Below are 141,923 nucleotides of genomic sequence, written 5' to 3' on the forward strand. Positions count from 1 at the left end.
TAAAATTTATATTACATTACAATCATTTACAATTTAGCTAATTTATAACTTATAAAATTTATAGGAAATTATCCTTTGCTCTTAAACTATCGATGCTTTGAATTAATATAAGCTCAATTTATTTACAAAAATGTAATATATAAATACAATTCTAAAAGTTAAAAAATAAATATTTATAATTATTTAAATAAATTATAAAAAAGTTTAAATAATCTAAAAAGAGAATATTGCCAGAGCAAAAAAAAGTATTATGAAAGATGCATAAACATTGAACGATAGGACATCTGCAATTTTTTCTTTTGTAGTCGAAAGTTTCAATTACTATGTCATTCATTCTCTCTTTTAAAGGGAAGATAAAATTACAAACTGAGATGCAGTGGAAATCTTATTCATACGAATTGAATATTTGCCTTGACCGAATAATAATAAAATTATAAAATTAATACAATTTAAATAAAATTACTAAATAATACAAAATTTAGAATTTTATTAAATAATTAGGTCTTTCAAATCACTATAACGTTAACTTTTTAACTAATTTATCTCAAATATTTTACCAATATAACCATCCATCCAAGTTGGATAGAAAACACGGTTTTTGTCAAACAAACAAAGAAACATTTTATTAAATTATTTTGCTTATTTTATGTAATAATTTGAGCATGTAACAAATTTGAAATGAAAAAACTTAAAAAAAAAGGTCAAATATTAATATAATTTTCCTATGGCTTAATCTTTTGATATAGACAGTTTTATAGTTTATACTTATAACTTTTACTATCATAAGAATTAAATTATTAATAATTTACATTAAAATTTAATAATATCATTAATTTAATAGTCATGACTTATTTATTCAATGTCAATTGCTAGTGATTCCACAACGATTCAATTACTTGTTAACTTAGTTTTAACATAAAAAATACTAGTTATGACAATTTTTATCACTGTTTGATTTTTCTTTAATTATAGTTAACTCCGACAAATTTTGAATAATCTAATAAAACTAAAAAAATTCTATTTTTTATCATCTATATGGTAATACTACAGTGAACATACTTTATTTAAAATATAACGTCGTATTAATGATTGTGTGCTAATGGTGGAATTCTTGAGGTGATTAAACTACATGGTTAAATTTTATATATTTTTTTTATATTTTTATTAATACAGAAACTTTTTTTAAAAATGTGTCTAATTCATTCTCCAAAATATGCCGTGTAATTGACCACAAGGGTAAATGTTCGGAGTAAAACAACCAACAAGTTAATATTAGGTAGTTTGAATCTCTTTAGAAAGTTCAGGGGGTAAATTGCTACTTAAGCGCAAAGTAAACGGCGTCGTTTCTATAAAATCAAACAGCAGCAGCTTGCTCTTTAACGAGTGCACTCCTGTGTCTTTCCTTGCTCATAGAATTTTCTTTTCTGTCGTCGTCCTCCGTCGTCTATAACTGTCCCTTTGATTTTACAACGATGTCGCTAAATGCGCTCGATGACGATACGGTGCGTAGCATGTCCATCGGAGCCGTTTTCTCTGATTTTGTAAGTTTCTCAAATTTGTTAGCTTTAATTTGATTTAATACAACTCTAGTCTCACTGTTAAGGAAAAGGTAGTTTCGTTAAAGAAGTGTAGCTATTACGTAATTACTGAAAATTAGATGTTAAAATAACAAACAATAAATTGTGGCCTATAATCTTTTCAGGGAGGGAAAATAAATTCAGTTGATTTCCATAGAAAGGATGACTTATTGGTGACTGCTAGTGAGGATGATTCTGTTCGGCTTTATGATATTGCAACTGCTAAGTAAGTTTTACTTTTATTTTTGTTCCACTCTTTTTCTTTAATTACACTATATAACTCTTAAACCTTAGTAATTTAATTCATGAGAGTTTTCATAATCACTTTAGGCATGACAGGTGACCTTTTGAAATGGAATGTGAGTGGAAAGAGATAATTTTTTTCAAGAAATTCCATTCCAATTTCTTTAGATAACCCCAAAATTTATTCGAAGAAACTGTATAGATTTGTTTTTCACCGAAATTTTAACCGTTTTAAGCATTTTTGGCATAGCTTTTTGCCACTCTTACTTTTGGTTTTTAATTTTTATTTTTTTCTGTAGCTACTGTTTGGAATCTGACTTTTAAAAGATGCAAAGTAAATTATGCTTGCGCTAAAGGCAGATTGAAGAAGCAAGAATAGAAAGAAAAAGAAAGAATTTTCTTTTTCAAATTCCAAAACTAGGTGCCTCACATTGATGCCAAACCAGCTCTAAATATAAGATATCATATCACATAAAGAAAACTGAGATACTTTGCGAACTAAACAACTACTTGGAATTCCATTCTAAGGATAGGATTTTGTTCCCAAATTTGAAGCCTATCAAAGATAGGCTTAAACCATATGCTAATTCTTAGCTAGGTATGAGAAATAGAAAAAGAATTGAAATAAAAAAGATTAGAAAACTCTAACTAGATGCATTGGACTTCAGGTTGCTGAAGACAACTTATCACAAGAAACATGGTGCTGACAGAATATGCTTTACGCACCATCCTAGCTCTGTTATTTGTTCCTCTAAATATAATTTGGATTCTACTGGAGGTGAGTTCATTTTTCTCCTTTTTCAGTATAACTCAAATCGTCAAGTGATTTCTGATTATGTTATTGTCTATGGGATTGGTAGATGCACAAATGGTTTTTAATCCCTTCTCTTGGCAGAATCCTTACGGTATTTATCAATGTATGATAATAGGTGTCTTCGCTACTTCAAAGGGCACAAAGACAGGTAAAGATTTCATTATGTTTTTGATACTGTAGTAATAAGCACAAAAGGTTGATCTTATTCTAAAAAAGAAACTACTATAATATTATATAGGGAAAACTTCACTAAACTACTCTGTGGTTATTTAAGGTCTGTGGTTTGCTTTTTGTCACTTTGATACCCTGTGAATATGACCGTTAGCAAATAACAACCAAATGCACAACATTGTTAGTAGGTGCTGACGCAACAAATGGAAAAAGAATGGTTATTATGTGTCACGTCGGAATCTCTTAATGGTGTTGTGCAATTTGACCGTTATTTGCTAACGATCTTATTCACATGGTACTAAAATGATAAAAAGCAAATCACAGACCTTAAGTGAAAATATGTTAAACCACAAGGTAGTTTAATGAAGTTTTCCCTATTATATATTCCCATTAACAAGAATAATTTTTGGATGAACTGTTATCTCTAGACTTATCACAAGTTTGTTTCAATTTCTGAAGTTCATTTGAGAAGTTGTTGGACACCTGGAATGCATATTGATAAAACAAGGGTGTTTTGGCTAACCATTTATTTTCTTATATGGGCATTGCCTCAGCCTTATTAAGCTAGTTTAGATGCTTGCCCCTCTCATACCCTGTGGATTGCTGTTTAAGGTTTCTGCCGTTTTTTATTAAGATATTCTTTTGTTTGTTTTCATTTGTTTTTGCAGAGTTGTTTCCCTTTGCATGTCTCCGATTAATGACAGTTTCATGTCTGCTTCTCTTGACCACAGTGTCAGAATATGGGATCTTCGTGTAAATGCTTGCCAGGTTGGTTTCTATTTTATCTTAAGATTTTCTGCGACATTCTATCAAATCTGAAGTACAGAATTTGTTTCAAATGGGGCAAATCATCGGAAAAAGTTGAGATGGCATCCACTAATGGTGCCGCATTTATACATGATTGTGATTTATGCTTACTGTTATAGTTTTCAGGGAATTTTGCATCTACGTGGTAGACCTACAGTTGCATATGATCAACAAGGTCTTGTGTTTGCTGTGGCAATGGAAGGGGGTGCTATTAAATTATTTGATTCACGTTCCTATGACAAGGTTCTTTCCTGTAATCCACTGGATTGGATATTGAGATTAATATTCTGGATTTGACTTACGACTCTAATTGCAGGGTCCCTTTGACACCTTTTTAGTTGGTGGGGACACGGCTGAGGTTTGTGATATTAAGTTCAGCAATGATGGCAAGTCAATGCTTTTGACGACCACAAGTAACAACATATATGTTCTCGATGCATATGGAGGTGAAAAGGTCAGTTAATTTCCAGGGTAAGATGGTAGTCAATTTTGGGGTGCTCAAAGATAGAACAGTTTCTATATTATTATAATTTACAAAAGTGCTTTTGAGCAAGTTTTTTCATATAATCTATCCGATGTCATGTAGACTGGTTATGAGTAAGCCTCGACTATTGATTAACTGCATGCATTAAGTGGCCTAATTAAATCTTTCCCCTGTGCAGCGATGTGGGTTCAGTTTGGAACCGTCACCAAATACAACTATAGAGGCAACTTTTACCCCAGATGGGCAGTATGTGGTATCAGGTATCTACCACCTCTTGTTTAATTTACCTGAATTCAGTCTGGTTCCACTTTATGTTCAAGTTTCTTTCAAGCTTTCATTTCCTATATAATTGTTAGAAACTAAAATTTCGCTACCAATTTCATTCTCACCAATCAGATTAATTTGCATATTGAAGCAAATTCATGTTTATGATAAGTTGAATATTTATTATTATGAATTACTCTTTAATTCTACAAAAGCTTCAATTATGTACCCTGCAGCGTACTATGGTATGCTGAATCTTGTCTATTCTTAAGTTGATCAGTATTGGAAAAAGAATCCTTACTGTTTTATTGTTGTCAACTTACTTAATTGCACTACATGATAGTCTGGCGATGGAAGATTGAGTTCCCTGTTGCCTAGGGAATAACCTTGCCAAGTGCTTAATACAATTTTCAATTAATGTATGCAATTTTGGTTTTGAAAGAGGAATTTAAAATCCTTGACATCAACTGTCATTGTCGCTGCAGAAAACGAAGTAGAATCGTTGGTTTCTCTATGAATCACTCTCTCTAATGATATAAAACCATCCGTTATTTTGTTTTTTTAATGAGTAATGAGGGCGTTACCAAGTGAGATCATTACTTTCAAGGGCTTATTTAAAAATCTTATAGTGCTTCAGGCATATAGCTAACTTTTTCCACATGCTATAGAGCATAGCAGATATTAAGTAGTGGGACTTAGCATCAAATATGTGCAGTGATCTGCCTTTTGCTGAAGTGTTAATTTGTATTATGAATAGCTTACTATGAGTAGTTTAATGATCTCCGTGTGCGTGTCTCTCTCTCTCTCTCTCTCCTCTTAGCAGTTTTAAGCATTCTGGAATGTCTTGGACTAATGTTGTCATTGAATGTTAAATAGCTAATGCTAACTTATGCTGTAAAAATATTTGAGAAGCATACCGTTGTCTGCCTAATGGTTAATAATGAGACAACTCATGATGGTTTAATTTGTAACAAATTATTATTTTCCTTATAGGCTTGCGAGAATGGTCAAGTCTGGATGTAGCTTTTTAATTTTTGATTGTCTGTTGAGGTACTCTATACGTAATATCAAACTATGGCTTTTTGTTATTATAGGCTCAGGAGATGGAACCTTGCATGCCTGGAATATCAACATGCGGAATGAGGTATCAGTTTTTTTTATATTTTTAATCTGGTTCTTAAGTTCAGTTCAAGTAGGTAATATTTTTGGCTTTTTAAGAAGGAATGAGAAATGTGGCTATGCATAGGCATCTCTCTTTTCAAAAAATTAGAAAGTGGCCGAAGATTAAGCTAAAAGAAATGAAAAAACAAGAAGAAATATTGAGGCCTTGTTTAGTAGTTAAAGACAAAGCTAGAATAGATTTTCAGTTTTACATTCGAACCTTTTTTCTGAATGATTAAGTTGTTATCAAACTTTTGTTATGAAAATTATTAAGATTGTGTAATGATAATTCGAGGTGATTATCATGATGAGGTGATGAGAAGCTTGTTAGAGATATCAGCTGTATTCATCAATATTATCATTACTATGGCCTTTTTAGCAGGTGGCGAGCTGGAACAGCCATATAGGCGTTGCATCGTGCTTTAAATGGGCTCCTCGCAGGGCCATGTTTGTTGCTGCATCTTCTGTTCTGACGTTTTGGATACCTAATCCCTCCAAGTCAATTGGAGAGCCGCGTGCCATGGAGACTGAAGGTGTAGCTCAACCTGAGAATATTTCTCAATGATGGAAACCAGGTCTTTCACTATCTGCTTCAATCATCTTCTATGCTGTCAATCCTTATCAACATTGCTTGGGCCAAAATTTTTGGTGTGCTTGAATCGGCCTCCGTTTTGTAAAATTATAGTTTCTGAAAGTAAAATATCTGATCTTCGTTTTCAAGGCTTTCCTGTTTTTTTGGACACACCTGAATGATAAATAAGCTTTTACTACCCTGAGCTATTGGTGGTGGAATGCTGAGGATGAGCATACTTTATGTATATAGGAGGGTTGAGCTAGTTATTTATACTCTTATATGGAAAAATGCAAAACAGGATTAGTTTTATTTTTTGTTAGTCACATTTCTTTTTTCTCCCTTTTAACTCCATGGAGTGTAGTGGAGAGACCGAGGAAAATTGGAAGGATAATGCTGAGACTTATTGAATGGCAGGTGGATAGGATTTTATTTTCGGGTTCTTCCATCAGTTGTACGAAAAAAGAACCTTCTCTCCAATTTGGAAAGACTGACAGGATCTTTGAGAGGTGATTTCATATCTATCCTTTCAATACACAGGGAGAACATATATAAATGCGACAAAAAACTGAAAAATAGAATTGGAGTACAAGAGCAGGATTAGGATGGCCATGGAGCTGAGGTTCTTGTATGGGTTCCTCATCTTTGCATGTTTTATAGTGGTCCCATGGACGGATTAGTGTGTACGCAAAAAGTATTGCTGCGTCCTGTTCCTCACTGTTCATCAGTTGCCGGGAATTGGTTTTATGAGAGAACTACTTTATTTCACTTTTTGATACAATCTACGAGCATATCCAAAATCTTCATTTATTATGAACATCTCAATTAATATCTATTAATTAAAAAATTAATATAAAAAGTCAGCGCCATCAATAAATAAAACCCATATAAAAAAACTTGAAATTTAAGGATTTGATTTTTCTTTATTTAATATATTATTCCGTGTATATTGCACAGAAATTGAATGATTAGACCCATAGTTAATATGCTAATTTATTTAAGTTTATGTATAACTAATTTTTTGTTTATTGTATTGTATTATTTAAAATAGATTATAAACATATATTTAGTATTTTCATATTTGATCTCTTAGAAAAGAATTCTCATGTTTTATTAATTTTTAAATTTTCTTTATAATAATTAATTCGATAAAATCTCGAATCAGTTAGAATCTTAGTCTAAAGATTTTTTTATCCCATAAACATTTTAACTTACAGAAATTAGAAAATAACTATATGATTATAAATATTAATTATTAATGATTCAATAAACAAATTATTATTTAACCAATCACCATATTAAATATTCGAAAAATTTCTTCTCTTCCTCATTTCGATTCTCATACATACACTAGTAATTGAAAATAAAAGTTAATAATTGTGAAGATCAAAGTTAAAATTATTTATAATGTAAATGTTTAGCATAAATATTCATCTAAATCTTTCTTTTTTCCTTGAATAAATTATATTTATAAAATGGTTAAATAAATTATTAAAATATGTTAAGATAAAAATTGCTAAATACAGAACCATAAAAATGAGGCTCCCAGTTTACTTACCAGTTATTTTATAAGTCAATTAACCAAAGATAGTTTTTTTACAATGACATGTCAACGATTGGTGGAGCAAAGCTTTTCTGATTTTACTTAGCTGAATGGTTCATGCTTAACTTAAATTCGACTATCTTAATCTCAAATCAAACTCAATTTTCAATTTTCAAGCTTTAAGAAATAAAAACTCGAATTCTTGACTTATTATATAATAATAAAATAGGATAATATTGAATTAAATTAAATTTATTAAACAAATCTCTAGGAAATATATTTTAGATACTCAAATTTCTATATAAATTTGTTGTTTCCTTTATTTTTTAATGAGCTAAAATCTGAAACGAATAGATGACGTACAAGTACAAGTATTACAAGCTAAATTTTTTACCTTAAGAATTGTTATTTAATTCTTTAAATATTTCATTTAAAATCACTTTGAAATTTATAATTTTTTTCTATTAATTTCAGTATGAATATTTTTATTTAGGTGAATTTAAACTCGAATATTAATATAATTTTCTTCATTCGTAATTCTGGGGAGTCATATATCAAGAGAAACTGGAGAATGCATGAGATTGGTAATTGTTAAGTCCCAACAGAGACTGATTATGAACTACCAGGTTTATCATCCAAATATGTTTCTATTATTTCCATATGAGAAAAAGAAAAGATAAAGAGAGATGAAACAAACAAGATAAGCACATTGAAATTTAACAATTGAACTCCAAAGACAGAATAAAATTAAGAAAAGTAAAGAAACACAAACATAACGAAGAAGAGTCCCCGAAGCAGACCCCATACAAACAAACATAAACCCTTCATATAAAAACCCAACATTATTCCTCTTACATTATTATCATTTCCCTTCTTGTGCCTTCCTCTGGATGTCTTGTCCCACTTCCTTGGTCTTCATCCCAACATAACCGGCCATGTCCTGCATGCGCTTCTTCGCCTGGTCCAGTGATTCTGGCATGGCAGTACCTTCCCTGAAATACTTCAACGCCCACGACTGCGACGTCAGCCCGCTCAGCCCGAGAGCTCCAGCAACCATAAATGCCATCATAGCAAGGCCAATAACAACGGCAGCAGGAAGAATTATAGGGCCGAAGAGAATAAAAAGTGGGGTGGCAATGGCCATCCCGATGAGCGTATTCGTTAAGGTTATGCCAGAGAGAGATAGAAGACCACCACCAACCGGCAGAAAGGTTAACACAGCTAACACTTTGGAGGCTGATGGACCCTTCTGTTGGCCCTTGTAGCCAGTAGTTGGATCATAGCGGTGCACTTGCACCTGGTGCGGCTGCGGACGATCAGCCATTGTCAGTAGCTTCCAAGTTCAAAGAAGTCGCCAAAAAAGAGTACAAAGAAAGAGATTATCAGTCGAACGAAGAGGAAATGCTGAGAAAGGGAAGGTAAGAAAGCGGAGTTTTAAAGAGGAGAAGAAGGCGGTGGTGTATTGACACGTTAGGGTATGAGATGGTGAGTAAGGGGGTTGCATGAGATACAAGTTTCAAGGTTCTATTTTCACAACAGAACAAAAAGAAACAGAAAATGGATTAAATTAAATGTACAAAGAAATTAGGTGTCTCTGTTGGATTAAGTCTCTGTTGCCACTTGCCACATTATTGTATTGCTTCTGTGAGCTTCTCAGTGAATATGGTTCTGGTATGGAATGGAGCAGCAAAGTGATCTCTTTTTTTTTTTTTTTCTTGACTTTTCTTTGTACTGAGATCGGGAACTAGGTAAGAGAAGAGCACCATTTTCTGTTCTTTTCTGACAATCTCAACAATTAATTATTAGTTTTCACTGATTAGTGCTAGAATAGAATTTGAGCATGTGAATGTATGTTGGCCTTTATACGATGGATTTATTTATTATTATTAATTATTTTTTAATATAAGTAATTTAATAAATAAAATCATGTATTGTATAATTAATTTTATTCATAAATGAATGATGTAGAACTCTTAAAATATTTCAAATATTTAAATAATGAAACATAGTTTTATTTTTTATTATATGTATGCAAAAATTGAAAATTATTATGTATTTAAGTAGTGCAGTTTTTCTCCATTGCTATGAATGAATACCAGGCAAGTACCATAGATGCTATTCCTGCAAAATTAAGTTTAAACCATCATGTTAATTGTTATTAGCTTAATTGCTTAAAAAAAAAACTGTAATTATTATTAAATTTAGTAAGTAAATTTTTAATATAAATATTAATTTATATGCAACGTTTTAAATATAAAGAATCAGTAATATATAACTTTTCGAGGGCTATAGAGGATTGAGTCCAATCATGTTCATATATTTAGTCCCGACCCAAAGTCGGGAATTGGCCGAAATTGCATCTTTTTGTGGCATGGGCCTCTGTTACTGTGAGTGCCTAAAAATTTGGTTACTCTTATTATTATTATTATTATTATTATTATTATTATTATTAACTAGCTTTCATTATTAGAAATTGAATTAATAAAAAATTAAAAAATTAGCATAGATTTATTTTAATATCATATTAAAAAAAATTAAGAGTCATATTAAAAGCTGAATTAAATGAACTGTGGATAAACATGCTTCGACACTGCACTAAAAATTAGATAAGTAAAGCTAAGAATGAAGTGAGAAGGTAAAGGGTACAACTTACTGATAAGATTATAGAATTTTATTGATAAGCAATTATAGAATTTTCTGAAAGCTTGAAGTACATTCTTGAGAAATTGAAAGCAACGAATACAAGCATCAAGCCAAGGAAAAAAAAGTATGAAAGTGAAGCATATCCATAAAAAAAAAAAATACGTTTTTAATATATAAGTAATGAAGTTGAACCGAAACAAAAAGAGAGAAATAAAGTCAGAAAATTGAGAATTGTAAGGAAGTGGAATAAAGAAGTTAAACAAAGAAGTTACATAATTAATATGTGCAAAATGTGAAAAGTAACAATACATGCTCTCAAAGTATAGAGCTAATTGAGGACCAAGCCAAGAATGAAGAATATGTCGAATATCTCTTAAGCCATGAAAGTCTATAAATAGATAAGAACCTCCTAGTGAGCAAACCCCAACCAATCAATCAGTCGAACAAAACAATACCCAAAGTTTACAGACTTTATCATTTATCTTTAGATTAGAAAACTATCGGTAAATTAGAAAACAATCCTTAATTTAGAAAAAAATCCTTACGATAGTTAAGCAACTATCAACTTTGATTTAAAATACGCTCGAAACTCTCAGTGTTCCTCAAAATTCAACCCAAGACTACGGATGAAATGTATTTCGTTTAGAGAGGGGCGAGGTGGGCATCGAATTAGCAAGTATATAATTATATTAATTCCTAAAGCTTTCAAATTACTATTTCAGCTTGTATTTATTGCAATTAAGTTCCTTAGCTTACATATACACATCATCGCTTTTAGCTTACGGTAATTTAGCTCTTAGCTTGATTCCTTAAGCTTAATTTCACATCCTTGGCTTATAATTGCATGCCTACAACATTAGCTAATTATTAGCTTAATTTTTAACTCATTAGTTAGTTTTATGTGTTGATTTAGCAAAACTATATCAGCTTAGCTAAGAACCAAAGATAATCTAGGTTTTTTTATTACCTGCACAATTATCTAAATTGAAAGTTAAACGGTTGCACTTTTTATATTTATTGCATCAATAGCAATTATTTGAGATAATTAGTCTCTAGCACATTTATCAATTCATCGTACGTGAAAATGTTGAATAATGACCAAACATAGCTGTATTCAACGGTAGCTTTAGATAATAAAAAGAAAATTCAAATAGAAAGAATAATATATAAATATAAGTACTTTATATTTATATATTATATTATTAAAAATAATAAATATGTATTAGTTTACTATATGGATGACCTAGACGTAAAATTCTCCGTGCAATTAAGTAGCTTATATTAATCGAATCACGGGGTGCTGATAATTACACAGAGTGCAGGAACATGAACAAGAAAAGAATCTCGCAAGACCAAATAACAGAAAAAAGTGGAGTGGCAGGAGTTTTAGATGCTATAAGTAATTGTAAAGTGGCTACAATACCATATGATATTGACAAATAAAGAGTCTCTCGGTTGAAATTCCTGTTATTATGGGTCACACTGGAAGGAGATGGAAAGTGTAAATGGGTACTATTCTTATATATTTTCTTGATATACATATATGAACCAATTCTAAATTTATATATGGGCCTATTCATTAAAAAAAATATACAGCATAATATAATAGTATATTTATAATAATTTTTTTATAGTAACATAATTAAAAAATACACTAAATTTTCTTCTTTTTAGACTTTAAAAATATTAATTTTAATATTTTTAATCATTCAAATATAACTGAAAATTAACGACTATTATATGGTTAGAAAATTAATAAAAAAAGAAAAAGAAAAAGAAAGAAGGATAGTAATTCACCCTGGTGCAACTCATATAATACAAGTGGATCATATAAAAGGAAGGAAATTATAATTATAAATGTGTAATATTGGGTGGGTTATTACGTAAGTGGGTGATACATGTTGCTTTCTCCATAGTACAAGTTTGAATTGGTGCAACTCTTTTTCGAGACATGTCATGTGGAATAATTGTTAGTATCTTAAATACCCAAAACACAAATCTGCTCGTACTTTTACTTCAATTCATGCACTCAACAATTGTCTACAATGTTCACATGTAAATTCTTCTTTCTTTCTTCTTTTAACTAGAAAAAGAAAAAGAATAAAAATATATTAGTATCTAGTCACACAATAGTATAATATTTCATGCTGAATAATAAAGACAGCTTAACTATTGAAAGACCAAGTGTACAATCTCTAAATTGGCAAATTACTATTTATACTGTTACTATAATTCTTTTTTAATATAGTTTTCGGAGATGGTCTAACTAATTTAGAACATACTGGACAAGACTTTTACAGCTGATAAAATATTATTTTAAAATTTTTAATGCAGCTATATATTCAAAGTTCAAATTTGATACTTTAATTAAGCTAAGGTCTCATCCGTATGTACGTTTTTAGGTGTTAGATTAAAACATTAGTGTTCACCAATAGAATTAAAGACGAATTGGAAACCTAAGTACTAAACAAGAGGCAAATATATCCGAAAACTGATGTAAGAAGAAGAAGAAGAAGAAGAAGAAGAAGAAGAAGAAGAAGAAGAAGCTATTCATAGGTCATGTGAGAAAGAAAGGTCCAGTGGGCTTTTTGGTTGTCCAATCAATCAATCAAAAGAAAAACAAACAAATGTTCGTGGACTTGTTGGGTCAAGTTTGATCAGTTTCTTCTTTCTTTTTGGGCGGTTCAAGCTATGGTCATGGTGGACCTCCTTCAACTACAAACTCGACGTGACCCCCTCCACCCCCATCCATTTCTTTCTTTCTTTCTTTTCTTTTCTCTTCTCTTTATAAATTTGAAAGGGAAAATGAACATTCTTTTTAATTAAAAAAGAATTAATGATTCGGGTTCATGTCTGTTCATTCGTCTGTCATTGTTATAATGAGGGACATATAGAGAAAACTTACTGTTTCTGTTCTGTAATGGGATGATTATTGAGTTTTTGATTAAAGAGAGGGAGAAAAAGGAAGAAAGAAGAGTAAGAGAGGAGGGGAAGGCCCCCTAGATTGCGACCGTTTAACTCTCTTAACTTTAATTCCTTCCTCTCCGCTTCTTCTTCGTGCCTGCTCGTGCGCGTGCTGTTCTTTTGCATGTCAAAGTGAGACATTTAGTATCTTTCATTTTATCAACTTCTCTCTCTCTCTCTCATACAATAAATTATTCACACCATGGCTATTAAATTCTCACAATTATTTTTCAATTATATATATATATATAATTTTTCAACTCTAAAGATTCATTATATATGTATATTGAATTAACATTAATTTTTCTGAAATTATTTATTATTTTGACATAATTTTTTTAAAAAGTAAGCTCCATTAATTCAGATACCTAATGCTTCGGACTGATACATTTATTTACTAGTAGTTTATTCTTGCGTTGTACGGCCGTTATTATTATTTTGATTATAAAATCAAGTTTATAGATACGATTTAATAAATTTTTTAGTATTTAATATTAATTTATAATATTTTAAAAAATAGCAAACTTACTATATTTTTAATTTTTTTAAAAATTTATTCGTGTAATAATATAAAAATTATTTTTTAAGATATTTATTTATTAATTTCAATATTATAAAAATTAATACTATAATTGATATCGCTGTTTTTTAAAATTAGAAATTATTATAATAATTATAAATTAATTTATTAGTTAATATAATATTTAAAAATATTATTTTCTACAGTTAGAATCATTATCTAATTAGAAAACTAATTTATTAGTTAAAATAATATTAAAATATAATTAAAATGCTATTTTTTAGAATAATCATTATCTAATTAGAAAAATAATTATTGTCTAATTAGAAAACTAATTTATCATTAATAAGTTATCTCTTAGGATTACAATGAGTATTTAATTATAAATATAATTTATTAATTAATAAATTAATAGTAGAAATCATAAACTTACACATAAACTTGAGTCCAACGTGTCAAAAGTAAGTACACATGTCAAAATAATAATCTTATGTGTCAAAAATTAAGCACATATGTCAAACAAAATTTAGGTCTTAAAAATTAATATATATATATATATATATATATATATAGAAATTTGTTAAAAATGAGAAAAAAAACAAAGTATAATATTTTATGAAATAAATAGAGTAAAATAAAATTTGCAAAGTAAGATAAAAAATTTAATTTTATTTAAAAACCGACAGTAAGTAATGATTTAAGAAATAACAAGAGGCAGTTATTTAATGGATTAAGAATTGAAGAGTTTTTTAAAAAAAAAAATTCACAACCCTAACTTTTAATTGTTATGTTTTTGTCAAACAAGTGTACCAAACTTTACAAATGCTATATTCTAATAAAATGTAAAAGTTTAAGGAAAAAAGAAAAGAAAAGCTTTCTCTAGCTAGCATGCAATCATTACCATTTACCATAACTGTAACTAGTTAGGGGCTAAAAACAACAGCAATGATACAAAAGGAGCATTATTTTTTGGCAACTTTAAATTTGTGGAGCATAATGTGATCCTGCAAAACACAGGACTAGCTACAGCATATTTATGTGTGTTGTGGAAATTAAACAATAAGGGGAAAAAAGAAGAAGAAGAAGGATGATGATATAAATGATAGATAGATGTATATTAATGTATGGTAATGAATGGGACGGATCTATGAACATGTGCTGAGGAAGACAAAAATGAGAAAGAATCCAGTTAAGATCCTCATGCAATTTATGTTTCTGTGGGTGCACGTACCCTTCACATGGCACAACAATCCTCCTACAACAATAGGCATCTGTACATTTTACTGTTTAAGACAATGACACTGTTTCTAATTGTGTGTCTGCGTGATAGAGAGAGAGAGAGAGAGAGAGGAGATCCTTGACTTAAGCACACTAATGCCGGGTTAAACAGAGAGAAAAAGAAGAGGAAATTAATGGATAGAGTGGTCCTGATCTCTGAAGCAGTGACTGAGTTAAGCTGAGACGTGCTAAATTCTTTTTCACTTTGTTCACACTTAGGACCTATAAACTAATGCTGGATAAAGAAAGGTAACACCTTCTGTTGGACAAGAAGTGTCTTATGCTTTTGCCTTTCTTTCTCCAGATGCTGATCGATCTTGTTATATTATTATTATTATTATTATTATTATTATTTAGATCATCTTTTCTCTTCTTCGTTCTAATATGGGTATTTATTTCAATCAAGACTTTTCATACAATAAATATATATAACGAGAAAATACTATTTAGTGATTCGAAGAAAATTATGGAGCAGTGGGCTGACCTACTTTTCTCTTAGCTAGATTTCCAATTAAACACAACAAGATTGGTGCAAATTAAGTTCATACCTCAAGAAATGGACGCCCCCAAATCTCTTAATCGTTCTATATACCCCCACTATAAAAATTTCAAATTCATATTATTATCATTATGTATTTTATACTTAATTGATTAATGCCTATTTCAAAAAATTAAATATTAATAAATATATTTCATTTATCGACATATACTTAATCGATAGATAAATGGTCAATGCCAAAATTAAAATAATTTTTTTATTTTAAATGATTGAATAACTATAATACCCACAAATACTCCTAAAAGAAAATTTAAGATTTAGCTATTGAGATACACAATAATGAACATATATGAGTAAACTTGTATACCTTATATATATAATTAAGCTGTGAATTTTGGCCATTATGATTGTCTCGTTTATCATTGCGCTCATTATTTTATGTACTCTATTTATTATAGAATTGAAAATGAATAAAAGAAGTAAAAGGGGATTGAATCTCTCTTCAAATGTTCTGTATCTGGTGTTTTGCAAAAGGGATTCTAGGCAATTTATAATTATATAAGATCGACTTCTTAATTAAGGAAATATGTAAGTGGATATTATAGTTAATTTTGCATATATCATATATGTATATGCAAAAATAATGGCATAATTGTTTCAATATAACAGAAAATTATGAGACAGTGATTTGTTGTAAGCAGCAGGCGGACATTGCAAGTGTTTAGCTAATAAGTTCAATTGGTAGTTATATAAACTATACATATATGTTAGGTGAACATATAATAATTAATTATGGAAATATGTAAGATTTCTATGGATCTTCCATTAGTTCCAAATGTCTGTTTTTGTTTATTTTTTTATGGCATTAACCAAAATCGGTATATGATAGATTCATTTTTGTATATTGTAGTGTATCAATTTTGGAATGTCGCTAACGCGAGACCAATTGAACAGAAAGACATTTATGTTAAAATTAGAGAAGTAGTACATTCTCACCATGACAGAAACTCTTGATAGGTCTGTAAATTGTATACTGAAGCAAATAACATGATCATATAAGTAATTATGGACAGAACAAAGTAATGATATAGAAAGATCAAAAGGTATCTGCAAGATTCATCATGTATAAATACATATACATAAAGCAAAACTACATCTATATTACTTCTGCCATGAGATGGATAATACAGGGTAATCAATATATAATTGCACAGCAGAAACCCTAAATGAGTCTCTCTTCCAGCTAATATAACGATACTGGACATTGCACATAATATTACAACAAATTGATAGCTACATGCTACCATGACCTCCTCTCCCTTGAATGTCATCATGATTATTCCAAGGAGGAGGATAATAAAACCCAGAATTTTGATCATAAGAAACTCCTGATCCATGACCGCTCCTTCTTCCAAATTGAGATGATGATGATGATGTGATAGTTGGTGGTGGTGGAGGCATCTGATCATTGCAAGCGTACCTAATTAAATCGGCATTAGTAGCATCTAACTCTTTTTGGAGCCTAATAACTTGTCTTTGCAGGACAGAAATGGCACCAACGCAACCATAGACAGGATCTTTCATTCGCGCCTCAGCTTCATAGGCAAGAGAATTCACTGCATCTTCTCTTTGATGAGGAAGCACTTCATTCAGTAACTTACTCACATTGCTTGCACCAAATATCTTATGAACATTTGCAAATTTTTGTGGCTCTTCTGGTGGGAAGTAGGGTGCAAATATGCAATCTGGCAAGCATTTTCTCCTCAAGAATTTGCAAGCAGCACATGGAGAATTTGAATAGGCACTGGAAGAAGCCATCATCTACCTATAAATATATATACATATATATATATGATGCAATTAATCCCCCAAAAAATAATTATACTTTCATGTTCTTTAAGGAAAAAATAAAGAATGGCAGGTAAATAAAATATGTTAAATATGCTTTTAAAAGATGGTATTTTAGGATATATTTTTTTTAGAAAAGAAAATTAAATGTTCTCCTTTCATGAACAAAGAATTGATTCATGTGAGGACAAATGTATGCAAAATTTCTTTTTGTACTATTAAGCACTTTACATGAAGCGCACACAACTTCCTTCCTATATATCTTTTTTCAAACTTCTTTTACTTTTTTGGCCTGCAAAACATTTTATGACTTTCTTAAATATAATTTAAAAACTAATTATGTGATCATTTAAAATTGAAATTTACCTAAAATCCGACAAATAGTAGAAAAGGAAATAGAAGAAAACAAATTAATATGTACAAAAATTAATAAATAGTGAGAGCATAAGTGTCTGTGTAAATGTAGTATCCTGTTTTAGGATTCTTGAAAATTTGGTCAAATAGTTCTGCTATGTGCCTCGTTCTTCCTCTCACTTCCCTCATCCTTCTCTCTGTCGCTCTCTCCAAAATTTCATTTCTTATTGTTCCAACTAAAATACTGTTACAGACCCATGATATTAAAGAGCTGTGGATCTCTTTTTTCTTTTTCCCTTATAGGAAAAAATTCCTGAAAAAACTGGAAATTCCAAGAATAGCAATCAATCCATGTGGGAAACCTGTGATTAAATTCTGTAACATATAACGAATCAAGAAGTAGTACTGGAACATGAAAATGAAGAGAATAATGGGTGAAAATGAAAGGATCATGTATCTCTTTATGTATATAGATAGAATAGGGTTGTTCTTGTACTTACCTTATCTCTATGACTAGGTTTCTTTGATGATTCAGGAGAGAACAGGAATGCTATACCTTTTCTTTCTTTGTATAGGCTCTTTCAAGATCTATACTTTGATTGTCCCAAGAAAGAAAAGACTATGCAGCCATTGATGAAAGATGGAAAAATTCCTTTGATGAGGTTTTACTATCAGATGTGAGAGTTCAGTAAGAGGAAACCCTAGTTATAGGGCAGAGAGAGAAAAAGAAAAGCAAAAAAAAAAAAGAACCTGCAAACACAGTGACAAAAGGTAAGGAAGAATAGAGAAAAAAGGGAGGCAAATAGCATTTAGTGAAGGGGGATGGAAAGCAAAAGACAAGTGCAATAAATGGGCCAACTAGCAAAAGGATGACTATGACACTGCAGTTATAATAATATCAAACACTGTTCAAGAACTTGGCCAATTAATTGGAGTTAATTTATTTTTCTTTTCTATAATCAAATTAATAATATAGAAACATGTTATATATATATCTTGTATAGCTTGGCAAAAATTCTGCATGACTTGGAGAAACTCTGACATGATCACAAGATTCAAAAGGGTCAACTTAGTTTTGAATCAACTTCATACTCAATTATGAATATATACCTAATAATGAAACCATCTCATTACAAAACTTTGGCTTCATCCTCGGAAAGATATATGGACATGCAGCCTGCCAAATCATGAACACTGAATAATATAATAAGTTACTGCTTCAAAAAAAAATTTCAAAAGGAAAGCAACAAAGAGCATTAAAAGATTGGCAGAATATCTACCTCTTTCTCTTTTCTATTGATTTTGCATAATTGATTGGAATATTGTGGTGAGAAGTATTGTTTATGCACATTTCATAATCGTCCATATTTATGTACCAATGAACAGTACTAAGACCACCAGCATGCAACTTTAGGGTAGGTTATGTGGCACCACTTTCATTATCATTATTTGAGTACCCTTTTTTATTCACTGGTTTGGTACAATGACAAACAGTCAGCTCCCCTCCTCTTTTTTCTTTTTGCCTTCCCTTTCACCCCAGAAGTCCCCCTTTTCTTTTATTTTTTCCCTTAGCATAGACATTGCACACAAGCAACAATATGCTAAAAAGTTCTTTAGGTCATATGCATATATAAATGTAAGTTTTTAGCTTATGAAACGCATACGTATAGGAATTCTTTCCAAGCTTACTATTCTGGTCCTAATTAATATTTTTCTTCTCATGTATCACATTCAGAAGAGGGCATTTTTAATGCACAAGACTCTCTTATTCTAGTAATGATTATCTACATATACACGACACGTATACATATATAGCTTTCTTTGGTATGTGTATCAGTTGTGATGATACACTTGTTGTGACACATAATGTAGCAGAATTATTGAATCCCATGCGAAGAAAGTATTTTCTTAATTTAATTTTCAGTTTTTTCAATGTACATTGAAATGACCACATCCTTATATTATTACATATATAAAGATACAATTTGTACTAGAGAATATTCAGATTTCACTCTTTATTATTTTTTGGGCGTATGGCATATACAGTGGCTACATGTATACGCACGTACCGGATACAGCAAGAAATCGTATTAGAAACTATGTGATAAAATCAACTATACGAGAGCATGAAGCTCTCATATCTAATCTTTGTACACTGTTAGCCTCCATTATTGAATCCAGCAGATTAGCCTATTTACAGTATTTTCTATTACATTAAGATCCCTTTTTCTTTTTTCTTTTTTTTCATCTGTGGTTACAGACAGAAATATAAAGACACCTAAATGCATATAGTAAAATGCCAAAACCATAAAATAAAATAATTTGAAATTGGGTCACTCTCATTTTCACTTCTCTGCTGCTATCTTTTTATCTTATCCTTTAATTTTTCAAGCTGACAAAAAGGGACAACTTGCATATATATAATGTAAGCAATAATTGCCAAGACTCAATACATATAGATTCGAAAATGTGATTTCAGGACAAATGGGGACGAGATAACACAATCTTAGCAAGCATAAGTTTGGAGACATTTTTCTTTTTCTTTTCCTTTTCAACAATGAGATGCTACCAAATTTTGTACAGTCAATTTCAGTGCTTCAAAGAATCTGCTTATAGGTGGTTTGTCATGTACTAACTCTTTTCTATGCACAAAAACATGAGCCCCTACATAGGAAAAGCGGTTCATGTGTGTAAACATACCCTAATTATTGCCTCATAAAACTAGCCAATTTTATTTTAAACTCAGCGACAGTAAAACTCACTCGACTCCCTTTTTATCTGTGCTTCCGGAGTATTAGAAAATCTCTTATCTATGAATTTAATTTTATAATCAAAATAATAATAACAGTCGTGCAACGCATAAATAAACGACTAGTAAAATAAGTTCATTCTCAAGTATTAACAGCATATAAAGATCTTAGATCAATTTTATTTTTTTTTAAGAAAAAAAAAAGAGTTTTAGCATTTTCTTCTTTTTGACATAATTCAGTATCATGCTCTTCATCAATATTTTAAAATCTGCACCGCCATAGCCGACTTTTATTTTGAAAAGACAAAAGGAAGTAAAATTTACAACACGACAATTGCCTTAAAGCATAGCATAGACATATAAGAGTTAATTGGAACTAAGAAACTTAAGCAAGCACTCTACACTGAGCAGATTACCTTTCTCTTTCTTTTGCTTATTACAATAAATCAGTGAATGTGCTCACTGCCAACTCCTGATATTAATTAATCTACTATTACTTTACTTTCATAATAATCATTTTTCAAGTATATTGAGTCATAATTTTTTAATTTATTTAGTTTCAATCATTCAATTTTAATTGTGTTTTAATTAAGTCGCTCTACAAACAAAAGATTGACATGCAATAAAAATATCTAATAAAAAAAAGAATAATTAAGAAATAAAAAAAATGATATAATTATTTTTTATTGACAAGACAACTAAACTGTATTTAAAATTAAATTGAATGATAGAAATGGAATAAATTAAACGAATTCAGTAAAGAGCCTTAGCATTTGGACCTATTTGCATTAGAATTTTAATTAGTCACCATTTTGCATTACGACACATACGTAGGATCATAAAATTTTAATAAAAAAGTCTCTGTCAACAAATTAGAAAGAAGAGAAATTGAGGAGTTAGAATTAGTAGTTGTTACAAAGATATTGAAAATGTAATATTGGATGTAAAGCCAAACAAGGTATTATGAGTTGTCTAATATTGGGTACATTAGTGGGTCACATGAGAAGTTCATTTGGGTGGCTAGGGATTCCCTGAATTGATTATCAATTTCAGTATTCTTTAGCTCTATTTTTCTTTTGTGTCCTTAATTAATTGTAGAATTTGGATGGTTTTTGGTTAGCAATTTCATATTAGGAAAAGGCTTAATTGTCTGTTTGATATGTAATCTACTACTTTCACTTACAACCACATATCTCTTCTTAACTTTGGTTAAGAAAAGAAGAAAATCCACCTTCACTTGGATCATTTGGAAGAAAAAAGAGAGAACTTAACCTTAATTAATTACAAATTTTGTGCATATGATTTAATACTTTATCACTAATATAGATTAATGATGTCAGTCAAAACACATACAAATAATAAATCCTCAAACAAATAGAATGACCATTGATTTGTAAAAAAGAAAAACTTAATTTTATCCATTTTATATTTGTATCTAAAAATAAATAGCAACATATTGAGCCCTTTTAGAGTTTTAATTTCATGTCACTATAATTAAAGGATCCACTTATTTCAAATACAAAAGAATTCCACTTTGTTTATGGTTTCAAACACATAAATATTTAATGTATGACTTATTTTATGCAAATCAATAATTTAACAAAAAATTTGTTAAGTTAATAATAATTATTTTATAATCAACAAAATTTATTATTATTTTACGAGAAATGATAATTTTTTTAACAATCTTTCGTGAACTAAATATTTTTTCTTAATAGCACTTAGTTGTAAGAGATTATGATATTACAAAAATATATTTGTTTTTGCGCAAGTCAATAATTTATGATTGTTAAATTAATGAAAAATGCAAGCGCTGAAATAACGGTCATCTTTACAAAAAAAAATAAAAAGTTTCATACTTTTTCATGAATTAAATGAATTTTATAATTCAAATAATTTATGAAAAATTATGATATTATAAAAATATTATTACTTTTGCGTAAGATAATAATAGAACTTAATAAGTTTACAAGAAACAAAACAATTGCTCATAATCGCGAAAAACATATCATCATACAAGATAATAATATATTAAGTTTATAGGTAAATGCAAATTTAATATTACTTTGATTATTTTATTTTAGCAGTTGTCTATTGTAGTTGGTAATCTACTAATGTGTAATTACAGATTAATTAAAATATTTTCAATATTAAAATAAACTTTTTGGTTTTTTTATTAAATAAAAATAATTACTTTATTTTAAAACAACAAATGTAGCTGTGTCGAATTTAAACCCTTGTATACAACACCAAGGGCTATCTGTCCAAACGCTAGATTTAAATATTCTTAATAAAATTTCAATTTTTTTTTAAATTAATAGATTCTTGATAATTAGAATACATCGATAATAGCGGAACATATTATGCCGAGTTAAACTAAATCAAATTTGACTCATCCATAATCCTATTAAAACTAAATATTTTACATGATAAGAAGTATCACTAGAATAAAGATATTCTGACAAAATAAAATAATGTCTTGAAAATATAATATATTAAAAATGAACAATCTAGGCAGGCAGGATTGAAAGTTGCCTTAATATTAGGAATAGAAAAAGAATGATTTCAAAACCTATATAAGGATATAGTTACAAGACTATTAGGTACATCTTTTATACATAACTCAATCCTTTTTTTCTTTAAAGTCTTTTTTTTTTTTTAACTTAGTTATTACGAACAGCGGATAACACCATCCGATATCTTATTAAAATTCTTTTATAGAAATTCAAAAACTCAAATCAACCGAAAGGTTGTTAGTAATAACTGACCATCCAATAACCAATCACTAATTCCGAATATGAAAGTTTTGGTCTTACGTATATTTAATTATAAAGTACTAAAGCCTTTTGTAAAGACTCGAGAAATAACAACTGATAAATAATTTAGTCTCAATCAGCTGTTGATTGTATCAGCTCAATTTTAGAGTTATTTCTTGTCGGTTGATAATTTTTTATTTATTTGGATACTATTATCTTTATTAAACTAATTAATAATAACTTATTTGAAGTTCATCTCATAAAAATAAATTTTTATATTTTATAGTAAATAATATTATTTCAAAATTATTTTTAATAGTTAAATAATTATAATTATTTATAATTATGACATTTGAAATGAAAATTTTTATTAGCAGAATTTAAATTTAAATTTTTACTTTTAAAATAACTTTAATAAATATTTTTATTAATAAATACAATTAAGCTAAAAAAACTAATTATAATATTTTTAATTATTATAAATTATTTTTATTAATTTATATCATTAATTATAATAAAATAAAATAAAATATATTTAATAATAATTATACTCTTATTGATCATTAAATATACTAACAGTATCTGCTAATAAAATTTTATCAAAATATTTAATTTATTAGCCATTAGTTTTATTGAATAACCCAACCAAACAAAACTTTTAAGAAAATAGGTAACAAATGAAAATTACCTTTGTGATAATTAGAATTGATTGCCGACTTAATATCGTTAAGTATACAATTAAGATCCACTGTCCACTTGATAATCAGGTAAAGTTTGATATAATCCTTAAAATATAATTCTTTTTATTATAAATACTAAATATTATCAAAAGAGACTTTACAACGATCTGATTATGGTAATTAATTATATATTAATTTAATTAACATTTAAATCATTCTTAAAATTATAAGATTTTAAATTTTGTAAAAAAAGAGCGGATTAATAAAAAAAAAAAAAGAATTATTTAATGATGGTATATACATTTAAATAGTTAAAACCAGAAAGTCAGATGTGTCGGTTGCATTTGCATCATATAACAAAAATACTATATAGTGATTGAAGGAATGATGATAATTTAATTTCGTTGCTCTGATCATATACATGAATCTGCTTTTTGTAACAAACGCGTGCATGAGAACAAATTAATTAATATATGCTTAATTATATCATACTATTCATTCTTCTTCCAGAATTATATATAAATGGAGGGGATCAAACCATAAATAAATAAATAAAAGGAAAAAAGAAAGAAAAGAATCTCCACTTCCCATCTTCCAATTTTTAATCTTTCTTAATCATTTGATGCATATGGTAGTTTAAAAGTCATGAAGAAAAGAAGTATTGAGAGATACCTTACCTACTATATCTAATAATAATAATAATTATTATTATTATTATTATGATCTCAAACCAAGCTTCATGGTGTGTATTTACGTTATCATTTAAATGAATCTAATATGATGAACAGAGATTCATGAGTAAGGATTGATATATGTTTTTTAAAATGGTATTATATGTGTAAAATACAAAACCATATATATATATTAAAAAGAAAAATGACCCAAAACACTTGAGGGAAATGGGTGATGCCCAATTTCTTTTCTTACAATGCACTCATCCAAGTGAGTTTGTGATTGGGCATTAAGAGGAAAGTTGAGGAGGAGATAAAGGGGAATAATTTAAAGTCGATTGAAGCATGACCCTAATGATTAGAAAGGCAATTATTTGTTGATGAATGTATAAAATATGTAATGAATGTATCACTCTCTATCCATTATTTTAGACATAAAAATGTCCCTTCACATTTCTTTTTTCTTTTGAAATCCTTCAAAAGATTTATGTGGGTATAATTAGTCTAAAATTCCAAAGTTTAAAAATGAATATACATACTTTACATGTTATCAATAAATAATTAACATAGAAAAAAAAAAAAAGATAAGGTTGCATGTGGCCGTATGGTTGGCTTTTAGTATTTCTTTCATGGGTTATGAGTGAACAATCATAAGGAGTACTCTTCAAGGGGGAAATAAATAAATAAATAAATAAATGTGTATCTTCTTTCAATTTATGGACCAATCCCATATTGGGTACACATCAAACTCGAAGGCCTACAAGACTGAAGCTGCCCCCAACAAGATGCCCAATTTAACTCTCCTACTTTTGATCATTTTCCAAATTATTATCATTTGAGTAACTCCTAAAAAAAAAAAAAGAATAACAAATATAATACATCTTTACTATAGAAAGTAAAAATAAAAATTAAGAAAATATTTATAATGAGAAATATTTTTTTTTATTAAATGCTAATTTATACTAAATGACTTTATAATATTATATATCAACTTCAAAGATATTATTAAATGAGTCTAATTGAATAAAATTTAAGATATTTTTATTATCGTTCTAAAAAAAAGAGGATTTTAACGCTATAAAAGAATTTAAAATTCGACTGAATGAAGATTCGTAAAAAAAAGTAAAAACAATATATCGCAATATTGTTTATTATGCAAATTTTATTATTAGATAAATATAAAATACAAACAGCAAGAAGATCAGATTGAGCGGAGGCAAAAGAAGAAAGGTATATGTAAAGAAGATGAGGGAGGAGAAGAAGCGATGGAAAGAAAATAAAGGGCGGAAGACAGCTTGCAACAGTAAAAATCATTGGCGACCCCCTTAAATCTTATACAATACTTGGAATTATTTGAAAGCTCTTAAAGGGGAAGTATATTGAGACAGTATTCTCTTATTTTTCATATATAAAAGATGATATGGCTATTTATTACTATTAATAATTTAAAAAAAAAATTCAGTTAGATTTAATGTATTCATACTTTCTGTCACTTTAATATTTTATGTCAAATTGCACAACAGTGTTAGCAAGTGTTGACGTGGCAATTAGGTGGCACATTAAATTTTTTTAATAGTGTTATATAATTTGACCGTTATTTATTAATGATTATATTCACATGGTACTAGAGTAAAAATGCGTTAAATTACAAGGTAGTTAAATGAATTTTTTTTTAATTTTATAATTAAATGTGTTTTTGTCTATCTTTATGAACCAGATAATACTATATTATTTCCTATATTTATTTCCGTATTATTTACTTTGTTTATAAGATAAATTCTGCATGTAGTTATATAAATAGTTTTCTCTTCTTATCAAGTTTTGCTGACAAACTGATTTAGTTTATGTTATCATACAAAGGTAAATGAAGTTATTTAAATTCAATTTCAAATTTTAGTTTAGTCAGATTTAGAAAAAAAAAAATTCATAATTATAAATTTATTAGTTTATTTATCCGCAATTTAAAACTCTAAGTATCATTCATTTTAAATTAAACTAGGTTGGTTAGAAATTTCTTTTACACCTATAAATCCTTAGTGTGTAAAAGTTTGACTCTAATTATTACCTACATAGAAAATGCCCTGTATTTTAAACACAATAAAAGATTCAAAAGGTAAATTTTCACATCTAAATAGGTTTAACCTCCAAGGAAATTAGGAAAAATTTACAAGTGCATCCATAAATTATTATTATTATTATAATAACATGTTCAACCTTGTACCCTTTGAAAATGTATACTATCATCTATGGAACCCATTTTCAACCTTGTAGTCTTTGAAAATGTATACTATCATCTAAAAAAATATGAAACCCAAAAAAAAAAAAAAGAAATTAAAGTGAATCCATGGTCCCAACCTCACATCACATCATGAAATATGCCAAGTATATTTATATATGTTTGCATTAAAGTCAAAAAAAAGTTTGATGTAGATCCACAAACGTCCTAAAACGGCATTGTATTGACCACAAATCATAGTAGGTAATATGGTCAAGATTTAGAAAGTCAAGAAGAAAAAGGAAAAGAAAATAAGATTAATTAAGGTTTGATGAAGAATAATTATCACACCCCACTTTGTGATAATTATTATGAAAACCCAAATTTTGGCCCCCCTCTATACATAACTAGGCTTAGAATACTTTATATTTCTTACCTACTATTCTTGATATTTTTGTTTTCAATTGGAATTGAGATTTGATCTTTTGTAAAAAAAAAAAAAAAAATTAATTTGATTACAAAGAAATAATTAATGAAGGAGATGTTCATACCTTTTATCATAATTCTTCAAGAACTAAATACATAACCACTTAATTAAGAATGGTTATATTAAGAACAATTTAATTATTGGAAAATATCATGAATACCCATATTTTTTTTATCAAATTCATGATATTTCTTTTATTTTTTTAAATTTTCACTGTATTAAAAATATTAAAAAACATTTTTTTAGTTTTTTTTTAATTTACTATTTTGTTGATTTTTATTTCATTTTAATTATTTTTAAATAAAATAACTGAAAAACAACTGAAAATAATTAAAAAATAACCACATTTTAAATTTAGAAAAAAAATTAAATAATTTTCTTAAGAAAATTATAAAATAAATTATTGATTTTAGGATATTTTAAAAGATTCTTTTAATTAATATTAATATCTCGGGTATCGTATAGATTTATATATCATATCAATCGCCTGGAGTAGGACAAAGATGCTTCATCTATTAGCCCATTATGAAATGGAGTCATGGACCGATGCACTAACTGCAATCGGCCTTTTATATCTGTAAGAACCGAACGGATCATAACTGTAATAACCCGAATCGCCTGAAAACTGAAATCATAGCGGGTATTGCAAGTAACGAACTAAACTATTAAAAAGACACACACACACACACAAAAAAAAAAAAAAAAAGTACAATCAGTTACAGTTCGACTCTACGAAAGAACAGAACAGCTGTAAGATCATTTCCTAGTTTACCCAACTTTATATATTTTAAGGCAATTGTTTCATTGTAATATATCATCATTTTGCCTAATATATCTTCTGTTTCTTTTGATTGCTTTTTGTTTTTCTAATTCCGTTCTTTGATTCATTCCCGTGTTTTGATTGCTGTAGTATAATTAATGACCTGAATCTTATCTGGGTTTGAATTATTTTATGAATTAGGGATGTATTCAGCAAGAACTTGTTGAATTTATGATCTTAAAGTATAAAAATAAGAAAGATTGGTTAACTGTGTCCAGTACGAGGCACTAATACGTTGCTGAATTCTGGTAGTTTACTTTGCGATTGAATATCCGTCTCGGTCAATTACTTAGAGTGCATTGGCTTTATTGAATAATAAAAATAGGTATATGTTATTAATTTATTTTAAGACTAACCTTACGCTGAGCTAAGCGCTTAGCCTTCTTGGTTGAATCTTTATGCCAACTTAGAAGTTGTATGAATCTTTTCGTCTCATTATTGTCAATCTTGAGAAATCTTCTCATTCACTTACTGGTGTTAGTGATAATAATGATGCATGTATTATAGGACGTATGTGTGTTGTATTTTAAACGTCAAGAGTATTATTAATGAGTTCCTTTATGTGCACATGGGACTAATGTGAAGGATATGAGGTTTTAATTTGATGTGGTAAGTTGGGAATTTATCATGGCTGGATTGGAGGAATTAAGAAAGAAGCTCACGCCGTTATTTGATGCTGAGAAGGGCTTCTCTGCTGGGTCAACCTTGGACCCAAGTGATTCTTATATGGTAAGTGTTCCTTATAAAGAGAACTAGGTAGAGAAGCTCAAAGGTATTTTGCTAATTTATTTCATTCAACATGTGAAGTTGTCAGGTGGTGGAACTGTTAACTTATTGAGCAGATCATATGGAGTTTACAACATAAATGAGCTGGGATTGCAAAAATGCAGTTCTTCACCAGTAGATGAAACAGATCATAGTGAGAAAACTTATCGATGTGCCTCTCATGAGATGAGAATTTTTGGGGCAATAGGTAGCGGTGCTAGCAGTGTTGTTCAGAGAGCTATTCATATTCCTACACATAGAATTATTGCTCTGAAGAAAATTAATATTTTTGAAAAGGTCCGCATCTCCCATTATGATTTGTCCTTGTTTTTTTTTGCAAATGTCTTAGTATGAAGAGTTAATTTATGCTTTAGTTTTTTTCTTGGTTATAGGTAGGTACATTTTGCAGTCCTCTTCATTTCCTATCATATTTTCAGTACCTGTTAAAGGTTATGAATGTACAGGGTTAGTTTAATTATATCTTTGGCTTTGATTTTTGCCACGGTGTGGAAGCATGCAGTTCGTTATATGAGTAGTGATGAGAAATGACTTTTCATTTAGTCTATTAAAATCAAAGAAATCTGTTAGTGCTTATACAGTTGTGCACTCCTTGTTATCCATAAAGAGAAGCATTGTAGAATTCCACTCCATATGAACTAAGCACCACTATCTATCTTCAATAAGACCACCGTCCCCAATTTATAATCTAAGCCTGTATGCCCAGTACCTATACTTGAATCATATGCAGTGACACTGGCAGCATAATTTTATTGTAGGAATTCTACTGTAGAAGTACCACAAGTAAAAGATGCCATTTATTTTCCTTTTGACTAACATGCTCGATCTTGTTCTTTTATTAGGAGAAAAGACAGCAGCTCCTTACTGAGATTCGGACGCTCTGTGAGGCACCTTGTAATGAAGGTCTTGTGGAATTTCATGGAGCATTTTATACTCCTGATTCTGGCCAAATAAGCATAGCTTTAGAATACATGAATGGAGGGTCATTGGCAGATATTTTACGAGTGCAGAAAAGGATACCAGAACCAGTGCTTTCACATATGTTTCAAAAGCTTCTGCATGTAAGCAAATTAATGTTATTTAGGTAGTATTTCTTGTTATTGTAGCTTGATTCTGACTGTTGCATGCTTCATTCTTTTTCGGCTGCGTTCATAACTTCTGTTTTTAATATCTTTTCCCCTTGAAGGGACTAGGCTACTTGCACGGAGTTAGATATCTAGTTCACAGAGACATTAAACCAGCAAATATGCTTGTAAATCTCAAGGGGGAGCCTAAAATAACAGATTTTGGCATAAGTGCTGGCCTGGAGAATTCAGTGGCAATGGTTAGTGATAGATGCTACTGATTATGACCTTCCTTTTATGTCTTCAGCTTTTCTTTCATCGAATATTAATTTGGATTGGGGTTCTTCACTTTCATGTTACTTGGATGTAGATATTCATTATGAAATGGATGTTGTTTTTGCTAATCTTTCTTTTCCTGAATATATACTTTGTCAGTGTGCTACTTTTGTCGGGACTGTAACATACATGTCACCTGAGCGAATTCGAAATGAGAGTTATTCTTATCCAGCTGATATTTGGAGCCTTGGTCTCGCTCTCTTTGAGTGTGGCACAGGCGAGTTTCCATACGCAGCTAATGACGGACCTGTCAACCTTATGTTACAGGTGAGATGACATATTTATGTGATTCTGATTTACTTATTTACACGTGGATGTCCTGGATTCTTGTGTACCTCAAAAACTTTTTTTCTCCATGCATTGTTTTTATCTTGGTTCAACTAAAATTTATTTCAAAAGTTAAACTGAAGTTATTGATTCTTCATTGAAGATCTTGGAAGATCCATCACCATCACCATCCAAACAAATTTTTTCTCCAGAGTTCTGCTCTTTCGTTGATGCTTGCCTGCAGAAGGATCCAGATGCTAGGCCAACAGCAGACCAGGTAAACAAATGATTGATGGAATTTCTTGTTTCTTTTCTTTGTGCATAGGGATCCTTTTCACCCTGTTCCTGTTCTAACTTTAACCACCTGTTGTAAAGTAGAGATATGTCCTCAAACTTATCATTGTTATTATTCTTTTATTTGTATTTCTTTTTGACTGCAGCTTCTTTCACACCCATTTATTTCCAAGTATGTGCACACAAGTGTAGACCTGGCAGCATTTGTCCGAAATGTTTTTGATCCAATGCAAAGATTGAAGGATTTGGCAGATGTAAGTATGTGACTATTAAAAATGTGCTTGTCAAAGTCTTCATTAACTTAAATGCTGATATTTATCAAACAAGTACGTGTCATTTCTTATTTGATCATAGGTTCGACCTGCAAGATCATTTCTGTGTCCTACCTTTGAGTCTTGTATGGAGTAGTTATTTACCCAGCAGGAATACAAGTCCTGTCCATTCTCTCATGTGGGAACATGGACGGTTCTTGAAAGAGTAGTAATCGCATATTCTGCATATGCACATTGATCAAATAAGTATATCACGTTTTTCATTTAATCTTCTAGCAGATCCATAAGATGTTTACCTTTACTTTTTTATTTTTTATTGATTTTTTTTTATATCTACGAGCTGCCAGTTTTCTAGTATTCTTTATCCAGCAGTGATGTAAAGCCAGTCCAGATCTTGAAACAGCACTTGCCACTCACACTAACACTAATAGACTTTTAATGCATATTTTTACATCGCCAGATGCTGACAATGCACTATTACTTACTGTTTGATGGACCGGATGAGCTTTGGCAGCACACAAAGACACTATACAAGGAAGGCTCAACTTTTAGGTACTCAATTATGCAATGACCTTCTGTTATCTATTCCCTGAAATGAAAGAAATTGTACTTCTAGAAAGAATTTAATAATCCTTATCAAAAAATGTGCACCAGAAGATTTAATTGGAAAACATTTTCGTGTTCTACTTTTTCTTCAAAATCATGGGCTTGAAAACAACTGAGCCTCTGTGGTAAAGCAACTATTATATAATGTAGATCCTGCAGAAAAACAAACTTCTCTATGTGCAGTAGTAGGGGGACAATGGGATTAGAAGAAAAATTCTCTTAGACAATACCCGAGCCTTTATCTTTTGCTACTTTTAAATTTGAAATTGTCCTCACTTATATATTATTCCCTCTGTAGGCTAAGATAGGTTTTACTTCTTTTTAGTTTCTCTGGGAAACAATCTGTTGGTCCTAAAGATATCTTTGCAAACTTGTCAAACATTCGGAGTACATTAGCTGGTGATTGGCCCCCTGAAAGACTTGTTCATGTTGTGGAAAAACTACAATGCCGTGCTCATGGTCAAGATGGAGTTGCAATCCGTGTGTCTGGATCATTTATCATCGGAAATCAGTTCCTAATATGTGGGGACGGTTTACAAGTAGAAGGATTGCCAAATATTCGAGATCTTTCAATTGATATTCCCAGCAAACGAATGGGCACATTTCAGGAACAGTTCATCATGGAACCAGGAACCGTCGTTGGATGCTACATCATAGCTAAACAAGATCTTTATATCATACAGTAGAATAACTAACTATAAGATTCATCTCCTCCGAGGTTAGTTGATTTTACAATGCTTTTCAAGTTCTTATGGCCATTGGTCTTGCTAATTACAGTGTTTTATGATGGAATTTAGCTTGTGAAGAAGTTTTTCCTTTTTCTTAGGCAAACTTAACTTCTTAAAATCATTTACAGACTATGTTTTTCCATTTGTTCTACTAATGAGGTGTTTGCTTAATTCTTACCTGAACTTGCATGGTACTTCTTTTCATGACAGATATTTAACTATTTCTACTGCAAGAGATCTGAGAATGTCTGTTTCGGATTAGCACACTTGTTGACAATTCAGTATTTAATACCAAGAAATTGCAGTATTGCCATGTGATTAGTGTTGCTGTGAAGTGCAACAATACCATGTTAGGCAAGGTAGTTATCATCTTTGGCTAAACTTCAAAATAACATGTGTGTTAATAATTGTATAGTATCTCACTCTGTAAGTCTTCCAGTTCCCAGCCAGGTAGGTGGTCATACCCCATAACCATTTGGCTTTTTTGCTACAATCTGATGTATCTGGCCTTTAAAGGTTTTGAATGAAGATTATTCTGACCTTTTGATAAAAAAAATATTTTAAAAAAAAGTTCACAATCATAAGGTATCGGATTTTCCTACTGTATATTATACAAGATAAGGGAAAGGAAAGATATTGATAGACAGCTATTTTTTTGTGTACTTTGAGCTATGATTCTCAGTGTAGAGACATTTTCAATCAAACCAAATGCTGAACAAAATCAAATTACAGATCAGTAAACTCATTTCAATTAATTGTTAAAAAAAAAAACTTGTCTCAATGAGAAACCGTACCCTGCAAATTTAGGGTGTGAATCAATATCTAAAAACAGTAGCAACTGAATGTAGCGATTATAAACAGTATAGGCTAAAAGTTTACACTAATTCTATACTCAATCTTCAAAAACATATTTGCAAGGAAAACGGCAGAATGAATTGATGGTACAAAATACTGCCTTAAAAAAATATCCTTTTGTTTGTCGCTTTACATTTCAAAATTAACCCTGCAAAATGAAAATGCAACACAATCAATTTCGCATTCCAGTAAGTGCAAATTCAAAGAAATTAATTATCGGAGGTGGGGGAAGAAAAATATTACCTATGTAATCTGAAGAAAATGATGCACCAACTACTCGAGCAAAAAACCTACAAAATGCGAGTGCTGGTTGATTCATTTATACTCTTTAGTATCTTTAGGCTGCTAGAAAGTAATCCCGGATAGTCTTTCTTTTCAAAGAAGATGGGGGATTCAAAACAGAAGACGGGCTCTTCATTGCTGCTTCAGGTGTTTTGTCAAAAGTTCCTTTTGAATCAGAACCTGAGGAGAACTTTCTCTTGTGGGCTTCAGGGGTGCTTAGAGTAGGCATTCTGATAGAGTTCGGTAAGTCAACCTGGAGTAATTCATCTGAAGAATTCAAATGATTGGAAGTTTTTGTAAGACTCAACGGTTCTTCATTCATTAAAAGCCTTCTACATTCCTCACTAGGAATTGCCATTATTCTCCTTCGAATAGAAGATGGGGATCTTGAGCTAGAATAATTATTGCTTTGGATGTTCCAAATGCGGACCTATCAAATAAAGAAGACTTTTAGCAAATGAGATATTCCAGACACATTTTAAGATACAAATAATCAGAATCAACTAACATAAGCATGAAATAATGCGGAGTAGCGTGTGATCAAACTAAAACATCAAGCACAAGTGTTATACGTTATTCATCAATTGTACGACTTTATAGGAGCATGTTCTTACAGTGAAGTCATCTGAAGAAGTGGCTATCTTCCCATCATAGGGGCACCTGCAGCAAATTGTTTTGGAATATAGTTAGTATATGTACAGGATAGGTCCTTTATACAAACTGCATCTGGCTAAAAAGAAATACCAATCTACTGCTGTAACTTCTCCATCATGGCTTTTCAATGTGATGGGATCTGCCTCAGGCTTGTTCACCTGCCATGGCATGCTAATCATTATGTACAAATCAAGATTGAAAACTAAAATAAACAATAATTCAGAAAGAAACAAAACCTGCCATATGTAGGCATTTCCATCAGTAGATCCACTGAGAATTTGAGTTGCATCAGGACTGATTGCTGACTGCAAGTTGATAAATCAGTTAGAATGTCTGCCACCACAGCTTCATTTCACTATAGAGTACTTAATGTTTAAACATACTAAGAGAAAAGAGTATTCAAGGTCTTCTTCAAAACAATCCCTTACCTTTACATAGAAGGATTCAATCCGGCATCCAGAGAATGACTGCACGGGACCCTTTTCAAGCTGAAGTGCGTTATACAAATAGATTCTGACAAAATATTATAATTGTCTTAAGATGTGTCACCGTGATATTTAACTATACTCAAGGATAATTTTCCAAACCGAAAATTACCTATTGTCCATGCATGAAGCAGTAAGAAAGACTCCATTTGAATCCTGAGATAGGCTAGATATACCGTGCAATCTTCTGTCCTGAAATGAGTATAGAAAAATAAATGGTCCATCAAATCATTGATATGCTGTGAATATCAAGAAGTTTAACTGATCTTCAAATTTATTGAACATTACAGGTATAAAATATTTAAGAGAAATTAAACTGCAAACAGACCTTATCGGCTGATTTAGGATGAGGGCACGCCTGAGTCACGTGAGTCTTTAAGTTTCTGGCATCCCAGAATTTTATAATGCTGAAATAATTTGACCAATAAATGGAAGGAAGTAAAGTCAGTAAATGTCATTTCAATTAAGGAATTAAAATTCAACTCAGACTACATATGTTTTATTCAGACCTGTCCACTGCTCCAGCAGTGGTAATGGAGACCTCATCTTTGAGATAAAGAACTGATGTGATGCTCATGGAAGCAGCCTGAAAGAAAAAAAAAAAAAGGATTATTATTAACATGAACTACAGTTGGATGCAAAGAAACTATAGAGACGGACAAACCTTTCCCCGCCTAACCCGCTTCGCATAAGGTGAAAGATGAGCTCTTTTCACCATGGACGTTGGACTGAATGAAGTGTGAAAAATAGCATCGGAAGAATAAACAAAATGTATTAGGAAAATTATTAGCTGCATTAAAAGAGCACAATGCCCTCAATTAAATGACGGAAAGAATGTAACTCACGTTATGCAAGTTATCTCACTTTTGGAAGTAGTGTTGCATCTCAAGTCCCATGTGGCAAAGGACCCATCTCTAGAACCAGAAACAAGAATATCTATAACAAAAATAGAGCAAAAATTATATTGCTGCAATCAGAAGAAATTATCCTCCCCAACCCAACATTTAACATGCATATTAAAACACCTACCAGAATTTGTTGGATGGGAACACATAGATTTAATACTTCCTGTGTGCCCCATCAAGACTCCAATGCATTTCTTCTCCTGTGCGTCCCATATCTTTATCTGTACAATATCCCACGAGGTATCTTATATTGTTGAACCCAAAAGCAATTAATAATAGTTAATGGTTATATCAAAACCCTTCGTAAATGCATTAAGAGTAATGTTAATACAGCAGATGGTTTGGTCTATTCCCTTTTGGTTTAAGGTAAGGAATAGGAATGAAAATGATTATTCTTTTTTTTTATTGATTGGAGTCCCAATGGGATATGAGTTACACAAGAGAAGATAGTCATCTTCTTATATTTACCATAAAAAAGAAATTTCACTTGGTGAAAAAGTAAAGGGAGTTCAAGGCCTACAAATCCCAAATGCAATTACTCTTCCCACTTTAACTAGGCCTAAATATAGAATAGTTATATTTTATATATTGTTTGATCTAGTGTGAAATGAAAATTGAATTTCTTTATGATTAACGCCAATTGTTTAATTTTTGTTAAGAAATAATATATATATATAAATGACATGATTTTATTTTCTTTATTTGACCATTTATAATTGATTTAATTTAATTTTTATGAATTTTTTAAAAAATAATCATTCTGTAGAGAATGAATGATTTCTATTAACAGGGATTCCCATTTCAAAATAATTTTTGATAAACTAAACATTGTTTAATGATGAGAATCAACTATTCCCATTCTCATTTCTATTATATTTTTTCATAAATAAGAAAACTTAGAAAATATTCAATAACCTGACGCAAATAGAACTGAAAGTCACTTCATTAAGAATTAGTAGAGTAAAATACCCAGAATAATCTATTCATCTCAAACACGCGATAACTTACAGTTTGATCTCCTGAAGCTGTGAGTATATTAGTATCTTCCTGAAAAAGAAAGATTAAAGTTAGGTTAAACAATCATTTTAATCTAAGACTTCCATTAAAAACAGAATAACAAACACAACCATTGTCTACTTCTTCTAATAGACACGGAAGCATAAATAAAATAAAAATCACCAATTCACGTAAATAATTAATAGCAAACATGTAATTGGTTATTTATAAGACAATAGGAAATTTTAATCACCTTAATCCAACATATATCAAATATAGCATTCTGATGAGCCACCCAGTCACTAATTCTAGCTGTATCTGCAATTATTAATCGGCACAAAAACATGGTTAAAATCCCCTAAACCAGATAATTTTACCAACTAAAATAAACTAATACTGTCCTTAGCCAAAAAAAAAAAAGTAAAAGAAAAAAAGGGAGAACCTGAACACTCTTGATGAGAGGCATAAGAAGGGAACTTCTTGCGAGAATCAAACAAGCTCAAATACCCATCCTCATCAGACACAGCCAAAATATGCGAATTTTTATTTGTCTGCAAATTTTTTTAATTAAAAGAAACACAGTTCAGTTAAAAAATAACAGTTATAAGCTAATAAATGAAATGTAATAGAAACTGTGTATACCTCGCAAAAAGAAATGGCTAAAGGGGGCGTTTCTTCGCCGTCGTGTTCAACCGCTAGGGCTCCAAGTTCTGTAAAATCTGTGGCTTTGTCTCCTACATATGGTCGCTTTTTAACTGATTTTAAACAAATAAAGACAAAATCAGTAATCGCATACAAACAATTTTTATGAGAAAGAGAGAGGGAGAGAGCGGTGAGATGGTGTGGCTCATGAGAGGGAGAAAGAGTGTGTTTGTACCTTTGAATCCGTTGAGTTCTCTGGATCTGATGCCTTGAAAGAAGGAGTCCATGGCCGGAGAGATTTTGAGACCCAGAGAGAAGGGAAGGGGCAGTAACTTTTCTTTTCTTTTCTTTTTCTGTTTGGGTCAGTAGGAAGTAGTACTGAGTAGTGACTGCGACTGTGAATATGAATGAGGGTGTTCATTATTGAATTCAATTTGGCGCCACCGCCGAACATTGTCGTTTTTAACCACGCGGGAAAACTCAAATTTCTTCGCCGCGGTGTTTTTATATTATACAATTTAATAATACGCAATTAAATTTCAAATTTCTATTAAAAAGGGAAAACTTATATCTATTTCGTAGATTTAAAATTAAACTTTTGTAATAATAAGCAATTAAATTACAATTCTTATAAAAAGGAAAACTCAGATTTCTTCGTCCCCGCGATGTTCTTATACGATGATCCTGAATCATGATACTTATATTTTTCTAAAATTAATTAAAAAAATTTCAAAATAACTGTTATATTATTATATTAATAAAATTTTTAAATATCAAAAAATATAAAAATATATCTTAAATAGTATCTTAAATTACTATTAATTTTTAAAGTAAAATAAATAATAATAAAATATTAAAATATCCATTAAATTTTATGTATGTACTCATTTTACATTATTACTAGCAATCTTATCTATATGTAATGTGATTAGTATATGAAATTAATTTTAAAATTTAAAATTATATCAAATAATTATATGTTAATTAAATAAAATTTAATATATTTTTATAAATAGTAAAATAAATTATTTATTTAAATTATTATAGTATAATTTTTAGTAAGTGATTATGTATCTCAAAATATATTAATACTTGTTCATTTTCAAAGAAAATAATTACTTTTATTAGGAGTGTTAAAACGCGTTGGTAGATTCATGTTCAAATTAGGTTGGTTTGTTTAAGTGATGTGATTAGAGTTAACATAATCAAATTGGTTTGCTTAGGTAACATAATAGAATTACGAACATGATCTATTTATTAATCGTATTAATTTATTACAATTTTAATATAAAATTATTTTTTAACAGGTGATGCGAATATAACACACATAATACGTTTATTTAAAATGAATTATGTACAAGTTATACAATTTGATACGATGCACTTAATTTGTTAAACGAATGATACAACTTATTTACTTTAACATATAAATTATTATATTTTTTAAAATTAATAAAGATATTATACATAATATCAAATTATAAATATATGTTATATATTATGCATTTTATTTTTTATAGAATAGCGAGAATTTTGTTAACAAATAAAAAAAGAAAGAAAGATAGGAGGCGGTATTACCAAGAGATAAGATAAGAGATGTTGTTAGAGTTTTGTTATGCGAATTAGTTATTATTAATTGTTATTATTTTTTATTTTTATATTATTTTATTGATTTATTTTATGTATATTATTTAATTATATTATTTTTATAAAATATATGAGTTTTAAATATGTTAGTCACATAATTCAACACAACATATAAAATTAAATAAATTATAATAAATTTATAAATTAATGAATTAGACAACTTATTTCAAGTTATATCATAAGCGGATTAATCTATTTACTAATACGCATTTGATAAGACTTAATTCTAAAATATTTTTTTTTCATATTTGAGAATTGACCAATAAATCAATTTTTAATAAATTATTCGATATTGCAGCACTAATAAATGAACAATTAAATATCACAACGTTTGATAATTTGCATCAAAATATAAATAAAATCATCAAGCAAAAAATTAAAACTTTGATAAAATATAATAAAATGGTAAGTGCCATTAATTAGTTCACTAATAAATAATAGTTTCAATTTTAATATAAATATATTAAATTAAATTTATAACTAAAATATTAATAATAATTATACAGCACAGAAATAAATAATTAGTAAATTTAATTCGAAGATCGCTAGATTGATGCAATTTGAGTCTAAAAATTGTCAACCCGTGCTTGTTTCGCAATATTAAAAGAAAAACATTTTCGCATAAAATATATTTTTGTAAATAAAAAATACATTACAAAAAAAAGTAGAAAACGAGGGCAGAATCCAACTCCAATTTGACCATCTCTGTCCAAGCCCCGCGTAAAAGGTCTCGGATGGACCGGACTGGAATCGAGCCCCAGAAGAGGGCTAGTCCTCGTATCCCATACGTATGAACACTAGCAACCGCATCCCAAAACTACCAAATTCGGAACCGATTAAAAGAAGAAAAGGAAATACACCGACCCGACCCACATCCACTTGATTGGATTGGAACCCAAATTCCTAAAACCCTAAAACCCACTTCACGTCTCTCTCTCATAGCCCCTCTCTATTCTTCTTCTCTCTCCCCTGTTTTGCTAAACTCCTTTTGCAGCGATGACGAAAAAGATTAAGCACTACAGACCTCCAGTAAGCCAATCAAAACTCGCAACTACCAATGCATAAACTCACTATTACAAAGTATCGCTGATTATCTAATTTCCTTAATCTTTTCAGGGAAAGAAGAAAGAAGGCAACGCCGCCAGGTTCATAACCAGGTCACAAGCTGTCAAGCAGCTCCAGTGCAGTCTATCTCTCTTCAGGTACACTTGTCTATAACAGAAAACGCTTTTGTTTTATTTATTTATTTATTTCTGTGTTAAGTGTTTATATTTTTGGTATTGGATTTGGATTTATAGGAGACTATGCATTCTGAAAGGAATATTTCCTCGGGAGCCGAAAAAGAAAGTGAAAGGAAATAACCACACTTATTATCATGTGAAAGATATTGCTTACCTTCAACATGAGCCATTGCTCGAGAAATTTAGAGAAATTAGGGCTTATCAAAAGAAGATAAAGAAAGCTTTGGCAAAGAAGGACAATGATCAGGCTATTCGTCTCCAAAGTCGTCAACCTGCTCCTACTTATGACCGCATCATTCTACAAAGGTTTTCATTTTATTCACAAAATGCAACCACAATAGCTTTTGGAAAGTTTAAGCATGCAAGAAATCAATTCAGTTGAATTGAGTGACATGATTTGCAAGAACGGAGTTGAATTGAATTTTAAATGTCCATGATTTTCTGTTTTGTTTTTAAGGTATCCCAAATTCGTTGATGCCCTTAGAGACTTGGATGATTGTCTCACAATGGTGCACCTGTTTGCAGTATTACCTGCTATAGAAAGGTTGAAAATTGACGTGGAATGTGTCCATAACTGTCGAAGGTAGTACTGGCACCTTTTATTTATTAAAATGGGAAAATGTTAGTGGAGCATAGTTCATATGGTGTTACCATGTCTAACTTCTTATACGTTCCCATCTTACTAGGTTGAGTCATGAATGGCAAGCTTACGTAGTCCGCACTCATAAATTACGAAAGGTTTTTGTGTCTGTAAAGGGCATATATTATCAGGTAGTAGGCAAGTTCATGTTTGTTATTATTTATACCTGCCACTGTCAATCTCCTGATCCTTATTCACTGTGCTTCGAACTCTTTATAGGCTGAGGTTGAGGGTCAAAAGATTACATGGCTGACCCCCCATGCGCTACAACAAGTTTTGCCAGATGATGTCAACTACAGTGTCATGTTAACGTTTTTGGAGCTTTACCAGGTGACATTTTAATGAATGCAGGGTTTAAGTCTATCTTGATTTTGACTCACAGCTTTGCTGCTTCTGATATTTAATCTTTTGAGTTAACTTTGCAAATTACACCATATATAAATATGAAATGACTGAAGATTGCTAATTGCTACCAATTAGAATCTTTTCCTCTTTGACATCCTTGCTAAACAATGATACATGATAAGGCTGTAGTCTAGATGAGTATATTCTGCAAAACAGGGGGGAGGTAGGCCTCAACAAGTATCATCATGGATAAACAACCTTCAATGGTTTACATAATATTTTGACTTATAACATTTACTCCATTTTTCGTTGCCTATCCTTAATTTAGTGTTTAATTTTGGTGCAGAATCTTCTTGGTTTTATCAATTTTAGGCTTTATCATTCCATAAATGTGGCTTATCCTCCAATTCTTGATCCTCAATTGGAAGCTTTAGCAGCAGGTATTTTTTTTAGTGACTATTTAAATGGAGATTTCCATATTATTTCCCAAAATTAATGCAGCTCTTAAATTGTATTATTTGTTCTAATGATCTTAATGCGTGATGTGCTACATGGTAAAATTATCTTGTCAAATTCTGCAGGTCTTTATGCACTGTCGCGATACATTGATGCTCACTCTAGCATATTCATTGAGGAGCCTAAAGCTTCCAGTTCAGTAGCATCAGAGCAAGTCGGGGCCCAGGTGGAGGGGACAGAAAATGAGGAGTCTGAAATAAGACTTGCTCAACTTCAGCATCAACTTCCTTCCAATGAACCTGGTGCATTGATGCACCTTGTTCTGGATGCTGAGGCTGAAAATGAAGATGATCAAGATACAAAGGAGTGTAAGAAGTTGTTTAAGAATATGAGATTCTTCCTGAGCCGTGAGGTGAGACATATAGTTTATTGTTGAAATTATACAACTTTTCTGGTGCCATCCATTAAAGTTAATAGTAAACTTTCTTCTATGGGTTTGTGTCGTTTGTCAATGTCGCGGGGTTGGTTGATACCTTCTTCTGTTGAAGTTGTGGATAGGACTAGGGCTAAACTCAAATTTCCCACTCCCATATTCGTTACAGGTTGTTTGAATAGTTCTTATCACCCTGTATTGAAGTTTATAAATTGCCATTCACCTGTAGTCTCTTGTCTTCTTGTTGATGCTAGTGTTCTATTTTTTTTTTTTTTTTGGTATTTATCATATGTTTTAACTTCAGAAATTACTCCTTTCATTCTTGCTTGGGGATTTTAGGTTTGTTAGTCTTTTTGCGATAAACTGTTTGCATTACTAGTTTGGGAATTTTTTTAGAGTTAACCTTAGAGCATGCACAAGCTATTAACATCCTGCATAAACCTGGTTGTTAAATTTTCTGATGTCAAAATATCATCTGCTGTCAGAAACTAACACCTTTCAAGGTTTATATAGATATTGCATCATCCTCTCGCTCTTTTGTTGGGGACTGCAGCATAGGTGCAGAAGTCAGGGGTCTTTTATCTATGCACATAGGGTGTCTGTGTGTCAGATTGATTACGTACATTAGTTCTCAAGTGTCCAGGCATCTTCATGTTAATTTTATTTATCAGTATTTACTTGGTTTGTTTTTATTTTTATTTTTTATTTTATGTTGAAATTGGGTGGTTTCCGGAGATACCAATGGCTCATCCATGATGTCTAGGCATTTCATGTGGTTGGTTTCTTCAATCAAGATGATTAATATGGTTATCATTTCTTACTTACTGTATGTTTCTCTGAAAATGTATATGGTTAACTAATAAGATCAATGTCCAGGTTCCCCGGGAGTCCTTGCTTTTTGTCATTCCTGCTTTTGGTGGTGTTGTTTCTTGGGATGGAAATGGGGCTCCATTCAATGAAGCAGACCCGAGCATTACACATCAGGTTAAATACACATAACTACGTGCTTGTGATGCTTGCATCTCCATGCATTCAAGCTTTTGTCCTCTTGGTTTGCTAGAATATTCTCTAAGATTGAAGAATGTTTTAATCTGTGCAGATTGTTGATAGGCCGACCCAAGGTCATAAATACCTTTCAAGAGAGTATGTCCAACCACAGTGGATTTATGATTGTGTAAATGCAAGGATCATATTACCATCTGACGGTTATTTAGTGGGGAGGTAATTTTATGAAATGAATTTTTTTCCCCATTATTTTGATGTCCATCACTTGCCCATGGTCCATCTCGGATTCTCTGGTTACTTATTAATGAAATAGACTTTTCGTCGCTAAGCCTTTTTAGTAGGTTGCATGTATTTTAATATTTAAATGGATAACTTTTTGTGGCATCCAATGCTACTGCTATGGCTCTCTGTATTTATGACTTTGTACATTTAAAGGTCAAATGTCAATCAAGGATTATTTACTGGGATCAAATAATTTAGATGTTTGAACTGTCATCTTGGAGGTTAATTAAACAGAATAGTGTGTGGTTTTCAACAATCTAGTAAGCAAATTGTTGGTTTCTAAGCATAAACTAGGGAAAAAGGAGGAATCAAAGGATGTTGGTTGGTGGATTGTCATAAAAACTAAAAAGAGTGTAGTGCTGGCTTCAGATAGAGTATTTACAGAAAAGTTGGAGGGTTTGCCTTCGATTCAAGTGAATCGTGTCCTTGTTTTTTGCTTTTTCTTGTCTTCTTAAAGAAGGTGCTTGAATTTGCTGTTTTAAGGTTTGTTTCTTTGCAGTTAGGATCTGGTTCTTTGTTCGCATGCAATCATGCTTTTCTAGTTTGTGTATTTACTTGTCCTGTGTACTTTGTGCTTGGTAACTCTGCTGTCACCTTTTGTTACTTTTCTCGCTTTAGCCATCATCAGGGATAGACTTGGTTCATTTCTAATATTATGGTTATGCCTACAGGGTTCCTCCACCACACCTATCTCCTTTTGTTGATAATGAGGCAGAAGGTTATGTTCCTGACTATGCAGAGACGATCAAACGTTTGCAGGCTGCTGCCAAAAATGAAGTTCTTCCAATTTCAGGTGTGGGAAAGGAAGATTTAGATGACCCTCAAAATTTGTTGGTTGAAGGATACATCAGTCGGACAGAAGCTATTGAAGCTGCAGAGACAAAGCGGAAGGTATGTAGCTATTGAACTTGAATATTGAATTCTTTAGTAGTGACTTAGTGGATAACACTGTTTAACAGGAGCATTCATGTTTATATTTATCCTATTTCCATTCAGCCACCCCTATCCGTGAGTTTAAACCTATGATCTCCGAGTTGTGTAGCTACTATTCCTTTTATACTCTTTGTGTATCACTTTTCTCTGAATAAAAGGATACTTGACCTTTTTTTTCATATGCACATACTAGTTTCTTAATGTTCCTGTTTATATGAACACATTTTGGAATTGCAGTTGGAAGCTTATCAAAAGCTGCATCACGAAGAGCTAAAGATGGAACTTCAAGGTCCGTCTTTGTCATCAGCATCAAAGAAAATTAAGCAGAGCTCCGTTGAGGACATGGAGGCTAGGGAAGAGTATCAGGATGCTGGACAGCAGAGTGCTGAGGACAGTGTAAGAATGGATCAAACAGTTATGTCACGTAAAAAGAGGAGCCTTTATATGGCTATGCAGGTAATGTCTATTAGCCTTTCTATGATGCATGTCCTCTTTCTTAATAAATTTTTAGTGCTATACATATTTCTGATATACATAATGAGTAGTTTTCACTCAAAGAATTAAGGTTGTATCCCCTGGCATCGATATACATTAGCTTCTTGGATGGTCTACCATTTTCAGCATCCTTGATATGGTGTATAATAGTTGGTAGAATTTAGTACGTGGGTTGTCATTGTTTTGCTCTTTAAAGTTGGTGTCTATTGTAATGGCATCCGGTGGTAAGACAGGTACTTTGTTAGGTGCAGTCGCCTTTGTGCTTATTATCTGATTCGGATGCACTTTTAAATTTTTCAAGATTTTCTAATCGGACTGTGACATGTGAACGCGATCTGATTTGTCTTCTGCTGGTTTATGAAATGCAGAAAAGCAATGAACGGAAGGATGCTCGGAATAAGAAACTCAAAGAAAGGAAAAAAGCGATTGAAGGTCAAACATCTGAGAAGCATTAACAAGGTCAATAGCTTTTCTCATTTGGAAGGTTCCTGGCTTACCAAATCCTATGAACTTTTCATTTATCTAAGAGGGGCCATGTCACGTGAGCTTGGGCTGTAGCATATATGAAGTTGCCTATGCCAATTATAGTTGTAATTGGCTCAAATTTTGCTTGAAATTTGTGCAAATTGTTTAATTTGAATTAGATATGCACATGGCTTTTAATTATTATTTTTTTGTTTCGTCACATCTTCAGCTATCTTAAAGAAATTGTTACAGAATCTTTTCCATTATTGAGTTAATATCCTGATCCGGGAACGCAACAAACATGCCTAACGAAGAGTTTTTCTTTTTCTTTGAGGCTGAAATAAAGCGTAACAAACAGTAAGATAAATTCCGTATAATATGATACATTTTCCTGCGACAGATTTTATATAATTTAGGCTTTCTTTTTAATGAAATAAATTTATTTATTACTTCATAGTGAATTCTCTATGAAGTAATAGCATCGGTATCAAATGAATCTATCAAATATCTCCTCAATTAATAAAATTATTATAAAATTTCATATGTCAATTTTTAATTAATTAAATTAATTATTTATTATAATTAAATTAATTGTATTTACTTAACTTATAGAATCATGAATCTATTTTTAAGACAGAAATCTATTTTATCTGTGAACTATATAATATAAAATATTTATTTTTATAAAGCGCTTGAGAGGTCTAATAATATTTTGACTATTCTAATGCTGGAACTTGATTCATATTTTAAAGTTTTCTTAATTATATATATATATTTAACATTAAAATGTTATTGTTGATTTATAGTAATTTATGTTGGTCTAAATAGAAACCACTAAAAATTTAATTTTTTTGTAGTTATTAATTTACCTCATATTATTTCAGTAGGGTCTTACGGTTTATGTATATATTGAGAATCGTTTTACAGCATACTTTTGAAGAAGAAAATAATTTTGATTTACAGTGAGAAAACATAGAATAAAAAATTACATGTGAAGTTTTTGTTAAATTGTATATTACAACCGTCCTAAAACGACATGCAGTTCATCTTATTCCCTATTTCTTTTATGGCAATACAACTTGCGCGCGAAGTTCAATAAACTGGCAAAACAACGGATTGAATTCACAAGTTTTGAAGGCGATTGATTAACATCTAAAACAATATGCGGTCTGTTGATGCTGTAAAGAATATATCAATTCAAATCACGTAAGTCTTTTTTTTTTTTTTTTTTAAAGTTATTTCTTGATGTTTCAAACTTCCAATTACATCGTTTCACAAGCTACGTCTAGTGCTTAAGCATTTTGGTCATATTCTCTATAGATTGCAATGTTCTTATGATTTGAGATTGCAACTTCCAGTAGGAAACCAAAAACAAAATCTGATAAAATTGCTTTTTTTCTTGCAAACAAGAGAGTCGTAATACAGTAGAAATCATGGTATGTTTAACTCACTATAAAAAATAATACAGAATCTAAAATTTCCTATATATACACACACCACAAACCTCAAATCTCAACACTGTAATGAAAATCTAAAAGAAAAGAAAATAGAAAATGGAAAAAAGCAACTGTGGTTTTGTCTCTGAGCATGAATTAGCAGGTGGATGTAACCTGCTGTTGGTCTTGTATATCATTTTGGTGATTGTTGCTTTGGATGAGAGGACTTGCCGGTAATGGCTTTCTTGACCTTGATAATCGAATGCTTCACCTTTGATCCGACACCTGATAATATGTTATGTGATTTCTTGTGTCCAACCTTAATGTCGATGTCTCTTGAAGCTTCCACCATTACTGGAGCATCGGAACCTGAGTCATTCTTTTTGTGTTCATCTTCTTCTTCATGTTCTTCTGTTTCTACTTCTACTTCTTCATCTGATTTTGCCTTTTCTGTCTCCTCAGTTTGTCTTTCTTCTTTGCTCTTCTCTCCATGCAGTTCTGCAGATGCTTGTCTTTCTCTTGTCGATCTCTGCATCATGTCAAATAGTGAAATCTTGGCTGAATCTTTTGACATGGTCTCCTCAATTGCTTTTTCGTCCACTATGCACTCTGCTCCATGTTCTTCTTCATGTCTTTTTGCTTCTGAATCCGCACTTTTAGCATATGCACTTACTTCAGTAACTTCCATGGTTTCTTGCAGCATCTGCGGAACATCTTTCTTGAAGGTTGAAATCATTCTCTCTGGTTCTGCTTCTCTGGATTTCTGGTATTCCGAAATTTCATCGCAAGTTTTCTTTTCCTGATGAATGCCTGGATTAGAGACGGCGGCTTCCACAAGGATGGCAGTGATTTCTTTTTGAGATGTCTCTACACCCAATTCCTGATAAGATAAAATATAAAGACGCCATATTTGAGATTCCAAAAGACTGAAGAATGATGAGAAAACATTTCAGAAAACATCTCATCAGCGAAGATGATCTTGTCTACGTGAATCTCAGAAGAGCTCCATTTAAAAATAAATATGTGCATTTCTTTTTCTGCAAGAAAACTTACAGGTGGGGAGCTAAATGTAATCTTACCTTTTCTGTTGCAGTTACGGATTCTTTTTTGCCATCTCCAGTTATTGTCTCATTAACCCAATTTTCATTGTTCAGTTTTCTTCCTGCCTCCTCAGCATGTTCTCCTATTTCTTCTGGAAAATGCTCTTTGATAGTGTCATTCTCAATAAAAGTCTGGTGAAGGTTCTCAACTGTTCCTTTTTCTGTGCTTATCTGTTCTTCAGTTGTCCCACTTGCATTGGTCTTTTCCATTTTCTTGCTTAACTGTATATTAGATAAAGGCTTAAACTTTATAGTAATGAAGAAACCAGAAAATAAGTAAAGACTAAAGTTCAGTTATATAGTCTTACCACTTCATTTGCAACATCCTTTGCTAACTCTTGATCTCCTAGACTTTCTTCATCCTTTAGCTTCTTTTCTTGGCAACTTTCCTTAGTTGCTGCTTCATCAACGGTTATTGCATGACAATTCTTTGTGTCAGCCTTTTCCTCCTTGATCTGTTATTTTTCTATCTTAGTTAACAGTTTTAAATATTTGACATTTGCGTGAAAGCAAAAGAAAAAAGAGAAGATAAGAAAAGTTTCTTTGATTCTCTAACTCACCTGTTCTTCTGTGACTTCAGTATGCATGAATTCAGTTGCAGCAGTTGTTCTTTTGCTCTGATTTTCTTCAGCCATCAGATCTGTGGTTGCTGCATCTCTTTCCTTATTTTCATGTTCAGGCTGTAATTTTAATGGTTCATTTGGAATCCCATCTTCTGCCTTATGTACTTCCTCCAAACTCTTTTCTTGTGCATCATTGTCAATTGACTCTACTTGGGAGGATTTGAGCTCTCTAGGTTCTCCTATTTTCTTTTCTTCTATGCTTGCAGCTGTAGTTGAGATGCCATGTTCCTGCACTTCGGAAAGCAATCCAGCTGATGATGTCTGACTTCGCTCTTCGGATATCTTTGTTGGTAGAGGATGATAAGAAGTAAAGTCATATTTTGCTACCGCAGTAATCTCTTCAGAACTGGGCTCGGGCAGCAATTCAGAAACTTCTTTAATTTCTTCTTGTGTACCATCTATACCCTCATCTTCTCTCTCATATAATTCAGTCTGTCTCTCCTGCTGTACAGTTTTATCACGTTGAAGCTGTAACAGAGAGATTTCAAGCTCTCTGGGCTCTTCCTTTTGAAGGCATGTCTCTTCCATTGATTCCATTTCTTGCCTTTTCTCTTCTATGCTCTCAGTTATAACTAAAGTTTCATCCTCCTGTTCCTTTGAGACTGTTCCAGAGAATGGTGTCTGGTTCTGCTCTTGTGGTTTCTCCACAGGATTGGTCTGCACAGAACAAGTTTCACCTTCCTTAGGCTCTTTTCTTCCTTCTGAGTTAGATTCTGATATGGATTCAGAATCATCTTTCTTGTCTTCAATTTCAACTGAAGTCGCTCTTGCTTCCTTTTGTTCTTCATTTGGACTGTTAAGCTCTAACTCAGAGGCCTGGTGCTCCCTGGATTCTTCCTTTTGCAAGCAAACCTCTTCTTTTTTTGTTTCATCTTCTAGAAATTCTTCTCCCTTTATGCTCTCTTCTGTTTTCTCAACTGTAGTTGCACTTCCAAGCTCCTGTTCCTTGGAAGGTGATGCACAAGATTCTTTTTGATATTGCTCCTCTGTGGGTGTTTGACCGTTAGTAACTTCAGTTCCTGTAGCTGCTTCAAGGTCATGACATTTGAACTTTGATACTGTTTCAGAAGCTCCTCTGCTTTCTTCTTTAAATTCATTTAGATTTCCCCCTTTCTCCTCATACTCTTCATTTGGACTATCTGGTATGCCTTCCTTTCCTTCAAGCTCCAGTTGGCAAACTTCAAGCTCCCTGGGTTTTTCATTTTGCAAGAATCTTTCTTCCGTTATCTCCAATGCAGAAGAGTTTGTGGGAGAGTCATCCTTTGTTGTTATCACCTTCACTATGTTCTCTTCTGAATTCTCAGTTGTGACTTTAGTTTCATACTCCTCTTCTTTGCAAGTCATTGCTAGAGATGCTGTCTCATCTTCTTTTCTTATCTCTTCTGGGAGAGTCTGATTATTACCAACTTCACTGCTTGCAACTGTGTCATCACCCTGAGACTTATCTACCATTTTCATAGCTTCTTCATATTCATCTCTAATCTCACCTGTACTTAACTCTTCCATGTCATGAAATTTGGATTCATGTTCTACATCAGAAGTCCTTTTGCTTTCCACCATGTTATCTACGTCTGCACTATTCATGGCCACATTCTCCTGTTGTACATTCTCATGATCATCGGTTGGAAGTTGAGATGCCAAGTTTGATGAGTTTTCTCCAAGTGCCATGTTGTCTTGTTGATTTGCCTCAGCTTCAACTGCATGTGAATTGCTATCGTCCAAGGGGAAGTTAGACTTCTCCACTGGCTTGTCATCTATTTGAACTTCCAAGTTAGAGTCTGTTGTTGCCTCCATAACAATTGTTGCCTTTTCCTTGTTGTAACAACCATCTGTTTCCTCTACGATCTGCTCCTTAATCACTTCTTCTGAGTTTCTCTTTGGTGCAATGTTGGAGAAACCCAAAGCCGTTGCAGCACCTGCATCTTCTACTTCTTTTTCTTCCTCTTCTTTTGTATTTAAGTTCTCTTTTCCAATGGTTTTTGTCTCCTGAACCTCCGAATATGCTGATTCTGTTTTTTCAGTGGAATCTGTTGCTTTGAGATATTCGTCAGATGTACAGCTGGATTCTGTAACCTGAATAAGATCATGGTTTCAAGTAATGTTTATGGTAGAAATTAAAGCAGTGGAGAAAGCATAATATATCAAATAGAACTATTGTCAAGCTAACCTCATCAACTCTTTGATCTTCAATGGACACAGGTTCGAGTTCCTTCAAGTTATTTTCTTCCTTGTTAGATTGGTTAACCAGTTCACCACCATCAGCTTTCTCAATTTCTTTGTGCACCTGCTTGAAAATATACGATAAAAACATTGAACCTACAAGAAATTTGGAGGAAGTTTCTTAAGCTTAGTAATGAGTTCTTGTTTCTGACCTCCTCAGTTAAGATGGCAGCCTTGATAGTCTCCTCCCCATGTTGTGTTTCTTCAATGTGATCTTCAGGCTCGAACTTTGGCTCTGTTTTCTCTTCTGTCTCCTGCTGACTTTCTTGAGGTTCTTGGGGGTTTTGTTCAAGATATTCAGAATTACTGTTTTCTGCAACTTTATTTTGGTCCATTTCTTGGATTATTTCGTTGCCTAGATCTCTTGTCATGATTTCAGAAGTACAATCAAGCTTCTTTGCAGGCTCAGAAGATTCAAAATTCTGTTACACACTGATAGTTATCAGAAGGCTAGATGTGGCAATAGAAAAGAAAAAAAAAACTACAAGGTGGTTGTTTGAAACATGCCAAATTTTTAGTAGATTCAAAATATTTGACATAGCATGTGGACACTCAATTTGGTCAAGTAAGAGGAAGTTTCCAATGAAATTGACGAAGTGTTAGAAGTTATATTTGATGGTTGTTTCTTGAATTTTAGCAGTTCTTCAATTTCTATTCAGTTGAATCAAGGATGGCACCGCATTATCTTTTTTTTTTTTTTTTTTTCTTAAAATCTTTCTATGGCATTATGAAATGTCTTTCTGAGGGATCCATAAGCAGTCTCTAACCTTGCAACATTGGGGAGTGAGAAAAAAAAAATTACTTTACCTAATTACTTAATTTATTGTTAGTCATGCAAAAGAGAAAAAGTAATTGTACTGCTCTGACCTCATCTGTTGGATATCCATAGCTTTTGATCTCAGTTGTCTCGACCTCTTGGTTTTGAGCTAGTGCTTCAAGTTCAATAGCTGCTTTTTCTACTGCGTCATCTTCCTTTAAGCTACCTTCAGATTTCTTAGCAAAGTCCTCTTCTTCAAGGACAGCTTCTTTCCTGTCCGCATTAATTGAATCCATACTTTTGAAGACCTCATTTGCTACGTTTGATGCTTCATTATCCTCCGAAGTTTTTGATCTGCAAAACTCTTGCTGTCCAACTAGGTCTCCTGTGTCTTCTGTCCTTGACACTTCAGCATATTCTTGTTTGGAGATATTTTGTTCATTGTCAAGATCTCGATCCAGATCTTCACTCTGGTAAGACCCTGCTTGTTCATTTGTATTCTCTATTACAGTGTCTATAAACTGCGATTTAGAGACTGCTTCTGCAGTTGTGATTTCATACTCATTGTAGACAGGTTCCGTTGCTTGTGAAGAAATCAAGGTAACTTCTGTGTTTTCATTGGCAGTTGTATTGTTTGCTGAATTCTCATCTATCGGCTTACTTTCTCCACTTGTCAGAACCTCAGAAACTGTTGGTGACATTACAGAGTGTTCTATCAGGTTATCATCTGATATTTTTTCTAGAGGCATCTCCCCTGTAATTATTTCAATTTGTTTATCATTTCCTGCAATAAATGTTTTGTTTTGGATTTGATGCTCTATATCTTCTTCATTTTGATCTGCCTCTGCTGGAGTCTCATGGTCCCTTTTCTCAACCAAGTTCAAGTCATTATCTTGTGTGGCATTAGTATCCACACTGCTTAGTGTCATTTCTTTTGTATTCACTGTTATTGCTTCCTTCTCTTGAGTGTCAGGATCAGAACTTTCCAACTGCCTTTTATCTTCTTGTTCAAACCCCTTTGTTTCTTCACTGCTTTCTAGCGGCAGGATTCCTCCTTCAGATGCTTTTGAAGGATAGAGGACAGATTCTGGTTGTTGTTTGGCCTTCAAGGTGTCTTTTGGTACCTCATTACCTCTTGCTGCAATTTCTTCTGCGACTTCTGAATTGAAGCCTTTTATCTGTTAAATACATGAATCTGTAAATATGCAACTAGAAAGGTAGCCAAAAACATCATCATTTGGAGAAAATTCAGAAGCTGACCTCTTCTTTTAATTTTACTGTATCATTTTCATCTTCCTTTTCCTTCTCTAGAGGACCTTCTGCATCTATTGCGGTTACAGAAAATACAAGAGTTTCCTCCATTATGCTGCTTTTCTCTGTGATTTGTTTCCTAATATCTTCATCCTCAGCAGCATGAATAATCTCATGCATCTATTTGAATGAATGCACTTTTAATTGAAGTAGAAGAGGAAAAGAGAAATACATTTAACATGAAAAGAATGAGTCATGCTAACAGAGTTCTCAGTTAATCTATGAGCTATAACATCCAATGTACCTCTTTTTCTCTGACCACTTCTCCAGCATCATCTTCAGTTTCATTAGCAGGTTCTGTAGGCTGATCCTTTTCAATATTTTCCTCTTGTAGGACTAATCTTTCACTGTCTTTATTTATACTAGTTAGCTCAAGCTCTTCATGCATCTGTACAAATGATGAAAATTTGATATGTTGAATAGGAATTATAAGCATGTCAATAGAAAGCATAAAGATAATCAATTTTTCAACCCAACCTCCATTTTAGGTTTCTCTTTCACTTGGTCTCCATAAATTAGAGTTGTTTCTTCTCCAACAGATTGTGGTGAGATTTCTATAGTTGTTTCCTCTTCCATTATTATGTGTTTTGCAGTCTTTTCACTCAGGGAAGCAGCCATATTATCCCTTTCTACCTGTACCGCATAAGAGTTTTCAGCTTCATTAGCAATAACAATGAGAAATGAAAAGTTAAAGCGATTACATTGAGATTAAGCAAACATGTAAGTAATATATTGGACCTTTTCAATATCACCCTTCTTTATTCCCTCTTCTTTATTCTTGCTCATTTCTATACCCTCTAACTTCTCTTCAGAGTCCACTTCATGTGTCTTATCAATTATTTCTACATCCATTTCACTTGTCATCGACCTTTCCTCCATACTTTCGTTCTCCACAATTTTGCTTGGATCACATATTTCTGCAGCTGGTTTGAGATCCTGCATCATGGATATGGTTTTGACATCATTAGCATAACAATTTCTTAAGTGATGGAAAAGATAGGACATAATCATTAGTTTGAGATATCTCCTTGTATTATTACCTTTTCAATTGGGATTTTTTCAACTTTGCTACCATCAATATTTTCTTTCCTGTCTTCTTTCTTTTCTATGGCCACTGTTTCTTCAGTATTTTGGATGGCTATGAGTCCTATGATGTCACCTGAATTTGCAACGTCATTATCCTTGTCATTCAGCATGCTTCTCTTAGTTTCTGTTTTAATCACATCTATTGATGATTTAAGAAGTTCTCCTGGTTCATTCTTTTGTGATTCTGCTTCCAGATCTTCTTCAATATTCTGGACGGTGGCAACCTCTTTTGGGATAATAATATTATCAACATTTTCGATTAATATGCCTGTCTGAGTTTCTGCAGAAATCATGTCTGGTGATGATTTAAGAAGTTCTCCTGTTTCTTTCTTGTTCAATTCCAGTGCAAAATTATCTTCGCCATGTGATATTTCCTTCTTACTGTTCTCATTAGCCTCGGCTAACTTAGTTTCACTGGCATCGTCTTCACTGGATTTGAACAAAGATTCATCATCTTCCTTTTTCTCATCTGGAAAAATATCTGCTGGATCTATTTTCTTATCCTGTGAGATTTCCTCTTCTTTAATCAGTACAACTGGATAACTTGCATTGGGGCTTTCATTATTCTGATTCATCTCAAGTGCAATGCTTTCACCTGTTTTACTCGTCATAGACACAAAAATCTGCAAAAGAAACTAATTTTCTAGTAAAAAAATGAGATATAAACTAAAAATTTTCAGAGGCTATTTTTGTTTAAGGTGTCACACTAACCTCTTTGTTGGAAACTTCAACATTAGTTTCTTCATTCTGGAAGTTTTTCACTATTTCTTGTTCAACGGATTCTTTAGAAAGGCTGTTGAAATTTTGTTCATCTGTGATTTGTTCCTCGGCATCGTCTTTTTCTTTGAGCATCCCTGCTTCCTTTGAATTGTACTGAGGACTCTCATCTATCTCTTCTGCAGGGTTACCATCCACTTCACTCGAAGTACCTGCCTCAATTTCTGCAGATAGCACAGTTATTGACTGTTCAAGATTTTCTCCTAGTTCAACCTTCCCTAATATTTCTTCTAAATCCTCTTTTGCCTTCAATGTCTCATTCCCACTTTGCACTCTAAGTTCTTCCGACTCAATATTATTCTCATTCTCTTCATCTGGTTTGGGAGAAGAGCCACTCTCATCTTTTTCATTCACGGTTGAAGCTTCTGGGGAAGTTAGTTCATCACTTTGCTTGCTTTCCTCTTCTCTTGTGGTTGAAGCTTGAAGAGGTGAATCAAGGCTTTTGTTATTCTCAGTCACTTCATGGGTTGTGTGATCAACTGTTTTGGATGTTTCCTCTACTGAATCTTCTAGAACAATTTTACACTCATCTTGTGGACTTTCCACTTCTTTTGCTAGTGAGGATGATATGGTTTCGCTGGGGATTTTATCACTCTGATTTATTTCATGTGAAATTTTCTCATTTGTTTTTGCTTCGTCGGACTCCTCCAAACTCTGCATGAGAAATTAAGGTTTAGTCAAATAAGCAAGATTGAGAACTAAAATTGATGGAATAATATAAACTTAAGCATTCCGTTTAACCTCTGTGTTTGACTCCTCAGCAGAGTTGTCATCATTTTGGAAATTCCTGATAGGATCTTCTGCAACAAGAACCTGTGAGATGCTCTTAACATTGCTTTCATCTATGATATGTTCATCTTTTTCCATTTCTTCCTCCATTTCTTTGTATTGATGTTTCTCAACTTCCTCTTCTACAGTGTTATCATCTGGTTGACTTGTAGCGCCTGTCTTTTTTTCTGCAGATATCACCTTCAATAGTTCAATGTTTTCGTTGGATCCAAATTCATTCTTCTGCAATGTGTGTTCTAAGTCTTCTTCACCCTTCAATACCACCTCATGGTGCTCAATCTCTGCTAGCTCGGTGTTACTCTCTTCATCTTCATCCTTTTTGATAGATGATCCATCCTCATAAATTTCGTCTTCCAATGGAGCCTCTAGTATGGTGAACTTTTCACTTTGCAGACTTTCATGTTCTTTAACTAAGTCGTTGGTTTCTTCACTCTGTATTACCTCAGTTACAATGCTATTATCTGGTTCGGCTGTTTCAGACTTCTCAAACGTCTGGCATAAGATATTAACTTCTTAGTTGACAATAAAAAAGAAAATAAAATTCTTCTAGAGAAACTATGATTTTGGTTTACAACCATGAATAACAAGATTGTAAACTGAAATTTTAGATTTTCATTCTGACCTGTGTGTTTGACTTCTCAGCATATATGTCATCATTCTGAGAATTCTGAACAGGATCTTCTGCAACAAATTCATGTGAGAGGCTTTTAATATTGATCTCATTTGTGAGGTCTTCAACCTTTTCCATTTGTATCTCAGTTTCATTGCATAGAGGTCTCTCACCTCCATCTTCTACAGCATTATCATCTGTTTGACTCGAAGCACTTGCTTCTGTTTCTGCAGATATGACATTCAATGGCTGTCCAACTTTGGGTTCATTCTTCTGCAATATTTGTTCGACGTCTTCTTTACCCTCCAATATCATTTCACTGCTCTCCTCAACCTCTGCCACCTGAGTTTCATTCTCTTTGTTTTCGTCCTTTTTGAGGGAATTTTTATCCTCGTCGATTTTTTCTACTGAGGAAGCCTCAGTTATTGATAGGTTTTGAATTTGCAGAACTTCTAGTTCTTTGGCTAAGTTGGGGCTTTCAACAGTCTGTTTTGCCTCAGTTACAATGCAATCAACTGTCTCAGACCTCTCACAAACCTGCATGAGAAATTAACTTTTCAGTTGACAAACAAAAATATGCATTAGGCAGCTGAGGTTATAGTCAACAAACAATATTGTTAGATGAAACTAATGTACTAAGATTGTTTAGTTTTAATTATAACCTCTGTGTTTTGCTTCTCAGCATTGTTGTCATCATTCAAGAAATTCTCATTACAATCTTGTGCAACTGATTTCTGTGAGAGGCTTTTAATATGGCTCTCATCTGTGACTTCTTCATCTTTTGCTATTTCAACCTCCCTTTTATTGCATTGAGGGCTCTCAACTCCCTCATCTACAGCATTATCATCTGTTTGATTCAAAACACCTACCTCTATTTCTGTAGATATCACATCGTGCTCGTCAACCTTTGCTGGTCCAGAATCATCCTCTCTGTCGTCATCCATTTTGATTGAAGATCTCACTTCTTCAGTTTTCTCTGCTGGTGAAGCTTCTAGTATAGCTAGGTTTTCATGTTGCTGAATTCCTTGTTCTTTAACTACATTGGGGCTTTCATGACTCTCTTCTGCTTCAGTTACAATGGCATGGACTGCTTCAGCTATCTCAGACTTCTCAGAAATCTGCACAATAGATTAAATTTTCAGTTTACATAAAAAAAATTGCAGGATCAGTTAACAATAAGATTTTGAACTGAAATAGGTAGAAGTAGATGTTTAGATTTTTATTCTAACCTCTGTGTTTGACTGCTCAGCACCGGTGTCATCATTATTGAAATTCTTAATGGGATCCTGTGAGCGGCTTTTAGTATTGCTCTCATTTACGACTGCATCTTTTTCAATTTCTGCCTCTTTTACATTGCATTGAGGGCTCCCATTGACCTCTTCTACAATGTTATCATCTGTTCGACTTGAAGAACCGGCCTCTGTATCTGCAGATACCATATTCAATAGCAGTTCAATATTTTCTTTGGTATTATTCTTCTGCACTGTCTGTTCTAAATCTTCTTCGCCCTTCAAGATCACCTCATTGTGCTCCTCAATATTTGCTAATTCTTTATCTTTTTGTATGGAAGATCCATCCTCATAAATTTTCTCTGTGGATGAAGTCTCAACTACAGTTAGGTTTTCATTTTGCCGACTTTCCTGATGTTTAACTAAGTTGAAGCTTTCAGCACTCTGTTTCTCCTCAGTTGTAGTGCAGTCTACTGTTTCAGCTGTGTCAGACTTCTCAAAAATCTGCACAAGAGATTTAATTTTAATTTACGAACAAATAAAAAGTTAGCAAAGATCAATAAGGTGTTTATCTTCATGCTGACCTTTCTATTGCTGGACTTCTTAGTGTTATTTTCATCATTTTGGGAGATCTTAACTGGTTCTTCTACAACAGATTCTTGTGTGATGCCTGAAGTATTGTTGCCTTCAATTATCTGCCCATCAGTATCTTCTCCTTTATATACTTCCGGCTCCATTTCAAACTTCTGCCTTACTACTTGTATATCTTCTTTGCCCTTCAATGTCTCATTCTCACCTTGCACTTCAAGTTCTTCTGATTCAGCATTATTATCATCCTCTTCATCTGGTTTGGGAGAAGAGGCACTTTCATCTTTTTCATCCAGAATTGAAGCTTCTGGTGAAGTTAGTTTATCACTTTGCATACTTTCTTGTTCTCCTACAGATGAAGATTCCTCATCTTGTTTATTGTCCACTTCTTTTGCTAGGGAAGATGACATAGTGTCGCAGGGGATTTCACCATTCTGATTTGTTTCATCCAAAATGATCTCATTTGTTCTTGCTGCCTCGCACTTCTCTGAACTCTGCATGAGCAACTAAGATTCTAGTCAATAAGCAAGATTGTGAACTGAAATTAATGGAATAATATAGTTTAGAGTTTCATTAACCTCTGGCTTTGAGTTCTCAGCAGAGTTGTCATCAATTTGAAAATTGTCGACAGGATCTGCTGCAACAGAAACCTGTGAGATGCTTTTATCATTGCTATTGTTTATGATGTTTTCATCTTTTTCCATTTCTACTTCTGTTTCTTTGCATTGAGGTTTCTCAACTTCTTCCTTTACAGTATCATCTGGTTGACTTGTAGCACCTGCCTCTGTTTCTGCAGATATCACCTCTAATGATTCAATATTTTCTTTGGATTCATATTCGTTCTTCTGCAATGTCTTTTCTAAATCCTTTTCTCCCTCAAATACCACCTCAGTCATCTCAATCTCTTTTAGCTCAGTGCTATTCTCTCTGCCTTCATCCTTTTTGATGGAAGATCCATCCTCATCAATTTCTTCTGCCAATGAAGCCTCATCTATTGTCGCCCTTTGACTTTGAAGACTTTCATGCTCTTCAAATAAGTTGTTGCTTTCATCACTTTGTATTACCTCAGTTACAATGCTAGCAACTATTTCAGCTGTTTCTGACTTCTCAAAGATCTGTATTAGATATTAACCTTTTAGTTGACAATAGAAATGGGAAAGAGTAATATCCATACCAAGATTCTGGTTAAGAAACAAGAATTACGAGATTGTGAACTAAAATTGATAGAATAATAGTGTAAGAGTTCCATTCTAACCTTTGTGTTCGACTTCTCAGTATTAATGTCATCATTCTGAAAATTCTGAACAGGGACTTCTGCAGCAGATTCATGTGAGAGGCTTTCAGTATTAATTTCATTTATGACGTCTTCAACCTTGCGTTGAGGTTGCTCACCTCTATCTTCTACAGTGGTATCATCTATTTGACTCGAAGCACTTGCTTTTGTTTCTACAGATTCTACATTCAATGGCAGTCCAATATTTTCTTTGGATTCATTCTTCTGCAATATCTGTTCAATACCTTCTTTATCCATCAATATCACCTCATTCTGCTTTTGTACCTCTGGTACCTGGGCTTCATTCCCTCTGTCTTCATCCTTTATCATGGAAATTCCGTCCTCATTAAATTTCTCTTCCAAGGAAGCCTCGATTATGGATAGGTTTTGAATTTGCAGAATTTCTTGTTCTTTGGCTAGGTCAGGGCTTTCGTCAGTTTCCGCTGCTTTAGTTACAATGCTATCAACTTTCTCAGCTGTCTCAGACTTTTCACAGACCTGCATGAGAAACTGAGTTTTTTTAGTTGAAAAAGAAAATCATGCATAAGCAGCTGAGATTCCAGTCAACAACAAACAAAATCGTTAACTGAAACTAATAGAATAAGGTTGTTCAGTCTTTCATTATAACCTCTGCATTTGGCTTCTCAGCGCTGTTGTCATCATTCAGGAAATTCTTAACAGGATCTTGTGCAACTGCTTCTTTCGAGAGGCTTTTACTATTGCTCTCATTCGCGACTTCATCTTTTGCAATTTCTGCCCCCCTATCGTTGCATTTAAGGCTCCCAACTCCCTCATCTACAGTGTTATCATTTGTTTGACTTGAAAGACCTACCTCAGTTTCTACTGATATCACTTTGTGCTCATCAACCTTCACTAGCTCAGAATCATCCTGTATGTCTTCATTCTTTTTGATTGGAGATGCATCTTCATCTGTTTTCCCTATGGATGAAGGTTCAACTATAGCTAGATTTTGATTTTGCTGATTTCCTTGTTCTCTAACTATGTTGGGGCTTTCATGACTTTCTTTTGCTTCAATTACAATGCCATCAACTGTTTCAGTCACCTCAGACTTCTCAAAAATCTGCATGATAGATTAACTTTTCAGTTTACATAAAAAAATCTGCATGAGCTATTGAAATTCCAGTCAACAACAAGATTGTGAACTGAAAGTTAGTTGATTTAGTTTTTTATTCTAACCTCAATGTTTGACTGCTCAGTATTGATGCCATTATCATGGAAATCCTTAGCAGGATTCTGTGAGCAGCTTTTAGCATTGTTCTCATTTACAACTTCTTCATCCTTTTCAATTTCTGCCTCTCTTTCATTCAATTGTGGGCTCTCTACTACCTCTTCTACATCTGTTCGACTTGAAGAACCAGCCTCTATTTCTGCTGATACCACATCCATTGGGTGTTCTATATTTTCATGTGAGATGTCTGAAACATTGTTGCCTCCAATTATTTGCCCTTCAATATCCTCTCCTTTGTATATGTCTGCCTCCATGTCAGACTGTTGAGGGCTCTTGACTGTCTCTTCATTAAATACTTCTGATGAAAGGTGCATAACATTGTTTCTCTTGTTCTGTTCATCAGTGACCTTAGGTCCACAATGCACTTGTGTTAATAGATGTGGGTTGTTTATTATGAAAAGGAATCTAAAAAAATTTAAACAAATTGAGATCCAGTTCTGCCAACACTTGCATGTAAAAAATTGTACCTCTTCACTTATGATACTTTTGGCATTCTCATTGAAGTCTAATTCATCTTTCGATGTTGGTCCTTTATCAAGAGTTGCTACTTGAAAGTTTTGTTCAACTGTCTCGGAAAAAAAGGCAGTACTGCAGAATTTATCTGAGGTTACTTCTTCAGTATGACAATTTCCACAGTTATCACCTGCAGCAGAAGTCCAAGGGCCGTCATTCTCTTTCTTTCTTTCACACACAGAGAAATTCCTATAGCCATAGCACTTACACAAGTACATTTTTTTGTGTCATAAGGAGCAGCACTAGTATTTTCTCAACTAAAGTGCATATTAAGTATTAAAACCTTCTGTAAAGAAGATGCAAAAAAAAAAAAAAAAGATTGTATTCTATAATCTTGTGTAAACTATTGAGTGCAATTCTGACGAATTTCTTTAGATTTTAGGTATACTAGCAAAACAAAAAGGAATTTGCATTTTTGGCTCATATTTAGTGTTTGATATTTCTCTCATTTGGTGGCTAGGGAAAGAAGGCCATGTCAGATTGTTCTTGTGAAGGATGGTTTAGTGTCTCTGAAGGACATATCCTGAAAGATTTTTCTTTAATTTGTAAATTCCTTAGTTGTTGGTTTCTTTGCAAAGAGATTGGTGTTTGATTTGTGAGGTACATCACCCAATATATTTCCTGTAATCCTTTGTACTAAAAATATTATCATATGACCTATAGTTCATAAGTATCAGTTTGTTCCAGCAAGTTTGAAGTTGAATTTACTCACTTTTTATCAGTTTATGTATCTCCGTCTCACAGGTTTCTTCCTTCTTCTGTACGTCTTCCTTTACAATCATCTCAGCTTCTATAGTCTTTAATTTTTCTTCCGGATTAGTTTTTTGAACCTTTTCCAATTCTGCAATATACGCTTCGCTTGTTTCTGGGCTTGGTTCTATAGTTACTGCCCCTTCTGCAAATGGCTGGTCTAAATTGGTGTTATTTATGCTTTCACATGCTTTAGAGTCACTTTCATCATGCTTTTCCTCATACGGAGCTGCTTCATTTTCTTTGTGAACATGGTCTTGAGGTTCAAAATCTGAGATTTCCTTCAGTTCTTGTTCCAATGGACGAGTCTCATTTAATTCATCAGCATTCTTTTTTGATATCTCAACTTCTGCTATTTCAATATTCACATTCAGTTCTCTTGGTGGAAAATTCTGCATAACAAGGAAAGCAAATTCATGAAACTTTGGCCATATGTTTGTCATTATTGATCCTTTATAGTCACTTTCATAATGTGACAAGGATGCCGTGTGGTTAGATAAAACTTCATAATTGAAAAGAGTACTCATTTTGTTTGACCTCTAAATTTTGAAGTGTATCCTCTCTGACAGCATCAATATCTACTGACTTCTCTTCTATCTCCTTTTTTGTGAAGCTTTCTTCCTGATTTTCAACCGCTGTGTCATCTTTATCGCAAGATTCAGACGATACATTTGAACCTACTTTATCTGCCAGTGGTGCTGGAATAATTTCACTGGGGCTTTCTTCATGTGCAATGTTGTCACCTGTTCCTTCTGCCTCACACTCCTCAGGAATCTGCACAAAGCACTAACTTTCTTGTAAACAAACAATACCCTGAACTGAAATAGAGAGGATAAGGTACTTTAGGGTTTCATGCCCACCTCTTTGTCTGACTTCTCAGCACTTTTGTTATTATTCTGGAAGTCCATAGCAGGATCTTGTGCGACAGTTACCTGCGAGAGGCTTCTAAAATTGCTCTCATTTGTGATTTCTTCGTTTTCTATCTCTTCTGCTCTGTCTTGTACAGTGTCATCATCCAATTGTCTTGAAGCATCTGCCTCAGTTGTTACAGATATTGGTGGTTGTTCAATATTTTCTTCAGGTACATTCCTCCGCAATATGTGTTCTGAATCTCCTTCACCCTTCAACATCACCTCATTGTGCTCCTCGGCCTTGGCTAGCCTATCATAATTCTCTGTGTTTTGATCCTTTCCCATTGAACATTCATCATCCTTGTCAATTTCTTCTGCCAATGAAGCCTGCTCTACAATTGGGTTTATACATTGCAGACTTTCCTGGTCTTTAACCAATGAACATTCAGGAGTCGAGTCAGGATTTTCATCACTCTGTTTTGATTCATCTGAAATGCTATCAACTTTTTCAGCTGTCTCAGACTCTTCAAAAATCTGCATAAGAAGTTAAACGGAACGGTTGACAAACAAGTAAGTTAAGGTTTTATGAAGAGCAACAATGGATCTGGTCTGCGGACCTCTCTGCTGCTGGACTTGTCTATTTCGTTTTTGTCATCTTGAATATTCTTAACTGTGCCTTCTTTAACAGATTCTTCTGAGACAGCTTCAGTATCCTCACCCTTGGATGCATCCACCTGCTTTTCAGTCTGTTGAGGACTCTCATCTCTCTCTTGGATAATTATTTCTGATGAAAGGTGTGCAACATTGTCACTTATGTTTGATTCATCATCGGCCTCGCCAATACCGGTCACCTTAGATCCATAAAGCACTCGTATTAATAGATGTAGCTTGTGTGATCATAGAAAAATGATTTAAAAGAACTAAACAGATAAGGTTCTACATTTTTCAGTATGTGTAAAATGATACCTCTTCATCTATGATACTTTTGGCCTTCCCATCATCTTCTATTTCATCTTTCAGTGGTGTTGCTGCTTGAATGTTTTCATTTGCTTCCTCAGCATGACATTTTTCAGCATTGTCACCTGCAGTAGATGTACCAGGGCCATCATTTTCTGTCATTCTCTCTCTCGTATAGAGATTGGCAAACAACTATAGAATATTTCAAGGTCATGGTTTTTGAGACATAAGAGGCAGCAATTGTGTTGTCTCAACACACTGAAATGCTAACAAGGAATTAAATCTTTCTAGAAAGAAAGGACCGAGAAAACATTTACCAGGCAATTGTGTTGTCTCAGCACATTGAAGTGCTAACAAGGAATTAAATCTTTCTAGAGAGGAAGAACCAAGAAAACATTTTACCAGGATCTTGCGCAAATTATTTCAATTTTATTTGATTGCTTTAAGCTAACCACCGGACTCAAAAGGAATTGCACACTTGACTGCTTATGGTCATTGTGTTTGATATCTTTTCTGGTCTCCTGAGCTGAAAGAAAGCAGTGTGTGTGCTTGTGAAGGATGTCTCCAGCCCCTCCGCAGGACATATTCTGAGTGCACGCACTTATTTATTTATTTGTTTTCTTAGCCATTGATTGTCTAGACCCCTTTCCAATAGATTTTCACCTTGTGTAATGGCAAAGAAGCATGCAATACAGTTCATATAGCTTAAGTAGTGGAAGTTTATTTTGTGATGAATTTTTCTTAAAGAAAAATTATGCAAGCATCCTCTGGCCAGCGACGAGTTAAAATTACTTACTTGTTGACAATTTTTGTATCTCTGATTCACAGGCTTCCTCCCATATATCTTCCTTCATGCTCTTTTTAGCTTCTGTAGTCTCTAAATTTTCTTCAGAGTCTAATTTGTGAACCTTGCTCAATGTTTCAATCTCTGTTTCACTTGTTTCTGAGCTTGGCTCTGTACTTACTGTCCCTTTTTCTGATGGAAGCTCTAAACTAGGTTTCATTGTGCTTTCACATGCTTGGGAGTCATTGTCATCATGTTCTTCCTCATCCTTAGCTGCTTCATTTGTTTCATAAATTTGGTCTTGAGGCCCAAAATCAGAGACTTTGTCCAATCTTTCACCTTCTACCAATAATGTTTCTTTTTCCAATAAATGAATCGCATTTAAGACATCCTCATTCTTGTTCGGGTTCTCAACTTCAGCAATTTCAGTCTTAGCATGCAGTTCTGTTGGTGGAAGATCCTGCAACAAGAAAAATGTTGGTGAAAAGAATTATAATACAGGTGATATTGCTGATGCTGTGGTATTAACTTTGATGCAAGAAGGAGGCAATGCAAGATAACTAAAGCTTTGGAATTGAAAATGGTTGAAGGCACATTGTTTTTTACCTCTACTTTTGGAATTCCGTCAATTCTGACAGCTTCATTGTCTACTGATTCATCTTCTTTCTCCTTTCTGTCAAAGCTTTCTTCCTGATTTTCAATTGATGCGTCCTCTTTGGCACGTATTATTGTTTCAGACCATTCTTTTGAAGCAGTTCTATCTATCTTCTCAGTAACCATTTCCAAAGATGTTTGTATCTTTTCATTTTCCGTTTCATTCTTGCTCTGATCTGGAGCAGTCATAGCATCAATGACGTCTTCACCAGCTATGGAAGTATGCCCTCTCTCGTCTCCGCTCTCCTCTGCTAATGCCTTTGAGACAGTCTGCTCTTCATCAATGTTTTGCTTAACTTCCTCATGTTTCGTCAACAAAATGTCAAGCTTTTGTTCAGGGCTCATCTCATCCTTGACTTCTTCAGCTCCTCTGCTCTTAGCTTCAAGTGTTCTCTCAATTATTTGAATATCACATTCTTCTTCTTGACTTCTCCTGACTGCATCTTCTGGACAAATTTCTGAGGCTGCTTTGGATATCTCAGTTTTTCCCAATTCCTGCAAATACATTTCTTCACATTGTGGGGCAGAAGGAATTTCCACATGGCTTTTCTCTTCAGTTTCTTCTAGGAGTGAGGTCATATCATTCTCATCTGACATCTTTATGTCCTGGCTTTCCACTTTGCTTGCTATATTGAAGTTCTCTTCTAGCTTGTCTTCTGCTTCAACCCCAGGTTCTGGAGTGCTTGACTTGTCTCTTGTCAACGTAACAGATGGAATGTCAAGCTTCTCTTCCACGTTCTCTATGATTGTCAAGCTTGCTTCTTTATCATTCTGATTGTCTGGACTTGCTGCCACTATTGAGGAGGTTTGTTCAATTTCATAATGCCTGATGCCTTCATTCTCACTTTCTATCTTTTCAATTGGTTGAGCCAAACGGGGACACTTCTCCTCATTGTTTAGGCAAGGATTTCTTTGTGTTTCAACAATGGTGTCCAAGTCTTCAGAGGTGTGAAGAGCTGAGCTGGCCTCGAGGATGCTAGCTTCTTTGTTAGTTTTGAGTTTTGTAGCATCTGAAATCTCATGGCTTCTTTCTTCCTTTTCTGCAGCCTCTTCTGTCTCACATGAAACTTCATTTTCTTTACTTCCCGTCTCTTCTGCAACCGTGAAAATTTTATCTTTCAGCATTCCCTTTTCTGATTGGAAAGGTATCTCATCCGCCTGATGAGTTTCTTGTGTTTCTCTGGTTTCTTCCTCAGGAGCCCCGGCGACTGAGGGTGATTTTAAAAAACTCGCACCCACTGTCGCTCCAGCATTGGCTTCAAAGCTACTACTTATAGCCTTAACATCTGCATTAGTTGACACTTCCATGACGAGGTAATCAGCAGTTTCAGGAGGGTGGTTAAACTCTCCTGGATTCAAGTGTCTATGAACTTCTCTTTCCTGCGTAAACAAAAAACAAATGCGTTTTAACATTTATATATAGACAGTATCACCTTTCGTTTAATAAAAACTCTCTGGCTGAATAAAGAGTTCTGTATAGAAAATGTAAATAAGAAAAAACACGGGATGTATCGCAAGCAAATGGAGTTAAGATTATTATTATTAGTTGAAGTCTTTGCAAATACCAATCATCTAAGAACATGCTTGAACTTTGAAATTGCGTTACTGAAGTAAATTTGTTGACTTATATGAACATCTGACTAGGACTTTTGTGGAAGAAACATTAAATATTGGGAAGATCCGTCCTACATCTGGGCATATCAGCACTGCCAAGAGAGTGAAAAATAATCCAAGTGCCAGCTTTTATCTATTATTTTAATTTTAAAATATTATTTATACATCTCTTATTGGCTAGTTAAGGGTAGGGCCCATACAATAGAATGTCCCTAAAATATAAGCTAAAACTTGTGTTTATATTTGCATGCATGCCAGGCATATGGGTAAAATAGCTATCTCAGAGTCATGGGTGAGGCCATAAGAAAACTCCGGTAGATTTGATCATCCAGTCATTAATCTGAACATAAGCTGAAGTTGCCAAGTGAGGATTTCAATGGAATACTATTCGGCATTTTAGAAAATTAACAACAGTCAGATCTTTGCTATTTATCAAAATGGTAAACAATATATATATGTACAGAATGGTTATAGTCTTCCAACTAGGACGTCATGGGACACTCTTATGTAGTTGCAACAGAAAATATATTTTAGTACTATCTTATTGACAAAAAATTTCTGAAATATATTTTGGTATCAGCTGGAGGCTGATCCCAGGATCACACAAGTTTAAACATGCTCTGCAGACATCCATGGTTTCTAGCGATTGGAAAAACAAAAGAAACTGTCTGATCCAGAATAGTTAACTACTGGAATATTAAAAAAAAAAAAAAACTACTGTTGGTTTGTCGTTTAGCTTTTGAATAAAGAGAGAGAGAGATATATGTAGAGAAAGTGTTCCGGTAGCCGAACGAAGGCTGAATATTCTTCTTCCTGCTTCTTAGATTCATAAAGAAAAGGGGAATATGTAGGCAAAACATCTTTGCTTATACTTTAGATTAGACGTAATTTATTGCTTGGCTACTGGTCTTTTAGCTGTGTCACTGATCTTGCAAGATTGTTACCTTTTCCTGAATGTTTTTGATGATTCTAATCACATATTCACTAAATACAGCAAGAAACAAGGCGGTAAAAAAAACGTGCAGTAGAGAAAGCAGGTGATCTTACATACCAATAAAGATGCAGGCTCCGGAATATCAGCTTCAGTTGCCATTTCATGCAAGACGAGTCGAACTATAGGCAAGTCTTGATCTAAACTCTCGTAAAATATAAGCTTTTATTGGCTGCAAATTTAGAGACTTTCAGAACTTTGAAATGTGTGGATCATTAGGTACCTGTAATAATCTGCTGATGTTTTATATGCTAAAGTTGGCTAAGTAAGTGACAAATCGCCACTTGATATATTTATGCTAATGTTATTGGTGAGTTGGCAAGATATGCATGGTCCTACAGATTGGCCATTCACATGCCTTAGTCACTAGCGCAGTTCCTAGTGAAATCGCACAGTTACCTTGGATCAAATCGTTAGTTCTTTTAGACTAAAAATAATTGAGTGGTTTCCACCAACAGAAAGAAATTGGCATGCCCTTTTTAACAGTTTGCTTTTTGTCAGGAGGCTATATATGTTGTCATGTGGGGATCCAGCTCCTTTCTTGAATATAATTGGTTGGAGATTATTCCTTTTCTGGTAGAGTTTTGATGATTCAAGGCAACAGTCCTTTTCTATTCCTCATAGAAAGGCAATACTATATATTTAGTTATATTCTTATGACTTGCCTTGCCTAAAATGCATTGAAAAAAAATTGTAGGAGTGATATTTGCACTGTTAATTTTCACTACTAATGCTCAAGAAACTGCACAAAAGTATTGGTACATATTAAAGTTAGATAGGATGATAAACACCAAAACAATCTTCTGCTACATATAGTGTAATTATGATGCATGGTAAAAGGATTGGAATGAGAAGCATTTGCCTTAGAAAAGATCACGTTCTATAGTGAAATTAAATGAAAGGTCATCTTCCACATAATAAGTGAGATTGAAGCGATATCCTTTTGTCAAGTCATTTTGAAGACTGATGGATTTAGATTGAATTAACAAATAATGCTTTGATTTTGGTGGGAAAATATAATTCAAGATTAGCTTCTGAATTAGTCTAAAAGCAATGAATTCTTTTGACAATGGAAGTGGGTGCTGTAATTGGTTAGTTTTGTAAACTGTAACCAAGCCCACAAGCCAGATTCTACAACTATAACAAAAAATGATGATGACTTTTTAAATGACTATTAAGGTTAACGATAATCTTAAATAGAGAATTATGGAATCTTTTGCAGTATAAACATCAAAATCACATAGAGGCGGCCATCGTGGGGGGCCCGACAATTAGTTGCCCCCAGAGCTCAACCTCTATTGTGTGTGTGTATATATATATATGAACTTCTAATCCAAGCATTCTTACTTGGATGAATTTTGAAGTTTAATATGACAGTGGCATTTAAAATCTTGATTGCTTAGTAATGCAATTAGTACAACCTAATTAGCACTTTAGGTTATTACCTATTCTTCTGTATTACTATCATACCGGTAAGCTCAAGCAAGATGAGTTAATGAGTAAACTCTTAAACATAATACATATTTAATCTATTTTCCTAAGAAGATCATGGAAAACATATTGATCCTTCTTCTTCTTCTTTTTTCTTTTTGTATAAATTCATCAAAGGTCTAAGAGAGAATATGATGTAGCTCTTGTTTTTTCAAAATCTATTTATGTTATATGCATCTAATTGCAATGAATTTTAAACTAAAATTTTGGATTGAAGGATATTTTTTGAAAATAAGAAATGAAAAAATTAATATTGTTATAGGTTTGTCTGGCATTACTGATAGATTTGGTGATGTAGTTATAGGGATTTCATGTTGTTTTTCTTTTTTACTATTTAAGAAATTATTTTAATTAAATTACAATTATATTTACTACTTAATAAATAAGAAATAAAAAATTAATACTTTTTTTATCCATATATCTAGAGTTAATTTAGAGTGTGTCGGATATGATCTTTACGGGTGGTAAAACACTCTTTCAAAAGTTTAACGCAGCTGCATATTCAAAGTTCGAATTCGAAACGTTAAAAGAAAAATTAATTCTTTTTGTAAGAGCTATCAAATTATTGAAATAAATAGAAATATTGCTAACACAACCAGCTTAGTATGTCAAACCCCAAAATGGCTTTATACATTTATTATTAGGAACTTTTTAAAAATATAATAAAAGTTATAAAAAATATTATTTTTACTGTATAAATTTATTTTAAAAACACTGTTCTTCTAATTTTCATTTTTCAATTTTATAGTATGGTTATGTTTCAGTTATTTTTTAGTTGTTTTTTAGTTTTTTTATTATTTTATGTAAAAATAATTAAAAAAATAAAATCATAATTATGAAAAAGAAACTGTATTTTCATATTTTAACAAAGTAAAAATAAAAAATAAAAAATACTGTAAATTTGATAAAAAAAAAAAAAAAAAGAAAAGAAAAGAAGAGAGGATACTTTTGTCAATTATTTTCTTTATTATTTGATTTAGGGGACGAAGGGTAGATGTGGTAGTAATGATACAGAAAGATGATGTGGATGGGGTGATTCATAGCGCACAAGATGATGTGGATGGTGGGCATGGCAGGCAAGTCGGCTACTTGATGATGTAATTAACAAAGCTGCTCTTAGTGTCTATATCAACCGTCCATCTGGCAAAAGTCTAAAATAGTTGGCACAAATAGAAAGCCCTTCACATCATCAAAAGTCGATTTAAAAAAAAAAAAAGGAAACAACTATGGCATCATGCATTATGTCGTCCTGAATATAAATTCTTTTTAACACATTATGTATTTTAACTTTAATTTTCATACATTAACTTTTTTCATTTTTACATTTTTAACCTATTTAGTTCAAATTATTAAAAATTCAAAAAAACGTTAAAACGGGTTAACAATAAAATAAACTAATTGTGTAAAAAGTGTTGTTAATTAAGGTGTTTAATATAAAAAGATTTAAATTGAATAAATTGAAGGGTGACATATGAGTTCAAACAGAAATTCAAAGTGATATTGAACTTTTCTAGCAAAGTATAAAGACACATTAACGTATTAGGTTTATAACTTTTTTCATTAGAATAATAATAATCACAAAACCCTCAATGTAAAAATAATTAGCTTTCATTAATTATGAATTATTTTTCTGAAATAACTATTAATTACTTAATTACTTTTAATTGATACTAAGTATGGAAAAAATTAGTAAACATCCCACTATTTTTTATATCACATCTTACTTCCAGATATGGTATTCGTTGCTTTTATAAAACTACTCTTAATTTTAAAATATTAAAAGATAATTTTATAAAAATAGTAAATGCCCCGTCAAAGGGGTAATAAGTGGGACAAAAAAGAGTGGGCTATGTAGCATTAAACTCAAAAGATTTATGGACAAGATTTATATCCAATAAGTAAATTTTATTTTACGCGTCTAATTTTAATCAGATAACGTTCTTATTATTTTTATTATAAATAATAATATAAAATAAATTTATAATAACACTTTGACAACAATAATATACAATTATTTCACATTAATAAATTGTGATAATTTAAAAATTTTAAATATCTTCTTCGAAAATATTTTTAATATTTTAAAATTTTATTATTGTGCTAGATATAAAAAATCGTTTAAAATATTTATCAATTAACTAGATATAAATTGATATTTTATTCTTAGAATTAAAAATTAGAAACTAACTTGTTAGTTAGTATATTAATTAAATAAGAAATGTATATATTATATTCAACATAATTATTTTAAAAAGATTATATGTTAAAAATAAGCATATATATATATATATATATATATATATATATATATATAATTTTATGTCTTAATTTATAAATTATATTTGTAATACTGAGAATTTAATAAATATACTATTTTTAAAATTAAAAATCATATATAGTTAGAAATGTAATTTATTAGTTAATGTAATATTAAAATATAATTAAAATTTTAATTTTTATGACTGAAATTATTATTTAATTAGGACAATAATCTATTAAATAATAAATTAAATATATAATAATTATATAACTCAAATATTTATATATACATTAAGAATAAATACAGATGTAAAAAAAATGTTATTGTTGGTTATTGGTGCAATTATGGGAGCATTATTAATGTGTATAGTTGCATAAGATACAAAGAAAATAATCAAAATCAAGACCGACCAAACAAGAGATTGTTGTCTTTATTGGCCGCCCATGCATATGGATAATTGATACCCCTCCAACTAAGCTCTTGGTCTTTTATACAATAAAGTTAAATCTAACGAATAGAAATTTTCAATAATTTATTTTTCTCTGTTTTTGGAAGAATATGGAAATGCCTTTCACTTTTCAAATTGATGATCAATTAGCCAGAAGCACCGTACCATCTCTTTTCCTTATGATTATACTTTTGAATTTTTATACAGATCACAAGTAATTACACTTCATATAGATTTGATCTCCTACTATTGCAACTCCTAATAATAATAATCATTGAATGGGTTTCCTTAGTGTTTTACATTTAAACACTGAAAATAGTTTGTAAAAAAAAAAAAAAAACACTAAAAGAGTGCCACATATAATTAATATATATGAGAGGAAATTACATATAATTACTCTTATAAAATATATTCGCTCGTTGAATTTAAAAATTCTTGATATATTACTAAAATTTAGTTTAGTTATAATAAATTATACGAATTTAATAAGTTGATTAGAAATTTAAATGAATTTTTATTTCAATCAAATATATAAATTTTAAATTTTAAAAATCAAGTTTATAAAATTATTCATTTCAATTAAACACAATATAAAAAAAGATTATATATAGATAACCAACATTTTTCTTCTAAATATGGAGATTCTTTTCAAGATTTTATTAATTAGTAAATAATATAATTATTAATTATCTAACGAGGAACGAAATTAGTTTCTTAAAAACTTATTAATTAGTTAAATTTCTAATTTCTAAAATAATAATTATATTGACTATATATTTCAAAACTCTCTTATATTATAGGCAGATTCTTATCCGAGCTTAGTATATACATCACAATTAATAGGAGAGTGATATATATGTATGAGTGTTTTATACTTTGATATTGGATAATTGACACATACTATCATTTAAAACTAGTGAACATGTGTCAATCATCTATCAGTTTAGTGTATAGGCGGGAGACATACATCGAGATTAGGTAATAATTTTCCTATATTATATTTTGTCAACTAACATTAATTTTTGCTAAAATACCAAGTCAACTACTCTACACACTCTTTTTCTACTCATCAATAATATGCTTATTTCCTCCTCCCTTTATTGTCGTCCTCCTCCTCTCCCAGCCTTAGTGCCTCCTCATCTTCTTTAAATCTATTTTCATTCCCTATGGAAAATTGTTTCTCCCAAGTGTACAATTGCATAACAGTTTTTTCCTTTATTCGCTTGGCTTTTTCTTTGAAGGATATGATTTATTAAGGTGGGATGATGGCAATGGTTGATTTTAAATTGACTGTAAAAGAAAAGGTATAGAGAAAAAAGATCATGCATGGTTTTGAAAATCTATTAACTATTCTCTGATCTTCATCTTTTTTTATTTCCTTTTAGAAAGAAATTCAAATAGAATTTAGATGAAATTAAAGATTTTGGTCTTCTATGTTAAACTTTGATCTTCATGCCATGAATTCTTTTCGTTATTGCATCAGATGCATAAACTTGCAATCTTAAAAGATGATGGATTAGTGATGGATATGGTGAAAGGAAAAAAGAAATACACAAAAATGGTAGTGATAATGGTTTTGGTAGAGGTGCTAGTGGTGATCATCTGATGCATTAACGACCTCTTTTTGTTTTTCCTTTTTAAAGTGTATACCAAATTCTTTGCCTCTATTACTTGCAAATTAAAACAAAAATTAGAGTTTGCAGACAACTATTTTCAGTTTATTGTAAGAAAAGATGGATTGATTTTCTTTCATTTTTACCATATTCAGTGAAAAAGAAAATTAAAGATTCAAACAAAAAAAGATAATATGACAGGTTGTCTTCTTCCTTCAACTTCATAGAAAAATTAACAGAATACCCAGCAAAAGGGGAAGTTAATTTATTATGACAACTTATAAGGAGGATCTAGTATGATTTTAAAGTAAGGTTCTAACTAATGTGATGTAAATTTGTAATTTTTGGATGAGTTAAATATTTAATAATAAGTTTAAAGATTCAAATTGTAATTTTTTTTTTATTGAATTCGTTAACCTTAAATGGAGGATAGTAATTAATATTATAATAACTCTGGGTTTCATCAGATAAACTAATTTATATAGTAGATGAAATTTTTTATTGTATTTGATTGAAATCCATAAAATTTATAAAACTCAATTACAAATATAACATTTATGTGCTTTGAATAAAGTAAAAGTTAATTTAAAATACTACATATTCAAGTTTGTGTGGAATAAACTAAATTCTATCAAAATGAGTTCCATATTAGTTTGTCAATGTAATACTAAAATATTTTAGTCAAACTTTCTATTTTACTTTTTCTCTCATTTTCTTTTTCAAATGAAATAAATTTCTTAAAAAATCTCAATCATAGTATTAGAGTAAATAGCATTTTAGCCCTACATTTTTAAGCATCTATAGAATAATTTTGCAGCATTTGGGTTAAAACCATTAAACATGGAGTTTGACTAAAACAAGGAAAGAATTATTCTGAATAACAAATAGAATTTTTATGCTGTATTTGGTTGAAATCTATTAAAAAATTCATTTCATTTGAGAAAAATATATAAAAGAGAAAATGAAATGAAAATAATGAAGTTGAAAAAAATATTTTAATGTTATAGAATAATATTGATAAACTAATATAAAATTTATTTAAAAAATTTAACTATTTTATTAAAACTTAGTTTAGATATAACTAATTTTACACAAATTTGAATATGTAAAATTTTAAATTAATACTCACTTGATTCAGGACATATAGATTATATGTTTATTTTTTTTCATTCGGTTATTTTGTTGCACAATTCATTGCGTTATATAATACTGCCTTCTTCTTTAAATAAATTATATATTTGAAATTCAAATGAAGTTAGAATTATGATTGATAAGGATATTAGATTATTATTATTATTATTATTATGTAACTTATTTAAGATATCAGTATCAATTAGAAAAGGTAATTGGTGGAGCTATAAAAGTAAACTTTCTGATTTCAAAATACTTAAATTTCACCATTTTATAGGGTAAAATAGGGTGAGTACGGTTTGCTCACAAGAAAAACTAATTGTTTAGTTTTATTTTTTATTTTTAAAAAATTTAAACCAAAAATCAAATCAAATATTCGGTTAATATTAGTTCAATTAACTAAAAGACTAAATTTTTAACCACATTTTTATGGTTAACCAAAATAATGAAAACATTGAGCTTGATTTTCTGGTTTTTTCAGTTAACTGATAAATATTTTAAATATTTTTTTTTATTTTTTATTTTATATTTCAAAAATATAAATAAAATGTAAATATTTAAAAAACTAGTTCTTAAAAATTATATAAAAGCTATATTTATCTAAAATATATACATAAATAATAATAAAAATTAATAGCAAAAATATAACATGTCGAATTGATTACTTAATGATTTGTAAATAAAAATTTTAAAAAAATTGAGTAACCAAAAGTTTTTGTAAATAAAAATTAATTTAAACCGACCGATTCGGTTAGGTAACTTTGTCAATTTGATTTTTAGGCGGTTTGATTTGCTGGATTTTATTTTCTTACCCCTACCATTTTAGGCTCGAATGCCATATGACTTTCTCCTTGATTTAGAAAGAGATGCATATAAGTGTCAAGATCATCACAACTCATAGAAAACCACATACCTTAAAGGAGAATTGGGATAAGAAGAAAATAACATAACAAATGGGTCCTATTCTGATATGAGCTTAACTTATCTCTGTGCTCAATCATGCACCCACCATCACTTTCTTAACACACATACATACATAAGCATAAAGTCAGTCTGCAACGTTGAACAGTAGGTGCTTTGGATTTGCACACTGTCCCAACTGAACAATATTCATTATATACACTCAAGTCTATTACGTTGTTTCTAAATAAATTAAATTAAATATTTAATATATAATATTATTTATTAAGCATTAAATGTGTATTGATTAATTAATTTATTAGTATTATCCATTCATAATTAAAAAAAAAAATCAATATAAATACAACAATTAATAATAATATTTATAATAAGGGTATATATGATAAAAATAAATAGAAGAGAATTTATTCATCAAGAGGCATGAGGTGGGGCCTTAAATTAAGGACCCACAAAAATTGGAGATGCATGTGAAGTCTCCAATCCAAGGTCAGTAGCATAGGTGGAACCATGTCATCTTCGATATTAAACGGCAGAAACATGAACATGGCTTGCTTCCCTCTGTTGGGCGGTTTAAGTTGGCTAGCCAGCCGCCCACGGTACCCCCACCTCAGCCTGCCACTTTGGTGAAGCTTAGATGTTGTGATCGCTGACTGTGATGGCCCAATTCTTGTTCTCCCTATTAATTGGGAGCTTTCGTATTTGAGGATGCGTTTCGAGAGGGAATGTTTGTAATTCTTGAACCGGGCATTTATAAGAACATATTTATATTATATTGTTGGTTCCATTCAGTTTATTAAACAAAAAGGAAAAAGGAAAGATTGTTAATTCTGGAGATGTATGGTTAATATGTCCTCCAACTTTTTGAATTCTGTTTTCAGAGTTCTGCCAAAGACTTAGATTCTTCTGATCTCAGACTCTGGTGGTAAAGTAAAAGCATGAGTTAATGAAGCCTTAGCAGATTATGAAATATTATAACATAATATATATATATATATATATATAGACACACTTCAAAGAGTTTAATTGTTTAATTATGATTGACATACTGTGAGCCTTGTACGTACCCTCCTATTTCTGTTCTAATCTCAGACCAACAATTTGATTGAGACAAAGATGTAAGAGAATTGGTTGCATACTTTTAATTATATTTGACGTGCTCTCATTTTACATTCTTAAAGATTTGAAAGAATTTGATTCAAGTAAATTCTGTATCAATTAATTCTAATTAAAAAATTGCATATCCAACCGTTATATATATATATATATATATATATATATATTTAAATATTTTAAATTAGATAATAATAAAATAAAATATTATTCTATGAAAAAAGATTTCTAACGACCTGAATTATGAAATTAGTCCTGATGTAAATTATTAATTTAAAAAAAAAAAAAGATTTAAAAGCTGGACTGGGTTCAGTTTTTATAATGGGCCTCCCAATCAAAATTCTATAACGGTATTCACATATGAGCACGTCAACTGTCAAGCTTGACCTTGTTAATCAAGCATTTTCTTTTCCTTGAATCAATAGTTTTCTTTTTTATTAATATTACAATTAATTCTTTTTTTTTTTTTTTTCATACAGCTTTGGAGACATATATTATGTTTGATTTTATAATTAAGACTTAAATGCACTATGAAATAAGAAAGAAAGGAACTGAAATAGACTCGCAGATTGTTATCATCACTCCCCAAAAGGAAAATTAATAATGCGGAAGGGCAAAATAGGAACACAGAAAATAATAGACGCGGGAAAAAGAGCCGTTGCTAACTAAATCTCTCAAATTTTGGCGCCAAAATTCTTTTTCCACTCGTTTATTTCGGCTGCCCGTAGTAACCCGGGCAGCCGCCCCTCAAGCTTAGCTTTTTTTTTTTTTTTCAAAATAAAAATTATATATAAATCTTTCTTTTTATCTCTTTCCCTCAAATCTCTTACTTATTATTTTTCTCTTCAAAATCTCTCCCTTTTCGTTTCCCCTCTTTCAAAGCTAATTTTCCCTGTCTTTTCTTCAAGAACCCAAAAAATCTTAGTATCCAAAGACCCTTTGCTCTTATTCCCTCTACTCTACTCTTTCTTAAATTATTTTCTTGATTTTGTTCTGATTCTTGAATCATTTTCTCTTATACCCTCTTACAATTCTCTTCTGGATTTTGTTCCGATTCCTGAATCAAACCCAATATTTTCTTTTCTTTTCTTTCCTTCCCTTGTTTTCTTGGTTCTTGATTCTACTCATTTTGCTCTGTTCTTGTTTTTGTTTCTTTGTTTTTTTTGGCACTACTCTTTCTTGGGTTTTCTTTCTTTTAATTAGAAAACTTTCTGATTGAAAAACATGGGGTTCTCTAAGAAATCACAAGTGGACTCTGGGTTAGATTCAGAAGGGAAGAAATGGGTGATTGCTGGAATCGCTATTAGGACTTCCCTGAAGCCTATAAGCACGAGGCCAAGAGCTAAAGCTAGCGAAAACGGCGATGATAGTGAAGAAGAGCAGTGTTCCACTACTCCAACTGCAAAAGAATCAAGAATACCAGAAAGATTGCCATGCCCGCCTGCTCCAAGAAAGCGAAGGCCTTCTAGGTGTAACTATAACAGTGGTGTTAGAGAGTTCTTTAGCCCTCCTGACTTGGAATCAGTATTTAAATGCTATGTTGAGAAAGCAAATTGAGAGTGACAAGCCTGAATCAACATTAGCTAGCTAGTTTGGCCTCAAGAATGATTTTAGTTAAATACTTTAGAGAATTTGTAGTTTATTTCGTCTCCTTTTCTTTTCTGGTGTTCTTTGTTATCTATCTTTTTATGTTTTTGTAGTGATTAGGAGCTGAAGACTGAAGTTGTACAAAGATGATATATTTATGACATGACTAGTTTTTTCTTCTTTTTTTTTACCTTTTTCTTTGCTAAGTGAGGAGTTTATTGTATTGTTTTTTTTTTTTTTTTCCTTCCAAGTTTCTTGCTTTAGGGTAATGTTTTTGTTATTATTATTCTCACCTACTGCTACTGCTGCTTGTATTGAGCACAAGAATGCACCTGATGTACTAGTTTGGTTTCATTCAGCCTAGAAAAGAAGCTCATATATATTTATTTTTATGTTCTATTGTTACCAAGATAGAGCTTAAACTTTTAATGGGCCTTCATCACTTACTCTTAATGTACTTTTGGTTTATTCAGAATTGGTTTAGTTAGAAAGTAGAAAGTGGCATGGGCAGGCCAGGCAGGGCAAAAGAGTACCTCCTTCATTTATGTTCTTCTGCCTATTCTCTGCGCTGCCAATCATTCATCAACCTCTTTTCTTCGCTCACTCACTCTCTCTCTCTCAATAATTAGTTTCAGTGATATTTTGCACCAAAAATCTTAGTGTTCACACTGCAGGAGGCAAAGGCAAGTGGCAAACTTTACCTTCCTTCCTTCAAACTTCACCATTAGGCATTAGCTCAGCTTGCAGTCTACCAACTTTCATTCTTTCAAAGAAACATGTACACACACGTGTATAGTACATAGGCTTAGTTACAATACGTGGGAAGAATATAAAGGGAAAGAAAGGAAAACCAGCCAAAAGTTTGTGCAAAAAAAATCTATGAAAGTAAAATCTTTTTCATGGCTAATAGTTGCACGGATGTACATTTCTTCCTTCTCCTTCCTTCTCTATATTTATTGACTATGACCCTCTTATAACCTCAGAGCCTCAAGTATTTTATGCAGTACACTATCTTTATGCTCTGCCAATGCTTTCTTTAATCCTCACTCTGTGTACTGTACCCCACCACTTCATCTATCCAAGGACCATCGTCAAGTTCTTGTAGCAATGCTTCCTCTTCTCTCTTATATAAAATGACAAAGAAATATAATGTGATAGGCTAGAATCCTATGTGGGGTTTGGTTTTGAAGGATTGTTTGGGTTTACTTTCATGCACTTAAATGATAAGGACACTTTGTTAAATTATTTTTGGTGTTTTTGATATTGGCTAAATTTTTATGGATGAGAATCTAGGCATACATATTATGAGACATTTTTAAAATATTTATTCTATCACCCTATTAGTAAACACATTTCAATAAAATAAGTTATATTAGAAAATAATATCAATTTTATAATATAGAAATCAATTACTCAAATGATGTCAGCATCATTCGTTACTGTTATTTATTATTAAATATTTTTATAAATCAAATAGCAGATAAAATTTATTTAAAATAATTTCATTTATTATTTACCAAATTTATGCCACTAGTCTAACTCCAAGGTTAAGTAAATAAACTTTGGTGTTTGTGATATTTGCACTAGAAATCTCATATTATTAAAGAGTAATAAATATAAATAATTTATAAGTGTTGAGATCCAAAACAAACAATTAAAATCTAGACATTTTAATATTAATTTGACTGAAATCCAGTCTATCAATTCAATTCAATTTCTAATTGTTGAGAGAAGGTATTTCATTTATCAAAGTTGATATTTTGAGATTAAAATTTAAAATCAAATTAAAAATAACAAATATTTTAATCGTACCCTGAATAATATGCTTTTAAGTAAATCAAAAGTTGGGCCATAAAAGCACCCCAAAGCTAACCTATAATATTAATTTCTAATTAAAAAAAAAGTAACAAAACTGGCTTTTTTTTATTTCATTTATTTAAGATAATGGAACAGACAAGATATTTTGGTACATGGGATTTGTTAGTTCACCTAACCTTAAGGTTCCCCTTTGCACATTTAGATAAAGAAAACAAGCAAAGGTCTCTGGGGATTAGGATACTTTAAAGAAAGCATATGATAAAGTTGTACTAAAATTTAAGGTCTTTACTTTGTCCGATTCTAGTCATTCTGGATTTGTTGGTGAGCCGTAGTTTTTTCCACTACAATGCTGTGTAGTTGGTGCCACATGAGACTGTTTGTTTTTGTTATTCGTCTTTCTGTTAAAGAAAAAAAGAAGCATTTATTATGTATATGGATAATTTTCTTTTTCTTCTTAACTTTGTCTTTTGTTACCGTCGGGGAAGCAAACTGATTTTGTGAAAGCAAATTTCATATTGTTTTTTAAATGGTTTTTGAGTAGTAGTCCTGCCACGTTAGAGTTGAATTTAATTAAAGGGCTATTTTACATAAGCAATTTCCATTAGAGACAATTCAATTAATAGTTTAATCTCAGTCATTATCCACATTATTGATTTGAGTGTCTGTTGTCTTCCTAGCTATGATCCAGGAAAATCTGGACTGTCAGTCTTTCAAATGCGTTCAGTTTTCAATTGTTTCCCACTTAGAACAAATGCCTTAGTTTTTCTTTTTTCAGTGTAATTCATAATCAAGGACTGTGACTGTATGTGTTAAGAAAACGAGTTTAAATTTTTTAAGTTTAATTGATTAATTTAATTTTTTCAACCCTATTGTTTAAATAAGCTTATTGTGTCTGTTTTTTTTTTGTTTTTTTCTCAAAAAGCTGGTATAGGAAACACAATCCAAACACAACCTTAATTTAATCCTTGCAGGTTAACAAATGGGTATGCTTATGTAAAATTGTTTTCTTTTTTACCAGTCGTACCAGTCCTCAATAAGTGATTTTCTCGTGAATTCCTTGATTTTAATATAAATGATTTTGTTTCTGACTAAACTGAGAAGGAATGTTATGGGAAAGAGCAGAATACTTCAGACACCCATTTGAATTTTGAAAGAGAAAATAATAAAAGAGATTACTGAATTTTCAGTGGATGTTCTCTTTGTTGACTCCATAAACTATTTTCATTGTATATATTATGTGTATAGAGAAGGCAAGTTATCGTTTTGAGATACACAAATTAATCGGAGATGGCACTTTGAGGATCAAAAAATGAATTTATGAATATAATAGAAAACTTGAATAGCCATTGCTTCTTGGAAATGAATATGATTGCACAACATTAGTAGGTCGCTTTTCAAGGGTTTAAAAAGTATTGATTGTAAATATGTCCTATTATGTTCAACCTAAACACGAGAGGATCTCAATTTTTATTTATTTATACTTTTTTAGTGAGATAGTTTTAAATTTGATCTTAAATATAATTGGAAAAAAATTACTTAATATATAATCTGATCTATATTTGTTAAAATATAAATAATTTGTACATAACTAACTTTAACTGATTAGAAATCTCAACTTTTTGTAAATTATATTATATTTTTTAGAAATCAACGTGAAATCTATTGAACATTATAGGTCATGTCATATCATAAATCCAAATTTTATGATTGAAATTTTACTATTCAATAAATAACTACTCATTATACGAAATTTAAATTTTATCTTTTTATTAAAAATCTCAAACATTCAATTAAAATTTAAGGATAGATATTCCAAACATTATAAGTCATATACCAATGTTACCATGAGAGGATTTCAATTCTTCTTAGTACATACATTGACTTAAGATTAAGTACTCCTATAAGTTCCTCCATGACAAAAAGAAAATGTCACAAATGGCTGATATTTAAATAAACCTAATTATTAGTTTCGATATCGACTTAACTTTTCTTGTGAAAAAAATTATAGTACTGATTTAGCTCTGAAAAAGCTATAAAAATTTAGTTTTATTTAGACAATAAGTACGAGAATGAGAGATATTTAAATCTGTAGAACTAGTCTAATTTTAATAACATTCATAGATTTTGTGCTCTATTTAATTTCAATCATATCCAAGTATAGAATTAATTAAATGTAGACAAAATGTGTCTGAAAATAATTACATTTCAAAGCCTAAGAAGTATAAATTTGAGTATCTAAAAAGTTAATCTATTATTGAAAAATTTAAGTTTAAAACCAAAGGTGTATCCTCCAAAAAGGGGTTGTTTGGGGGTCCTATATACAAGCAGATCCTTATCGAAAGGAAATGACATGTAATGTGATGTTATACATACGTAGCAACAAGCAAATTTTGCTCATTGAGTGAACTCAAATTGACCAAGTTTGAATATTTTTGACGCAGGTGAATGAATGACTTCTTTGTCTTTTGGGTCGAGTGGTTCCAACCAAGTTCTTAATGGGTAAAAAACGAACTTGATTGATTATACTTGTCTGGTGGGGGACCAAAAAAGAGATCATCAATTTGATTTAGAAAAAAAAGAAAAGACAATAATATAGCTTCATATATATTTCACTTGAGTTTTTTACCATTCAATCAAGCCCTAGACATCCTTTTTCCCTGGCTGCAATTAACCCAAATTGATCAAACAATCAATATCCAAAGATTTGATTGATTCATGCATTGTCGTCGTGTGCACTTTGCCTTCAGGGCAAATTTTGCACTATTGGTCCTCACAAATAAGCACTGCGTATCATATATTATTCGTCAGAGTAAGACATTCTTATTCTCAATACACGAAATTTTATGCTGTATAAGAAAATAGAGTCTATTATATATCATTAAAACTGATGCATTAGCCTTGAGCTTTGAGAATTGCTCAAATCGAAGCAAAGCATAATTATTGGGTGTAAATTATGCATGTAATCACAAGATGATACTCCGGATTAATTAGATATCAATGATCAGACTTAATAATGCTTAAATAAAGGGTAAAACATGTTATTAATGGTTTCAAAGGATATATGATGGCTTAGCTTAAAAGGATTAAATAACTGGCTAGTTGCACACACGTACGCACATATATGGAATCCATGTAAAGGCGATCTCTCTTTCCAATGTGACAATGCCAAGCAGCTAAACTGCTCGGCTGGCTACCATTATAATCGCAGTGCAATTTTCCTGGAAGTTACTTGTCAAGTTCTTATTTTCTGGAAAAAAAGAAAGAAAAAGGAACAAAAAGAAAGAATACTGCCTTCAGAAACAAATAGCAAGCCTTATCCTGTTGGTATTCGGGCTAACTTTGCGTCTTTCTCCATTTCTCTGTATATACAAGTTTAAAGGTGCATTCTAACAGTAACAAGTATTCAAACTAGTACATGGTTGTAGCCAGGAATTGCTACCTCGTCTTCTAAATATTGTAATGGAAATTGTAATTTCTCTCAACCGTCGCCCTAATGTGAGTTGATGGGAAAGCTTGATGTCTAAAACAACCCATGTTGTGTACTTGAAAGCAGTGACCTGTTTTTGAAAGTTATTAAACTAACTACTACAGTGTCTCGTACTTGTCATTCTTCAAAACAAAATTATTGAAGTATCACTTCCCCAACATATATATATGAAAGTTATATCTTTATGAGTGCCCCGCCCGCGTTAAGATTTTGTCCGCTTGTTAATGTTATCCACATTACTGGTTTTATTGTGTAATTCACATCTCGTAATCTCTTGGTGTATTACTATAGCTGTCCTTTTAAGTTCTTAATAAAAGAAATTTGTAATGATTAAATAATTATTATTGTTCAATTAGTTATCATAAAACTATTAAAAAAAAACATTTTAAAAAAAATGGGGACTTCATATGGTACACATTACACACTTGAACAGTGAGTGTAAATAATTGATACCCTGGCTGCCAAGTATGTATAATTGGGTAGTATTGTGTCATTAATATAGAAAGATTCATAAACAAAAAGGTCAAAAAAATAAAAGAATATGTAAATATATAATTGAGGAGAATCCAATGCATGAAATAAAGGAGGAAGAGTTAATAGACATGCACACATGGGTCTTCAAAGGAATCCAAAGTGACGCAGAAAGAGGATTCTAATATTAATAAATAATAATATTATTTTTATTTTATTTTACCTTCAAAACCAATACACCAATCAATCATCGACTTTCGTTCCCTTAATAGCTTTGGCCCAAATTGACTTTCCCCACGCGGTGTTTATAGCCCACTTTGTTCCTCTTCTTCTGCCCGAGCTGCCCGTTCTTTAGCTTTTCGGCGGGAAACTTTAAAATTTCACCCTAAATTTTGGCAATTTCTTTTCGGGTTCTAGCGTATGATCTCTGTCATTCCCGCCAAGAATTTGTGTTTCGCCCGCGAAATGCGGGGAGGCACGGTTGGCTGGTTAATGACTAAACAACCCTCCGTATTCTTGGAAATTTAACTGTCTTAAGGGTGGCTAAAATGGGAATTATGGAGTTCTTTTTGTGGGGGCAAGATTTACTTGATGAAATTGATAGGGCAGATTGTTGTCGTGTTAGTTTTGGGAAATCTAGAACCGACAAAGGGTCAATATTGCCCTCAAAAGTTGAACGAAAATACCAAAGAAGGCATATTTGAGCTTATGGATCAAATAAAGCCCCGGCTTGGCCAAAATAGATCTCATCACTTTCACACTTTAGTATTAAAATGGAGCAAAATAAGTTTTCATAAAAGGAAAAAACTATTCTCTCTTGTACATATAAATTCACAGGCTAAATTATCTTGATCATTCCAGGATCTTGGAGCCAGTATTACTAAAACTCATAAATTTTAATTTCTAAAATTAAGACTTCTGAACTTCAATTCCAATATCACAAAATCTTATTTACTGTTTTCCATCTAAGAAACCACCAGAATGATGATGATGTGGCACATATTAAAGAATTTAATTTCTATTTTTATTAAATATATGTCATATCATCATCAAATAGGTAAAAAATAAAGAAAATAAAAATACATAAATTAAAAAATAAATATTTTTATTAGTTTAAGTTTAAACTGTAAATATTAAACTGTAAACACAAACTATTAACATTAGATATTAGTAAATCATATGGACTAAATAAATCGGAGATAAAAAAATACAAATGAAGAAAAAAAAACTACAAGAATAATAATATTAGTATCTTTAACTTCACGAACATCAACAATCACAACTGTAACAAATGCTAATATCAACATCAAGATTAAAAGAATTAAAAATCTCGTACCAAAATCAACAAATATTAAGATCAACATCAACAATTTCATATCAAAAAATTAACATTAGATATTAGTAAATCATATGGACTAAATAAATATTAAACTGTAAATATTAAACTGTAAACACAAACTATTAACATTAGATATTAGTAAATCATATGAACTAAGTAAATCGGAGATAAAAAAATACAAATGAAGAAAAAAAAAACTACAAGAATAACAATATTAGTATCTTTAACTTCAATATCAGTATCTTAACTTCACGAACATCAACAATCACAACTGTAACAAATGCTAATATCAACATCAAGATTAAAAGAATTAAAAATCTCGTACCAAAATCAACAAATATTAAGATCAACATCAACAATTTCATATCAAAAAATTAATATTACAACCCGTTCTGTGACTCGTGACCGACACTAGAGAATATGTAAGTTTAAAGCCACCGAAATCCATCGCAAACCTGACAAATCACTAAATTAATTAAATTGTAATTCCATAAAAGATACCAAACACTAAGTCTACTAATACTCATCCAAAAATATAATAGAAATTATATTGGATCATTAGCAATAATGAAGTTAATACATTATCAGGTTATTCATCATGCCAGGTAGAATATTAAGTCTAAATGTAAATATTGCAAAAAGAATTAAATAGTTAAGAATAGAATAAAAATAATTACATCAAGTCTGAGGATGAAAAGAGTCGGGCTGCTCAAAGAGAGAAACTGTGGAAGACCTAGCTGTCACCTGAAAGATAAATAAATTGAGACCGTCAGTCTCGGGAGTGAGTTAAAATCATATTGTTTAAATTAAAGCAACCATGTTTATAAAATGATTATCTAAAAAATATAGAATATCACCGAATAATAAATACGTGTGCTATCATAATTTAAAAAAAAAAATACAACTTTTATATATATACGGGACGAGTACCTCAAAAGAACCCTAAACCTCCAATTCTTTCAACTCTTCGGCTCTCTTATTTCAATAAGACTGACGCCCAGAGAGCAAAACTTGACCAGGGTTCTTAAATCCAGTTTAGTTATTTAAATATCAATCCAACCAGCACCTAGAGAGCAACGCTCGACTAGGGACCTTCCTCCAACAAATTAAAATCCTATAAGCCTAGAGAGCTGTGCTCGACCAGGACACATTACCGAACATTCCTCTATTACATGTCTCTAATTTATACCGGTGCACACACGATCCTGATATAATCCATCAGGTGGCACGTTCTACTATTGTCTTATCTCGAGCCACAATACATATTTAGCATCAATAATATTAAAAGTAACATGATACTCAAGAATCATAATTTTATTCGATTTAACATAAAATAATAAAATTAAATAATATCAGTTATAATAGTATAAATTAATAATGCAATGTTCATAATAATAATAATAATAATAATAGTAATAAATATAATGATAATAATAATAATCATGATGAAAATAAAATTTAATAAATACTTATACCACTAATAATAACCATAATAATTATTCATAAAAAAGAATTACATTTAAATCCGGATATATGACACGTGCAATAGATTATATGATTTTAACTCACAGTTCTGTCGAGTTTTCTTTAGTTGCTCCTATACCTTCAGTGGAACTGGCTGAACCAACAAATTATTAAGCCTAAAAATTCAAAATTTTACACGACCGAAAAATACCAAGATTCGAATCCATAAGTGTCTACACAAAGCTTAGGATTCGAGGAGTCCGAAAATGTAAATATCTTCGCCTAAAACCCATTGGAAGCCACCAGATCGAGGCCGGAAAGTCTCAGCTTCAATGAGGCTTAAAGGAGCTGAAAGGCAACTGATCAACAGTAAGGAGGGGTTGTCCTAAGGTTTTGGAGGACGAGGAAACAGATTCTGACTTTGGATTTGTGAGGTGATGACGATAGGAGGTTATTTTGGCAATGGAAGCGAAGAAGGAGGCTTCCTCCTCTCAAGCACCTCTCCCTCGTCGATTGCAGCAGTGAGGACAATGGAAACAGGCTGGCAACGTCAAGGGCGATTCATGGGAGACGAGGGATAGCGAGGGTGGTGGCCAAAAATGAAAAGTGCAGGGTAGAGAGAGGTGGTGGCGTCAGTGGTGAGAAGGAGAGAGGAAAAGAATTTCTGGTCTCTTCCTAATAGGGCTGAGCACGAATCGATCCAATTCGGTTATCTATAAATCACCAGTATCGTACCAAACCTCGGTTATTTTAAAATTGAAGGTACAAGTACCGTACCAAACATAAAAGGATCCAATACCGTATTGTTCCAATTTTACGGTTAAATACAGTTCGGTTCGATGCTATTTTCGGTTATAAAAAATTTAAAAAACATAACTTTAATCTCATCTTTAATCAAATACATTTAGAGAAAATATGATTACCAACCTAAAAAAAGTAGCATGAAGATCTGAATTAGAATTGCAATCACATTCTTGAACAACCTGTTTTGCAATTCAGTCACTTGCAAATATAATAATTCATTCAATATTCAAATACAAACCATTAAAATATATGTTATTGCTAGCATAAAAATATTTTACAGATGGCAATCATTAAAATAAATAAATTTATACACTTTATGTAGCACTAAAATACATGTCCAAAATTAGCAAAGGAATGTTATTACCTCCCCTCAAAATTAGCACTCCACATTTAATCTTGGCATAAGGGACTCACCAATCTCAGAATCTTGAATAATTTTTAAAATAAAAGTAAAAAATTACGTCAATAAAATTTAACAGCATCAACAATAAACAAACATATGTAAGAAGTAAAGAAATGTTACATGACTCTACACTTTCAATATCCTCTATTGATTCTTCTAGTTGGATAGGTTTATTTGAACTTCTAAGCCAATCTTGACAACAAATGAGGACCTCCACTGTTGTAGGAAGTAAAGAACTTCTATATTGATCTTGAATTCATCCTCCAGTACTAAATACAGGTTCAGAGGCTACTGTTGAAGCTTGGATAGCCAATACATCGCGTGCAACCTTGGACAAGATAAGATACTTTACTAAATTCACCTTCCACCATGCTAAGATATCGGAATCAATGGTGAATTTTTTTGCAAATTCTTCAAAGTACCTATCTAACTCAGATATCTTAGACAAATTCTGCTATGCTTTTTCCTCTAAAAAGAACTCATCAATCTCTTCTTATGTTTCCATATCACTTGGCCCACTATTATATGCAGATTTCTCTGAGCTCCCTACAACCTCACCCATATATAATTGATCCTCAATTATCTTGTATTCATCCACCATTAACTCTAAAGCTATTTTAACCATTTTTTCTAAATTTTTTGCCTCATCTTCACCATAATAAATGGTATACTTAGCTTTCAAGTACTTTAATTTGCACCTAGCTTTCAAGTACTTTAAATCTAGTATTATAGTATGTATACTAGATTACTAGTATCAGTATACTATGTGACATATTAATATATATAACTTATACTTTTTTATAGAGTATAAAGTATATTATAATATTATAGTTATTTTTAATATGTGTTATTTTCTTTCAATAACAATTGCTTGAATTATATAAATGATAAATATAAAATAATTTTTTTATAAAGTATAAAGTATTTTATAATATTATAGTTATTTTTAATATGTATTATTTATATAATATAAATAATTATTAAGAAATATATGTAAAAAATTTGGTTCTACAGTTTGGTCAGGATCAGTACAAGACGGATCGGTTCTGGTACGGTTATGGTACGGTTTTTACTAAAGAACCAGTACCATACCGTAATAGTAAAAAAATTAAGATCGGTTCAATTCGGTTATAAAAACTATCAGTTATTTCGATTCTGGTATTTTTCGGTACGGTTATTCGGTTCGGGTGGAAATCACCGAGATCCATGCTCAGCCCTACTTCCTAGGGACCAAAAGTGAATTTGCAATCTTTGAAAAATTGCTCATAAACCCTCTCATATAAAACAACCATACTACAGTACCCTTACAACAATTTTCCTATTTATCTTAACATATACATATATATACATACACATAATACTTGGTTATAGCCAAATAAGTTAATATAAATTTAAAGCTTATTAAAATAATCTCAATGCTAAATAATTAATATTCAATATAATTTAAATCTTCCCTTTAATTTTAGAAATGTAGACACGTATTAAAGTTAATTTAACCAGAACTTGCCTCATTTAATCAAAATCATAATACTATACTTTAATTTCACTGAAAATCGATATATTATGACAATACTAAATTTAAATGTTATTTATAGTAATCAATTATTATTTTAAAAATATTTTATTGAAGGCTCAGTTAAATACCGAAGTATTTATTTACTAAAATGTCCCTGATAAATAATTAAAATTAAAGTTCAAAAATTTCAGGTATTACAATTAAGAAAAACATAAAGTAATAGCAAGGTGGTGAATGACAGTGGCAAATCTCGTGACTCATGATTGTAAAGCTCTTCACCAACATTAGCCGAAGTTACACCTTTAATCTTTAAAAGCTCTATCATGAACAATGACTCTCTCTCCCTCATCAATGACAAAAGATGAAAGACAGCTAGAGAGATACTATAACTTTAAGGGGAGAAAGAGTTGAGGTAGGCGAACTTATTTTGGGAGGTGGCGGTGTCGATTGATACCAGAAAGTGACAGATTTGAAGAAGAAAGAAACAACCACTCTAATCTTTACATGTCTATTTCTCTTCCTTAGGACCTCGGTACTCTTTACGACTGGTAAGCTAGACTCCTAACATCACGAGCTTCATTTTTATGGTAGTGTCAGATGCTTAGTTTGGACGGAAAATGAGAATTGATGTAGGAGAGGGAAGAATGGTGAGGAAAGAAAAATAAGACAAAATTCATTTTGGTTAATTGTTGTTGTTAACTTTTATAAATAAATGAAAAATTATAGTTTAATCTTTCTCTTTTTATTTTCTTTATTTTTTACCTATTTGATAATGTGGCATATATTTAATAAAAATAGAAATTAAATTCTTTAATATGTGGTATGCCATATCATCATTCCGACAATTTTTTAGACAGAAAATGGTAAAATGGACTTTTGTGATATTGAAATTAAAATTCAGATATTTTAGTGCTTACAAATTAAAATTTAAGGATTTTAGTGATACTGGTCTCAAAATTCAGGGATGATCAAAGTAATTTAGCTTAAACTCACACCGTCAGTGGTAAGAAAAAAATAATAAATATTACAAAATAGAATTGAATTAATTTAATCACATACATATTTAGAACAGATAACCAATATAGACTATAAAAATAAAAATCAGGCATCCATGCTGCCATAGATGATGGTCTAATATAATTTAAAAATAAAAATTGATAATCTATAACCGAATTAGTATATCAAATAAAATTGTAGTTTTTTTTTTTAAATTTCAAATGATAATTTTCAAATTCTTTATTTTCATTTTTCAGTTTGGTAAACCAGACTGATCAATACTTATCTAAACATTGTTGTATATTTAAATGAGCCAATGAGCTACCAATAATCAAATTAAATTAAACACCATTAAATCAAGTTTAGTATTTTTAAGATTTTTGTTATGACCTAGGCTTGTTTATGTTTGCAAGGTGAGAGAAATAGAGAAAGAGGAAGAAAAGAGATGAGAAACAAAGAAAAAGATATAAGATTGAAAGAGTTTGGGAGAGAATAGAAATTGATATTGTATTTTGATCTTTGATAATCCTCTTTTAAAATCTATGGCTAGTTTATATACAAAATTTCATTAACAATTAATCTCAATCTACTAATTCTATTGGCTAACATATAAACTTATATCATTTTGACAATTCAAGACTAACATATTAATCTTTGACCCTTGATCATTACAATAATTCCCTCTTTAAAAATCCTTGTCCTCAAGCGAGTATGAACTATAGCCACATGTTCCAAGTATTATTGAGCTATCCATATGTATTCCTTAAGTTAAAACTCGGTTAACTGAAATTCCAATTTCTTTGTAATTGTTATTGAATATGAAATTGCTAAAGGTTCCACTAATTTTTTGGCTACTTGTCATTATGGATGGGAATTCAATTAGTGATCCATTTTGCAAGTCTAGTTGAGTTTATTGAGATTGACTCTTATCTTGAAGAAATGATGGCACAACATCCTCATTTTTCAGTCTTAACTTCACTGTCTTGGCATCTTGAATAGGTAAAGAGTGATGAATTTTTAGAATCCTGAACACCAACACTATCTTTAATGTAATGTTTCTTCAAAAATGGACCACTCAATCATTCGACATTTTAACCCTCCAATCCAAGAGCCTCCCTCCAATTCATCTTTTAGATTTTTCAAAATTTTCTCCATATTTTGATCCATGAAAGAAGTCCAAATTCTTTTTTTTTTTTTTTTTTTTTTTTGAAAAGTCATGATCTAATTCTCAAACAATTGCCTCTCACCTCATTAATTCTTCTCGAAAGAAAATTGCACTCAAGATCTTTATCATTTTTATCCATAAACCTTTTATGATTTTATTTGAGAAGTTTTAGTTCATCTCTAAAAGTCTAAAATCTGTGGTTTTCTTCAATTCTATTTATAATTGAAGTTGGGTTTTTAAAGGATATAGAAGTTGAGAACAATAAGAACAGAAAAGTTAATCTTGGTGTTTGGTAACTAAGAAAATGAAAAGGAAAAAGTAAAAAAGATTAATAGAGAAGAAAAGAATGATAAAAAGTTTAAATCTAAAGAAAGGAAATTGGAAAGAAAGAAGATAAAAGGGTCAGTAGAACATAAATCCTTGGATCGTAATGTAACTTTTTTTTTTTTTATTTGTTTTAAAAATCTCAAATTCTAAATTGATTTTGAAAATTCGTACTCATAAATGCGATAGAAATAGTTGTTGACCCAGAGAAAATTGGTAGAATAGAATAAAGAAAAGAAGAAGAGCCATAGGATTGTCACTGCTATGATACTAAGTTATTATGACTTGAGGTCGTGTTTGGAACGAGAGAAAGATAGAGAAAGAGGAAGAAAGAGATGAAAAACATAAGAAAATAGATAAAATTATAAGAGTTTGAAAGAGAATTTAAACTGATATTGTATTATATGATCTTTAATAATACTCTTTTACAATCTATGGTAGGTTTATATACAATTCTATGAACAACTAATATCAATTACTAATGCTATTGCATATAAATCAATATTATTTGACATATTAGAATAAATATATGAATCTTGTCGTGATCATTACAATCTTATACTAAATTTTTAGAGTAAATGATTCAATTTGGTCCAATATTGGATTTTATTTGATCCAAATGCTCAAGTCTATTTCTTTTAATCTTTACGTCCTACCTTGAAAAAAAAAAGAAACCCTTTTTAATGCTTTTACTTCTTCAGTCAATGTATAGAGTTGGCACGTGAGTTGAGAAATTGGCTAATTACCATTTTGCTCATATTATGTGCTTCAAATATCGCCATTTATACTACTTATTTTCAGTATTTAGGTCTTTTTGTTTTCTTTTAGAAGCAGTAATGTTGTCTTTTTATGATTCATTACTCTTTTACACTCAATATTCCTCCTAAAATGTTATCCTTTATGCCTTTTATTTCGACTTTCACTTGCGCCAATTATTGAAATTATATTTTTCCTTGCAATATAAGAATCAGTTTAATATATATATATATATATATATATATATATAGTTATTTGAATATCCTTTATAAATTGCTTAATTAATTTAGATATTTATGAATTTTTTAATTTGAAAATTGATTTTCTTTCTTTAGTAATGGAGTTCTTGAACTTTATTGATTCTCCTATCTACTGTTAATTTTTAGATTAGTTTAAATTTAGAAGTTGCATTATTTGAAAATAATAATCTAAAATAAAAATACTAAATTACACAAATAATGAACAAAATATTATTAGATGATGTAAAATATACAATTTAATACTATAATTTGATATAATGGATATTAAATTTTGTTGATTTACTGTTCAGTTTTTATTTGTCTTTTATTATTTTGATATTTTGAAAGAGAAAATAATGAAAAGCTAATAAGAGAATAAAAGAACTGTATGAATTTCTAGTATTGTCTTAATTTTGAATAGTGCTCATTTTCCTATTATTGGATTTAAAATAAACTAGATCAACATTATAAAGTAAAATAAAAAAATTAAAATTTATATTAAAAATGTAAGAAAATTGTACATTTTGCATTCTTATAACTATTACTTTTAGTTTCATCTAATGTCTTAATAAAATTGTAAATTTATTTGTAAGTAAATACAACTAATATTTTATTTTATATTATATAAAAGAATCATAAATTAAATATAAAATAATCCAAGAAAAGCAATATGACCATAAATTTATAATATGGGTACATGTTAATGGCATGGGACCATGGATTCTTCTTCATAAATGCATGATATTATGTCATGCGGAATATGCCAACAAACTAGTTTTATTATTCTTCTCCTTTGGGTGCTTTAAGAGTTGGGCCAAAGGGCTAAAGAGCCCAACTGGATCCCCAGACTCTCCAGATATCTGTTTGGGCTTGGCTACAGGCCTTCCCTTATCCATCTATCCATTAAGGCCCAGCAGTCTAAAATGGGAAAGAAGCAAGAGCAAAATTGTTCATAGCATCTCCTTATTCTTTCACTTACTGCAATCTACAATCACAACGAATGCATTCTTTGCATGACAAGTTTTTGATAGATGATTTCATATGGAAAACTATAGAAATCATGTCAAGAATCCCTACTCAAATTTGAATACCGCTTATTTCGCCGTCTTAATAAAAAGAGATGATCCTTTTTTGTACCCAGAAAAAGAAAAACACTTAAAAAGAATGAATTTTCAGTAGGAATTCTTCAGAATTGTTCATTTCAATTACCAAAAGTTTAAAATAATAGTAAATTTTAGAACCATTGGTGTATGTATAAAGTTAATATTTTGCTCCGGCTTAACGAAGATTAAGCAGTTACTTACAGTTAATTTTAGTGCTGCAGTAGAAAAGCCAGACAATTCACAGACTAATGTCGATGAGAAAACCCATCAACCTCAGTGACATAAGATAATTGAAATTGTTGGTTTTGATGGGCAATCATTATTTGCTGAAACTAAATTCCCTGGTTGCTAATTGATCTCTGAAATTCTCAATGCCCATTAATACCAAAGCATTAACAAACATACCCATTGAGACAGTGACCCAAAATCAAATTAAAGTAAATTTAAAACCAAAATTTGTGATCAGTGCACTGTTTGATGTATAAGCAGCAACCCTTATGACATTGATTCCAGTTACTTTACTGCCAGTAGTTGCCATGTCAAAAATGTAGCAGAATAATAAGAAAAGAAAGAAAAATTGAAACTGTAAACAGTCATCTTTATTTGCTGCAGAGAAGAATAATTCAATCTCAACTGCAGCCATATACTTACACATATGTACATAGATATATATATATACCTTGTGAAAAATCTTGAAACTTTCTGTACAAACATAGTTTATTCTTAGGGAGCAAAAACAGCTCATTCTATTCTACAAGAGAAACATTTACTTCTGTGATCAATATGATTCAGTTAATTTATGCTGTATCTCCAATTCATGGTGAAGACTTAAGCAACAACTTCGATGAAATTATGCTCTGCCCATTTCCTAGCAACATCAGAAAGCTTGCTTTCTTCAACTTGGACACATCTCAGTCTTGGAGAATTGAGGAAAAATAACTCAATAGCCTCAGCTTCAATCCCACAGCAGTGCATGATATCCACACATTCTAATCTCTTGCAATTCCTGAACATACATAGCATTGCCATGCCAGTAACTCTTTTGCAGCCTCTTAACTTCAATTCAACCAAAGAATTGCAAGAAACTAGCATTGAAATGAACTCCTTATCAAGCAAGAACTCATTATGAGACAAGTCTAATTTCTTCAGTTGCCTCAAATTCTGACCTAATGTAGCAAGCAATCCGGATTCTCTTTCGACAACATCACAATTTATCAATGCCAATTCTTGAAGCACTGGACTCACAGCAATTCCAAGAGCTTTTAGCCCTTCCCCAGTAACAAGACAGCAACTTTGAAGCCTAAGAATTGAGAGATTTCTGAAATTCATTGCAATAGCCAAGAGATGGTCATTATTAAGGTCTAAAGGTAATCGAAAATCAAGTTTCTGCAAATCACATCTGCAATTACTAATAAAATGAAGTAAACCTTCTCTACTACCACCATCATAAATTAAAAGAGAGTTCAAAGAATCACAATTCTCAGCCAATCTTAGTAAAACTCCATGAATTATACTTCTACAAGTTCTTAGCTCCACTTCTTGAATACCCCTTAAGCAGGTAACAAAAGACAGAAAGGAACCTCCATCACCAATACCTTCACAACTCTTAAGCTGCAATTTCTTGAGCTTTTTGCAACTCCTCCATAACCAACCGAAACCAGAATCATCTCTTTTAATCCCTGATAAATATAGACTCTCTAAACTCAACTCTGCATCAGCTTCTTCATTTAAACACAACCCAGATCCCCTGAAACCATCCTCAGCACCTTCAATTGAAGAAACATAAATAGATAGCTCCTTCAAACAAGAAAAACAGGCAATCCAGTTCAAGAAAACAGGCTTAGACAGAAATATAGTAAGAGAAGTGAGAAGGGTACAAGAATTAGAGAGGGAAAGGAGAGAAGAAGTAGAGACAGGACCAGTCAAGAACCTGAGGTGTTTAAGCTTGGAGCAAAAAGTTGACACTATAAAAAGAAGATGATCATTAAAAGCTGTGGTGGTGGTGGTTGTTGAATTTGTTGTTATGGCAGGGTCAGAGGAGAAGATGAGAGAAAGAGATGAAAGAAAAGGGTAGTTGGCAAGAAGAGAAGATAAAGATTGAATTGTTGAATTATCAAGATTCAGCCTTAGAGAAAGAGAGGTTTTTGAAGTGCGGTAGAGGTGTAGCCACCGCTTAGAAACTAAAGAAACAGATAAAGAAGACGATGATTGTGATGAAGATGATGATTTTGTGATTTTTGCAAAAATTTCTTGAAGCAATTCATCACATAACAAATTATCCATCTTTCTTGGTTATTGGTTCTCGTTTCTGATTCTTGAGAGAAGAAGACAAGTTCTTCTTTTTCAGCTTTATGGGTGTTTGAGGTTTTTTTTGTTTTTTGTTTTTTTTTTTGTTTAGTTTAGTTTCTTGACAACTGTCTTTCTTTCTTTCTTTCCTTCGAGAATCTGGAATTTAAGAGAGAGAGAGAGAGAGAGTTACATTTGATTAGGTAAAGAGAAAAGGAAGATTCGGTTAAGGCGCTGTTTGGAAGGCGTAAAAGACAGGTACTATTTAAATTGTTGAAGTGAAGGAAGGAAATGTTTCCATTAAAATGGGGGAAGCAAATAAAGAACAGGCAGGAAAGAATCCTGTCAAGTCAAGAAGGCAAAAATGATCACAATGATAAAGAATTGTTGTAAATGGCAAATATGGAATACAAGTTTTTGTGCGGGTGGATGGATTACCCAAAAAGGAAGCAAGAAAGAAGGGAAATGGAATTACTCTTTCAAATACAAGACATGAAAAATCTATGTTTCCTGTTATATAATAGGTTATGATTTAAGTTAATATGTTAATTTTGATGCTGGATTAAATTACGGAAAATGCTTCATAATTATTAAATGATGTGAACCAATATATTAGATTAAAGTTAATAAGTTATAATTAATGTGAGATATTACTGGCAAGTTCACCATGAGGTCGAACTCACGAGAAATTATAGAAAATAAATCTAAACACTCTAAGAAAACATTTTAAAAATAATTTTAAAATTTATGAAAGAAATTAAATTATTATAAAATAAATATGCTACCGGAATGATTAGTGTCAACTATATGATAAAATATCATTTAGTCTAATTTATACTTAGTAATCCCATTATTTCCTTTAAATCCAAATTTAATGAATGAGATGGTGATGTGCATTTTCCCTAAGTCACTCAAGTTAATGATGCAACTTAAGTTTCTTATATCAATATATATTAAAGTGAAGATAATGTTTCTAATACTTTTACCATAAAAATTTTCATAACAAATATTACTATTAAATTGATATGATGGTCAATCAATAATAATAGAGAAACTAATAAATATATGAAGGTAAAAATATTATTTATTAAACTCATAATATATAAAGTTCATATATAAATAAAATAAAAAAGTCAAACTAAACACTTATAGAACTTAGTCTGACATATTTAATCTAATGATTATTGTAATTAAATAGAAAGACATAAGATGTATAAAACAGAAAATTAAAACTTTCTCAAAATTCAGAAGTTCTTCAAGGAATGAAAAAGATTGATTCTTGAAAGAACAATGCAACAACTAACTAAATATTGTAGAAGATGAACTGTAGGGAATTCGCAAAGAGAAAAATAATAGATCCTCGTATATTATTTAATTGATTTCTATTTCTTGTAGAGATTCCTTTTTCAGAGTCATTCTTTCAGCATAACAATATTATAGTTATCATCTTAACTGTACTAAATAAAATAAATAACTTAAACGATAATTTTCTTTAATTACATCATAACTAATTAATTCTCTCTTCATGGTCTATGATAAATTCAGTCGGACTTACAATTTTAGTAATCCACGTGTCTTTATTTCAAGTTTTTTACTGTCGCAGTCCAATTAAAGCCCATTCATGCATTTTTTAGCTCATATTCTCCTTTCTTGGCTATTATCACCTAATATTAAACAATAAAGCTAAAATAAGGTAAAAAAATACATATTTGTACATATTATGCATATAAAATATATCAATAAATTACTAAAATATCTTAATAATATATATATATATATATGATATAAACATATCAATCTACAAATGGATTGATGTGACCAATTAGTTTAATTAGGATCATACAACTAGATACCCTAAAAAATAAAATTTATTATAGACAAAATAAAATTTAAAACGAAATTATAGACAAAAAAAAAAAATTAAAAAAGAAAAAGAGAGGTGTTGAAATGAGATAATGAGGAAAAAAACATGATCCGAATAAAAATGGGAGAGGAGGATAAATGCATCAGAAAAATTTAAGAATTTTTCAACAATTCTCATGTCACATGTATAAATAAATATTAGAAACTTTAACATATCCAAATTGTAGTAATTTAATTAGCCCAAGTTTATAATGTGATAGTGAAGCTGTAAAAGGGAAAAGGATATTTAAATTAGTGATTGATGCTGTAGAAATATGATAATACTTTATTTTCAATAACCTTTGTCGGTGATGCCACTTCATGATTCTAATATTATTCCAATTGTTTTGTTTTGTTTTAATTGTTCATTTCTTTTCCTATGGTTTGGAATCTAAGTTAGGGTAGGGGGCCATCAGTGCGTGGCTGTACTTTGAACGAATCGTAAATGAATGGAATAATGATATTTCCTTCCTTATTAGCTAATGATTTTAATGGGTGTGAGTTTCTGCAAAAAGATTAAACAAAAATATTTTTCAAATAACCAACAACAACCTTAAAGATACATGTCACACCGTGAAGATCAGATCTAAATTTTTTTACCAAAAGTGCTAGAATGGTGCGAAACAAAACTCAGGTGACATACAGCCGTCCATTCAGTTTGGCTTACAAAATCCAATTTCCTCTACATTCTTCTGCCTGCTTTTGTCGTGACTGGTACAGCCTAACATTTCTAGGCCTCTCGTTTAGCCACTCAGATCCATTTTAGCCACAAATCCTCTTTTGAAGCTCACAATTAGGTTTGCAGAAAATGACCCCTTTCCCTATAATTACATGATAACTCCATCATATCCAAATTTTAGTCATGAGACCCGAATACAAAACGAGTCGTCCTGCACCCGGGCTATAGTCCTAAGGTTTGGGGCTTTAGATTTTTTCATCTCAGGATGGGTTTAGCATTACTGTTAGAATTTACGTTGCTGATGAAAAAAGAACAGATGAGGTGAAGTGCTGAGGAGAAGAGCTGTTTACTTGTTAGGTAATTAAGTAAAAATAGTGTTGTTGAGTAAGAAAAAAGAATAAAGTTTATTAATGATCCATCGTAGAGAGCCAAGAGAAGTTCAAGACTCGAAATATATGATCCATCAATTAACTTATGGCATGATTCATGAATCAATTGATAGTATAAGCCTAATTTCAATTTTCATACTACAGGTTTTAAATCCCAAGTACTAATCATTCATGCTATTTCATAAAACTAAAAGCAAGACGAAAGAATGTTATGTTTAACTTGTAGCTACTTTTACCATCAATCTTTGGTCCAATGGGTTTACTCTCAACTTTATAAAAAAGTTTTTTTTTTTTTTTCTCTCCTTTAACATGCTAATCTACTGACCATATCAGTAGTATATCAACTGGTTAAAGAAAACTAAATCTATAGCTACTTTTATTATCAATGGTAAAAGAGAAAATATCAATTTATTGGGAGCATAAGTTACGCCATAAAGGCACCTGGTCCTCATCAACTTCTTTCTTTTACTTGAATTAACTTCTAATAACAGAGGGAAGCAAGCAAACGCCCCTTTTAACAGCAATTCCAAAATGAAAGGGCATCTTTACTTGTTCCCTTTAACCCAAAGAAACCATGTTCCCATTTCCCATTTTATATTCAGGAAAAGATGTCATATCACATAGAAAAACCGAGCTTTTTTCTTTTTCTTTTTCTTTCTTTTCCCCTTAATGATCTCTTCTAACAAATTAGTGTATGTGCTAGCTCACTTGTCAGTACAATTGATGGACAGAATACTCAGCAGAAAAAGATATGTAGTAATGTACACTGCACATCTAGCTAGATGCATAAACTTATGCCAGAAGAGCTTAGACTCCAAATTGTGGGTCATCATCATCCATTACTCTCAAGATGTACACTAATGGTACATCTTCCATATACAAAAAAAAATTTAGAAACAAGCCATTTGGAGAAGACAACTTCAAAAGAAAATTTACTTCGATCTACTGATTCGCATGTTTAGCTCACAAGTAGTACAACAAAGAAAACTGAGAGACGTGTCAACAAGAATGAAATAAAATGTGTATGCATAAAACCCAACATGGCAAGTGGACCATACCTACATAGATGTAAGTTGCACTGTTCCATGCCCAAAGGGACTCCACCCAGCTCCAGAAGTCGCCAACATTAATGCTGTCGTTACCTTCAATTATACCTTTTGACAGGAAAAATGCAACTGGTGGAAGTGCAATAAAACCCAAAATCAGATTACAAACAAGCCTCAAGAAACTCCCCAGACTTTTAGTTCTAATGTCAAGCTTCAATGGATGAGCCATCAAACAAGTAGGCACTATTATTAATGCCCCAATTTCTGCGGTAGCAAAATTAACCACTGACATGAGCAGTAAACCAATGAATACAGCTGATATGGTCACTGATTTTAAAATAGCCCATTGGCCTTGCTGACATTCAGATACGTAGTAATGCAAAAATGGTGAACCCAAGATCAGGTACAAGATTAGGAGGCTAAGCATAGAAAGCAATATCCAGCTGATAGAACTGGCTGTTGGGCTCCAATCTGGTATTTGACAAATGTAATATGGCAGCAAAGCAACTACTGTACCCCATATATGAAAGAAAAACACTTCTTTTGCTGCATTGACCCATTTCCATGGCCTGAATGTGATGTCTTTCTTCAATTCAGTAATGTCTTTCTCATTCGAGTCAGTGACATCTGTCTCATTTGATTCAGTGGCTTTAGAAGTAACATTAGATCCATTGATGTTTCTCTCATTTGATTCCATGATTTCTGTCTCATTTGATTTAGTGATGTCTGTCTTATTTGATTCAGTGACTTTACAAGTAGATTTTCCATCTTTCAAGCCAAGATCCAATTTATTAGCATCAGCATAAAGGGAAGCAGCAACCAAGGGAAGTGGAGCTACAAGGAGGGCAAAAGCGATCATATACACTCCAACCGAAACAAACTTGCTAGGAGATGTTAATAGATACAGGAAAAATGACTGGTGAAACTTCTCAAGGAGATTATTTACTGATCTTATAACTCCTTCAATCAACCTGTGTCAAGTAACAGGAAAAACCTCAGCCACATGACACATAGATTGCTTTAGTTATTCTTAATTTAATGATGGCTGGACAATTGCATCACCAAATAATGAAATCCTACTTCACGAAGACAAATAAAAAAGAATCAAGATAAAGCACTGCCAAAAGACAATAACCCTGGAACCAGAGAGTATTGTAAGATATATAGGGAACTCCATTGTCACAGCTCGTATGATTCATTTCCTAGTCAATTCAAACCTTTGATTTGACTCGACATTTTTTTAACCTGATGAGAATTATTTTATTGAAAATTAAAGTTGAGGATTTGACTGTTGTGATCTCTTGGTCCATGCCTCTGTAGTGTAGTATAAGACCTGAAATTCCTTTCATTTTGGTTGGTTGGTACTCTTCCATCTATCAACCTACTCTTTCTGTCCGCAGTTAGCTAAGAAACCTTAATGCTCTTTTCTTCCTCTCTAACAATCAACCTCCTCATATTGCTCCTCCAGCTTAGAAGTGTTCTCTATCCCATTCCTCAACTTAACAGATGATTTACAGAATATGCTTCCTTGCTTTTCCTTTTGTTGCTTAACAATCATAACAACCTGTTTACTAAGGTTATTCACACAATTTTCACATTTGCTCTTAGCTATAGGCTTTTGAAGAAGAATAGAATTAATATCTCATTTTTCTCTTGTTAAAGCTCATAATTTCTGAAAACTATTTAAAAGGCCCTTGACACCACCAAGTCAGCATGCTGAGTTGGTGTGTCGTGCCAAAAATACAAATGCCTCCATTACTTGATTTCTCTTATTACTTGGCCTTTCAAATTTGAGATAGTTGTTACACAATTAATTCCAAAGTACAGTTATTTGATTCAAAATTAATAATATTTTATCATTGGCTCGGCATTGGATCAGCAAATTGACATGGTACACCTGAAGTGCTAAATAGTTTCTCATGGTTCTGAGGTTTGTGTTGAGTTGATGGGTTACCAGTTAACTACATTGTATAATTGCTGGTTTTCTGAGATCTTCTATAAGAATAAATGTAATCATCTGCATATGGTAAAATTTTGCTATTTCAGTTATGTTCGCTATTGTCAGTAAAGTGCAGTTCTGCTATTGTGTCATAGCTTTGGCTTTTTCTTTAGAGAATATTCCAGTTGCATTGATTCTGGAAACAAACTACAGCATTAGCTAATTTGATATTTCCTCTTTTAATTTTGGTAAAACCAGTCTATGGAATCAAAGCTTTGTTGATGGTTGGACTGGAGTTGAATTGTAATTACATCAAGCTGAGATTGTCAGTCCAAAGAACCAATTTAACAATAATCTGGTCCGAACTGACCTGCAGTACAGCCTAATTTCATGGCACCAATCTTCTAATTATTTCCCAAGAATTTTCTCTCTGTAGCAGTTCATAAACAAGAAATGCAGCTGCTTTTGAACTTGTTATAAAAATTCTACAAACGACAAGCAAAATCTAACCTCTTGAAGATTTTGCAGATATTTTGCATGAGAGTTGAGGTCAATCATAGGGTCGCAGCAACAAGAGAGTATAAATCATGTTGTGAAACTGAATTCATTAAGAAAAGTGAAAATAGGAACTCTTGTAGTTAAGAATTGAGACCAAAAAACAATTTTAGTCAAAAGGAAAAATCCTTAGCTGGAAAAGACTCTTATAGATACTACCATATGACTAGTGGCCATCAATTCAATTGGAGAACTACACCTACTTATTGTGATTTTTAAATCTGTAATTGAATGGCGAGCTATAAAGGAAATGAAAGGAAAAAAAGAAACAAAAAAGATGTAAAACGAGCACTGACCTGCCACCTCGCAGAATAAACTCATTCCGTCTGGCTTTATTATTAGAAGAAACTTTGGGTGAAATCTCCAAAGTAATTGCATCGACTTGGAAATCACGGAAGGCACCATGGGGACCTGTGGGAATGCCCAGTGCCTGACAATAAGAAAGGGAAGGGTGACATAAACCTTGAATTACTTTCTGATCCAATGGAGATAATTGAAAGAACAGATAAATTGTCCCTCCCTACCATCCCAAATGTCGCCAAAATGAAGACAGAGAAGTAAAAAACCAAAAGATGTAAAGTACCTGGTGATACAATGAACTTGCAAGGGTAACAGCACCTTCAATATAATCCGCAGCTGGAATGCCAAACTTCCAGTTGGGATTCAAACTTCTGGCCTCTTTTCCTATAAATTCAAATACTTTTCCCAAAATTTCAAGCCATTTTAGATTAAGTTGAGACCACAATTTCTGAACCTTTACATGCAAACCTTGCCTATGAACAGCTAAATAATTCACAACATTAATGAGGTCTAGGTTTGGCATCTGCCCATTCGATGCCTCAGGATAGATACTAAGAGTATCATCCCACAGTTCATTTCTATCTGTAACCTTAACAACCAAGGCGGCAGCCATGGTCCCAGCACGTCTAAAACCATCATATATCTTTCTTTGTGCAACATAATTTTCTTCCAATACATAAAGATTACTACCTCTGAGACATGCATCAGCATTTACAGAAGCCAAACCAGTAAATGCTGGTGTGTGATAATCTCTCAGCCAAGCAGCAACAGGGACATATTCACCATACTGTGAATCAGCAACAAGCCAAATAATATCCTTGGCCAACCATGTAACTCTGCTGAGCAAAGAAAATACTGAGTATGCAATACCCAAAGATAATGCTTCACTGGGATCGCTCTTTCCAAAATTGTAAGGTGTCACCAACACGATAGCTTCCTTACCGTCACCACGAGGTGCTCTTATTATTCCAACAGTGTTGATACCATATGGTGAGCAGCTAAAGTTCTCTCTCATTATCCCAGAATCAGGATTGGAAAAGAAATGAAGTGGATGGAATTGATTCAGCTGCGGATGGAACTTATGGTAACTAACTTCAGCACCCATGTCTAACATATATCTCGCTAGTACCCCTCGTCCTTCTCTGTTAACAAAAACAATAGGACCAGTATAAGTTGCATTGCATCAGAATTCCTTTCCTTAAGCTCTTTTTTTTGGGGGTGAAAGTATGACTAGTATTATGATTTAGAGTGTTTTTGTTAGAAAAAATGAAACAGGACTCTGAATCTGTTTTTGAAAAGTTCGATAAGCACACTTAAAGTCCTAGCTTTTGCTTGACACTGGATACCAGATCATGATGCATATATAGAGTTAATAAATTACCCATAGTAGTTACAATGACTTGTTACAATTCCTACATTCAATACATGGATAAACAAACCTATCTGAGTCCTAAAAGTCCTAAATTACTGAAACAAGACTCAAACACAGACTTTATAATTTTGAGTATCAAATGAGCAATTAAGATACTTAGAAACAATATTTTTTTTGTATTCTTTCAAAATTCAAGGACTAACCGCTGACTCACAAATAAAAAATAGGGAATAGATTCATAAGTTCAAAGCCTCATAATAGAACTTATGCTTGATAAAAATATTAGATCATATGGAGGTGGGTTCATTAAAAATTCACAGACGAAAAAATGAAAAAAAAAACATTTATTCCCTTTCTATATCTTACAGCTATAGTTTTTTTGCCCTGAATATCATTTACAAAAGTTTCGGATTTACTAGTATTACACCAATTAATAACCCAAGATTCCAAACTTTTATTAAATAAAAAAGAGACTATCAGTAGCAATACTCTTTTGAGTATACAATTGAACACTTAAAATACATGTATAGCATTACTTTTTTTGCATAAATAACCCATTTTTATCGCTGTTACATTATAACATTTGATTTCAGAAGCACTCAATTGAAGTTACCCAATTGCAGATACAATGCATCAACAAGAGCAAATACAGCTAAATAATGTATGCATACAGACAGACAGACATACATACATGCCTTTGTCTTCAGGTCCCAAATTGCAGCTATATAAGTCCTCCACCAATTTATTTGCTTGTAGAATGTCATGATTTGAAAGCATGGAACTTGCAGAACCAGGCATGAGGGCATTTTCGGAAATGTAAGTGTTCTTGGCGAGAACTGGAAGTAACAAGAGAGCTAAAACTCCAGCGATACAACAGATTACACTGAAAAATAAATAAGAACAGAAATTCCAATACTATAACAAATCAAACCATCAATAACAATCATTAGAATTTTTTTTTAAGGGACCGGAATTAAGAAATTACCTAAAGAAGAGGCTGTGAGAAATGAGGAAGATCCCGAGACGCACGATTGGTCTCGGCCTGATCTTCTTCGGGGTCTCCTTCTCTTGCTCTGCATTTGCCATCACTGCTATTCTTGCAATAGCTTCAAACTCGATCAGTTGTGTGCATTGCGAAGCTAAGGCACCATTTTTCTGCTGCTGCCAGTCAAAAAGTGTAGAACGGCAGGTTCATATGCTGATTTGCCCCCTCAAAGCTACAGGAAATTAGCACTTAGCCCGAAATTAACTTTCAGGACTTATTAGCCCACAGCTTTTTTCTTTTTTCTCAAATAGGAGTAGAGAGCTCGCATTGATAGCCGTACAAAAGCCCAAAACAATTCAAAAGATATTAATACATGGAAGTTTACACAATTTTACAAAAGAAAAAGATTTATGCAGTAGCTAACAAAAATGTTTTCAGTCCTTTTACTTTTAAATTTTTAGAAACATATATTATCAGAATACATAATATTTAGAAAATAGTATATATTTTTATAAATTTAGTAATATATTTTCATAAACTTTTGTTATACTGAGCTGTTTAATTATATATTTAGTATATATATCAAATATCCATTTAATAATAATTAGTATATATTTAATATATAATTAGTATTTTAAATTATTTTTAATATATTTCATAATTTTAATATATATTTTTATTATTTAATATTTAAAAATTATATTGAATAAAATATTTATGATAATTTTAATCATCTTATATATATATATATAAAATTAAAAAATCACCTCCTATTAAGTTTGATTAAAATCAGTGAAAATATTATATAAAAATACGTTCTCCTTTCTTTCTTTCTTCTTAAGGAAAAGAAGAGTAATTATATTAAGGAGTTGGAAGCTTCAGCCTTGCATCATTTGAGACGATAACATCAAGTCTCATGTGAAACATCTTTCACAAAAAAGAAAAAAAAAAAACAAAAAAAAAAAAACAGTAACTTCTGAGTCTATGAATTTTGCAAAACGAGCCGCCGAGTTTGCTGTGTTAGGAGCTAAAAAATACTGACATATATTAATGCTGGAAACATAAGATAAATTATCCTCCGATATTAACTCACGCACCAACTCTGTGTTCTTACGCTCGCTGTGCCCCTTTCTTTTCACAATTATAAGACACAATATTAATTTAATTAAAAAAATATAAATATTTATTAATAAAAATTAATAAATATATTTTAATATAAAAAATAAATCAATCGTATTAATAGAATAATAAATTACAATTTTATAAAAGTAATATTTTTTTTATGGCATTAAGTTACGTAAATCGATTTTATGAATATTTTAACGAGTTTGATTGGTTAAATGTCATATTTAATTTTTTTAATTAAATTATTTAAAATATTTTAAAATAAAAAATACTTAAAGCATGGTAACGTGAAATGCAACTTTTACTTAGCTGAAAATATAAACCAACTAAAGAATATAAACTAAAATTATTAAATTTTTTTTAGAGAAATTGGATAAAAAAATGTTTATTTTTTACATATTCTGTAGTGGATAATTATGCTATGTCAAACCTAAATGAATACTAATTGTTCTTTTGTAAATCTGTGGGTGTTTTAAAGGTAAAATTTACTTTTGCTAATGAAAATTATATGTCGAAGCTTGAAGGTATAAATGTTATCTAGAATTAAAGGAAAAAAAGAAGAAGAGATTTTCATAGACAGCCCTATCACTAGAAGGAAAAAGTTGCAGGGGCAAACTGTAACTTAAGCCGAGTCAACTTGATCTTTTATAATCAAGCAGACGACATTTTATTTTTTCGTACCTATGAATAACTTTCCGATGTTTGTCTGTTGATTTTACTCTTTTTCTATGGCTATCTCTGCAGTTATTAGTCTGTACCATCTTAGCACTACTTGTACTATACGCAGCAATACATCCCTCTCCATTTGGAATCCAATAACACATCGTCTTAATTTCGCGACAGAATTCCAATCCAAATACCAATCCCCTGTAACTTGTCGCCGAATCAGATACCGTGGCTTTAAATTCCCGCATTCTGCATTAGATACAAATAATAGCAAGAATTTGAAGTTCTTGCAGAATTTTCGAAATTGGTGGTATTTGTCTGATTCTAAGGAAGTAGAGAGTAGTAGTAATGGAAAGAATTCAATGACAGTTTTGGAAGCTCTTCTTCGAATGTTGAAATTGATTGGAAATGAGAAATGGATAATGTTTGTGGCATTTGGTTCCTTAATTACGGCTGCTATTTCAGAGATAACAATGCCAAGTATATTGGCAGAGTCTATCTTTTCTGCACAGAATTGTCACGCCATGGCTTTCTCTAGAAATGCACAGCTTTTGGGCTTTTTGTGCTTGATTTCAGGAATAAGTAGTGGCTTAAGAAGTGTGTCTTTTGCAGTTGCTAATATAATTCTGGTTATTACCCTTTACTTAATTTCGGTTAAGGATTTTTTTTTTTTTTTTTTTTTAGTTTTTTAAAATTTTAGATAGCATTTTTTTGATTGTCTTGTAATTTATATATTAATATGTATGAAGTTGGGTGTTTTGCAATTGCAGATATGATATTGATTAGTACCCTATTCTTAGATTTTCTCAAGGAATTCTGGCGGTTTTTTGTTTTCGTTTCTTATGGACAGAATAACAAAATTAGTCTGATATCTGTTAATGGATTCTACTGAAAAGTGCAGGTCAAGCGTCTTAGAGAAACTTTATATTCAGCTCTTATTTTTCAGGTTTGTCTTCTAGTAGGTGTTTCTTGCTATACTTGAGCTGCTGCAATGTATTTCTTTTAACTGATGATTATGGTATGCTTTGAAGTAGGATATAAACTTCTTTGATTCAGAAGAAGTTGGTGGTTTGACAAGCAGGCTAGGGTCGGATTGTCAGCGACTTTCACATGTTATTGGAAATGATATCCATTTGATAGTACGCAATGTACTTCAGGTTGTGGTTTGGTTATGGTTATGGACTCTTTTATTTGATACCGCATTTTGTTTAATAGTCTAACTTGCAGTTTTATATTTCTGATGTTAGGGGACCGGTGCTATGATCAATTTATTGTGTTTATCTTGGCCTCTTGCATTGTCATCCATTCTCATATGCTGTCTTCTGGCTGCTACCTTTCTAGTTTATGGGTGGTAAGTTTATGTAGCTTCTCCCACGGTAATAAGGTTAATAGATAGATCACTTCAAATATAAGGTAGTCTTAGAGTTTGTTAAACAAGATGGTATGGTGATTATACTTGTAACGACATCCAGCTAGCCTAAGATCAATTATTTATCTTTTTGCCTATTGAGATACTGTCTTTATTTATTTAATTATACTATTGGTTAACAAGAATTCATTCTTGCTCTGAATCTAAAGATTTGTTTAATCATGTGTACAATTAATAGTAGTTAAAAAAAGAAGAAATTTTCTTTACTTTTTCATTATGCATACAGAAGTTAAGAGGTTTTTTCTTTTCCATTTCTGTTCATTTACTTAACTATGTTTCAGAATTTTCATGTGATGTTCTTTATTAAAGATTTTGGAAAATAACCAGGTCCTCCGTCTGAATCTTTTCTAGTTTTCCCATGCAGAAAAAAAGAAAAAAACTTCTCTAAGCATGACTAGTCTTTTGCACTGAGATTGAGCTGTATGGAACTACAATTTGCCTAAAGATAATGCCTGACTTATGTATCTGTTGCTTCCACCACTCTATATTTTTGCATTCTTACCAATAAATGTGATTATCTATAGCTTCTTGATTACTCTGAAAGATCTAATTGAAGCTTGCTTTGTTCATAGGTATCAGAAGAAAGCTGCCAAGTTGACTCAAGATTTCACTGCTCATGCCAATGAGGTAACCATTAACTTATTTAAATTACTAAAAGGACTTTGTCATTTGAATGATAACTTAGTCTTGTTTTCTTTCTTTCTGTTTGATTTAGGCTGCAGAAGAGACACTCTCCCTGATAAGAACTGTCCGGGTTTATGGAACAGAGAGAAAAGAATTTAGAAGGCAATAATTTTTACCAGTAATATACTATTAAATCCAAAATAATCTTTTCTTCATTATGTAACTCACACTCAGTAATGCAACCCATTGAAATTCTGAGCAGGCTTTTTATTCTTAGAAGTCTTATTCTAGCCAACTCAAATTATCTGCCTTTTATGGGGTTAGGTACAAGCACTGGTTGCAGAAATTAGCTTTTATAAGTTATCGAGAAAGTGCAGCTTATGGATTATGGACTATGATTTTCCACGGCCTTTACCGTGCAACTCAGGTATGGTTTATTCAAATCAAGGCAGTATATGGGTTGACTATATTTTGATGGTTTTCACAAAAAATGAAGGTGGCTTTTTGTTATATGTTGAATTTCCATATTTATCAGTGAGAGCTGTAGAAATGTATTTGGATCCTGTTTTCTTTAGGCTACCTCAAAATGTATCTTGAGTGTTTGTTATCTGTTTTGCATCACCTCAGTACTACTCATTGTTTTGTTTATGCTGCAAAAGAAGTTCCATCAATCACCCTGCAAGTCAATTTGTAGTGTAGAAGTCACAAGTTAAAACAGTCTACATTTATTCACTTGATGTTTTGATTGATAGACTCAAGTGCATTACAATTATACCAGAACCTTGTGCTCTCAGGCATCCTGAGGGCTTTAAGATCAACATGTTGTGAATATGCTAGTGTTAGGTGATGTCTTGAACATTTATGCTCTCCCTAATACATCACAGAAGCTTGGGCATGTGCTAATTCTCTGAATGGAAAAAAGAACACACTATAAAATTAGGCCATTGTTGTTTTAGTTGTGTTTATATCTGTATTTGCTCCTGATTATCGATCACCAATTCCAATTGCATCTTTTTCATGACTGCATACATGTATGATCTGGTGATTGATCATTAACCATTAGAATCAGGTATAAATGAATTCCACTGACAAAGACCAAATGCTTCTTGGTGATTGGCAGCTTGGGAAAATAGCAACTAGATGAAATTCAATAATATTTTGACTAATATCCTGCTATATTACATTTTCATAGGTTTTTGCAGTGTTGTTAGGAGGAATGTCTGTTATGAGTGGACATGTATCAACTGAACAACTCACAAAGTATATATTATACTGTGAGTGGCTAATTTATGCAACCTGGAGGGTGGTGGACAATATCTCATCACTGTTGCAGGCAATTGGAGCAAGTGAAAAAGTATTCCAGTTAATGCAACTCTCACCCAGCAGCCAATTCCTGTCCAAAGGTAAGCAGTCTCTTCATTTCTTGCTATAACTCAAGAAGACTAGCACTAGTACTCTTTTGTTGTATGAACCTTTCTTATGCTTCTAGGGTTTAGATTTATTGTGTGAAATGTTGTGGAAGTAAAGACACTGGGTCCACCTTACAGTAGTTACCTTCTTTAACATTTCAGGTACTTGAAATTACTTGAAAACCAAGATTTTTGTGTCGTTTCCAGAAATTCAAATGTAAATAATGGACAGGAATACTAAATGGAGAAAGTGAGTACTGATAAAATTGGATTAGATGTTTTTCTACCATTTGGTGCAGATCTAGCTTGCATCTTTTGTTTACTCTTCGTTTAGTGATTTATTTTTCAACAGTTTGAGTGCTTAACTTCCAAAATTCATTAGCTGCAAACCTCAGATTGCTTTCAACTAAATTTTTGTTTATTAAAAATTCAAGTAAACATGTGCTCCATCTTATTTTATTTTACAGGTGAGAAATTGCCGAGGCTAATGGGACAAGTTCATTTTGTAGATGTAACTTTTCACTATCCTTCAAGGCCAACAGTAAGTATCATGTCTCTGGAAGTTAGAACATTTTTATTGTGCTCTGTTCTCTTAACTACAAATGTTTTATAAAGCTGTTTGCTTAGTTAAATGTAATCAGGCTAGGTAAATTATTAAATCATGTAACATACAAGTTAGTTACTCAAGTGCATTTGTGGCTATATCATATATAGATAATTTGTTAATTTCTTTGGTACTGGACCTTGAATAATAAATTTGATTGCTCTACAATTAGATACTTCGTTTCCTTTTGTAAGAAAGTGATGGGCTTGTTTGCATGACCTAGTAATATCAGCATAAGAAGATTGCATGGGAAATTAAAGACATAAAAATAACTAGTATTCTGTATTTCATAAATCTTCTACACATAGTTGTACTCTGAAAACCTAGACTTTCACAGTAACAGTCCTAGAGCAGTCGATTGGCAGTAAACAACATGGTCTGCCTACATGCTATAGAAAATTTATATGACTTAACTTTTGAAACTCCTCATGTTGACCTAGACTATGTACTAGAACTTTGTTACTAGTTTTCTTTACATCCTTGCATCAATCATCACGAAACTTTGCCCCTCCACTAATTTTTGCTGCTTGCTTGGTTAATACTAGGCAACATTAGAAACAAGTTGCCATTATGGCAGCACTTAATTTTAAATTTTGGAACCTACGCTTTCTTAGTTTGATTGTACAGTATACAGCATACTGTTTTTCTTGGACCTCGGCACCGACTCAACCAGCATAAGTCTAGACTTATTTTATTAAATTACTCCTCCTTCTGTTTATCTGAGGAGGCACTCACCGTTTCCAAATTGTATTTGAACAGGTACCCATCCTAGAACACGTCCATCTTTTGTTAGAAGCAAATGAAGTGGTTGCACTGGTAATTTTATCTATCTATTTTGTTTTAATTTCATTTTTTACTATAGCCCAGGATACAGGAATTGACTGCTCATCTGTATTTTGACAAGGTTGGACTTAGTGGTAGTGGAAAAACCACACTAGTTAATCTCTTGCTTCGTCTGTATGAGCCAAGCAATGGTCAGGTATACTAAAAGAATGCTTGCGTTTTACTTCAACACAAATTTATTTGTTGTATATTTGAAATTGCTGTGGCTTTTATAACCGATTGCCTTTCTGTCAATGAAATATGTAAATGATAACTGTCCAACCAGTAGCAGTTCCAATTTCATTCTAGTATAAATTATTATCTAATTTGGCCCCTCAAAATTTTGACTTTGTCCATTTTGGCCCCTTTAAATCTGACATTCTTTACTTTGCCCCCAAGCTAAATTTCTGGCTCCACCACTGTTCTTTTCATTGACTCAAAAAGTGATTTGATAGTTTCACTGATTGGTTTTGTTCTCGAATGATTTAATGTATAAGCGGAATTTAGTGGGGAATTATCCATTTGGAATTATCCATTTTTGTTTTGCATAGTATTTGAAAGAAGATATTTAACTTTTGAATGATAATTTGAGCCGGAATTGCTGCAGAATTCGAAGTTTCATCAAAGAGAAACAAATAGATAAATAACGGCATGCTCGATCTTAAAACTAGAATAGTTTATTAGGGTTTGCACCTCTTCAAATATGGGTAAAATGCTGCATGACTGGTGATTCTCCATTAGAAACAGTATTTGCATAATTGACCTTCATATGCATGTAAACTCTTTTGTAATTATGGAGAAATACTTATTATTTTTCTTATCAAGCCTCATGTTTCATTTAAGATATTAATCTCATAGCTACATTGGTTTGTTGTTGTTCCTTCTAACATGAATGCGTCACTGAATATCAGATCTATATTGACGGTTTTCCTCTCAGAGAGTTGGATATGAGGTGCCTTAAAGAAAATATAGGATATGTTGAACAGGTTAGACTACTTGGTGATATATCATAGCTATGTAATTATGTAGACTAAAATATTCATTTTAGGCAGGAGCCACAGCTCTTCCGTACTGATATCAAGTCAAACATAACATATGGATGCTATCGAGATGTTAAAATGGAAGACATAGAATATGCTGCAAAGCTGGCCGATGCCCATGAATTCATTTCTTCTCTACCCTTTGGTTATGAAACTCTTGTGGATAATGAGTTGCTGAGTGGTGGACAGAAGCAGCGAATTGCTTTTGCTAGAGCCATTCTTAGAAATCCTGCTATTCTGATTCTTGATGAAGCTACTAGTGCTCTGGATTCAGAAAGTGAACACTATATCAAGGTAAGTTAAAGTAGCACCCTACAATTTGTGAAGTTCGATGCAATTAAGTGAGAAATTTCCAACTTAATAATCAGCGGAGAGAATTAACAATATATGGAGTTGAAACTTAGATCACTGATATATGAAATGCTATTACATATTTAGGGGATTCTTTATGCGTTCAAAACTGATGAAAAGACGAAGAGAACTGTCATTGTCATTACACATAGGTATTTCCTCCCCCACTTGTTATTCAGTTGTTCGCGTTGTTAAATTATTTTCCTAACTCGAGAAAAAATTTGCAGGCTATCTACCATAAAAACTGCTGATAGGATCATTGTAATGGATGGTGGTCGAGTTGTGGAGGTAATTCGTTCTTTGACTGATCAACATAGCCATGAAATGGCTTTACGAAGTAGAATGTGAAGCTTGTAACTATCACTTTTCAGGAGGCATGATGGAACACAGACGAAACTGAACTGCCTAAATTCTTTAAATGTTATTTATTCTCGGACCTTTTTTCCTTTTCTGGTGTCGCCCTCTGTTTTCATCTCTTGAGCATCCTTAACCTGTCATTGTGCCACCTACTCAACCTAAGCTTTATCATACATTCACTTGAAAATGGAGGAAGTACATCATGTAGGACGGATTTGTTAGAGAAGTAGTCAGGATACAACCATTGGCTTCCTGCACCATTTGTGAATGGAGGAAATACATGATGCAGGATGGATTTTTTGAGAAGTGGTCAGGATACAACCATTGGCTTCCTGCACCATTTGTGAATGGAGGAAATATATGATGTAGAATGGATTTGTTTGAGAAGTGGTCAGGATACAACTATTGGCTTTCTGCATTAGGAAATCGCTGCCTAGCCCTTTGCTGCTACTAGCCTGTGAACAATTTTATTTCTAGATCTTATTCATTTACCAGGAATGGAATTCTTAGACTGCTCTGCAAGGCTACAAGTCCCTTTATAACATGAATTTACTTGTATGACTTTACTGGTATTTTCTATGTGCAGGTTGGTAACCACGTAAAACTCCAACTCCAAGATGGATTATATTCACAGTTAATCAAACTGCAAGAAGGTGTTTTGACTTAATTCAAGAGTATGTTCATGGAAAGGTAATGACCCAGAAGCAGAATCAATGAGCACGGCCTCATGTAAGATGCTTTTGGTCAGTGGAAAATTCAGTTTTGCTATCTTTCTTTTCGTTTGTCCAATAGCTGAGTTATTTAACAAACACCATCCCCCATAGCTTCTTGTAAATGTTATTATGCATTTAAGGCTTTGTATATTAGTATTCACTAAAGCCCCATAAGGGAGGAAGACGCATAGCATAATCGATCCTTTTCTTTTTTCTCTCATGAAAGTGGACATGTAAACATGATACACGAGCTACAAGGGCAGAAAACTGATAGCTAGCAGCAAAATTAAAACTACAAAATCATATAAATTCCTTTATTACTCTCCCTCTATAACACAAACTGGAAAGAAAAGTGAAGACAGTTTTAAGAGTGTAGGTATTACTAGTAAAGCTGGTGTCAAAGTTGCTCAAGGGCTTCAGTTGAGAAGTCTCCAGGCTGAGGAACTTGCTGGTGAGGAAGGCGTTTTACTTCCTCGTCTCTTTCCTCAGCTGCCTTCTTGTGTGTCTCCACTGTATTATTAGTAGCTGATGGTGGTGGCTCATCTACTACACCTTTGATTTCTTTTGCTGCTAGCTTAGCGATATTTGGGTCTTCGCTATTCTCCTTTTTATCCATGGCTTAGCTTATATATATATATACTTGTATGTTTTAAAACAGCTTCTCCTCCATGGGAGCTATTACAAGCAATAAGTGACCCCTTACTTTCTAGCATTTCTCGGTGGGTATATATGGATAGGGCATGCAAGTGTCAAGCTGCCTAGGCAGCATCTTTAGTTGTACACTGATTGCCACGTGTTCTTCCTACATGCATATTTTCGAGGCTTAATCGCCTAACAAACTTTGTTTTTCACTTTTTTTTTTTTCTTGCTTTTTATCAAATATAGCCTGGAATATAAAGTTTATCAAATTAAAATTACAGATTTAGTTTTTTCTTCAATCTAGTAAATTTTATTTACAGATAATTATTATTTACTTTTTATATTTTTATATTATTATTAATTACTATTAATATTTTAAAAAATAAATTTAATTATTTTTAAACCATCCAGATATACAAATTATCCTTTATAGTTTATTTATTATGTTAAAAGAAAATTATTTATATAAAAATTAATTTTAGTGTTTATATAATAATAATTAATTAGTATTCTTTAATTAGTATTAATTTTAGTAAAATATAAATATTAAAAGTATTTATATTAATCAAAATATTAAAAGTTCATATATTAATTTTAAATGGTTAAAATAAAATAGATATTATTTTTATTATTAATTTTGTTACAATTGAATTTTAATTTTGATTAGAAGTTCGATGATTAAATTATATATTTTTATCAATCTAGTTTTTTAATTGCATTAATTTTTAAAATGCAATAATATTTTATACAATTAATAAAATATATAAGACAATTTGTATATGACATAAAAAAATCAAAGAAAAAATAGTATAAAATCAAATCTAATTAATAATTTTGTAATGGAATTCTGACAGAAGAGATTTTTAGTTTAAATTTATAAAATAAAATAATAAAAAAAATATATTTTAAACAGTGGAAGTAATTAGTATAATACGAAAACACACAGAGTAAATAGTAATAATTTTTTTCATTTATTTTATTGTGAGCTATTACATTTAATTCAGTTGTTGCCTTCGGATACTATATTTTGTTGAGTTGGCATCTAAACTATAATTTAAAAATAATAATAAAATTATTGACTAAATAATTTAAACAAAACTAAGAATGTCATAGAATACAACTAAAAATATATGTTATATAAATATATATTTGATAAAATTAAATTAAAAATCAAAAATATTTAACAAGTTAAGAAGGTAAAAGAGTATTGATTAATTAAATTGAAAATGAGGCTATTTAAATGACTGAATTTACAAAATTTAAGTGTTAAGTACACATTCTCTAGAAAATATACCATAGTAACTTTTTAGCTTACAACGATACAATCATCATTAATATTGGAGTTTGGAAGTCTAATTTATCAAACTCTGAAATCTTTGAGGTGACAGAAGAAGTCGATGGCAGATGTCTGATAATCAAGAACATTGTTGAAGATGGCTGCTCTGATAATGAGTTTAAAGGGTAATTTGTCTCCTCAACTTGAAGTTTTGGGCTTATTTCCATCGACTTAATAAAAGTGGCCAATTAAATCAAAATTCTCACAAATTAAAAAATTGAATGTCACATATCATATAAAGCAAATAACTAAGAGGCCTAATCAATTAATAATTTTTAATTTTATTCTTAAAGTTCATATTAAATATCAAACTCAGTAAAAAAATTCACAGAAAATAGTATGTATTTTAATATAATCTCATATCAGTATAGAAAATATATTTGAATAAATATTCTCTAAAATACTTTTCTTAATTTAATGAGATAAAAAAAATTATTAACAAATTTTTTGTTAGACATTTAAAGTTAAGTTATCTAAATTTAAATAATTTGATACTCAATATTAAATTTAAGAACCGAGCTAAACATTTTTGCTAATTTAGTTTTTTGATCGAGTTGATTAACTTTAAGAAAACCACACATCAGATCGTATTTAACACAATCAAAACTGATAGATTAATTATTAATATTTTAGATACAACGGTTAAATTATGGTCAAGATATAAAGAGCAAGAAAATAAATATTGATTAATTATTTTATAATAAATATTAAGATTAAATAGTATTAAAACTATTATTTGATAAAAATATTTTTAGCTAGAAGAAATTATTTAATAATTTCAATTTGATGGAGTTTAATACTTAATATGAAATTTAAAGACTCAATTGAATTTTACTTATTACTTAGGTTCTTTAATTGAATTTTTCATTTATTTCATATGGTGGTGAAAGTAAAGCTCTTATATGTATGGTATGATATAATAAAGCATGTAATAGAGCATGAAATAGAATGACAATTACACTATGTAATTAATTAACCTTAATTTAATGTAATGCTCAATATATGTAAAATTTATGTAATCATGATTACTTAAAATATATTTATATTTATATTTATTTTTTATCAATATAGTTTAAACAATTCCAACCACTATAATCCAACAATCAAATTTCGGTGATCGATGAATAAATTTTGGTGAACTGTTGATTGGATTTTGAGAACCAGTAATATTTTAAAAAATAATAATTTTGATATTATTTTTAAATATTTTATTTTATACTAATTATTATAAATAAATTAAATATTACAAGAAAAATTATAGTCAGATTACATTACATTTATCTTTTTATTAAAAGCAAAAATGGTAATGTAATGATGTATACATTACAATCCATTAGTTCTTTGATTTTTTTACTTAGTTGATTAAATTATATTCTATTATACTTTATTAAACGTAATTTTAAATATGTGAAAATTTTGAGTAAATTGCATACTTTTATTAAATAGGTAGACAAATGGGCTTGAAAGCTAAAATCTGAATAAATTAGTCACTGAATTCAAGTTGAGAGAAAAAACTCACCTTTTAGACCCTGACCAATTGTTGATAGCAAACCACTAGTCATGGTAGTAAATTGGTGCATGAAACATGCAAATAAAAAAGCCTTAAAAGAAAAAGAACTCAACAACTAGAAGAATACGTGGATTAGTAATATGAATATAACAATTATTTTTATATAATTTCCTAAATTGAATTAATTATCTTCACGAGAAACATCTGTTTGCAAAGGGAAAAAGCTGAAGAGGTTAGAAGTTTGTTTGCTATTGAGAATAATTGTATTTCGGAAGAACATAAACAAATTTAAAGAGACTTCCTATGATTTTGTTATTGTTTATAACATTGTAGCTACCCATATTAATAATTTCATATATTTATTTAGTCTAGTTTTTCAATAATTTTTTATTGTTAATTCTATTTATATATATTCTTGCTATGCTTATCAAACTTAAACTATAAAATAAAAGATAAATATTGTGTAAAAATAGTTATTTTATTTCCACTTATTCTATTATTTAGAAATTGATATTTTATTCCATACCCATTTTCCACGACTCAAATATAATCATTTTTTTGTTATAAATGAGTGACATATATAGTCCTAGTAACTCCTTTAAAAAATAACTCTATGTTAAAAATAGCAATTCAGGGGCTCAATGTGTGTAAATAAATGTAAAGGGGTCAATGTTAAAAGTTTAAAAGTACAGGGGTCAAAGTTAAAAGTATAAAAATACAGGGTCAAAAATGTGTATTCCAAATTAAAAGAACTCACATTTGAATCTAGGTTTTTATGGTCAAATAATTATGAAAAAAGTGACTGTTAGAGTGCTAAAATCCAAAAAATGGACTGTCAATATCAGCCCTTTTTTGAAAGTCATTCACCTGAGTACTCTCCTTTTGTAATTGTAAACAAAACCAGCACTACTACTTTTAACATGGTCCTGCGACCCCAACTAATAATCTCATGCCACGTATTCAAATGCTTTTTTATTTCACTGCTCCGGCCGTCCACGATTGCTCCTAAGGAAAACAAAAAAAACCCGCTAAAACCCTGATTCTAGGGTTTTCCATTCTGATCTTCATAGTAACTTATAATAGCTCAAGTCAGTTGTTCTTCCCTCCATTTCTTGCTTTTAACTTCAATAAAAATTAACTTACGATGCTGATATTCTCAGCTAAACTACTCTAGCATTTACTTGTTTTGGCCTTTAATCTGCTGATTGATTAACGAACTTGAAGGAATAAAGATGCTGTGTTTGCGTAGGGCATTTTTGGTAGTTTTTGTACTTTTAGTGGCGGAGAAAACGGCGTCAAATTTGGCTTCTGGTCCTCACATTACCGATGTAAACATTCTTTTGCCTCCTAAAATGACTCATCCTGTCGAGTACCGGCTTCAAGGAAGTGATGGTTGCTTCAAATGGTAGTTTCTATATAACCTGCATAATTAGTGCGTTATGTAAAAGCGGTTTAATTATGCGTTCTTGTTTTTCTTTTTCCTTGAGAACAGATTATTATTAATTTATTTTACAGTTTATGAATGTAAGATTTATTTTTATATATACTATTTTTTGTGGGTGCATATTGTATAATGATTAAAATCTTGAAATTGATTTGTACTTTTTACTATGTCAAAGTCAACTTTCGTCAAGTTTTTATTGCTGTAAATAAATTGAAGGGATACTATGAATCATGAATGCTAATCAATTTATTATTTGCTTACTGTGATCTTTCTTGCAGGTCATGGGATCATCATGATATTTTATCTGTTCTACCTGAATATAATTTAAGCAGCCACTGTTCGACGAGTGCACGACTTAGATCAATAGCTCCTTTTAGTGGTAGAAAGGAAACTGCAGTTTATGCTGCTGATGTAAACTCAGGAATTGTTATTCGTTGCAAAGTTTTCATTGACAACATTTCCAGAATTCAGATATTTCACAATTCAATTAAATTAGATTTGGATGGATTAGCTACTCTGCAAGTTCGTGCCTTCGATAGTGCAGGTTTCCCACACTAATATGCTAATATAGACTGTTGAATTGTATTTTCATCGATAAAGATCTGTTGTTCTGTGTTAAACTTGTGATATGGTCCACTTGTTTGATTTTCTTAAATGCATTTGCATGATGTTTATATTTAATTGCTTATGAGGTCATATGTAGTATCTTCCTAATTCACAGGCGTAGTAATTTTAATCTCTCTGATTCTGGTTTGGTCTTTCCATGCCTTATAATTTGTTGTCCTTGTTACTCATTATTACCAAAAGAGGTCACTAAAGAGCTACTTTTAAGGTCTCCCGGCATTCAAAAAAGATTGGACTGAATCCCCTCATTGCATTTCTTTATATAAATTTCAAATTCTTTGAAGTGACATCAGTTTTTTAGATCAAGTATATGAGTTGATGACATGTAGAAATTTATTCAATTCCCAGAAAAGCTTAGGCTTATTGGTTCTGACGTTTGTCTAATTTGTGTCTGAATTGCATACTATTAGCTAGAAAGGATTTTTCAATTTGTATCATATGACAATTTGTTGTTCAATTTTCCATAGCCACTTCTTGGGTTGATAGTTTTACTCTCACATTTCTCTAGTTGTATATTGATTTTCATCTTTGGGTTACTTTGTAATTACTTGTGAACCTTTGTTGCAGATAATGTCTTCTCATCATTAGTGGGCCTGCAATTCATGTGGCATCTACTACCTGAAACTGGTGAATTGCCACATCACCTTGCTCATGTTCCTTTGAAGGAATCTCCCCTGAGTGACTGTGGTGGATTATGTGGTGAATTGAACATCCAAATAAAACTTGAAGATAGTGTATGTCTGAAAGAAGTGGATATAACAAGCAATGTAAGTATGTTATCATATTCTGATATGGTCACTCAAAATTTTCAATTATTCCTTGTGCAGGGTGTATTCTCGGATTTGTATGTGGTGAAAGGGGTAGGGATTGGGCATGAAAATGTGTCTGTGCATTTGCTTGAGCCACGGTTAAAGCACATGGCTGATAAGATTGTTCTAACAGTAGCAGAAGCAATGTCACTCGAGCCTCCCTCACCTGTTTACATCCTCATTGGTGCTGCTCTTCAATATAGTCTTAAAGTTATTCGTGGAAATATCCCACAAGGTTTTATCTCTTCAATCTTCTTCTGGGACTTTAATTTGGTGGATATTATCGCTAATTTGTTCCCCACTGGGTTAGATGAATTGACTTCCATAACTATAAATTGCTCTATAAGATGGAACTTCAAGTTCTCTGTCGATACTGTTACTTTCAGTTTTTTATTCATCATAGAAATCAAAGCTTAATAGGTGGAGCATACATGAGAGTTGTTGAGTGCTTAAGTGTAAACTAACGGGGATACTGCGTGTTGATTTCTTTTACAGTTTTAAGTTAACAATTGAAATGAATGTGTGAATTTTGAGTCCAAACCAAATTCTTATACCTTTATAAGTTCTCTTTTAAAATTTTTATTCTTGTTAAAATCATTTCATTTATAGAAACTTTAAACCTATTCTTTTATTTTCCATGCGACTTCGGCGGTGAACTAGTCAATGTTTTGTATTCTTTTGTATTTGGATTTCCTTTACTGATTTAAGTTATAGTTCAAGTCATTCACCACCTCAGATTTTCTTTGAGGAGGAATGCTTAGTATTCTTTTGGATTAGTTATTAGAAAATTGAAATGAGTAAGCAGAATATAGTTAAAATGAATGTGACAGTTTCCATTAAGATTCTTTTTTGGTTGTTCTTGTCTTAACAATGTATATCTAGTTCTTTTGGCATGATCTTAGGAATGGGATTATGTTCTTTCATATGCTTCTCCGCCTTCCACGAACTTCTTAGTTTTCTTTCTACTGCCAGTTATAAAGCTGCATGAAGCAAATTGCGATAATATACCATCAGCATTGTTCTCAATTTTCTAACCACCCTTTCTTTTGGCATTGGCAGTTGTAACTTTACCATCTCCATATCATAGTTGGTCTGTTTCCAACTCGTCTGTGGCTGAGGTGAACTCTATGATAGGTTTTGCTCGTGCACTGAACCTAGGGGTAACAATAGTCATTGTTGAAGATACTAGAGTTGCTGACCACGTACAAACGTCTTCACTCAATGTGGTTTTACCGGATAGTTTACATTTGTATATAATACCGATGTCCCTTTCTGGTGATTCTGTGGAAGAGGTGAAAGCCATTCCATTTATGGAAACTTGGTATGTTGTTTCTGGTCGTCAGTATCTTATTCAAATAAAGGTTTTCTCATGGGGACCTGATGCACATGAAATATATATTACAGAGGTAACTCATGCTTTCTTCTATTGCACATTAGTCTCTATATATGTCAGTAGCATTTAATTTCTTTTGTAATGGGCATTTTTTATTTGGCCTTTCCTTTTTTGGCTGAATGGCTGCACTGTACATAAGGGGTTACCTATTGTTCTCCTCTTCCCTTTCTTCCTTCTTCTCTGCCACCTTCTGAGGTAAAAATATGGTTACGTGCATGTCTTGGGGTGGTCTGGTTGGGCAGGGCAGAATACTATTCTAGATAAGTACTTTTGCCATGTATTTGTTAGTTCTTCATTTATCTCTTGAGCTATCTTCTCTCTTTTCAATTTAATAAAATAAAGAGACAGTACTTGTAATTAGTAATGGAATGGATTGTCATTTTGCTTATGCAATGGGATGTGCAATAAAAAAGAAAAGAGAATCGTAGGCTTTCCTTGCCATTGATTATCTAAATACTTTCTCTGTTTTAGCAGCTATTTTTTCATTAAATTTTATGCATCCAATAGCAGCGTTAAAGTTGTTCTCATATGCTAAAAACATGGTCTTAATGACATTTGCCTCAATACTTTTTTAATACAACCATGCATTAGATTTTGGAAAAGTTCTCATATTTTTATGATGTTTGTTCTTATTTTCTATATTCATTGATTATTTAATTTGTAGCAAGATATTTTACTTATCTTCTACTATGGATGCTCTATTCTCTTTTGCTATATATTTTCTTAAGATTTACTTAAGCATGAAGTCTGTGTGCCAAAGATTTCAATTTTCTTTCATTCGTTCTTTTTCTTCTTGATTTTCTTCTGCTCAGAACTTTGTTCCTTGCTTTGCAGAGTGATGATCTTAAGTTGCATAATGAGCAGTCTGATTGCTGGACAATTTTCATGCTGTCAAAGGATATTGAGGCCAAATATGTCTGGCAGAATTCTAGAGTCCTGAGAGCAGCCTCACGGGGACTGGGAGAATTGAAGGCTTCTTTAACTTATTTTACCGGGCACCAGGAAACAAAGGAGGTGAGGCTTCAACCTTTTAACATAAAGATATTTTTCCTATGCTGAGTTCCTCTGTCCTATGCCGTGCAGACATCTAGTTTATCTGGCTCTTCTTCTTCATAGGTTATTGAGGTTGTGCAAGAAATAATTGTTTGTGACCAAGTGAAGTTTAGTTTGGATAGAACAAGTAGTACTTCTCAAAATATTCTTCTTCCCTGGGCCCCTGTTGTTTACCAGGAGGTGGAGCTAAGTGCTACAGGAGGTTAGTTTTTTTTTTTAGTAAGTCATAATCATACAAATGTAAACCTGCTCTTGAAATTGTTGAAAGACATTCATAGCCATTTTGCTGTCTAGGTTGTGCAAAAGCATCCAGTGATTACAGATGGTTTTCTTCTGATGCTGCAATTGTATCAGTATCTGCATCGGGGATTGTTCAGGCAAAGAAGCCTGGTCAAGCAACAGTCAGAGTAGTGTCCATTTTTGATCCATTCAATTATGATGAGGTATTGGCATTGGTACTATAGTAATAAATGTAATAACTGTTTCTATATCACCTTTCCTTTCTCTTGGTTCATTGGAAAAGTACCTGAGGTTCAAATCCAGGACCCGAAAGGATTACCCTGGTGCGCCTAAGTGAAACTCAGGTTAAGTATGTACTGTTTTCGTTCTTCTAGAAACAAGAAAATTGAAATCTAACTGAGATAATTGATTATCTGGAATGGATTGCTGCTTAATGTATGTAATCTGCATATAAGCTTTTTCTAATAGGAATTGTTTGTTTAGAGACATTGAACTTTCAAAATTTATTCCGAGTACTGAGTTGCTGATCCGGGAGGGGAATTGCATCACTCCATCTTAATGAATGCTTTGAGCTTTAGACCAAGTGAGAGAAAGAGAATTATGGAGATCAAATAGGTTTACAATAACAATAAATCTTACTGCAGCTTGATTTTGTGACTGGAATTTTTCTGTTGACAGTGAGAATATCAAGAGTGATAGAGTTTCTTGTCTTGACCTTTCCTCTATTTAAGTTTGTTATGCTTTTTGTAGCTGTCTTCCTTGTTTTCTCTCCTTTGCTTGTTTCCCTCTTCTCCTTACTGTTTATCTCTTTGCTTTACGTCAAGGGTCTTTCTACGGGAACAATGAAGTTTGGGATTTGAAGTGCATATTTCATCTTATTTCTTGTGCTATCATAGTATCATTACCATTTAGCCCCTCAAACTCTGATTTTGACATGTACATCCATCACGCAAAGTTTCCTTTTTTGTTATCTTGACTGCGAACTTAGTTTATTCATACTTTCTCAGTTTTATCATTTTAACTGAAGCTATAATCTTGAGAACTTTCCATTATTTGGTTCATATTTTCTTGGGACTTTTATGTTGATTATGAGTTATATTTAACCATTTCATCTTATTTTAGTGGCGTCATATTGCATGTAATTAGAAAACTTTATATGTAACCGTCTGTCCTAAATCTCAAGTACTATTGAACTCTGTCTTTTGCTCTCTCCAATGGCAATTTCATGTCAATATGGGTTGTGCAATTACAGAGACTATACTGTGGTCCTTCCAACTGGTATGTTTGCTAAGGGTCTTTGAGCTTATTTTCTTTTTGTTTCATTTTTTTTTATAAATCTTTCGGGTGGGGAATAGGCCTCGTGCTCGGCGTTGGCTTTTGTGAATGAAGTTACTGAGGCCACTTCAGAGCTGCACAAGCAACAAACTTAGTAATCCACATTTTGTCATATAACTCTCTGCTGTTTTTGCATGAGGTTTTATTAATTGGGTGAGTCCACTTTCTTCTTGATGTGAACTAACCAGATATTGTTTTTTCTTTTTTTCTTTTATTTGCCTCTAGGTTGTTGTTGAAGTTTCTGTTCCTTCATCTATAATTATGCTACAAAACTTCCCTGTGGAGACTGTTGTAGGGTCACATGTCTATGCTGCTGTAACAATGAAAGCATCCAACGGTGATGGCATTTCCTGCAATCAACTGGAATTTGCTTTGTTTGTACCTTAATTTTCATATTCTTTCAATAAATTAACTTTTTCTTTTTCAATTTCAGGTGCTTCCTTCTATAGTTGTGATGCTTTTCACTCGTTCATAAGATGGAATGCTGGAAGTGAGTCCTTTGTTGTTGTCAATGCGACAGAGGATCCATCTGTTTTGGAAAAGCTAGGAAATGCTGAGCTCCATAGTTATGGTGCACCGTGCTCATGGACTTATATATATGCTTCTGCTTCTGGTCACACCATGCTGCATGCAACACTGTCAAAAGAATCTTACATATATGATCATTCTTTTCATGGATCTACCGTTTTGAAAGCATCAACACATATTGCAGCATATCCACCACTTACTGTGCATCAAGTAGGTGATGGAAACCAATTTGGCGGGTACTGGTTTGATGTTGCTCATGTGGGAGCAAGTAATCACCTAGGGAATTTGGAAGTGCTACTATATCTTGTCCCTGGAACAAGTTTAGACATTATTCTTCTTGGAGGACCTGAGCGCTGGGACAAAGGTGTTGACTTCATTGAAACTGTGGAAGTATTGGACGAAAAGCACACTTATGTTAAAGATGGGCTTCATGTACATCCTGTGTCTGGAAAAGATCAGAGTATGTACAGAGTTTCGTGCCAAACTCTAGGAGCATTTGTGAGTTCTGAGCTCTATCTTACATTAACAGTAATAAAAATCATTATGATTATCGATAATGTTGCTTAGTGCATTCTCAACTTCTTCTGGACCAAGCTTTTTATTCGTTAGCTAAGCGCGCCTTCACATCACTCTGATATAAAGATCATGATTTATTTCCTTACTCTGATTTGAAATGTCTCAGCATTTGGTTTTCAAACGTGGAAATATGGTTGGGGATGACCACCCTCTGCCGGCAATAGCAGAAGTTATATTGTCTCTTACTTGTAGCATTCCTTCTTCAATTGCTCTCATAGTTGATGAGCCTGGTAAGAATTATTTGGATCCCAAAAATATGTCATGAAAACCTGTTTCCAGTTTTACTAAGATCCACTTTACATACTATTGGCTGCTGTGGCAATCCTCAGTCAACAGTTATGACGCTATAAGGACTGCAGCTCTTGCTGACCGTAGCACAGGGAAAATCCATGTCACCCCCATCACAGTGGCAAATGGGCAAATTATTCGGATAGCTGCAGTTGGCATTGATAGTTCTGGAGAAGCTTTTGCAAACTCATCGTCTCTTTCTTTGAAATGGGAGCTGAGCAGCTGTGAAGGGCTCGCATACTGGGATTATGCAAATGAAGCCAAGTGGTCTAGATCAAGTTGGGAGAGGTTTTTAATCTTGCAAAATGAATCAGGAGAGGTATTTTCAGAGCTTAAATGCTTTCATCTTCATATCGTGGCATCACCTTTTTTAGTAGTATTGTGTTCTTTTCACTTATCCTTGAGAGTTTTAATTGTAACATGCATACACATGAAGGAGATGAACAGCGTGTTGTAATTCAAATTTGCTTCTTATTCAACTTGCACAGCGAACAACTTGCACATGAAATAAGCATTAACTTACATTACTAATTTTGGAAACTTATATATGTAATACTGATACATGTGATGAAAATATAAAACTGATATTGTATAAAATTTTAGCTGAGTGTTGAATCCTTGTTTCTCAGTGCCTAGTTCGTGCTTCTGTTATCGGCTTTGCTAGTCATTTTTCTGCCAAATTGCCTACTTTGGAGATGGTTCTTACAGATGCTATACATTTACAGGTACACACTTATTATTATGCTGTTTTTCATGAGTTCTTAAATATCTTTTCTTGCCCCTATTACTTACTCTTATAGGGTTAATGAACATCTGGTTATTCTCATTTGATGTTCCATAAGTTTCATTCTTACTTTTTGAGTTTTCATAAATGCAGATTGTTTCTACATTGAGAGTTGATCCGGAGTTCATTTTATTATTTTTCAATCCCAATACAAAGGTATATTTTGAGTCGTAATTGTTAATGCTTGCCTGTACTGTCGTCTTGGCACAGTTGATGTCATCCACATGTGTCATATGCTTTTGTGTATTTTCCTGCTTTTCTTGCTAATTATCCATTCTAAGACTCATATAGATGTCCCAATATTGGATATTACTTGTTACAAAGGCTCAAAGACACAAGGCAAGTGGGTCTTGGTTTACCTTAGTCATGATCATCTTTACAGAATCATGTCTTTACTGAATAGGATTATGACATGTGATTGGTACAATCTGTTTACCTATCAGGTAGATATGCTTTGAATTATTCGTTTGTGTTTTCAATATTCAGATTGTAGCCATATTTTTGTACGTTTCATTTTGAAATTAATATAATATTAGGAAAAATAAATAGGGAATAATGAACGTGGATCATGTTGAGCGTGTCGTAGGGGGTTGTTCTTGTGTAACTTCAAGAAGATTCCCTCTAAAAAATAAGAATAACTTTTTCTTACTAACAATCAACTGATTTTATACTTCTTTTTTTTACATAGCTCTGCTATGAAAATTTAGACCTTTCCTTTCAATGCCATTGAAATAGTTCTGAGGTGCAAATTACATAAAATTAGTCCTCATTATAGAATTGCATGCCAGATAACTCATCTCCAAATTCTTGTTTCTTAACTCTTACTCTAGAACTGCTTCTGTCAGGCAAATCTGTCAATCACAGGGGGAAGCTGTTTCTTGGAAGCGGCTGTGAATGATCCTAATGTGGTAGAAGTGATTCAATCCCCTCCAGGATTGCAGTGCTCACAGCTGACGCTCTCTCCTAAAGGGTTGGGAACTGCAGTTGTGACAGTTTATGATATTGGGCTTGCTCCTATTGTTGCTGCTTCTGCTGTGGTGAATTTTCAGCCTCTTTTCTTTTCTGTTTCAGCTATTTCAGATATTCCTTTGGCATTCATCCTTGTATTTGCTGTTTTGCATCATTATTGCAGTTCCTCATGGGGTTATATCTTTTTCCAGGTCCAAGTAGCAGAAGTAGACTGGATTAAGATTGTTACAGGACAAGAAATAAGCCTTATGGTGTGTTCAGAATATTTAAATATTTTAATTTTGCTTTGAACAGTTATTTATTTCTCTTATTTTTATAATTTCAGGAAGGACAGATAGCATCCATGGATTTAGTGGCTGGGATTAGTGATGGAAGAACTTTTGACCCTAGTCAGGTTTGAAGTGAATGTAATGTGGCCATTTATATGCTTTTTGTCTGCTGTATGGTCCAGTCTATTTCTTTGGCGCATTCTTTTTAACCTAGGTCCAGTAGGGACTTGTATTTGATTTTATTGATATCTATAAGGGCATGTATGGAGACTGGAGAAGCTTGTAAAATTTGTTGACCGAGTTGGTCTTTCCTGTTTCATATTAACTGGTCTCAGTTTGCTTGTGGTTTGGTTGGTTTGTTGGTGTTTTATTTTATCATTATTTTTTTGCATGCAGCAGTTTGCATCTGAGTAATTCTTTTCTTGCTTGTCTTAAGATCCCATGAATTTCAATGTTTGCTAGTTTTGTTGCAGTACAAATACATGGAGATTCATGTATGGATTGAGGATGATATAGTTGAACTCACGGGCAATAATGTCTCAAATCTTGGTGGTGGGTATGTTCTTGGACCAAAGTTCAAAATTATTGCTAAGGACCTTGGGATCACAACTCTTTATGTAAGTTCTTTTATCTGCTGGCTTACAGTGCCATTTTTCTTTATTAAGGGACTATGGCTTATGCCAATTAATGGTTTAATCTTAAACTCAGGTCAGTGCCAAACAGCAATCTGGACATGAAATACTGAGCCAACCAATAAAGATAGAGGTCTATGCACCATTGAGAGTTCATCCGCAGGATATATTCTTGGTACCAGGTTCATCTTATGTGGTATGATCCAGACTCTTGTGAGCTTCTCTCATTTTAGTTGTAACTTTAAGTTGAGTGAAGAAAATTAAAGTAGAATTCTTCTGGTTGCTATATTCATGTCTAGATATGATCCTACTTTCTCTACTAACTCCATTTTTTCTTATAATTTTCCATCACATGTAGATGTAATTACTGTACAGTTCTGAAGTCTATATATTTGGTGTGCATTTATTATTTTCGGATTTCTATTGATTGTTCTTTTTCATGCTTCTCATTGATCAAACTTCCGCTCTTAGCTTACTGTGAAAGGAGGCCCAACCATTGGTGTGTATGTTGAGTATGCTTCTTTGGACGATGGAATAGCAACTGTTGACAGATCTTCTGGGCAACTATCTGGAATTTCACCTGGAAACACAGTAAGATATTATGTCCAGCTGAGACTTAAATTCTTTGAATTTTGACATTGCAGTTTCACATGCTTTGATTAAGACACGCTTATATTGAATATCTTATGAGATTTATCTATATAGTTGAACTGTAGCTTGTTTAGAATCTTTCCTGTTCTTCATTTTTTTACAATTTCAATCCTGTAGCTTGTAATCAACTGATTGATCAAGTTTCTCCTTGATGGATACTCTTTCTTATATACATACAATTGCACACATAATTACGTATGACTCTAAAATGCATTTTTAACTCAAATGTTCTAATCAATATTCAATATGTACAACCCTTAAAGTCCTGTCCCATGCCATCGCTCTATGACTGAATTGAGGAATTGCTGGCTCTTTAAATTAATTTACTTGTCTTTGATAGGTCATTTGATGCTTATTTCGAGTGTAGTATGCCTGCCTTATCTGATGCATTGTCTTTATGATCAGACGATCCTTTCCACTGTTTATGGGAATGGAGATGTTGTGATTTGTCAAGCATATGGCGATGTTAAAGTGGGAGTTCCTTCTTCAGCAATGTTGAATGTACAAAGTGAACAACTTGATGTTGGTCGTAATGTGCCAATATATCCTTCATTTCTTGAGGCAAGAATAGACAACCCAAAGCAGTTTCTTGATAAATTTTCTTATTGCTTCTTGGAGTTTTAAATGGCTTACTTTGTTGTCAGGGTGATCTATTTTCCATTTATGAGCTCTGCAAAAAGTATAAGTGGACTGTAGATGATGAAAAGGTAAGAATGAAATGTCTCACTAATATTGTTTCAGATTCTTTTCTAATATATTTCTGCTAAATGAATTCAGGTGTTGGATTTCTACAAAGCAGGAGGCTTACATGGTGAAAAGAACTGGTTGCAATTGAATGATGAGAAAGAGCTTGGTTTTATGAAAGTCTTGTATGGAAGGTATGCTGGAACCATTATTTGTTTTAAACCTGGAGACTGGTCTGATGAAGCAAATATTGTTGGGCTATGGTTTTGTAATTTGCATATAAGTTTGTCTCACGATCAATTATCGTTCCATTCCAGATCTGCAGGCCGGACAAGTGTTGCAGTTTCATTCTCATGTGATTTTGTTTCCACTTCTTACTCAGAGACGAGGCTTTATGATGCATCCATATCATTATTGGTTGTTCCTTATCTCCCTCTTGCTCTCGGACTTCCAATAACATGGATTCTTCCTCCTCATTACATTACATCAAGTATTTTGCCATCATCTTTGGAATCACATGGCCAATGGGATGGTCAGAGTCATAAAGGAATTATCACATACTCATTGTTAAGAAGTTGTGAGAAGAATGAAGGTTGGCACAAAGATGCAATTTCCATAGATGGGGATAGAATAAAAACAATGGAGAGCAACAATCTTGCATGCATACAGGGCAAAGATCGAACCACTGGAAGGGTTGAGATTGCTTCTTGTGTTAGGGTAGCTGAGGTATTTATGTTATTTTCGTTAAAGTATTAAATTTATGTTGTTAATTGTTATATTTATTTGCCTTCATGAGACTTATATTTATGTCATTTAGATCAAATCTTTTTCTAATATGATCTTTAGTATATTATTATCCATTGCTATCTACGTTGCATGCCCTTAAGTATTAGGTTTCAAGATTAATTATCACAAGTTACACTGTTCTCTAAAAGCATAAAAAGTTGCATAACATGGTCTGGAACTTGTTTAAGAACATTCCTGCAGAAGCTTTTGGAGTGTCTGGTGTTTAACAAATTGGTAGCGTGCATTCAGATGTTAGATTCATCCCAATATATTTGTACTATGAAAAGTAGCTGTAGAATTGAAGTATTTCAAAAAAATATTTCCTAGCTTATGCTTAATAGGTTCTATTTATAGCTGTCGATATTACATCATATGTCTTGTCAGTTTATTTGGTTGTACAAACAAAATACAATGTCATATACCCCGATACATGATATCTCCCTAATTATTTTAACTATATGATGCTCAGTACATACAAAACTTTATGTACTCGTTTGTACTTCCATCATCACCCCTCTGCTGTCCTCACCTCACTAGCACTGCCACCATTCCAGCATTGTCACTACCTCTACTGAATAAACTAAAATGTGGGGGAAAATATTCTCGTAACATAAATTTTCTATTTTGATCAAACATAGCAGTAGGATGATCCCTACATCCCATTACATTATTCATTATGTGACATTTGTGGTTCAATTCCACCAATCATAAGCTTAGTACTTACAAAGTAGATTGTCTATAACACATTGTCAGTGTAGCATCCTCCTGAACTCGCTTCCTGCACCCTTTCTTTTCCCCTTTTGATAATTAAATATCATTAGTTGGCATCAATTGGATGCAAGAAAGAAGAAAAGGCATAGCCATGATCCAGATGAGCATAAACGATTTTCCACTACAAACATTATAAAAGAAAACTCATTGTACAAAAACTGGGCAGACTTGGAGTGAGATTTTCCTCTCCCTTGTGGCCCTTGTATTTCTCTTCCCAGTATATTTGACAGATAATAAACATATTACATTATTGTCAAAATTTAAGAAAAAGCTTAAAAACAGACATGTGGTTCAACTTTAACACATGAATACTTTTTCATACCTTAGGTTTAATAATGTTACTTCTCTACTACTTTTAATTGATGCTCTTAAAATCATATGTAAGTAGTGCCTGTTGGATTGCCATGTGATGTCATGTAGAGAATCTCTATCTTTCTTTTAAATTAAAATTTTATGATACGACAAACATACAATTTCATTTAGGCATATACAAGGAGAGTTGATAGATTTGTTTGGTTTTTGTAGCGAGTTACTTTGCAATATATGGGTATTTAATGTGCATAATTTAATGTGTCTGACAAGATAGTATTGATTACTAAGTAAAAGCAGACCATTAGACCACAAGGTCTGGGGTTTAACTTTTTCCTAAAATTTATCTCAAACATGATAAGTTCTTAAGATCAACTTGTATAACATTTTTGGTTAATCACAATGCCTTTGCTTACTTATTTTGATTACTTTGCTAACAGTCGTACAAAATATTTCTATGCTATATATCCTGGTCAGGTGGCTCAAATAAGAATAACAAATAAGGAGTTTCCATTCCATGTGATTCATGTTGCTGTCAACACGGAACTGGATCTCTCCATAAGCTATTTTGATGCTTTAGGTATTGGTATTAATAGCTATATATAGTTTACTATTACATCTTTAAATCTGTGTTCTCATAATTCTTCTTGTGTTTTTTTTTTTCCATTGGACCAGGAAACCCTTTCTACGAAGCACATAATGCTGTTTCCTATCATGCCGAAACTAACTATCATGATATTGTCTCCATTGATGACACAAAAACTGACAGTGAGAAAATTCATCTGAAGGTTTGTTTAACTTAACCTTTATGATTATCAAATGCTTCTAGTGAGAAGTTTCCAGGGAGTAGGTGGCTTGATTCTCCTGCCATGTTCCATTGTCAGCTAAAGTTAAGCGTACAAACTACAATAATATGGAGCATCAAATTTATGCATGAAAATGCAAAGATTTTTTTTAAAAGAAATTGTTTGTTACATATCCGTCAAATTTTTATCTGCTGTTTTTATGACTGCAATTCTGTGTCCATTTCTGGTTGAAGGCATTGCGATATGGTAGAGCTCTTTTACGAGTATCATTCAAGGATAATCAACAGAAGTCTGACTTTATTCTGGTAACTATCTGCCTTTTTATGAATACTGAAACAGTCTGCACACTGCGAGTAATTGATTGCTCTTTAACTTTTCTTTCTTTCATTTTATCATGGAAATCTGAGTTTCATTATTGTTTTGTTGGAAAGGGGGAATAGATTTAGTAAAGGGTGTATCTTTCCAGACTGAAGTGCTGAAGCTTGCTTGGCTTTATTCTATGGTTTTAAAGCTCTTTTAGAGCACTGCAATCTTCACTTCTCATTTTTTTGGTTTTCCAAATACTTAACTAATTAATCAAAAAGTAGTTGAGGTTGCCTATTTTTATTTCATATTAATTAAATTAATAAATATCTGAAAGTCACAACCGTTTGTGCTAACCATTAAATGATGCTGATCCGGGTCAGATCATGATCATCATTAGGCAAATTATCACTATGTATGTTGGCTGGCCACTCCTAGATATAGTTCGGACAAATGGTTGTGTACCTGCACTGATCCACAGTCACAGAGGTGCAAATTGAAATTTGAGAGCCTGTGAGTGGCACAGCTCAGCTGGTTAATTTTTCCTAGAGCATGCTTTACTTGATTATCAATAATCTGATCATTATATTAATAGTAACCCTTTTATGCAAGTTGTTGTCACTTTGAGTTCCTTTTGCTGGTTCCCTTTACTTCAAGTTTGACTACTTCAGTCTGGTTTAGGCACCTGATAATGTCATCATTTCTTCAGATCTCTGTTGGTGCCAATATATTTCCTCAAAACCCTGTCCTCCATCAAGGCAGTTCACTTCATTTCAGTATTGAAGGTGGGGTACAATGATAGATTACTTCAAGGTCCTTTTTCGTTTCTTTTGAAATATCATCACTAATCGCATTTATGATTTGCGAGCATTGAACAGAGTATTTTTAACCTTTGTATCTTTCCTGGGATATGACAATTAGTTGATTACATGTTTTCTTGTATGTGCTAGGCAGCCAAGTTTCTGGCCACTGGCTTAGTGCTAATGAAAGTGTCATATCTATTGATATGCCATCTGGAAAAGCTAAAGCAGCTGGGATAGGTTCGACCCAAGGTGCTGAGTTGGAAAAATACTATCTTTATGTCATGTCTATAGATTACATAGAATTAATGTTAGTCTTCTAATTTCTTCAAATTGTTGTTTGTTATCTTTGAACAGTGATTTTTGAATCTCCAAGTATGAAATTGCAAACAACAGTTACAGTGGTATCAGGAAATATTGTTTCTGTTGATGCTCCAAAAGAGACGCTAACAAATGTTCCTTACCCAACAAAAGGATATAGCTTCTCTGTGAAGTTCAGGTTTGTGCAATTCCATCTTATAGTGATTGTGATAAAAAATTCGCACATTTTAGGTGACGGGTCTGGAACTTCAGGGATATGGTACCAAGTTGCTGTCACAAATCTTTGATCAGAAAGACAGTAATATCTTGCTTCATATTACATTGCAAAACGTATATAGATAATCTACTTGCTTCCTTTAATAAAATTCGGCCATCAGAACCATTTCTATGTTATCATCATGTCATTTAAAGAAGCACTAAAACTACCGCTGGTAGTTAGGAAAAGATGCAACTTACTCTGAGTAGGTTTTCTTGAAAATGAAAGATTGAAGTTGTCAACCTGGTGAAGGTTAAACAGTTTAGAGATGCTCTTTAGGAAACTTTTTTACATTCTATATAATAATACACTCAGCTTTATCACATTTTTTTTCTTTTTTCCTTTTTCCTAAAACATGCTATACGTTTTAGTTAAGTCAACAAAAATTTCTAAGGCAGCTCTTTTGCCCTTATAAGATTGGATGTATGCTTTGGACATAGCCCATTGTACATCAAATAATAAAACAAAATTTAGATTCTGGAGTAAAGCTTTTGAATTCAGTAATAAAGCTACTTCCTAATTAAAAGAAGATTTTAACAGCAAAATATGGTTATTTCTAGCAAATCATTTATAGCGGTTATGCAGATATCGATTTTTTTTTTGTCTTCTTTTTTGGGGGTTGAAGGTTTTATGAATAATGGGTGCTATGTTATTTGTGGGTGGTCAAGGTCTACTGGGTGGTTGCACCAGCTGAAGCATGTAAGAACTGCCAAAGTGAGTATGGGATCTCAATCCACTCTAGAAAGTGTACGTGCTATTAGAGTCATATATTCCTAGAGCCGGACTTGAGAGAAATCATCTACATAATATCGATTACTAAGTTTTGGGTTAATAGATTTTCTATTTTGTGGTGAGAATTCTAAAATGCGGGAAAATATAATGTTTTTGGCTGTTATACCTCCTATATATGGTGCTTAAGTATAGTCTGTGCTTTATTCCTACAAACTATTGGGTCTACCCAAGGCTACAGCATTGCCACAGATATAATGTATTTAATGACATTTCTCTAATAAGAATTACCTGTCAGACAGTTCTGCAGATTAACAATAATAAACAGTGACAGAGGAAAATATTTGATGCATTTGTTTTTCTGTTTGATTGAACCAGTGACACTTGCAATAAGTTTAACGCTGTTGGAAACAGTAAGGAAATATCATACGACTGTAAGGTTGATCCTCCTTTTGTTGGGTATGTTTCTGACTCATTATCTGGTGTGTCTAATAAATGGGTGATACATTTCTTTGATATTGTTTTCTTATTTGGGCTGTAGATACGCAAAGCCATGGATGAACCTTGAGACGGGTAATTCCTACTGCCTCTTCTTCCCATACTCACCAGAGCATTTGGTACGTTCTATACCGAGATTGAAGGACATGAGGCCATATATATCTGTTTCTATCAATGCTTCACTCCGAGAAGCTAGCCATATCTCTGGATCTGCATCTGCACTTTTTATTGGAGGATTTTCTATATTGGAGATGGACAAGGTATTTTGGTTATGTAGGACTAGGGTCAGATCAATTGCATACAACATGCACAAACCTGCAACCTGCTATGCTGTTTGCTTGGTGAAGATGTGCATATATTTCGTATTACTTTAGTTTCATCCGCAACCTTACTAGATTTCTAGCAGCTGCATATTCTGTTCCATCCCTCTACTTCTATTACGTTCTAGAAAGAACCTTTATTCCTAGGGTTTATTTAAATTTGATGTTTCCAGATTTTTTTTAAATATGATGAACCAATAAAAAGGAGCCATTTGGAATAAATAGTTCCTAAAATCTTATTCCCTTGTCCGCATCAACCAGTTTATTCATGTAGATTATAAAATATACTAATACTTTGTCATGTTTTCATCTTGCAGCGCATAATGCAGTTGAATCTGACACCAGAATCAAACAAGAGTGTTCTAACCATATTGGGTAATTCAGGTAAAATGGCAAATGACTAATATCTCACCATCCCTGTGCTAAGGTTTTCTTGTCTTCTTTCTTAGTCTATGTTGCCACAGTTACCCAATTGTCTTCACTGATCTTCCGGTAACTTGTTTTAGTGGATACTAGCCGTCCTCATTGTCCAATCACCATCCTATCCATTTTGTACTTTGGCTCATTGATCTAAGCATTTTGATAAATTTCTTTTCTAAGAATTCAGGTTTTTTTGATTTTTATGATGATAAAAAGATACCTAAAATATATTCGCTGCACTAGAATCTGTTGCTATGTTGGCCATTTATCATCTTCTTGTTGTAGATGTTGACATCCAATGGCATAGCCGGGATGTGATAAACATTATCCCCGTCCATAGAGAAGATCTCGGTATCGGTAGCCGCACACAGTATGAGGTGAGTTGTGATTCATTTCAATTAATTTCTGAAAGTTGGAAGTGTTTGGCAGATAAGACATGAACGATGCCAATTCTTCTTAATAAGGAAGCAAATTAAGCCGCTGCAATGGTTCATTTATAGAATTTTAATCTTCTCAAAATCCTTGGGACCCTGCCTAACATGTGCAGCACTCATCTTGAATATTGTTCTGAATGAACTTATCCTAAAATTATTAGAAAAAAGACAAAGAACAAGAAAAAAAAAGAAAAACAATACAATCGTCTAAACTTCTAAACTGACTTTAATCTCTGCGATTAAGTAAAGCTCTTGTTGATATTGCCAGGTCAAAGTGCTAAGACCCAAGAGATTCAAGGATAAAATTATCATCACGCTTCCGGCCAATGGTGAGGTTGCTTTTCCCTGAATTACGACACTTTTCGTAATTGTTTGTTCGAACCACTAAGATGATATTGTCCTCTCTTTTTCTTGTGGCAGGTCAGAGAGTTGAGATAGATGTTAACTATGAACCTGATGCAAGAGCTGTGCCAAAAACAATCTTTAAAGGCGCCTTTTTGCCAACTATAGTTGCATGTTTCGGTGCAGTACTTGGAATAATATTTGTTTTCCAAAATTTATTCAGGATGCCCAACAGGACTCGGTCTCATACATCCCTTGCTACTCAAAACATTACAGCGCCCCATACACCTGAGCGCAGCAGTCCTGTTTTGAGTGATCAGTCGCCTCGAACTCCTCAGCCTTTTGTAGATTATGTGAGGAGAACAATAGATGAAACTCCATTTTACAAGCGAGAAGCAAGGAGGAGGTTTAATCCGCAGAATACATATTAGAGACTCTGATTTCTTCCCGTAAATGTGTTGTATTCACCATTAACTACTGGGTCGTTTTTAGATCATACATTTTGTTGATCAAAATTTTGTTGTAACATTATGTATATAATGGGCAACCTTCCACGGAAACATGGCTATGTTTGGTTCATAGAATAGCCGTTCGAGATTTGATTTAAATTTGAACCAAAAACACCATTATTTTATGGAATTTCTTTAATTTTAGAGTGGATTAACGAATGGCTATTCTGCATTTTTGTTTTAGATCTATTTGGCACCGCTACCAACAGCACATACATATTAATACATGAGATATTTAATTATATTCTATTTAGAAATAATTAATTAAAGCTCATGAATTAAAGGCGGAATAATATTATTATTTTTAAATAATAATTTTATTTTATAGAAATTGCTATTATTTTTCATATTGATTTCATTTTATAAACTAAATATGACCATAAATCTATATGTCAGGATTATGCTCCTTAAAGAAAGGGTGCTTTGTGGAGATTTATTTATTTTACAGTATATCTAGGAACATAATTTGGATAAGAAGATATTTGAAGAATGTGTAGTGTTTAAAGGAACAAAACACAGACAAAAGGATCAATAGAAATGGTAATGCTGCAGCTGTTGCATGAGCACTGGAATGCCGTTTCCAAATTGTCTAAAACAAGACATTGGTTGTTTCTAAAGCAATGCGAATTGTCAAATAGATCAAAAGCATTTTCTTGTCAAAGGCGGCGGTGTTCGCATATTTTTCCCCTTTCCTTCGGTTTAGTCCACATATGTTAAGAAAGATAGATATGTTCAATCTCGTTTGGCTGGTAAATACAATTTGTGTCGATAACTTTAGTATATGTACCCATTAGCTAATTTTCTAGTATTTCCATTTACTGATTGTATCTATGAAGAGAGTCAAATTGCAATTGCATATCCATTCATGTATGAGACAATCAAAATGTTCTAATAAGAAGACTAAATAAACGGTTTATCCAGGAAGGAGGGAGAGGAATCCAAACTATAAAAATAAATAAGTAAATAAAATATTTGTTTATAGGGTAATGTGAGTAATCAACTTCAGCTATAATATTCTTAGCAATTTTGATGTTTAAATGAAGAGTTTAAACATCGAAGGATGTTTTAGTTATATTTTGACATTATATTTAATTAAATTAATCTTTAAAATATATAATTATATACTTTTAAAAATAGTATAACAATTATGTTTTAATATCAACATTATATAATTAATAAATAATCTTAACATAATTTTTAAAATTAATTATATTGATGGATTTTTAAAATATTTATATTTTTAGAGTAATTTAATTATTACAGCAACTGTCAGAAATTTATGAAAATTTTATATTAATTTATTTTTATATTTTTATTTATAATTAAAATAATAATAAAAATCATGCGATGTATAATTAATAATTAAAAATTAAAATAATTACATGTTTAAATGAAGAGTTTTCTTAAAGGATGATAGAAATGAAAATTAAAAACTAAACAAAACAAAATAACATACATCCATCCAGTCCTGTAAAGAAATTTAAGTGTGAAATTTTTGTTTTAATATTAAAGAGGGTCCCAGTCCTTGCAGAGAGGAGTGGCCAATAATAAAAAAAAAAAAAAAAAAAAAAACGCGAATAACAGTAGAGGGGGTTTTAGGGCATTCATTCAAATAATATCTGAAAATCTAGGGCTTACCTTTCTTCATCAAATTTGCAAATTCTAATGGATCCTCAAGACCAACAAGATACCCTTCCTGGAGAAGAAACTAACAACTTCCACTCTCATGACGATAAGTCTCATTCTCACTCTGGAGATGGAGCTAGTCCCGGGTATATTTTTTTTTTTCGTTACTTTCCTTTTAATATTCGAAGTTTGCTTCTTTTATCTTGCATATGAAGATTAAGATTTTGATATTTTTTTATTTCTCTATTAATTTAGGTTAATTTAATTAAAATCGTGTTTGAATTCATTTTCTAATTTTCCTGTGAAATTTGCTTGCAGAAAAATTTTTATCGGAGGTTTAGCTAGAGAGACTACTACAGGTTAGTTTTTTTTAGCTAATTTTGTTTTTCTAATGTTTTATCATCTGTTTTATCAACTGTTTTTTAATTTTAATCTTTTTGGTGTTTAATGTTTGTTTTTGCAGCACAATTTGTTAAGCATTTTGGTAAATATGGTGAAATTACTGATTCTGTTATAATGAAGGACCGAAAGACTGGCCAACCTCGTGGATTTGGGTTTGTTACCTATGCTGATCCTTCTGTTGTTGATCAAGTTATTCAGGACTCCCATGTTATTAATGGCAAACAAGTAGGGCTAAGTTTTCCTCTTCATAAAGTTGAGTAAGTTTATCTTTTATCTGTTATTTCCTAGTCATGTTTATTGATTTTTGGTTGGCGGGATTTGGATTCTTTTATAGGTGGAAATCAAAAGAACAATACCAAAGGGAGCTATAGGAGCTAGGGATTTCAAGACAAAAAAGATTTTTGTAGGTGGAATTCCCACTACTGTGACTGAAGGTATATTCAAGTCTTTAAGCGGTTGTATTTTCTTATCATTTCATTGGAGTGTCAATTGTTTGATAAATGGACATGGACCCATGGACAGTCGAGTTCAAGGAATTCTTTATGCAATATGGTGAGGTCATTGAACACCAGATAATGCGTGATCACTCCACCAATCGCTCACGTGGCTTTGGTTTTATTACATTTGACACGGAGCAGGCAGTAGATGATCTTTTGGCTAAGGGGAATAAGCTTGAGTTGGCTGGAGGCCAGGTGAGTAGCCAACAGTTTATTATTCATTTTTTATTAGCGATGGTTCTTATATCCTTATTACCAGCCCTATAATTACAAGAGGAAAGAAAATTGGCGATGGTCTTATCAGAATGTGTTTTCAATACTCTTCTTTTTTCTACCGTACCGACAAGGTGAATGGAATTATTTCAAAGAATTTTCAGTGGCCCAAACTTAATTGATTATAGTTGAGTATTGAGATCATTGTCTGTCCTTGTTATTTTGCATGTTAATGCATTATGTAGAATTCTTGGAGAATCCAAGCTGTTTCTAGAAAACCCAAAAGAAAAAAGGTATATGACGTCTACTTGAAGGCCTTTAACTCCCTCAATCAAATGAATTTCTCTAAAATTGTATAATCTAAGTATTTCATCCACCATATCTTTGTTTATCATGTGGTTGATTATTGAGGTATTAATATTACTTTTATGTGGCTTACTGGCTTTATTATTCAATTGTTTAGATAGTTAACCGAGTGATAAATCCTTTAAATGGAATCTATGCAGTTGAGTTTATGCTAATACATTGCCATTCAGAATATAGCTGTGTGAATGTGTAGATACCTGTCAACAATCCACATTAGGGTAATTAACGATTTTTGTCTATTTCGATTTGGTTTCAGAGCTTCAATTTATATCAATTTGGTTATCACAGATAAATCGTCTATCAGCTGACCAATGTCAGTAAGATCCTGTGAAAAAATCCTTGGGAAACTGATGTTATTTGTGATTCATCTCTTCTTGACTAGTATGTAGGAATTTCACAAATTCCAACTTCTTAACTTTGTCTTCCCCTGTATCGATCTTGCAAAATTGGCAAAAATATCAGCCTTCCAGTGGATCTTTCATCAAGTTTGAGTGTTTTATTTCAGTTGAGATTAAATTCAAATATAATGACTAAATTGACACAGATTAACAATTTGTAACCTATTAGAAAGAAGTTTAATAACTATAGTTGTTATTTACCCAGCCAGTGCTAGCATTTGTTTTGTGCTCTGGTCAGGCATTAACTCGCCTTACCATTTTGTTTTCAAAACTAAACAGTATTACTTCTATATTCTTTCCAAAGCAAGTGTTGATAGAATTTATAGGGGGGCCATCTTTGATGGCATTTGATCCTCAATTAGTAAAAGTAGCAAAATGCTTAATAGTGTGATAGCTTATGTCTTTAACATGACACAGAAAAAGTCTAATGGATATGTAAAAAATAGATGTAATATATATAAATAACTTACTAGAAGGCAATAGGGTGAACACTTATCTGATCTGACTAATCTGCTAGTGTTCCCTTTCCGATATTATTTCAACTTAATCCTATGCTTTTTCTTTTTGTTATTGTCCAACTAGCTTGTTTCTATGTTTGCTTTAAAACAAGGTGGTTTGATCA

At 32.0% G+C, this 141,923-nt stretch overlaps 13 protein-coding genes and 2 long non-coding RNA genes across 29 annotated transcripts in view; 8 read left to right on the forward strand and 7 right to left on the reverse strand.

The window, feature by feature from the left end:
• The first annotated feature begins 1,378 nt into the window (after positions 1 to 1,378).
• On the forward strand, positions 1,379 to 6,404 carry LOC8281781 (protein ANTHESIS POMOTING FACTOR 1). 2 transcript variants are annotated; one of them, XM_015720669.3, is made up of 10 exons: positions 1,379 to 1,541; positions 1,703 to 1,803; positions 2,489 to 2,598; positions 2,716 to 2,782; positions 3,474 to 3,573; positions 3,739 to 3,855; positions 3,929 to 4,066; positions 4,275 to 4,356; positions 5,455 to 5,504; positions 5,901 to 6,404. In XM_015720669.3, the coding sequence occupies exons 1-10, from the start codon at positions 1,473 to 1,475 to the stop codon at positions 6,084 to 6,086; spliced, it is 1,020 nt and encodes a 339-aa protein (XP_015576155.1). In that variant the 5' UTR covers positions 1,379 to 1,472; the 3' UTR covers positions 6,087 to 6,404. The 2 variants fall into 2 exon arrangements, with proteins under 2 accessions (XP_015576155.1, XP_002521457.1); XM_002521411.4 differs by having other exon boundaries at positions 5,904 to 6,404.
• Positions 6,405 to 8,322: 1,918 nt separating this feature from the next.
• On the reverse strand, positions 8,323 to 9,053 carry LOC8281782 (oleosin 18.2 kDa). The gene has a single exon (XM_002521412.3). The coding sequence runs from the start codon at positions 8,957 to 8,959 to the stop codon at positions 8,498 to 8,500; it is 462 nt and encodes a 153-aa protein (XP_002521458.1). The 5' UTR covers positions 8,960 to 9,053; the 3' UTR covers positions 8,323 to 8,497.
• A 7,569-nt stretch (positions 9,054 to 16,622) lies between these two features.
• LOC8281783 (LOB domain-containing protein 25) lies at positions 16,623 to 18,755 on the reverse strand. 4 transcript variants are annotated; one of them, XM_025157768.2, is made up of 2 exons: positions 18,298 to 18,755; positions 16,623 to 17,364 (listed from the first exon to the last, which is right to left on the reverse strand). In XM_025157768.2, the coding sequence occupies exon 2, from the start codon at positions 17,358 to 17,360 to the stop codon at positions 16,833 to 16,835; it is 528 nt and encodes a 175-aa protein (XP_025013536.1). In that variant the 5' UTR covers positions 17,361 to 17,364; positions 18,298 to 18,755; the 3' UTR covers positions 16,623 to 16,832. The 4 variants fall into 4 exon arrangements, with proteins under 4 accessions (XP_025013536.1, XP_048229632.1, XP_048229631.1 ...); XM_048373675.1 differs by having other exon boundaries at positions 16,623 to 18,063; positions 18,242 to 18,754; XM_048373674.1 differs by having other exon boundaries at positions 16,623 to 18,116; positions 18,242 to 18,754.
• Positions 18,756 to 27,830: 9,075 nt separating this feature from the next.
• LOC8281784 (mitogen-activated protein kinase kinase 3) lies at positions 27,831 to 33,050 on the forward strand. Its single transcript, XM_002521414.4, has 11 exons — positions 27,831 to 28,049; positions 28,705 to 28,848; positions 28,927 to 29,181; positions 29,745 to 29,963; positions 30,089 to 30,226; positions 30,402 to 30,569; positions 30,733 to 30,846; positions 31,010 to 31,117; positions 31,596 to 31,687; positions 32,067 to 32,459; positions 32,680 to 33,050. The coding sequence occupies exons 2-10, from the start codon at positions 28,747 to 28,749 to the stop codon at positions 32,425 to 32,427; spliced, it is 1,557 nt and encodes a 518-aa protein (XP_002521460.1). The 5' UTR covers positions 27,831 to 28,049; positions 28,705 to 28,746; the 3' UTR covers positions 32,428 to 32,459; positions 32,680 to 33,050.
• Positions 33,051 to 33,172: 122 nt separating this feature from the next.
• On the reverse strand, positions 33,173 to 37,644 carry LOC8281785 (denticleless protein homolog). Its single transcript, XM_002521415.4, has 17 exons — positions 37,524 to 37,644; positions 37,289 to 37,401; positions 37,089 to 37,197; positions 36,900 to 36,964; positions 36,659 to 36,697; positions 35,775 to 35,871; positions 35,591 to 35,681; positions 35,410 to 35,473; positions 35,255 to 35,331; positions 35,074 to 35,152; positions 34,858 to 34,937; positions 34,689 to 34,773; positions 34,497 to 34,565; positions 34,351 to 34,418; positions 34,221 to 34,266; positions 33,568 to 34,036; positions 33,173 to 33,472 (listed from the first exon to the last, which is right to left on the reverse strand). Exons 1-16 carry the CDS (start codon positions 37,573 to 37,575, stop codon positions 33,662 to 33,664), a joined length of 1,509 nt encoding a protein of 502 aa, XP_002521461.1. The 5' UTR covers positions 37,576 to 37,644; the 3' UTR covers positions 33,173 to 33,472; positions 33,568 to 33,661.
• Positions 37,645 to 39,740: 2,096 nt separating this feature from the next.
• Positions 39,741 to 45,450, forward strand: LOC8281786 (pescadillo homolog). The gene is made up of 13 exons (XM_002521416.4): positions 39,741 to 39,964; positions 40,052 to 40,137; positions 40,234 to 40,482; positions 40,634 to 40,759; positions 40,863 to 40,947; positions 41,036 to 41,146; positions 41,508 to 41,601; positions 41,743 to 42,029; positions 42,927 to 43,034; positions 43,150 to 43,271; positions 44,009 to 44,228; positions 44,508 to 44,726; positions 45,134 to 45,450. The coding sequence occupies exons 1-13, from the start codon at positions 39,932 to 39,934 to the stop codon at positions 45,218 to 45,220; spliced, it is 1,827 nt and encodes a 608-aa protein (XP_002521462.1). The 5' UTR covers positions 39,741 to 39,931; the 3' UTR covers positions 45,221 to 45,450.
• A 671-nt stretch (positions 45,451 to 46,121) lies between these two features.
• On the forward strand, positions 46,122 to 67,957 carry LOC125370085. Of its 2 annotated transcripts, none has more exons than XR_007215789.1 (2): positions 46,122 to 46,436; positions 67,396 to 67,957. It is a non-coding gene; the product is annotated as an uncharacterized LOC125370085 (long non-coding RNA). The 2 variants fall into 2 exon arrangements; XR_007215788.1 differs by lacking the exon at positions 67,396 to 67,957 and adding an exon at positions 61,252 to 61,494.
• On the reverse strand, positions 46,610 to 67,589 carry LOC8281787 (extracellular matrix-binding protein EbhA). Of its 7 annotated transcripts, none has more exons than XM_048373877.1 (32): positions 67,449 to 67,558; positions 64,740 to 66,167; positions 64,146 to 64,593; positions 63,359 to 63,474; positions 63,010 to 63,243; positions 62,402 to 62,926; positions 62,079 to 62,315; positions 61,504 to 61,933; positions 60,746 to 60,921; positions 60,227 to 60,625; positions 59,658 to 60,110; positions 59,149 to 59,527; positions 59,012 to 59,070; positions 58,335 to 58,871; positions 57,753 to 58,262; positions 57,169 to 57,672; positions 56,602 to 57,057; positions 55,952 to 56,476; positions 55,282 to 55,821; positions 54,475 to 55,194; positions 53,718 to 54,386; positions 53,416 to 53,613; positions 53,155 to 53,310; positions 52,922 to 53,065; positions 52,627 to 52,797; positions 51,477 to 52,544; positions 50,762 to 51,031; positions 50,557 to 50,673; positions 48,327 to 50,462; positions 48,075 to 48,221; positions 47,746 to 47,988; positions 46,610 to 47,546 (listed from the first exon to the last, which is right to left on the reverse strand). In XM_048373877.1, exons 1-32 carry the CDS (start codon positions 67,497 to 67,499, stop codon positions 46,860 to 46,862), a joined length of 14,733 nt encoding a protein of 4,910 aa, XP_048229834.1. In that variant the 5' UTR covers positions 67,500 to 67,558; the 3' UTR covers positions 46,610 to 46,859. The 7 variants fall into 7 exon arrangements, with proteins under 7 accessions (XP_048229834.1, XP_048229835.1, XP_048229832.1 ...); XM_048373878.1 differs by having other exon boundaries at positions 55,952 to 56,010; positions 56,113 to 56,476; positions 59,012 to 59,527; XM_048373875.1 differs by having other exon boundaries at positions 59,012 to 59,527; positions 67,453 to 67,589.
• A 9,032-nt stretch (positions 67,958 to 76,989) lies between the features above and the next one.
• Positions 76,990 to 78,362, forward strand: LOC8281789 (cyclin-dependent protein kinase inhibitor SMR6). Its single transcript, XM_015720685.3, has one exon. The coding sequence runs from the start codon at positions 77,591 to 77,593 to the stop codon at positions 77,921 to 77,923; it is 333 nt and encodes a 110-aa protein (XP_015576171.1). The 5' UTR covers positions 76,990 to 77,590; the 3' UTR covers positions 77,924 to 78,362.
• Positions 78,363 to 94,415: 16,053 nt separating this feature from the next.
• Positions 94,416 to 96,458, reverse strand: LOC8281790 (F-box/LRR-repeat protein 20). Its single transcript, XM_002521420.4, has one exon. It carries the CDS (start codon positions 96,119 to 96,121, stop codon positions 94,667 to 94,669), a length of 1,455 nt encoding a protein of 484 aa, XP_002521466.2. The 5' UTR covers positions 96,122 to 96,458; the 3' UTR covers positions 94,416 to 94,666.
• A 3,555-nt stretch (positions 96,459 to 100,013) lies between these two features.
• Positions 100,014 to 105,622, reverse strand: LOC8281791 (glycosylphosphatidylinositol anchor attachment 1 protein). The gene is made up of 5 exons (XM_015720720.3): positions 105,292 to 105,622; positions 104,998 to 105,189; positions 103,218 to 104,076; positions 102,931 to 103,064; positions 100,014 to 101,111 (listed from the first exon to the last, which is right to left on the reverse strand). Exons 1-5 carry the CDS (start codon positions 105,390 to 105,392, stop codon positions 100,094 to 100,096), a joined length of 2,304 nt encoding a protein of 767 aa, XP_015576206.2. The 5' UTR covers positions 105,393 to 105,622; the 3' UTR covers positions 100,014 to 100,093.
• Positions 105,623 to 106,959: 1,337 nt separating this feature from the next.
• LOC8281792 (ABC transporter B family member 26, chloroplastic) lies at positions 106,960 to 114,751 on the forward strand. Of its 2 annotated transcripts, none has more exons than XM_048374635.1 (16): positions 106,960 to 107,711; positions 107,984 to 108,028; positions 108,117 to 108,239; positions 108,330 to 108,433; positions 109,084 to 109,138; positions 109,227 to 109,297; positions 109,460 to 109,562; positions 110,328 to 110,538; positions 111,012 to 111,085; positions 111,908 to 111,964; positions 112,053 to 112,127; positions 112,882 to 112,956; positions 113,023 to 113,304; positions 113,449 to 113,513; positions 113,589 to 113,649; positions 113,733 to 114,284. In XM_048374635.1, the coding sequence occupies exons 1-16, from the start codon at positions 107,145 to 107,147 to the stop codon at positions 113,739 to 113,741; spliced, it is 1,977 nt and encodes a 658-aa protein (XP_048230592.1). In that variant the 5' UTR covers positions 106,960 to 107,144; the 3' UTR covers positions 113,742 to 114,284. The 2 variants fall into 2 exon arrangements, with proteins under 2 accessions (XP_048230592.1, XP_002521468.2); XM_002521422.4 differs by lacking the exon at positions 113,733 to 114,284 and adding an exon at positions 114,305 to 114,751 and having other exon boundaries at positions 106,961 to 107,711.
• On the reverse strand, positions 112,958 to 115,501 carry LOC125370133. Its single transcript, XR_007216016.1, has 2 exons — positions 114,815 to 115,501; positions 112,958 to 113,274 (listed from the first exon to the last, which is right to left on the reverse strand). It is a non-coding gene; the product is annotated as an uncharacterized LOC125370133 (long non-coding RNA).
• A 3,367-nt stretch (positions 115,502 to 118,868) lies between these two features.
• Positions 118,869 to 137,943, forward strand: LOC8281794 (nuclear pore complex protein GP210). 3 transcript variants are annotated; one of them, XM_015720707.3, is made up of 36 exons: positions 118,876 to 119,321; positions 119,639 to 119,904; positions 120,552 to 120,718; positions 120,812 to 121,028; positions 121,853 to 122,199; positions 123,021 to 123,200; positions 123,303 to 123,441; positions 123,534 to 123,682; positions 125,040 to 125,151; positions 125,248 to 125,840; positions 126,025 to 126,148; positions 126,248 to 126,525; positions 126,836 to 126,931; positions 127,084 to 127,146; positions 127,836 to 128,027; positions 128,151 to 128,210; positions 128,285 to 128,353; positions 128,702 to 128,845; positions 128,937 to 129,056; positions 129,332 to 129,451; positions 129,917 to 130,072; positions 130,156 to 130,218; positions 130,289 to 130,389; positions 130,513 to 130,921; positions 132,539 to 132,641; positions 132,737 to 132,849; positions 133,101 to 133,172; positions 133,880 to 133,955; positions 134,121 to 134,222; positions 134,328 to 134,469; positions 135,655 to 135,735; positions 135,818 to 136,034; positions 136,412 to 136,478; positions 136,800 to 136,891; positions 137,217 to 137,277; positions 137,369 to 137,943. In XM_015720707.3, exons 1-36 carry the CDS (start codon positions 119,149 to 119,151, stop codon positions 137,719 to 137,721), a joined length of 5,817 nt encoding a protein of 1,938 aa, XP_015576193.2. In that variant the 5' UTR covers positions 118,876 to 119,148; the 3' UTR covers positions 137,722 to 137,943. The 3 variants fall into 3 exon arrangements, 2 of the variants coding, with proteins under 2 accessions (XP_048229809.1, XP_015576193.2); XR_007215781.1 differs by lacking the exons at positions 136,412 to 136,478; positions 136,800 to 136,891; positions 137,217 to 137,277; positions 137,369 to 137,943 and adding an exon at positions 135,216 to 135,261 and having other exon boundaries at positions 118,869 to 119,321; positions 135,818 to 135,869; XM_048373852.1 differs by lacking the exons at positions 135,655 to 135,735; positions 135,818 to 136,034; positions 136,412 to 136,478; ... (1 more) ...; positions 137,217 to 137,277; positions 137,369 to 137,943 and having other exon boundaries at positions 118,869 to 119,321; positions 134,125 to 134,222.
• A 1,371-nt stretch (positions 137,944 to 139,314) lies between these two features.
• The window catches only part of LOC107261440 (heterogeneous nuclear ribonucleoprotein 1), a 7,446-nt gene continuing 4,837 nt past the window's right edge, over positions 139,315 to 141,923 (forward strand). The window contains exons 1-5 of the mRNA XM_015720676.3: positions 139,315 to 139,571; positions 139,744 to 139,784; positions 139,889 to 140,052; positions 140,162 to 140,261; positions 140,350 to 140,519. Of these exons, the coding sequence (XP_015576162.2) occupies positions 139,465 to 139,571; positions 139,744 to 139,784; positions 139,889 to 140,052; positions 140,162 to 140,261; positions 140,350 to 140,519 (582 nt within the window). The 5' untranslated portion in view covers positions 139,315 to 139,464. The remainder of the gene's footprint in view (positions 139,572 to 139,743; positions 139,785 to 139,888; positions 140,053 to 140,161; positions 140,262 to 140,349; positions 140,520 to 141,923) is intronic.

Source organism: Ricinus communis, chromosome 5 (genome assembly GCF_019578655.1).
Source record: "Ricinus communis isolate WT05 ecotype wild-type chromosome 5, ASM1957865v1, whole genome shotgun sequence".
NCBI lineage: Eukaryota > Viridiplantae > Streptophyta > Magnoliopsida > Malpighiales > Euphorbiaceae > Ricinus > Ricinus communis.

Coding starts and splice junctions, on each gene's coding strand:
- LOC8281781 (XM_015720669.3), top strand. CDS start 1,473: ATGTCGCTAAATGCGCTCGATGACGATACGGTGCGTAGCATGTCCATC. Junction 2,599..2,715: donor TAATTTGGATTCTACTGGAG/GTGAGTTCATTT, acceptor TTCTCTTGGCAG/AATCCTTACGGTATTTATCA. Junction 5,505..5,900: donor ATATCAACATGCGGAATGAG/GTATCAGTTTTT, acceptor TGGCCTTTTTAG/CAGGTGGCGAGCTGGAACAG.
- LOC8281782 (XM_002521412.3), bottom strand. CDS start 8,959: ATGGCTGATCGTCCGCAGCCGCACCAGGTGCAAGTGCACCGCTATGAT.
- LOC8281783 (XM_025157768.2), bottom strand. CDS start 17,360: ATGATGGCTTCTTCCAGTGCCTATTCAAATTCTCCATGTGCTGCTTGC.
- LOC8281784 (XM_002521414.4), top strand. CDS start 28,747: ATGGCTGGATTGGAGGAATTAAGAAAGAAGCTCACGCCGTTATTTGAT. Junction 28,849..28,926: donor ACCCAAGTGATTCTTATATG/GTAAGTGTTCCT, acceptor CAACATGTGAAG/TTGTCAGGTGGTGGAACTGT. Junction 30,227..30,401: donor TGGAGAATTCAGTGGCAATG/GTTAGTGATAGA, acceptor ATACTTTGTCAG/TGTGCTACTTTTGTCGGGAC.
- LOC8281785 (XM_002521415.4), bottom strand. CDS start 37,575: ATGGACTCCTTCTTTCAAGGCATCAGATCCAGAGAACTCAACGGATTC. Junction 35,682..35,774: donor TTCCCATCCAACAAATTCTG/GTAGGTGTTTTA, acceptor TTTTTGTTATAG/ATATTCTTGTTTCTGGTTCT. Junction 34,774..34,857: donor GCTTCATGCATGGACAATAG/GTAATTTTCGGT, acceptor ATATTTTGTCAG/AATCTATTTGTATAACGCAC.
- LOC8281786 (XM_002521416.4), top strand. CDS start 39,932: ATGACGAAAAAGATTAAGCACTACAGACCTCCA. Junction 40,948..41,035: donor TAAAGGGCATATATTATCAG/GTAGTAGGCAAG, acceptor AACTCTTTATAG/GCTGAGGTTGAGGGTCAAAA. Junction 41,602..41,742: donor ATTGGAAGCTTTAGCAGCAG/GTATTTTTTTTA, acceptor CAAATTCTGCAG/GTCTTTATGCACTGTCGCGA.
- LOC8281787 (XM_048373874.1), bottom strand. CDS start 67,499: ATGAAATGGCAACTGAAGCTGATATTCCGGAGCCTGCATCTTTATTGG. Junction 56,477..56,601: donor CTGAGAAGCAAAACACAGAG/GTTATAATTAAA, acceptor TTTCTCATGCAG/GTTTGTGAGAGGTCTGAGAC. Junction 53,311..53,415: donor AGAAGGGTGATATTGAAAAG/GTCCAATATATT, acceptor TATGCGGTACAG/GTAGAAAGGGATAATATGGC.
- LOC8281789 (XM_015720685.3), top strand. CDS start 77,591: ATGGGGTTCTCTAAGAAATCACAAGTGGACTCTGGGTTAGATTCAGAA.
- LOC8281790 (XM_002521420.4), bottom strand. CDS start 96,121: ATGGATAATTTGTTATGTGATGAATTGCTTCAAGAAATTTTTGCAAAA.
- LOC8281791 (XM_015720720.3), bottom strand. CDS start 105,392: ATGGCAAATGCAGAGCAAGAGAAGGAGACCCCGAAGAAGATCAGGCCG. Junction 105,190..105,291: donor TCTCACAGCCTCTTCTTTAG/GTAATTTCTTAA, acceptor TTTATTTTTCAG/TGTAATCTGTTGTATCGCTG. Junction 103,065..103,217: donor CAAGTTCATTGTATCACCAG/GTACTTTACATC, acceptor TCTTATTGTCAG/GCACTGGGCATTCCCACAGG.
- LOC8281792 (XM_002521422.4), top strand. CDS start 107,145: ATGGCTATCTCTGCAGTTATTAGTCTGTACCATCTTAGCACTACTTGT. Junction 107,712..107,983: donor CAGTTGCTAATATAATTCTG/GTTATTACCCTT, acceptor TGAAAAGTGCAG/GTCAAGCGTCTTAGAGAAAC. Junction 108,029..108,116: donor ATTCAGCTCTTATTTTTCAG/GTTTGTCTTCTA, acceptor GCTTTGAAGTAG/GATATAAACTTCTTTGATTC.
- LOC8281794 (XM_015720707.3), top strand. CDS start 119,149: ATGCTGTGTTTGCGTAGGGCATTTTTGGTAGTTTTTGTACTTTTAGTG. Junction 128,028..128,150: donor TTGTTGCTGCTTCTGCTGTG/GTGAATTTTCAG, acceptor ATCTTTTTCCAG/GTCCAAGTAGCAGAAGTAGA. Junction 132,850..133,100: donor GTGAGAAAATTCATCTGAAG/GTTTGTTTAACT, acceptor TTCTGGTTGAAG/GCATTGCGATATGGTAGAGC.